The 144,179-nt window shown below is 42.1% G+C and overlaps 2 protein-coding genes across 14 annotated transcripts; one reads left to right on the top strand and one right to left on the bottom strand.

The window, feature by feature from the left end:
* Positions 1-38,439: 38,439 nt before the first annotated feature.
* On the bottom strand, positions 38,440-65,904 carry TMEM144 (transmembrane protein 144). 13 transcript variants are annotated; one of them, XM_043545897.1, is made up of 13 exons: positions 65,584-65,904; positions 64,446-64,596; positions 61,870-62,070; positions 60,148-60,270; positions 58,924-59,023; positions 58,326-58,406; positions 56,513-56,594; positions 55,282-55,358; positions 52,522-52,640; positions 50,759-50,878; positions 48,412-48,509; positions 41,269-41,322; positions 38,440-39,126 (listed from the first exon to the last, which is right to left on the bottom strand). In XM_043545897.1, exons 3-13 carry the CDS (start codon positions 62,006-62,008, stop codon positions 39,043-39,045), a joined length of 1,077 nt encoding a protein of 358 aa, XP_043401832.1. In that variant the 5' UTR covers positions 62,009-62,070; positions 64,446-64,596; positions 65,584-65,904; the 3' UTR covers positions 38,440-39,042. The 13 variants fall into 13 exon arrangements, with proteins under 13 accessions (XP_043401832.1, XP_043401838.1, XP_043401834.1 ...); XM_043545903.1 differs by having other exon boundaries at positions 64,527-64,596; XM_043545899.1 differs by having other exon boundaries at positions 65,361-65,595.
* Positions 65,905-80,126: 14,222 nt separating this feature from the next.
* On the top strand, positions 80,127-102,514 carry GASK1B (golgi associated kinase 1B). The gene is made up of 5 exons (XM_007071278.4): positions 80,127-80,429; positions 81,032-82,310; positions 90,071-90,285; positions 98,264-98,490; positions 100,016-102,514. The coding sequence occupies exons 2-5, from the start codon at positions 81,350-81,352 to the stop codon at positions 100,221-100,223; spliced, it is 1,611 nt and encodes a 536-aa protein (XP_007071340.2). The 5' UTR covers positions 80,127-80,429; positions 81,032-81,349; the 3' UTR covers positions 100,224-102,514.
* The last annotated feature ends 41,665 nt before the right edge of the window (positions 102,515-144,179 follow it).

The following is a 144,179-nucleotide window of genomic DNA, read 5'->3' as shown; positions in this document are numbered from 1 at the left end:
GAACAAAACCAAGACTTGTACAAATAATGCCTTGGGCTTGTTCATATCATAAGTAGTTAGGACCTTGGTTTTGCATATCCTCAAAGATGGCTTGAAAAATTCAATGGAACAGTTTCACAGATTAGAGAGCACTAATTCTTGGCTAATTCAGCCTAATCTCGACACTGAAATAACACACTCCAAAAATGACACAATGTTCCAATGTCCACTGATTTAATTTTAAATGCTTACAATGTATTTCTAGGCAGTGATTTTCAAACCAACAAACAAAATGAGGTATAAATGGAAAAATAGGTCATCTCAGGTTTGCCTTGGTTCCATGCATTTAATTGTAGATGTTGCTTATACTCAAATGCTTGTTTTATCAAAATGAATCCAACAAGCGATTAAAATAATGAACCATTTTGAGTACAATGCATAAAAAGATCTTCAATCTCTGCTGTGCATCACTACTATCCAGTGCCATCCAAGTTCTTCTCACATTGTCCTCTTCTGCTGAGCTTATTGGTCTTTCACAAACATCATTCAGCCAGCCTATTATCTTTCCAGTATTGGCCAGCCATAGTCACCATTTGAATTCATAAGATGCGGATCTGAAACATCGATCCTCCTCCAAAGCCTGAAAGCTAACTCATTTATCCGATGTGTTCCAGGTCAATACTGCAGCTTGATTTGGAGAGGTTCATCTTTACTTCACTTCTCTTCACGCTACAACAATGAAATGATATGGGTTATTTATGGCACAGCTGAACGTCTTGAAACTGTCAATTGTCCCCCCCAAAATTTGTAACAGTTGAAAGCTGAGTAGGCCTGTAAGAGGTTTTGAATGTCAAAGTAAATAAGAGCACTCATCACTAGTAGGTCACATAATAAAGCATCTTTTAAAATTGATATGCTTTTACATATAAAGCCCAAAGTACTACAATCATTGTTCCATTGGCTTTTCCCTTGTATTAATGTTAAGGAGTACAGGATGTCAGCAAGCAGGGATCTTGTTCTTCACTCCATGCTGATTCATGCAAGGTCACTGGTTACAGTTACTGCCATCTGTGATTTGTTCAAGAATGAGACCCCCAACTCTGCATGTATAATTGGGGCCTGGCTGAATGACACTGCAGGCTTACTGTTGGAACAGTTGTCTTTGGTCAGGTTTTGATTCAGCAGGAGGCAAGGGGAGATCAGGAAGGCAGTGTGCCAACAGATTGCAAATATACAAGGTCACCTAGCCCAGGGCTAGATCTGATTGTGTCCACCTTGTTTGGAAGTCCCTGGGCAAGATTGAGCCTATGTCTACATGAGATAGCTTACAGTGGTACCTGTGTAGTGCTGCTAGTACAGATGCTATAAGCTGATGGGCGAGAGCTCTCCCATCAACTTAATTACTCCAGCCCCAGCTAGCGGCAGTAGCTATGTAAATGGGAGAAGCTCTCCCACCCACATTGTGCTGTCCACATGGGTGATTATGTGGCTGTAACTTAAGTCGCTTGGAGAGTGGCTTATTGACACCCAAGGGACATGAGTTCTACCAACTTAAGTTGTAGTGTGTACATAGCTTGAGATAAGTTTACCATTGGTGTACAAATCGTTCCATTGAACTACTAGAGCCCTAGATGGAATCACCCCAAACGCTCCCACTTGATCTCATATGTAATATTGCTCTCCTCTTGAAGGAGTTCAAATTATGATCCAGTGGCCTTCCAGAGTCACAGGCAAATAAATCCTCAGGGGCCCTCCTAAGTTGCGGACATCTCATATTTTGTATTTTTAGACTCTAACCTGCCTGACACAGAGACCATGACAAGCACGCTGTTGGCACTTAATGAATGATAAAAATAATGGAAGTTTTTCTGAAGCTGTTTTCCACTACATTATTTTTTTGAGGTAACAAACTTTTGCAGTTCTGTACAACTAGGCTCATAGTGTAATTATTTTTCAATATTGTATTTAACATGGCAATACAGCAAAACCCTCTGGCAGAGTGCAAAAAATAGTTAAAACATTTAAACACTTCCCACAATCAATCAGTTTTACATTCTGTAAACAAGCGAACTGGAAAGATACTCATGTGATCGATTTTCTGTAAAGGGTGTAAGAGCACAATGAACCCCAAAGGAGTCTTCCGCTGCAGCAAAATTCATGTAGTTACTAAATGACAGATTTCTAAGAAGATGCCATTTATTAATCAATTGTAAGAAATGGACAATCAGGAAATCTGTTTGTTCCTTTAAAGTGCCTATTGTGGAAGAGGTGTAATAACTGCTTTTAAAATAGTAAAAATAAACGATTTTTTCTACAAACTTAATCCCTCGCACTTTTGCTGCATTCTAAATATCAATAAAGTACAGAAAGAAAAAATAATCCATTTTAACAAGTGACTTCATTTCAGCTTTACATACCAACACCGAATGCCAGAAACCAAAACAAAAAGCTAACAAACTAGTAACTTTCCTCTGGAGCAGGGGTGGCCAACCTGAGCCTGAGAAGGAGCCAGAACTTACCAATGTACATTGCCAAAGAGCCCCAGTAATACGTCAGCAGCTCCCCCCATAAGCTCCCCTCCCCACTCCAAGGGCCTCCTGCCCACTGGCAGCCCTGCCAATCAGCACCTCCCGATCAGCTGTTTAGTGTCATGCAGAAGGCTCGGAGTGGGAGGAGCGAGGGCATAACAGGCTCAGGTGAGGGGTAGAGTGGGAGCAAGGCCTGTGGCAGAGTCAGGGGTTGAGCAGTGGGTACCACCTGGCACATTGGAAAGTTGGCACCTTTAGCTCCAGCCCCGGCATCAGTGCCTATACAAGGAGCCACATATTAACTTCTGAAGAGCCACAGGTTGGCCACCCCTGCTCTGGAGTGTTCATATTTCTTAAACCACAAGTCACTGCCAATTAATATTAGGAATCGGAGTCCTTGCTACATGTCATAAATATAAAGGGAAGGGTAATCACCTTTAAAATCCCTCCTGGCCAGAGGAAAAATCCTTTCACCTGTAAAGGGTTAAGAAGCTAAAGGTAACCTCGCTGGCACCTGACCAAAATGACCAATGAGGAGACAAGATACTTTCAAAAGCTGGGAGGAGGAAGAAAAACAAAGGGTCTGTGTCTGTCTGTAGGATGCTTTTGCTGGGGACAGAACAGGAATGGAGTCTTAGAACTTAGTAAGTAATCTAGCTAGGTATGTGTTAGATCATGATTTCTTTAAATGGCTGAGAAAATAGCTGTGCTGAATAGAATGAATATTCCTGTCTGTGTGTCTTTTTTGTAACTTAAGGTTTTGCCTAGAGGGATTCTCTATGTTTTGAATCTAATTACCCTGTAAGGTATTCACCATCCTGATTTTACAGAGGTGATTCTTTTTACTGTTTCTTCTATTAAAATGTTTCTTTTCAAGAACTGAATGTTTTTTTCATTGTTCTAAGATCCAAGGGTTTGGGTCTGTGGTCTCCTATGCAAATTGGTGAGGATTTTTACCAAACCTTCCCCAGGAAGTGGGGTGCAAGGGTTGGGAGGATTTTTTTGGGGAAAAATGTTTCCAAACGACGCTTTCCTAATAAAAATAAACCCAGATAAATGTTTGGTGGTGGCAGTGGAAGTCCAAGGGCAAAGGGTAAAATAGTTTGTACCTTGGGGAAGTTTTAACCTAAGCTGGTAAAAGTAAGCTTAGGAGGTTTTCATGCAGGTCCCCACATCTGTACCCTAGAGTTCAGAGTGGGGAAGGAACCTTGGCACTACACAAAAAGAAAATGCAGAGTTAAGTCTGAAACTCCTTTCTTAGTTAATTCATCAATTTTTCTGTAGATAAGCAGTAGATATTGTGGCACATGTGAGCTAGGTTTTGTATAAGCCTGGCAGGTAAAGGGTAGAACACTCATAGTACTGTGGGAGCCTGCTTCAGTGATTTGCAGGGTGAACAGGGTTTTTTTTTTAAAAAATGAGTCTAGTTACCTAGAAGCCGGAACAATTGAATTGCAACTTAATCCTACAAGGTTTGTCTTGCATTGAAGCCAGTAGAAGAGGAGGGTTGTCAACACCTTGCAGAATTGACACCATAGTATTTAGAGACAAGATCTGGATGAATACTGTTAACAATAACCTCCAAAAGTTTGTGTATCTAAAACTAGTGAATACCATTACATCAAATTCCCACGCACCTAATAGTCACTGTTCAGGAACATTTAGATAGATGCTTAAATCTGAAAATACTTCATTCTGAACCACCAGCAAGAACTGATAATACCACTGATGCTTCATTTTCCATAATCTGAGCACCAACGGGATAAAGAATAATGGCAGACATTAGATTACTTCATATCTGCCATGGGTGTAGTGATGAAGTTCAACAACTGAACTCCTCTTTCCCTGATAAATGATGAGCACTACAGATTTTATAAAAAAATTATTCATCTTCCATAACATGCCTTGTAATGTTTTGTTTGACATGAAGCTGTACAATGATGATGAAGGGTTTATATTGTTACTTTCCAAATGTTTTCTCATCAGACAGGGCTTTGTCTTTCTCCCAGCTTGTTTTAATAGCAGTTAAACTATTATACAGATTAACTGAAATGAAGTACTTTAGATTCAGGAACTAAATTTAATTATTTCATCTTAAATATACCAGAAAATTAGCACTCTAATTTGACAAAGATTGCTTTTCTTAAAGATTAACAATGAAACAAAATTACCTGGGAAGAGAGAGCTGTGCAGAATAACTACTTCATGTGTATTTTCTGGAAAGATAAATTACCTCTGGGATGTTCTGCCTGCTGTGATACAGCACGGCCAGAGGGCAGTAGGAGAGTGTTTTTTTTTTTTGAAGCAAAAAAAGGTATTTTTATTTGCATAACACACTTACAAAACAAAAACAACAGCGTATGCAATGTGTAACACAGCAACCAATCACAATTGTTTACTCATTAGCTTCAGGGGAGGGAAGTGTTCAAGCTTGCCTGGGCCCAGGGCGGGGGGCTTCCTCGACTCTCGTGGTCTTCCACCCTTCCGAGTTACCTGGTGGCCCAGAGCGAGGGGGCTTCATCGACTCTCAAGGTCTGCCACCCCCTTGAGTTATCTGGCGCCACGCCCAGTGTCACCAACAATTCCCTCCTTTGAAAGCACCCAACAAGAGGGGCAGGCTGTGGGGTGGACAATCCGGGGGGGCGGCGGCATGTGCACCCATGTGTGAAAGGACCCCTCTAAGGTGGTGGTGTCCACAGCAGCAATGGCTGGGGCTGGGGTCCCTTACTCTCTCCCCCAATCAAAGGGTCAAACAAAGGGAACCGGACGGGGACACCGAGCAGAAAACCTTGGACAGCACCCACCGCTCCTCAAAAGCATCAAGGGAGTCGGTGGATGCCGCCCAGAGGAGCTCCGCCTGGATACGTGAACGGACCGAGGATCGGAAAACGGCCCCACAGTCACAGGAAACTCCATCGGTCAACCTCCTCTCTCTGGCTTTATAGATGGCCATTTTAGCGAGGGCCAGGAGGAGGTTAACTAGGAGATCCCGCGACTTTGTGAGGCCACGGATGGGGAATGCATAAATAAAAAGGTGAGGGGAAAAATGTAACCAAAAATGTAATAGAAGATTTGTGAGGAGCCGGAACAGGGGCTGCAGCCTGGCGCACTCCAAATATACGTGCTCCAGGGTTTCCCTCACACCGCAAAAGGGACAAGTATCTGGGATGGGGGTGAACCGCGCCAAGTACGTGCCTGTGCCCACAGCTCCGTGAAGGAGCTGCCAACTGATGTCCCCGATGGGCCTCGGAACCAAGGTGGAATATAAGCTGGCCCACCGGGGCTGCTCACCCTCCAAAGGTGGCAGAAGGTCTCGCCACTTTGTGTCGGGGCAGGACACTAGGGTGAGGGCGTGAAGGGTGTGGAGCACGAGCGTGTATAGATGTTTCCTTGGCGCGGTTTGGAAGCATACACAGCTGGCTCACAGTAAAGGGGTGAGGGGGTCGATTGGGTCTACGGGGCAGGGGTCCAATTAAAAGGTCCAGCAGGCCTGGGGTAGAGGGTGGGTGGGGCGTGCCCTCGAGCAGGACCCGGTCGAGGTAAGCTCGAGCAGCGGGCGGCAAAGCAGCCTTCACCTCCTGAAGTACGTGCCGGGGGTATGAGGTCTGGAGAGCCCCATGCGCCGAGCGAGCATCAGGGAATCCAACTAGTCTCCCCGGTCGTAGTCCAGGAGGTCTCCGACTCTCGTGACTTCTGCCAGGATCAAGCTCTGGCACACCGAGCGGGACTCCGCCACCTGCACACGGAGCTGGGGGTTGTGTAGCAGGGGCTCCGCGAGAAGATCTGCCCCCTCGGTGGCCGCCACAGACCTGGTCATTAAAAACAGTTTCCAAGTCTGGAGGAAGTCCTGGTAGAAGACTGGCAGCCCAGAGAGGTCCAGCGGAAGACCTCCTGGACAGAGATAAAAGAGCTGTCGGTCATATCGGAGCCCTCAGATGCGGCGCAGGATGGCATGCGCCAATATGCTCCACGCCGAACTGCCTGCACCATAGAGGAGCCTCTGTACGGCCTGGAGGCGGAAGACACGGACCTGAGTGTGCAGGCACTTCAGGCCTTGTCCTCCTTCCTTCAGGGGTAGATGAAGAACCCCTACAGGGGCCCAGTGTATCCCTGACCAAAAGAACCCCAGAATCGATGTCTGGAGGTTGGTCAGGAAACCTGGGGCTGGGACCAGGGTGTTGAGTAGGTACCAGAGCATGGACAGGACTGGTTGATTAAGCACCAGTGCTCTCCCTCGGAGGGACAGACATCGGAGTAGTCCCGTCCATTTCCGGAGCCGCTCTATCACCCCGCCCTCTAAATTTTCCCAGTTCTCCAGCGGAGAGGGATGCGTGGCAGAAAGGTAAACGCCTAGGAAGAGCAGCGGACCCGCACTCCACTGGATGGTCTGAAGCGCGGGTGGGAGGGAGCTCGCCTGCCGCCAGTCTCCTACCGCCAAGCCAGAGCTCTTGACCCAGTTGATCCGGGCTGAGGAGGCTGCCAAATAGATGGCCTGGCAAGTCTCCATCCGCGCCAAGTCACCCGGGTCCTGGACCACGAGGAGCATGTCATCGACGTACGCTGACAGGACCAGCCACAGCTCCGGCTCCCACAGTACCAACCCTGTCAACCTCCTGCAGAGGAGACAGAGGAAGGGCTCAATTGCCAGAGCATACAGCTGGCCTGAGAGGGGGCACGCCTGCCGTACTCCTCACCCGAAGCTGACCGGTTCAGTCAGGGTCCAGTTGAGCTTAACCAGACACTGCGGAAGCGTACAGCACCCGGAGAAAACCCACAAACTGGGGTCCGAAGCCAAACGCCTGCAGAGTGCTCAGGAGGTACCCGTGGTCCACCCTATCGAACGCCTTCTCCTGATCTAGGGACAAGAGGGCGAACGATAGACCATCTCTACACCTGAGTTCCAAAAGGTCCCGAACCAGAAATAGGTTATCAAAGATACTGCGGTCCGGGATGGTGTAGGTCTGGCCTTGGTGGATCACGTCCACCAGCACAGACCCTAGGCGCAGCGAGATTGCTTTTGCTACGATTTTGTAGTCCGTGCTGAGGAGCGAGACGGGATGCCAATTTCATAAATCATGGAGGTCCCCCTTCTTCGGCAATAAGGCGAGCACAGCTCACCTGCATGAAAGAGGGAGGACCCCGCTCTGCAGAGACTCGGCCCAGACGGTGACTAGGTCTGGGCAGAGGATGTCCCAAAACACACGGTAGAACTCCACGGTCAGCCCGTCCATGCCTGGAGACTTATTAGTGGGCATACGATGGAGGGCTTCCGAGAACTCGGCCAGAGTGAGAGGCAACTGTAGCCGGTCTCAGTCGCTCGCGCTGACCGTAGGGGGCTCCTCCCAGAGCACTCTGCAAGCGCTAGGGTCAGTCGGATCCTGGGAGGAAAGACTTGCGTAGAAGGCTCGGGCCCTCCCGCACATCTCCACCGGTTCCATGAGGGGGCTGCCGTCTTCTGCCAGCAGGCAGGTGATGTGTTTCTTGGCCCCCCTCATTTTCTCCAGGGCATAGAAGAAGCGGGAGCCGCGATCCATCTCCCGAAGGAGGCGGATGCGGGATCGAACAAAGGCGCTCTGGGCTCGATGGTCCTCGAGGGCCCAGAGCTCCTCCCACTTCTCCCGGCACACTCCGCAGAGGAGCGGGTCCTCGGGGCTGGTGGCCAGATGCCTCTCCAGCTCTAAGACCTCCCGTTCCAACTGCTCTATCGCCGCCTTTCTCCGTCGGCTGGTGCCCCGGGTGTAGTCGCGGCAGAAAAGCCGGGCGCGCACCTTCCCCAGGTCCCACCATCGCCGCGCCAAGGGAAAGGCACACCGCTGCCCTCGCCAGGCCAGCCAGAATTCCTGGAAGGACATCACGAAGCCCTCATCCTCCAACAGGCTGTTGTTAAAACGCCAATAGGCCGGCCCCAGCCTCTCCGCACAGAGGGAGGCTGTCACGGTGGCTAGGTGATGGTCAGAAAATGGGGCCAGCTGAATGCTGGAGGAGTGGGCTTGTGAGAGATGGAAGCGTGATAAATAAATGCGGTCCAACCGGGAGTGGCTCGACCGATGGGCCTCCACCCGGACAAAGGTGAACGTGGAAGTATCATCCGGGTGGTGGTCACGCCAGATGTCCACTAGGGAGCGGTGTTCGACTATCTCCCAGAGGGTGTTCGCGGCGGCCGGGCTCTGCTCGGTCCCCGAGTGGTCCCGCTCCTCGAGGGTGGTATTAAAATCCCCTCCCAGGACCAGGCACTCGTGAGAATCTAAGGTGCCGAGGAAGGCGGATGCCAGCTGATAGAATTGCAGCCGCTCCGGGCCCAATGTCGGGGCATAAACGTTAACGAGGTTAACCACGAGCCCCTCCATACGGACCCAGAGATGCAGCAGGCGACCCAGCACGGCCTCGGCAACCCCTAGCACCTTGGGCCGTAAGTCGGGGGGAGAACAGGGTCGCCACTCCAGCCTGTCGAACCATGGCATGGCTAAAGTAGACCCTGTCCCCCCACTCCAGCTGTCTTCGGCGGTCGGATCCATATGGGTCTCCTGCAGGAAAACCACAGAGTACCCTCCCTCCTGAAGGAAGGAGAGCACCTGGGACCTGCGGAGAGCCATCCTACAACCCCGGGTGTTCAACGTTGCGATGGTGAGAGGTGTCATGGGGAGGGCCGGAGGGGATCCCCATTGGCAGGGACGCTTGCATCCCCCAGCGGGCCGCGCAACAGTCCTTGACCCATCCCGTAGGTGAGTAATTGTTCACGGAAGACGCGGAGCTACCAGTAGGCCGCAGCATCCCTCTTCCCCGTCCCTTTACCTTCCCCCATGAGGGCCCTTGTGGCCCGGAAGATTTGAGAAAAGTCCCCCCATCGCTGGAGAGCAAGCTGTACCTTGTTGCGGGAGCCACGGACATCTTCTAAAAACTTCCACAGCGCTCCTCGCAGCTCATGGGGGGGGGGGTGTGTGGTTACGGTTTCCCGATTGTTCCACGGCGGGGCCCTTGGTGCAGCTCCATGGCCTACTAAAATGGGCAAGCAGGGTGCGGACTCCCGACGGGGTGCCTGATGGGCTGGAGCTTCTAGGCCCGCCCCAAACCCTGGGGCAATAGAGGGCGGTGGAGGGAAAATAACAGCCCCTAATGAGTTGGGGTAGGAGAACACAAAGGCCGCTCCCTGGGGGTCATCAGTTGGAAAAGGGAAGGAGACAGCCCCGGAGGCGGCGATAACATTGCAGGACATAAACTGGATGGGGTAAGGGCAGGGGCAGGGGGAGAGGCGAGGTTCTGGGTTTCAGGAGGCAAGCAGCTGGATGGTGGCGCCTCCGGATCAGGCTCGAGGGTTAAGGGGGTGGGGAGGGAGCTCTCAGTGACACCGGGCGCGTGCTCTATGGTGGATTTAGCGGCCACAGCATTAGGAGGTGGATTATCTTCTGTAGGGCCCCTGCCCGGGAAGGAAGTCGATTGCTCTGCACCAACGGAGGGTGCCCCTGGCGACTCGTGTCTCGGCTGCGTGGCGCCGGCTGTCACCTGAGCAGGCTCAGTGGTTGTCAGCGGGGTGCCATCAGCGGCCGGGTCGATGGAGGAGTCCAGGGGCTCCTCAGAGGTGGGAGCAGAAGCAGCAGTTAGGGGGAGGGAGCATGGGGAAAAGAGGGGTGGAGTGAGGTCGCCCAGATCGAGGTTTGCTGGCAAAAGGTCGTCCTCCTCCTGGGCGACTGGGGTCAAATCTAGGGCCTCGATCTCCTCAAACATGGAGGAGAGGACATTTTCTGCCGTCCCAGGGTTCTCCCTGCCAGCACCCGCCACGACGGTTGCCTCGGGGTTCACGGGGGCTTCTGGTAGTGTCAGGACAGAAGAGGCTTCCTTGAGGGTCTCCCCTGGATGGGAGACACTACCCTCCGGTTTTGCCACGTCTTTCCCAGCTGACACCGGTGGATGGGACGTACTCGTGGGCAAAGCGCAAGGCTTGGCATCCATACCCCCCTTCCTGGTGTTCTGGGGGGCCTCCGCTTCGGGTGGATAAGGCGGAGCTCAAGTCTTCCGCTTGCCTCGCTTCCCCTGGACTAGGGCCCAGCCCTCCATGGCATCATCTGGGGGCTGGTTAGCAGGGGTCGTGTCAGCGGGTACAGGTGATGGCTCAGGGACTTGGGGGGGAAACGGTGGGGCAGCATAAGGGAGGGAGGATTCTCCCTCGGGCAGGCTCTCTCCCATGCCTGGTAGTATCTCTGCCACACCCTCCTCCATAGGCCCCGCCAGATTATCAGCAGTGAGGGCGGAGCTCTCCCGCTTGTCTGGGCATTGTAGGGGAGGTGCCCCTTAGGCCTGAGCGGGAGTAGTGGTGGTCTGAAGAGGAGGGGGGGCGGGTTCAGGTACCGGGCAGCCAGGGGCGTCGGCAATGACAGGGCTGATGTCCTGCCGGGTCTCGGGAATCCCAGGTGCCCCTCCTTGCCAGGCTAAGGGGCAGTCCCTCCGGACATGCGGCGACGCCCAGCAGAGGTAGCACCGGGCTTCCCCTGTGGAGAAGTACACCCGGTAATGGGCCCCCTGGTGGGGGACTAGGAAGGACCCCTCGAGCGCCACTCTGTCATGCGCCGCCGACGTCAGTAGAAGCTGCACTTGCCGGTGGAAGGAAAAGATGTGACGGAGGATGGGGTCCTTGCAGCCCAACGAGAGAGGGCTGATAACAGAAACAGGTTTCCCCAGGGTGGAAAGGGCGGGTAACAGGGCAGCACTGGGGAGAAAAGGAGGGACAGAGGTCAGGACCAGGCGGATGCCCAGGTCCTCTAGTGGCTCTAGGGGTACAAACACCCCCCTCCACCGCCAGGCCCCTCTCCACTGCTTCCTGGGCGGCAGCCTCCGATGCTAAGAAGAAGACGACCTTCCTGTACATTTTGGAGGCTGCCACAATGGCCGAGGGCCCCACCACCCTTGCCAGCGCCTGCATGTAGGTCTCCACATGGGGCGAGGCGGGCACCAGGAGGCATCGGACACCATGCTTCCTTGTCATGGTGGGAAAGGGGCCCCGGCCGCTATTGATGGTGGCAGAGGCGGTGGGCGGGAGAGATGATGAGGCGGCAGGCGGGGGGGCTGCCGCCGCCCGGGCATACATCCTGGGGGCTGAGTAAGGGACACCCACAGAGCTGGTGGAGGGGGCAGTGGGGAAGGACGCCATGGTCGGTGGTGGGGCCGCAGCAGTCGGGGTGGTCCCTGCCATGGGGGCCTGGTGGTTTTAGCGGGGCCCTTCCCCTTTTTCTTGCCCTGGCCTTTCCCGCCGACTGGGGGGGCTCCCCTAGAGTCTGGGGAGGCAATGGGCATGGCAGTGGCGGAGGTCACCCCGGTGCCCTCCATTGCCAATGCCCCAGTGGGGCGGTGGCAGGTGGTTAACAGGAGTTGGGGTCAGGTAAAAAGGGACAAGCTGTGGGGTGGACAATTCGGGGGGGGCACATGAACCACCGTACGCTTGTCCAGAGAGTCCTGTTTGGTTGGCTGGTACTTCTGGCCCACACGGTGGAATCAGGGCAAGCAGCTGAGTCCAGAGGCAGATGTTAAACAGCCAGCAAAGACGGTGGAGGGGGGCAGTGGTGAAGATAGTAGTGTAGGGGTTGGGGGGACACAGATGGATCGGGGGGGGACAGGTCCATGCCACACCCCGTGTCCCTATAAACGGAGTCAAGACACAGTCAAGGCCTCCCCCCACACAAGAGCACAGTTTGAAAGTTACTCAGTCTTAAGGCCCCCTCCATGGTAATTTGTAGATTCCTCGGGCGGTGTTCCTCCGGTAGACGGCTTTTTCCTTTTCTTTTCCGGGCTTTCTTTGCAGCTGTAGCATTCCAGGGATGCCAGAACAGATGATAAGAGTCTCTCTCGGCTGGATACAGGTCCACAAACAAACAGCAAGTGGCTGGGTCCGGGGGGGGTCCCTCCACTCCCCCCCTCCGGGGGAGTGGGCCAGCAGCCCCCCCCCCCTCAGGGGGCCTCAGCTCAGCTAGAGCGGCAGCAGCGTCTGAGGGTGGGCGGGGGGGGCGCCGACAGCCAGCTGGCAGCCGACCAGCACCCAAGCAACAGCAGAAAAAAAAAGGAGGGGGGGGAAAAAGGGGGAGAGCGTCTAGCCCAGTCGGGGGGGAAGCTGAAAGCAGGGGCAAAAAGCAAGGAAAGCCCAGGCCAGAGGGCAGCAGGAGAGTGCTAGAAGGGAGCCTTCTTCCCTGTCGAGGGAAGAAAGTTTGATATAAATTAATTAAAGCACCTGAAACCAATTAAAGCACTTGAAGCCAGTCACATGATAAAAACTTCCTGCTTCAATCAGACAAGAGGAGGAGTTGAAGCAGAGTGGATTGGTGTTGGAGCAGAGAGCAGTTTGAAGAAGTACTGAGGTGGGCTAAGAAGACTAAGACTCTAGGTAAAGGGACACCTGGTTTGTGTAGAGGGAGGGCAGGAAGCTCCACAAGCTGAAGGGCAGGAGAGGGAAGTAGCCCAGGGGAAGGAACTGCTAGTTCTAGTGGTTTACCACTATTTCTAGGTCCCCTGGGCTGGGACCCAGTGTAGAGGGTGGGCTTGGGTCCCTCCCTAGTGGGGCAGTTAATACCTCAGTTCAGGGGCAAGAAATGGTGCCCTGAACAACTGCTGCCTCCCCCCTGCCCCAAGAAGAGAACATGTGAGACCCATCATAGTAGTGCTGGCAATTTGCCCCACTGCTTTGGATAAAGTTCTTGAAGAGAACCATATCATACAGAGCAATCAATGAATATTTTGAGAAACCATCTCTCTCTTATAACAACAAAATAAAGTGAGCTGATTTGGTTTCTAATAAGATGATTTATCTCCTGGAAAATTAATTTGTTTTTAATCCTAGCGAAAGGGGATGAATTATTGAAGAAAATCCAAAATTTATATGTGCTGTGGCTCTGTTTGTCCAGCTACAGTTTTTTGCTTTCTTATAACTCAAAAACAGCTTTAATTTTTTTCATGCAGTTAGTATCAATGTGAACTAGAAACCTTTGTATTAAAAAACCCCCACACAATTGAAGAACGATCACCCTACTAAAGCTTTTAAAAATCACTTGCTGCCTGTATGATGCTATTTTCTGTTTCCTTAACTATTTTATTTAGATCCAGATTGTGGGCTGGGCTGCACACTTGTGCAATTGCTAAATGAGGACTAAATAGTCTTCCTGTGTTCTTCCTCAGCCTCCCCAGACCTGGGGGGCCTGAACACGTAGGGTTAGTCAGGTAATGTCGTGGTGGGTCGCGAGAAAGAGGGAAGTGGGCAGAGTCTTGTGCAAGCCAGCTCAGCTCAACTTGTGCAGGTAGGGAGGGCAGTAATTTTGCTACTGGTTTAGCCAACACTATGTTTTATCATAGGGATTGGCTCTGGGTGTGGGTGGATTAGTGAAACTGTGGTTAAAAAAAGTGTGATGACTTTAAAGAGGTAAAGTTTCTAATGATTTTTTTTTAACATTAGTTTAGGAAGTTTAGAGCAGCTTATCTATTTAGTCATGATGGTGCTATTTCTAATTCACTAGCATTTTCTTTTAAAACCCTTCCAGTCATCAAGATAAGTAACATTTTCACTGTACTATCAGAACCTTTATTGTAGCTAATTGGCACGTCATAAGAATTAACTCAAGGAAATAATTAGTTTATAGGACCACACTGGAAATGCTTAATCTCTCTGCAAGGAAAATCTTCCTCAGTTTCCCCTCAGTCCTTACAGGCAATACCCAATGGAGTTCATGGGGCAGGTTCACGGCCTCTAGATTCCCAGAGGAGAAATGTGGTTGTAGTCTGCATTCCGTTCTAGTAAGGCAGCTATATTAGCTAGTACAGGGGACAGGACAATAGCTCCATCACCTCTTTTCTTTCCCTTACCCATGTCTTTTGAGGAGATTAGTACAGCTGTCTGTCCTACTTTAAATCCGTTCTTGTGCTCTCAAAGCAGTCCTTGTGTGCCTTGCTGCCCACTCCCCCTCACCACTTGTGCATCTTTGCAGTATTGGACACAGTAATAATTAGGCCAGATCCAAACAACATGACGCTTTCAAATGGACAGCAGTGTTTTGGAGTAACATAAACAAGTGCTTCCTCCTATCTTAGCAAATTGTTTTCAGTACAGAGGCAAAAATAACAACCACCTATATTTGCAGCAGAAAATGTTCTGAGTGCAGTAGTAGCTTAGATACATTCTGGCAACATAGGGCAGGGGGGAGTTTCCTTTATCTTGAAACCTCTTGTAAGGACAATGTCCTGTATTTAACAAAACAAAATCTAGAAACATGTGGGCAATTAAATTAGTTGAACTTCCTTCCTTACAGGCCAGAATATTTACATATGGGCCACCAAAACAAAGATTTCTCTTGTTAGATACAAAAATGAAGACTGAAGCAGGCTTAAAACACGAGTATATTTAGACTGTGTCACACTCAAACGTATTTAGCTTCATTAGTTTGTGTATGTGAAATCTCCCATTTTACCTTGCTTTGTACATAAACGTCTGAAAAAATAAGGTGCAAAAAACTATTTTTCACTAAAGTAGTATTTAGTACACAAGCAAAATGCAGGATCATGATGCAGTCAACAAATATTTGACAAGATATAAAAGCTATTAGATCCATATCATTAGATTGCCATGTACAATGCTTACCTGAAATAAAGTGTTACTGACAGTTTAGAAGCAATCAACATTTGTAAAACTTTGATCAGTAAAATGGACAAGTTTTTTTTTTTTGGCTTTTTCTGTTTTAGATTGCTGCCTCAATAAAGCTATACTATACATTAATTGAGCATTTTTGCTGTAGCAGGAATAATCTAGCTAATATCTTGCTGCATCATCTTGACATCCACCCACGCAGGGTCAGGGAGAAAGGTGCTTTTGGAGGCAGGCAGCCCTGGCCTCTTTTGCATATCCCAGTGGAATAGGGAAAGAACAATCTCTTTGCTCATCTAAGCACAAGGATTGCAATTGTACTTTGTCCTTTTACAGGCAGTGCAAGAGATCGGCCGTGCAAAAAGGCTCCTTGGACAGCTCTTTCTCCTCCATCCTCAACTCTGCACTCAGAGAAGGCCCAGGTGGAATCTGGATCTGAAAGAACACTCAGGCTAGGATTTTCAAAGGAACCTAAGGGAGGTAGCCCAACTCCTCTGAATTTCAAAGAGGTGATAAGTGCCTAACTCCCTTAGGCTCCTTTGAAAATCTGAGCTTTTAACATCAGTATAAAGAATTATGGTTTATGCAAATGTAAGAGCTATCACTGTTACCACGATCATTTGTCAAATGTAGATAGTGTGCAGTTTCTGTTCCATTCCAACTTGGTTGCAATGATACTCTTTCCAAAAAATAGTTTGAAACAAGAATGATATTGAAATATTGTTGCATGTTTTTACTACTTTGACTGCTGACTGTTTACAAATGATGTGAGCCCCTGCAAGGCACTGCAACATTCACTCTCTGAGGCTATGTCTACACTATGAAATTAGGTCGAATTTATAGAAGTTGGTTTTTTAGAAATCGTTTTTATGTAGTCGATTGTGTGTGTCCCCACACAAAATGCTCTAAGTGCATTAACTCGGCGGAGTGCTTTCACAGTACCGAGGCTAGCGTCGACTTCCAGAGTGTTGCACTGTGGGTAGCTATCCCACAGTTCCCGCAGTCTCTGCTTCCCATTGGAATTCTGGGTTGAGATCCCAATGCCTGATGGGGCAAAAAACATTGTCGTGGGTGGTTCTGGGTACGTGTCATCAGGCCCTCCCTCCCTCTGTGAAAGCAATGGCAGACAATCGTTTTGTGCCTTTTTTCCTGAGTTACCTGTGCAGGCGCCATACCACGGCAAGCATGGAGCCTGCTCAGCTCACTGTCACCGTATGTCTCCTGGGTGCTGGCAGATGCGGTACTGCATTGCTACACAGCAGCAGCAACCCATTGCCTTGTGGCAGCAGATGGTGTAATAGGCCTGAAAACCATCCTCATTGTGTCCAAGGTGCTCCTGGCCGACTCGGTAAGGTCGGTCATGGGCGCAGGGACTAAATTAGGAGTGATTCAACCAAGTCATTCTCTTTAGTCCTGCAGGCAGTCCTATTGTACTATCTTATGGTGAGCAGGCAGGAGATGAGGATGGCTAGAAGTCCTACTGCACCATCTGCTGCCAAAGATGTAAAAGATAGATGGAATGGATCAAAACAAGAAATAGACCAGACTTGTTTTGTATTCATTTGCTCCCCCCTCCCTCCCTCCATGAAATCAACGGCCGACAATCATTTTGGTGAGGTCTGTCAGGGGCGCCTTGAGAACTTTAATGGAGATTCAGTCCTGCCTGAAATACCAGAGGGAGGGATAGCTTAGTGGGTTGAGCATTGGCCTCCTAAACCCAGGGTTTTGAGTTCAGTCCTTGAGGGGGTCATTCTGTGTGACAGTTGTTTTTGTTTCTCCTTCATGTAAAGCCACCCCCTTTGTTGATTTTAATTCCCTGTAAGCCAACCCTGTAAGCCATGTCGTCAATTGCCCCTCCCTCCGTCAGAGCAATGGCAGACAACCATTCCGCGCCTTTTTTCTGTGCAGATGCCCTACCATGGCAAGCATGAAGCCCGCTCAGATCACTTTGGCAATTAAGAGCACATTAAACACCACACGCATTATCCAGCAGTATATGCAGCACCAGAACCTGGCAAAGCGATACCGGGCAAGTAGGTGACGTCAGCACGGTGACAAGAGTGATGAGGATTTGGACACAGACTTCTCTTAAAGCACGGGCCCTGGCAATGTGGGCATCATGGTGCTAATGGGGCAGGTTCATGCAGTACAATGCCGATTCTGGGCCCGGGAAACAAGCACAGAGTGGTGGGACCGCATAGTGTTGCAGGTCTGGGACGATTCCCAGTGGCTGCGAAACTTTCGCATGCATAAGGACACTTTCATGGAACTTTATGACTTGCTTTCCCCTTCCCTGAAGCGCATGAATACCAAGATGAGAGCAGTCCTCACAGTTGAGAAGTGAGTGGCAATAGCCCTGTGGAAGCTTGCAACGCCAGACAGCTACTGGTCAGTCGGGAATCAATTTGGAGTGGGCAAATCTACTGTGGGGGCTGCTGTGATGCAAGTAGCCAGTGCAATCAAAGATCTGCTGATATCAAGGGTAGTGACCCTGGGAAATGTGCAGGTCATAGTGGATGGCTTTGCTGCAATGGGATTCCCTAATTGTGGTGGGGCCATAGACGGAACCCATATCCCTACCTTGGCACCGGAGCACCAAGCCGGCGAGTACATAAACCGCGAGGGGTACTTTTCAATAGTGCTGCAAGCACTGGTGGATCACAAGGGACGTTTCACCAACATCAACGTGGGATGGCCGGGAAAGGTACATGATGATCGCTCGCATCTTCAGGAACTCTGCTCTGTTTCAAAAGCTGCAGGAAGGGACTTTATTCCCAGACCAGAAAATAACCGTTGGGGATGTTGAAATGCCTATAGTTAAACTTGGGGACCCAGCCTACCCCTTAATGCCATGGCTCATGAAGCCATACACAGGCAGCCTGGACAGTAGTCAGGAGCTGTTCAACTACAGGCTGAGCAAGTGCAGAACGGTGGTAGAATGTACATTTGGATGTTTAAAAGCATGTTAGCTCAGTTTACTGACTCAGTTAAACCTCAGCAAAACCAATATTCCCACTGTTATTACTGCTTGCTGTGCGCTCCACAGTATCTGTGAGAGTAAGGGGGAGATGTTTATGGAGGGGTGGGAGGTTGAGTCAAATCGCCTGGCCGCTGGTTACGTGCAGCTGGACACCAGGGCGGTTAGAAGAGCACAGGAGGGCGTGGTGCGCATCAGAGAAGCTTTGAAAACCAGTTTCATGACTGGCCAGGCTATGATGTGAAAGTTCTGTTTGTTTCTCCTTGATGAAACCCCCTGCCCCTTGGTTCACTCTACTTCCCTGTAAGCTCACCACCCTCCCTTCCTCCCCTTGATCACTGCTTGCAGAGGCAATAAAGTCATTGTTGCTTCACATTCATGCATTCTTTATTCATTCATCACACAAATAGGGGGATAACTGCCAAGGTAGCCTGGGAGGGGTGGTGGAGGAGAGAAGCACCAGGAGAGGTGGTGGAGGAGGGAAGGAAAAGGCCACACAGAACTTTAAAAGTTTAAAACTTATTGAATGCCAGCCTTCTGTTGCTTGGGCAATCCTCTGGGGTGGAGTGGCCGAAGGCCCCCCCACCATGTCCTTGGGCGTCTGGGTGAGGAGGCTATGGAACCGGGGGAGGAGGGCGGTTGGTTACACAGGGGCTGTAGCGGCGGTCTGTGCTCCTGCTGCCTTTCCTGCAGCTCAACCATTCGCTGGAGCATATTAGTTTGATCCTCCAGCAGCCTCAGCATTGAATCCTGCCTCCTCTCATCACGCTGCTGCCACCTTTCAGCTTCAACCCTCTCTTCAGCCCGCCACCTCTCCTCCCGGTCATTTTGTGCTTTCCTGGACTCTGACATTGTCTGCCTCCTCGCATTTGTCTGTGCTTTGTCATTGTGGGAGGACGCATGAGCTCAGAGCACATTTCATCACGAGTGCATTTTTTTCGCCTTCTAATCTTCGCTAGCCTCTGGGAAGGAGAAGTTCCTTGATCCTTGAAACACATGCAGCTGGTAGAGGAAAAAAAAAAGAGACAGTGGTATTTAAAAAGACACATTGTTCTATAAAATGGGTACACTCTTTCACAGTAAACCTTGCTGTTAACATTACATACATAGCACGTGTGCTTTCCTTCCAAGGTTGCATTTTGCCTCCCCCCATCACATGGCTAGCCCCTCCCCCCTCCCCGTGGCTAACAGCAGGGAACATTTCTGTTCAGCCACAGGCAAAAAGCCCAGCAGGAACGGGCACCTCTGAATGTCCCCTTAAGAAAAGCACCCTATTTCAACCAGGTGACCATGAATGATATCACTCCTAAGGATAACACAGAGAGATAAAGAACGGATGTTGTTTGAATGCCAGCAAACATACACTGCAATGCTTTGTTCTACAATGATTCCTGAGTATGTGCTACTGGCCTGGAGTGGTAAAGTGTCCTACCATGGTGGACGGAATAAGGCTGCCCTCCCCAGAAACCTTTTGCAAAGGCTTTGGGAGTACATCCAGGAAAGACGCAAATGCCAGGGCAAATTAATCATTAGACATGCTTGCTTTTAAACCATGTATAGTATTTTAAAAGGTACACTCACGAGAGGCCCCTTCTCCGCCTGGCGGGTCCGGGAGGCAGCCTTGGGTGGGTTCGGGGGGTACTGGCTCCAGGTCTAGGGTGAGAAACAGTTCCTGGCTGTCAGGAAAAATGGTTTCTCCGCTTGCTTGCTGTGAGCTATCTACAACCTCCTCCTCATCATCTTCCTCGTCCTCAAAACCTGCTTCTGTGTTGCCTCCATCTCCATTGAAGGAGTCAAACAACACGGCTGGGGTAGTGGTGGCTGAACCCCCTAAAATGGCATGCAGCTCATCATAGAAGCGGCATGTTTTGGGCTCTGACCCAGAGTGGCTGTTTGCCTCTCTGGTTTTCTGGTAGGCTTGCCTCAGCTCCTTAAGTTTCACATGGTACTGCTTTGGGTCCCTGTTATGGCCTCTGTCCTTCATGCCCTGGGAGATTTTGACAAATGTTTTCGCATTTCGAAAACTGGAACGGAACACATGACTTATGAGGAGAGGCTGAGAGAACTGGGATTGTTTAGTCTGCAGAAGAGAAGAATGAGGGGGGATTTGATAGCTACTTTCAACTACCTGAGAGGTGGTTCCAGAGAGGATGGTTCTAGACTATTCTCAGTGGTAGAAGAGGACAGGACAAGGAGTAATGGTCTCAAGTTGCAGTGGGGGAGGTTTAGGTTGGATATTAGGAAAAACTTTTTCACTAGGAGGGTGGTGAAACACTGGAATGCGTTACCTAGGGAGGTGGTAGAATCTCCTTCCTTAGAAGTTTTTAAGGTCAGGCTTGACAAAGCCCTGGCTGGGATGATTTAATTGGGGATTGGTCCTGCTTTGAGCAGGGGGTTGGACTAGATGACCTCCTGAGGTCCCTTCCAACCCTGATATTCTATGATTCTATGATTCTGATAGCACGGATTCGTCTCCCCATACAGCGATCAGATCCCGTACCTCCAGTTCAGTCCATGCTCGAGTTCTTTTGTGATTCTGCGACTCCATCATAGTCACCTCTGCTGATGAGCTCTGCATGGTCACCTCTGCTGATGAGCTCTGCACTCACCTGCAGCTTGCCACGCTGGCCAAACAGGAAATTGAAATTCAAAAGTTCGCGGGCCTTTTCCTGTCTACCTGGCCAGTGCATCTGAGTTGAGAGTGCTATCCAGAGCGGTCACAATGGAGCACTCTGGAATAGCTCCTGGAGGCCAATACCGTCTAATTGCATCAACAGTACCCCAAATTCGACCCAGCAAGGCCAATTTCAGCGCTAATCCCTTTGTCGGGGGTGGAGTAAGAAAATCGATTTTAAGAGCCCTTTAAGTTGAAAAAAAGGGCTTCATCATGTGGACGGGTGCAGGGTTAAATTGATTTAACGCTGCTAAATTCAACCTCAACTCCTTGTGTAGACCAGGGCTGAGCAAAAAGCAAACCTTTAGTGAGGGATTTCTAAAAGCAATACTCATTTCTCTATTAGTTCACTTTTCTCACCCACCTGTCAATCAGAAGATGAGCTTATCCTTTATATTAAGCCTCTTTATTTGTAACTGAATAATTTAAAATATATTCCTTCATGCATTTTGCTTTGGAAAAGCCATTTTAGTTTTTCCTGTTATCAAAATGCTGCATAGTCAGAGATAAGGGGGTTGATTTTCTGCCTTATTAACCATGCCTGAAAATATTTTGTCATTTTGATAATGTAACTGCAAAGGGTGTGAAGACAGCAATGATCATTTGCTATTAGAAACTTTTGCTTCTATTATTAAAATATTGCATCAATAGAAACTATGCTATTGGTAATTGGCAATCCTGAACTTGAATTATATGGTTTTGATACTGTCAGGGTTCCCTCCCTACTCTGAACTCTAGGGTACAGATGTGGGGACCCGCATGAAAGACCCCCTAAGCTTATTTCTACCAGCTTAGGTTAAAAACTTCCCCAAGGCATAAATCTCTATTTGTCCTTGGACTCAGGTATGCTGCCACCACCAAGTGATTTAGACAAAGAATCCGGGAAAGGACTACTTGGAGTCCCTATTCCCACAAAATATCCCCCCTAAGCCTACACCCCCTTTCCTGGGGAGGCTTGAAAAATAAACAAGGTGAGCACAAACCAGACCCTTGGGTTTGTAGGACACTAAAAACCCAATCAGATTCTAAAACAGAACTTTATTATAAAGGGAAAAAAAAGTAAAAGAAGCACCTCTGTAAAATCAGGATGGAAGATAATTTTACAGGACAATCAGATTCAAAACATAGAGGATTTCCCTCTAGGCCAAACTTTAAAGTTACAAAAAGAAAACCAGGAATACACCTTCCTCTCAGCACAGAGAAAATCACAAACCAAAACAAAAATAAGCTAATGCATTCCCTTGCTAGTACTTACTGATTCTAATGGACACCTTGATCGGTGTCCGGCAAGCACTCAGAACAGACAGACGAAAACCTTTCTCCCCCCCACACCACTCCAGATTTGAAAGTATCTTATCCCCTTATTGGTCCTTTTGGTCAGGTGCCAGCCAGGTTACCTGAGCTTCTTAATCGTTTACAGGTAAAAGGATTTTGTGCCTCTGGCCAGCATGGATTTCACAGTACTGTATACAGCTAGGTTGTTACCCTTCCCTTTATTTATGACAGGTACATAATATAAATATTTTTGGGTTGACATTTAATTTAGCAAAATAAACTTGTGCCCTCTGTATATGCATATGTTTAGTTCTATGATCATTAGCCCACAGAACACCTGATTTGACAGCATTGTTGTAAATAAAACTAATAACATTTTAACTTAGCCTTTAGAATAACAATACTTCATTCTTGTACTAAAAAGGAGTACTTGTGGCACCTTAGACTAACAAATTTATCTGAGCATAACCTTTTGTGAGCTACAGCTCACTTCATTGGATGCATGCAGTGGAAAATACAGTGGGGAGATTTTATATACAGAGAGAACATGAAACAATGGGTGTTACCATACACACTGTGACGAGAGTGATCAGGTAAGGTGAGCTATTACCAGCAGGAGAGGAAAAAAAAACTTTTGTAGTGATAATCAAGGTGTGCCATTTCCAGCAGTTGACAAGAATGTGTGAGGAACGGGGGGGAAATAAACATGGGGAAATAGTTTTACTTTGTGTAATGACACATCCACTCCCAGTCTTTATTCAAGCCTAAGTTAATGGTGTCCAGTTTGCAAATTCATTCCAATTCAGCAGTCTCTTGCTGGAATCTGTTTTTGAAGTTTTCCGTTGAAGAATTGCGACTTTTAGATCTGTAATCAAGTGATCAGAGAGATTGAAGTGTTCTCCAACTGGTTTTTGAATGTTATAATTCTTGATGTCTGATTTGTGTCCATTTATTCTTTTATGTAGAGACTGTCCAGTTTGGCCAATGTACATGGCAGAGGGCCATTGCTGGCCCATGATGGCATATATCACATTGGTAGATGTGCAGGTGAAGGAGCCTCTGATAGTGTGGCTGATGTTATTAGGCCCTGTGATGGTGTCCCCTGAATAGATATGTGGGCACAGTTGGCAACGGGCTTTGTTGCAAGGATAGGTTCCTGGGTTAGTGTTTTTGTTGTGTGGTGTGTGGTTGCTGGTGCATATTTGCTTCAGGTTGGGTAGCTGTCTGTAATCAAGGACTGGCCTGTCTCCCAAGATCTGTGAGAGTGATGGGTCGTCCTTCAGGATAGGTTGTAGATCCTTGATGATGCGCTGGAGAGGTTTTAGTTGGGGGCTGAAGGTAACTGCTAGTGGCGCTCTGTTATTTTCTTTGTTGGGCCTGTCCTGTAGTAGGTGACTTGTGGGTACTCTTCTGGCTCTGTCAATCTGTTTTTTCACTTCCGCAAGTGGGTATTGTAGTTGTAAGAATGCTTGATAGAGATCTTGTAGGTGTTTGTCTCTGTCTGAGGGGTTGGAGCAAATGCGGTTGTATCTTAGAGCTTGGCTGTAGACAATGGATCATGTGGTGTGGTCTGGAGAAAGCTGGAGGCATGTAGGTAAGCATAGTGGTCAGTAGGTTTCCGGTATAGGGTGGTGTTTATGTGACCATCGCTTATTAGCACCGTAGTGTCCAGGAAGTGGATCTCTCGTGTGGACTGATCCAGGCTGAGGTTGATGGTGGGATGGATGTGTCATTACAGAAAGTAAAACGATTTCCCCATGTTTATTCCCCCCCCCCCCCACACCACTGTTCCTCGCACGTTCTTGTCAACTGCTGGAAATGGCACACCTTGATTATCACTACAAAAGGTTTTTTTTCTCTCCTGCTGGTAATAGCTCATCTTACCTGATCACTCTTGTTACAGGGTGTATGGTAACACCCATTGTTTCATGTTCTCTGTGTATATAAAATCTCCCCATTGTATTTTCCACTGCATGCATCCGCTGAAGTGAGCTGTAGCTCACAAAAGCTTATGCTCAAATAAATTGGTTAGTCTCTAAGGTGCCACAAGTACTCCTTTTCTTTTTGTGGATACAGACTAACACGGCTGCTATTCTGAAACCTGTCATTCTTATACTGTGATTTTACTTGGTGGATCTCAAAGCACTTTACAAAGGAAGTCAGTGTCATTATCCCTATTTTACAAATGGAGAAGCAGAGGCAAAATGACTTACCCAAGATCACACAGCTGGTGAGTGGCACAAGTAGGAATAGAACCTGACCCATCCAACCATTGCTAAGATACAAAGTGCCCTGTTGCATTAGGCCTATGGTCCACCTCACCCAATAGCCTGCCTCTGACAGTGACCAGCAGCAGGTGCTTCTGAAGAAAGTACAAGAAACCCTGCAATAATAAGCGTTTGTGGGATAATATGGCCCCAGTGAAAGTCTCATTGTGATGGGGTGTTCTCACCCCACACTAGCCTGGAAGCGGTTAATGAGGCTCAGAAGGGGCCAAGTAATCTGATAGGCCAGACTTGAGGGAGAATTAGGCTTAATGAGCAAGCAGTGACTGAGGATGGAGCCCCGCTGAGCAGGAGCAGGCAGGGCTAATATAAAGCCAGGAAGTATGCAGTAGAAAAAGTGAAAGAAGATACTCTGAAAGGATTAGTGAGTGCTTAGGGAAAGTGGGGTAGCATTAAAAAAAAACACATTATTTCACTTCTTTTTAATGATACAGGACTGAGTGAGAGGATATAGGTTTTTTTTCCCCATGTGTGAAAACTGTGGTAGATGGCAGTCATAGCCTCACATGCTGAGGCTGCTGTGTGATAAAATGACAGGAAAAGAAGGGGGGGCGGGGATTGCAGTGAGGGAGCTTGTAGCCCCTCTCTGGGCTTTGAGAGGGAAAGGAAGAAATCCAGGATGAGAGAGCGTGTATGTGTCAGTGAACTGTTGGCCCCCTACTAAAGCTCAGTGGGGTTTTTTTGGTTGGCTAGCTCCCAGTACCCAAAGGGAAGAGTGGATGGGAAATCAGGACCCTGAGACTGACAGTCCCCAGGAACAACGGGAAGAGGCCATTGCTCCAGGTCAGATTGACAGGGTGGGCAGGCTAACGAGGGGGTCAGGGAGGTCCTGTCCTCCGTGTGAGCTGAATTGCCTGTGTCAGACAGAGTGGGGCTGAGCTAAGGAGGGAGCAGGAGCCCAAGTTGAGCTGGGGAGCAAAGCTGTGCTAAGGGAGCAGAGCCACAGCAATAAAAGCCACAGAAGCAGCCCACAAAGCAGGCCTATGCTGGGACCAGAGCCACTGAAGCAGCCCACAGAGCAGACTTGTCCTGGGAGGAGAGCTGCAGCAACCAGAGCCAGAGGGGCCAGAAAAGTAGCCCAGGGAGCTGGAGGCAAAGCAGTAGCAGTGCTGAGGCAGAGTGGAGCTGGGGCTGGAGCAATATCTGGAGCTGGGTGCAGTGAGCAGCTGGGGATAGAGGGGGACCCTGGGAAGCAGGCCCAGTGCAGGAAGATTCCCCCAGCCAAGAAGCCTTGCAGCCCAGACTTGGGGGAGGAAGGGGGATCATAAACCTGAGTGGGGTGCTAGTAAGTGTGCCAGAAATCTTAAGAGGTTATCTGCTTCCTCTAGGTTTCTAGCTGTGAAAAGACTTGGCTTTCTCATAATATTTCAATTCTCTGCTCCTGGCCCAATCCAGATGTTCGGATGGATGAGAAAAAGTAACCATTTCTCCCCCTCCCTGCCCCCCAAACTTGTGAAAAAGGTGTGGGTTGAGGTTTTGGGTTTTTTTTGGATCATCTTATTCTAACTAACCAAGTCAATCCACTCTCATTTGAGATATTGCTGATTTATAGAGAAGCTCAAGTGTGCATGTGTGTATATACACACACATACATCCCCCTCCCCCACACACCAAAAAATAACCCCTGGTAATTCAACTTTTAACTTTCCTCTGGTCTCTAAAGGGAGTGGTGGCTATGAATCTCATGAATACAAGCAAATTTCACTGTTTTCCTTCCTATCATAGAATATCAGGGTTGAAAGAGACCTCAGGAGGTCATCTAGTCCAACCCCCTGCTCAAAACAGGACCAATCCCCAATTTTTGCCCCAGATCCCAAATGGCCCCCTCAAGGATTGAACTCACAACCCTGGGTTTAGCAGGCCAATGCTCAAACCACTGAGCTGTCACCTCAGTTTGTTTTAGTTTTAACTACAGTAAGTAGCATGTTAAAATAAAACACAATATGTTTTAATAACACCTTTGGCCCAGACCATTTCCTGTGAAATTAGTGATCAGCTTCTGTTTAGTGTTAATAATATGCAAGAAATGTCACAGAATGCTATAATTGGTGCTAAAATGATATGATATAAAAATATACAGATCTTCTTTCCCTTCAACATGAGTGGGATTCTTATTTTTTCAAGTACATCTTAATGATGAGCGATCCAGTCTCAATGAGGGTGATATTTACTGTCAGCTTTAAGCTCTTCTGTGGCACTTAATTTTCTCACGTCTGCAAGAAGGTGGTGTGCTATTGCTTCTGCCTACTTATTCTTGTATTCCGCATCTTGTGTTTTCTCTGTAAAACTCTCTTTAGAAGTAATGAAAGATATCTGATAAATTCTGAATCCTGGGTTATTTGTAATTGCCAATAAAATCTTTCAGTTAAAAATGTAGAATAATAACAATGGTAAGAGACATACATTTGCTTTATGTGAGGGGAATGAAAAATGAGATATAAAGGCGAGAGATGGGGTTGTGTGTACACACAAACATAATTGTGTTAATAACATAAGAGGCTTAGCTTTGTGCAGATATTTAAGTCTGGTATAACAAGGATTTACAGCTTGAAAGGAAATGCAAGTATTTAAGTTAGGGTAAAGCTCTTATAGTGAGGCCACTGAGATGATAGAATAATTTGCTAAGGGAGGTAGCTGATGCACTGTGTGGTATGCAGGGATTGCACCTAGCTGCCTGCTTGTAAATTGGACTTCAGTGAGGTTTTGTCTGCTTAAGGGGTATGAGATACCTAGATAAGTGGCTTCTTCTACCCAAACTGATCCTCCGAAAGCTTATGCCTAAATAAATTCGTTAGTCTCTAAGGTGCCACAAGGACTCCTCATTTTTACAGTAGAATAATTATGCTGGAATAACTCCCCTGGACACTCTCTGTTCTGGAATAGAAGTGACTTTATTTAGACAAGCCTTTCATTGTATATTAGAGCTCCATTATTATTAAATGCTCCATATCCGATAATTGTCCTTCAGTCACACGTGATCCCTTTAAATCTGGATGAGTAGGAGAAAAATGGGTAGGAAAATCCTGTAGTTAAAAGGGGCTTGATGAAAGTTTAAGGGTATGGGTAAAATTTAAGGATACACACAATGGATTTGTAAGGGAGTGTTTAAATGCTTGTATTTTTAACTGAAATGTGAAAAAACCCAAAGCATTACTTTCATTAGCTACAAAATACTCTACCTGCTAAGTAATTATTTATTTAAGGGGTCCAAAAGACCAGATTGTTAAAAAGCCTTAGTCATATTCTGTTTGTCTTAATAAAGACCTCTGTCATGATATGAAATCCATTAAGTTTCCATTTGTGATTTGGTGATGGTTGATAGTAATATTGAAGGAAAATTATCATATCACTAGAATAAGGTTGAGGGCGAGAGTAATGTGAAATGTCCACTTCAAGGGAAGGAGGATGAAGTTTTTCTCCACCAAATGGTATTGCGAGAAGAATATTGCTCATGTTTTGTGTGGCTGATGAATAGTAATCACAAAATTCAAAGTACCTTTCCAAATTCTGGAAAAGAGTATAACGCCTGAGTCAAGGGGATGTGGGTGCAGAAAATATGCTCCAGTGTTGGAGAGCTAAGGCAAGGATACTATTGTACCTGATGTATCTCGAGCAGAATGACATCTGTATCCCTGTCTACTCGCATCTCTTTCTTGGTCCTTAGTTGCTAACCAGCTCTACTATCTAATGAAATGTATTTTGCTGCTAAACAGCTCTTGATTAAAATGGAAAAATTGTACTTTAGAGATGGCTCTACATCTGCACTCATCAAACCATATACAAAAGATCAGACATCAGATCCGTCTTATCCTTGCATACTGTGAGACACGGCAGCTTAATGAATAGAGTGGTTTCTAAATGCTTAATAAAACCATATTGGATTAGGTTTGAAATTAGGAGTTACCAAATACTGTGTGTAACCATATGTTTAATGGTAGGGAAATGCAAATTCAATTGCTCAAATATTTGGAATTACAGATTGCATTTACCCTCCAGTGTTCACATTTCAGAGGACTGTTACATTTGTAGAAACAACAGCGAAAGTTGGGGAGGAATCCCATGCTCTGATTCAGCTAGTGGAACCATGGATCTGGAAAAGGGCAGGAAGGGTCAAGGAACGGGGTAACAGCTTTCTCTTTCCATCCCCTCCAAGTGCACAGAAGACCATCTGTGGGGCTCTAACCATTCTGTGCTAGATTCTCTCTAACCCATGAAACAAACAAAGTTACCCTCAGACATGGACAATGTAACTTCTCTGATAAGTGGGTTTTGGAGAAACAGTTGTAGACTTAGGGAGCCCTGAGCAGCATAACTTTTTTTTAGAAATTGTGTGGCTGAGGAACTCCAGGGAGCCCATGAAGCAGAATGGATGCAAGGCCTCAACATGGACATCTTTTGGTGCACTCATAGATTCCCCGAGAAATGCAATTTTAATGGCAGATGAATTACCAGGAAACTGAGTTAGTTGACACTCAATTTCTAGTCCTCTCTGCAGGATTATCCTATGCCTTATAGGGAAGGATGGGCCCCTAGTTCAGGGCAGCAGGGAAGAATAGTGTAAAAAAAAATCCAGTTTAAATAAGCAAGTCCTTTCATATTAATCCATTTGCCTGTCAAGCAACTAAGGTTGTCACCGTGAAGGTGAACACATTTGGAATTAAAGCTAATGTGTCACACTTGGAAAGAAGGTTGTACTTGAGCACATCTTTCTGAAAGCTCAATCAGCAGGAAGCAGCGTGTGTTTTAAACTGTGAATTACTTTATTTTTTTTTAAAGGCTTTTGGATACTGCTACCATCTTGTGGCTCTGTAGGAGCCCAGTGTTGATCACAAATCATTTTATATCCTCCTTCAAAAAGTTCCAGCTGTCAGAATTTATTTTTTTATCATTAGCAGTGTTTATGTGAGTTCATTGTGACCTACCAAGGAAAAATGAAAACTGAGTTACTTAGGTTTTGGTGCTGAAAGTTGGGCAAAACGTTGAAGCTGGTGAGCCTAACAGCTGCCCTTCATTCAGGATAAATGTAAAGAAATAGTTAATCTCCTTTTGAAGTAAGATAGCTGAAACAATAGATGCCACTACCCCAAACCCAGGCCCCATGCAAGGCTGGTCGGAAACTGACCTTGGGGTGAAGGGTTTCACTGGGGGCTGAATGCAAATGCAGAAATCTGGGTATTGTTTTTACTGGGTGTGTGTATTTTACCAAGTTAGCTAAAAGTTACTTTGGTGTTTTCTTCCACAGAGTCTAGCTCATTGGGGCTTTTCATCACAGAAACATGACTGTAATAAAATTAATTTTACTAGGCAGATATCTGGTAAAGATTGTCTCCTGCAGAGATTCCATCTGTGTTGGGCACAGGCCAGCAGCTGGCTTTGAATTGCAGTGTAGACACATCCTCAGCCAAGCAAAGGAAGATGTTTACTGGTGGATTAGAGGTGACCACTATTTGTCTAAAAAGCTCTAGTAATTTTAATCTTTGAAGTGTCCAAGCATCACTAAAAACATGAGCATATGGATCTGAATTGTCTGTCAATTATTTGTATTCTGATCAGGCTTGGCACATTGTGGGTGTAACATCCCATCCTCCCCTGACCCCCACAGAGCCCCTATCCAAAGAGGTTATAATCTGTAGGGGGAAGAGAAGATTTGACTGCTAGGATCCAGAAGCTGGAGGGTTAATCCCCTTCTCTTCTCTCTCCTCCCCCCCACCCCCCACTTCTAAGAGATGCCACTATATCAAACCCTCTGCCAAGATAATGATTACAGTGAAGAGACCTGGAAATTGCTAAAAATATATACAGGGTTAGTTATTAACTTTTCACCATAAAGGATAAAACATGCAGTAACCTGATTAAATGCTGCTGTTGCATTGTGAGTGATAGCCCGCATTTTCTTGTATTTCTCAAATGGATATTCCATTTATGAATATGAATGTACAGTTTTCTTAGTTTTATGTGGCTACTTATAAATTCAAAATGAGTTATTGTCATGCTTTCCACTTGTCTGGTTTGACAGTTTTTAAAAGTTCTCAATGTTTCCTTTAAAAAAAACCTACGCATCCATTCCTGGACAGCAAGTTCCAGAGCATTAAGGAAATCTGTCCTGTTTATTTCCTCTTCATCTGCAGTGAGTACCATATATAGAGCAACTCACTACTATAGCACCAGAATTAGTAGCATGTTTATTGCATGTTCTACCATCCTCATCTGGGCCAATAGTGAGGTTTGAACCCAGAATCTTAATTCTAAAAGCATAAACCTCCATCACTTGTGTTATAGGACTAAATCCCACAGCTGCCAAGCAAGAGCAAATTCATAAGCCTATTATATGGACTAGCCTCCAGCAGGGGTCAAGTATCCTCTCCCCCCACCCCCTGATTACACTAGGAGGCAGGGACTAGGACACGAGGGCACTGGACTAGGGCTCAGGAAATCAGGGTTTTAGTCCTGGCCCTGCTGCTAACCTGCAGCAAGTCACTTCATCTTTGTGTCCCCTCCCTTATGATAGCAAGTAAAATGGGCTGGTCATAAGGGAGGAAGTAAGCTGCACCCTTGAGGGCTTCAGCACGCTATTTCCTACCTGCATCCAAAGAGGTGCCCTGGACTGGCAGAGTTACATGCCACCCCTTACTCAAGGCTGTGGCTAAATTCCACCATCTAGCCTTAAGGAAATAAAAAGTTGGTGTACTGGTTTCTAATTAGGACCCAATCCTGCTCTTACTGACTCAATTGGGGCAGGAGTGGGCCTTAAATTTGAATGAACTCTGATGTGTGAACAATGTTCTATAAAAGTCTTTGTTCTAGAAGCTTGTCACGCTACTTCTCATGGGACCTCCAGGGAATGGACACTCTTTTCTCTGGATCACTTCAAGCTCTCTCTTTGACATATGAAAACTCAAATGACCAAAAAGCCTCCATCAAATTCTACGTCACTAGCTTAAGCAGCTTCAATCACCAGCATAAAACCTGTGCAGTAGACAGGTGTTTATAAGGAGAGGTTATCTTAATGCACACCAAATCAATCCCTATGTAAAACCATCCTCCAAAGCAGAAAAATGTTAAATTTCTACTAAATTCCCAGTCTTACCTAAAAGGCAAGAGAAAGATACTTTTCACACATTTTGTAATGGAACTTCAAAACATGCCTGCTAAATATCTGTGAAAGTGTATGAACAAAGCTTTTCTTCTACACTAATTTTTCTTATGTATAAGGTGAGGCTTAATATAGAGTTGTCAGCTAAATTCACCCCAGCATCCCAACACTTGAGTTAAAATACTGTACAACAAATCCATTGTTTACATGCTCCAATTTTGGAGAGCAACAAAGAAATTATGCTGAATAGGCCAACTGGTATAGAGTTGCCAGCTGCTTGGCAGAACCTATAAATCCTTAAGTAGCTTGAAAAGTATTAGCTTTATTTGAATAAAGATTAAGGCAAAATCATCCCTCCCATGAAGAAAAAATAATTTGTGGGAGGAAAAAATGTGACAAGTTGACAGTGGGTTGTAGTTTCCTAAGCACACCAGGCAGATGGGAAGGGCGTTCCTGACCTGCAGAAGCAGTGGGGGCACAGCCCTCTAGATGCATGAAGTGACATGCCATGGTTTTCAGAATTTCCCTGCAAATCTGAGTTTAGTCCACCATGGGTCCCTCCTATACTGGCAGCACAGCTCACCTAATTTTTTTAAAATGAAATGTTTTCTCTGCAAAACGCATTGTTCTTTTCAAATGTCTCACTTTGGGCTGGGACCCCATGGTGACAGAGTAAGAAAAAGTTTAGCATGACAGTCAGTTAGCACTGCAAGAAGAACTATGAACTAGAGCAATTCTGTAGGCTTGCTAGGCAATGTTGCTATATATTGAAGTGCAGCTGGACACTGACTCCATTCACTCTGACCTTGCAGAATGCCAACCATGCACTATGTCACAGTTCAAGGCTACCTGTGTTTTTGAGCCCTCTTCCACTCTCATTAAATACACCCTCTCAGGAGTCAGGCCTCTTGTCCCCACCTGTCCTGTTTGGAAATATGTAAATCCCCCACTTTCAGACTGTCCTCTACAAACCCTTTATACCAGCTGTGATTGCACAGCAAGGCCAACTGGGTTCCATGACAGCAAGCTTCCCTTTAGAAACTGTGACCAGCAGGTGAATAGTCACTCAAAATAGTCTTTTCAAAACCAAGTGTAGCTTAACCTCAACAGTAGGATCAAAGTGTAGCAAGGGACTATTTTAACATAAGTTTCCACGCATATCTATCTTACCTAAAACTTAGATAGGTCTAGCTTCTTCCAGGCACCCCCACATCTGGGGACTTTGTTTCCTACCTGAAGTACAAGCTCCAGGGTCCCCTGCTAAGCAGTCTATCTCCACGGAGTCAGAGGTAAACTTTAACGTGAGTAATGCCTGCATTGCCCCATTCACCAATACTTAAAGGGACAATCTGAAGCTATTGTCTCCTTTCCTGAAGATGGGTAAGTAACTTCTACTGGAATTAACGCCAGTAGTCATATAGCAAACAAAGGTGTATGTATAATATTCATTTGCAGGTGTTTCCCATGTCCTTCACGCATTGTTCATGCAGGAGCCCATAGGAACTTTATGAGGAAGAAGGGGGACAGTTGCCATATTTTCTCCAATGGTAAAATAGGTTGAAGGAGAAGAAGGAACGCTTTCCATGCTAGACCATGAGGTGGAGGAGCTATGGAAGAGTGTTACTTACCCAAGCCAGGGAAAGGAGTGAGAATTGCATTCATCCCAGTTTCCCTTTACTTTAATCTCTGGTTGTGCCTAATCTTCATCCAGTTTTATGGGGACTGAAGTGGAATTCCTGCTTTTCTTCCCCCCTCTACACACACTGCATAAGGGAAGAGGTTATGTGGCCCCAAATCAGTGCCTATTGTTTCAGTGTTTACTATGTTCAGCTAGATGAAGCAATAGTGAATTCCACAATTGGGTTGAGCTGCAATTAAAGTGGAAGGTGGTATAACTCCTTCCTAAAACAAAAAACCCCTGAGCTTTATCACTTGACAATGATACTATGAAAACAGACCGATGTATAATATCCACATAACACATCAAATGAAAAATCACTTTGCTAGACAACGCTGACCATGTAATGTCTACGGTATCCCTCTCTTTTTACAGGCTACAGTGAATTACAGACACTCATACTGAAGGAGTGCAATTCTGGCCCTCGTGAAATCAATAGGAGTTTTGCCATTAACTTCAGTGGAGCCAAGATTTCATCCAAAGTCCTGGTTAAATATAAGACAAAGTAGTTTGCCATTTTGAAGTCAGAATGTTGTGTGTATATAGCCTTTTTAGAGTTTTTCTGTGTATTTACAGATTACCTATTTAAAATAGAGATCTCATTTGTAAATTAATATGGTACAAAATGTCTGTCAAGCATGGCTTTTGGTAAGATTTTACTCACTTGGAATGGAACTTTAGATACTGAGCTTGATGTTAATTTGAAGATGGACATGAACACTTCATTGCTAGCTGGTTAGATTTTTTTGACAAAGACAATTCAGCCATTCTTGCAATGTGATATTTTAGTTTAGTTAGTGATCCTGTCTGTTAAAATTCTGTTAAAACTGCTTCACTTTTCTCAAATTCAACTTGACTGAAATGTCGTCGTCTCTTCAAAAGCCATGCAGTGATGCGGGTCGATCGCAGAGCTGGGAGCCTGGATGTCTGCACTCTACTCCTCTATACACTTGCGTAGCACTTTACAAACATAATTTAGGTAAAAAGTCTGTAAAATAGAAATGTATTTACTGAGGGGGAGATGGAGGCCCAGCAAGGTTAGAAGGTTATTAATTAAATCACATGTAGCTATACACAATATACGACTGCTTATTTATATGATCAGAGCCTTAGTAATGGACTGGGACCCCATTATGCCTGACACTGTACAAACACAGAACAAAGACGGTATGTGCACTCCAAATAATAATTTTATAAAAGTGGTAGTACACAGTATGCTTTCATTAAATGAACTGTTTTTACACTAACATTTAGTATAAAACAATACACATTTTGTGAAGAGCATGAAAAACAACTTTGCAGTTTAACATAAGTACACTTTTACAATCAACTGCAACATTTTGATCAGCCACCAAGCATTGTATTAATTTTATTTAAAAGAAAGTGGACTCAGTTTGTCACACAGCAATTGCGTAGTGCACCTTCAAACTGAATTGCTTTTGAAAATAATTAAACTTGACATTTGAGTCAATTGATGGTAGTCATAATTTCAGTTGACATTTCATTTTTACATCTGTAAAAAGGCTCAAGTCAGACTCTGAATTTTTAATTCTGGATTAACAAGAAAATTGTGAAGGAGATATTAGAAACAGGATTTAAATATAAATGTCCCTACTGATGCAAAAAAAATTGCCAGTTTTGCTGATTAGATGGCAGCATCTGTATATTGTTAACTTAAGCCTGGTCTACACTGGAGGGCGGGTGAGCTAAGTTGGTGTAAGTTACGCAACTTCAGCTATAAAAATAGCATAGCTGAAGTCAACTTACTTAGAGCTACTTACCTTGGTGTCTTCACTGTGGTAGGTTGACTGCTGATGCTCCCCCCGTCACCTCTCCCTCTGCTTCTTGCTCTGGTGGAGTACTGGAGTCGATGGGAGAGTGCTCGGTGGTCGATTTATCGCATCTTCACTAGACGCGATAAATCGACCCATGCTGGATTGATCACTCCAAAAGTAAATGTAGACATGCCCCGAGTTTACACTTCCTTTTATAACCTACAGAACTGTTCAATTAGTCAAAACACAGAAGGGTCTAGAACCATATCCAGATAATATAGGGAGAAGCAACAGGCAAGCATAAGAAAATCTACATGGTGTTAAGGATAATAGCAAAGATGGTAGTCCCCCACTTACATGGTTAACGCTTTTTGTTTTTTACAAATGTATATATGCCATTAATTTTAAACTTCATGTACTTCTAAGGATTGCCACACCAAGACTAATGTGGACAGAAGCAGAGAAATAAAGTTGAATATAGTCTGCAAGATAGTGATAGGTGAACCCAAATTGATAGACAAAGAAATTTTTGAAAATAGCTGCAGTGATATATTCCCTCCTTTTTCCCCCACCCCACAAAAAACCCCCAGCATTATTTCTTTGTGGTCCTATTCTTTTATATTATAATATCAAGTATACATATAATGTAGGACAGCAAGCAAGTCATTTAAATATATTTAAGGCAAGATCTTCACCTCTTCGGATTGCTCTGAATAATAGAACAAACTGAATCGTAGGGTTGTAGTTTTAAAAAAAAGAAAAAGTAACTTAATCCAATAGCTTCACTCTTTGTGTAAATCATTTGTCAGGGCTGGCATACAGTAATGGGAAATGGGCATGACAAATAGCATAACCACTGGACACCTCCAATTTGCCTTAAATGCACTAATTTGTAAATGTAGCAGACTGACTGGAATTTGAAATAAAGCAGGTAAACACAGGCCAGGTCAGTACAAGGCTCTTCATGTCTTGCCAATCTCTATCAACCATGCCCTACAGGTTTATTAGTTTAGAGATTAGTTTAGTCTCCATTGCCATTCAGACCTTGGGCTCTCTGCTGAGACTCATGATTGACCGCTTACTAGGAATCAGACTGAAAAACCTCCAACTAACTTCACATAGGCTACGGAGGGGCACTTGCATGGTAAAGAGCTGGGGTCACTACTAATCCGTCAGATTAGAACTGTTACCTAGAAGTGGTGGAAATGCGATAAACAGCCTCTCTCTGAACCGTCCAGTCTGAAAATCAAAACTCTGTAATGCGGTTCTCTTCTTTCATTATAATCATTTCAGAAAAATATCACCCAGGTCTTGGGTGTGGTATGGAGGGCAACCCCTACTCTCCAGATACTGGCACTATGGGGTGTGCACAGAGATTTGACTCTGTGCTGCCCCTCCCTCCACAGTTGCTGGCCAAACGTGAGGATTGAAGTGAGCTGCATGCTTAAGGGTTGTACTTACTTTCCTTCCCTATGGAGCAAGAGGGGAGTAGGGGAAAAATTGTGACAGAATCACAATTCATTCCTGGGGCTGCCCAGTCATTCACTGCCTCTTATGCAGGGTCCAGGATGAACCTAAAGGATCAAGAAGGTCTTTATTCTTGCTTGTCTGCCTGGTTCAGAAAGCAAGATACAGCTGGAGATTGTGGTGAGCAGAGGCAACTCAGTGTCAGAGAGCTGAATGTTCTGTAAATTCTATTTTTGGGGAAACATAACTCTACATCAATGGCTTCTAAGATTAATAAGAACAGTATGTCTCTGTCCTGGTTATTAGTTTTTAATATCTATTGTTTCAAACGCCAGCAAGAAATATTGGTCCAGTTCCTCACCTGGCTTAAATCTGTGTACGACGTTGAGATCAATGAAGCTCTGCCGATTTCTACCAGCTGAGGATCTGGCTCATTACTGCTATGAAACAAGCTCTAAATGTAAGAAGTGTTTAGAAATGCTGTGTGTTCCTAGTGATATTACTTGTACATTGTGAGTGAGGCTGGGATTAGTAACTGGGCAAGCATAAGGTTAGAGACTGACAGGGGAAGACTGTGCCAGACATTCAATGATTGTCCCCTCATAATCCATTCGGTACCCACCTCTATATCCACACACACACACACACACACACACACGTACGTGTCAGAGTGTATGTCAATTTATTGGGCTCCTACATTAGGTACCTAGAAGTGGCCACGTTTTTTAGACATGCCGAGCACATATATACAGCTCCCCTTGGTTTTACTGGAAAGTCTCAGCATGTTTGAAAATCTTAGACTATTTATTTAGGTGTGTCTATTTGGATTTTGGTGCCTCACTTCAGGCAAAGTTTTGTGTGTGTGTGAAGCTATATGTAGGTAGCTATATGAACAGACAGCAATGCAGCAATAGTGGAGACCCTGCTCAGCAGGTTCTGCCAACAGTGATGAACAGAAAAGCATGAGGCTTTCATATTGACATGTCCTGCATTTCTGTGCCCTTTGAAAACACACATCATATACTTTAATTTTGTTTAAAATCAGAAGATATGTTCCGTTCATTAAGTAAATTCCGACAGCAGTGTGGCCCAGAAATCTAGGCTTGCACAAATTTCTCACTAGAAAACAAATTCATCCCCAAACAGTTCTTTATTCCTTTTCCATATATATTTTCCACGGGGGAAAATAACCTCCCTATTTTCTGACCAGCAGTAGTCCTATGGGTCTCAGGAAGCTGCCTGAGGTTAGAACAATATAAGTCTACACATCCCTGCCACAGGCCATGGAGAAGATCTCTGCAACATCACTGGTAGGGGGGTGAGAGAATTGTGGGTGCGATGGAGATACAATCATACGCTTCCACACACTTTGTGATGACTTTTAGCCTTAAACCCCACATTTGTACAAGCAACACATGCTGCTCTTCCCTAGGGTCTGGATTAGTTGCTGTAGCCCAGCTACAGAGTAGCCTGGCAGGCTGGGGCTGTGGATTTCATCCCTCTGTCCCTGGAAACTTCTGCATGAAGCAAAGCCCTTTCAGGCAGCATTTGGTCCTTTCAATTGTTTGGTCACTAGGGGGAGTCTCACTCTATTTTGAAATTGTATGTGCAAATCGGATCATGATACATCACATGCAATTTGCCCTTCAGCAAAACCTGTTTGACAACATAGAAATGGCCACGAATTTTTAGTATAACCAATTACAAAATGTTACCGTGACAGCCAGCTTTGATATGGAATGTGCTGCATGAAAAAGTCCGACTATTAAGAAAATGCACAATAATTGGTGCCTGTCAATAAACGTTTAACTGTATATGTAATTTGGCAACAAACTTACATTTCTTACACAGAAGGTATTGCTCCAGTTCCAGAATAATGTTATTTGCATCGTTCCTCACAATTCTACTTCAACTGAGTAGATTTTAGAAAATAATTCAAGAATGATGCCCAAGGTACTAATAGTTGCATAATTTAAATGGAACTGTAAACTACTTCTTTGTCAAACAAAACAAGATGATAATCAATGAACGTTGTTGACTATTTGAACAACAACAAAAGCTTTTACATTCAAAACTGTAAAGTGAATAGCAGATTCAGTTTACCATAAAAAATGTCACTTTAATAGATAACGTCCTAACAATACAAAACAACGCCCCACTCCAACAAACCTTGCTTCAGTGATGCTATGGTTACTTTGTTTACAGGTTGTTTTGCATATCAGCCCTAATACACCAGAACAAACAATATATTAAAACAAGTGTTCTGCCTTGCAAAGAAGTAAAATATTAAGAACCCAGAATTAACATTCCCTTTATCCTCCAACCTGCAAAGGTGAATTAAAACATATCCTGATTCAATGATAACTTATAGACCAATGCACTCTAACACAGAAAATTATAAAAATATTTGAAACCCTTTGAAGGCCAGTTTTTGCTCCTACAATCATCCAGAAAGACAACACTGGCATCTTTCAATATATTAAAAAATATATATTCCACACTATCTTTCACTTGTTTCAGGCCTGAAACAAACTCTGCTGAATTTTCTCAGTTGGCATAAAAAAATCTTGAATGATGAACATTCGCCTGTCTCTTGTTAGCGTTAAGATCTATTAATCAGCTTAGAAAATTTCAGAGATTGTCGTCTTCTTAGAGTGTTTTTATTAAACAGTAGCACCATCTGCTGGTCCAAGCAAACCCTTCAAATTTTAGAAAAAGCTGTGGAGAGTGACCCAGCCAAAATGACGCAAAATGCTATGGAGAGTAACAGGTAGTTTTTCAATCCCTATGTAGTCAAAGAAAGAGAAGAAAAATGTAATATCATCACTTGTATATAAAGCAGTGTTTGTTTGTTTTTAGAAAGGGGGGGGGAGTAAAATGAAGGTGAAATTGCATTGTTCACAGTAGATTGCATGAATAACTGAGTTTTCTGGAATGACATTTATTAGAAAAAAGAAAAGGCGTACTTGTGGCACCTTAGAGACTAACCAGTTTATTTGAGCATGCTCAAATAAACTGGTTAGTCTCTAAGGTGCCACAAGTACTCCTTTTCTTTTTACGAATACAGACTAACACGGCTGTTACTCTGAAACCATTTATTAGAAACAAATTTTAAGTGAATACTCATGGAAAGTGAATCCCAAGTTCAGTGCTTACAACAGAAGAGTTACTCTCTTCCAGTCAGGGAACCGAGCATGATTGATGTGTCTATTCAAACCCAGCCAAACATTGCTTAAATAAGGCCTACGAAGTTAATGGGAGTCTTTCCATTGACTTCAAAGGGAGCTGGCCTCGGTTCATAAAGAATGTTCACAAAGCAGCTCATGGTGAGTAATCTACACAGCCATATATATTTTTATATAGGAATTAGTCACAAAAACTATTCAGCAAATAACTTTGAATGTGTTTGAGAAATTTCATTCTACTCCAGGGCAATTCTCAAACAGCAAAAGAGGCAAAATTAGTTGAATAGATTCTTACAAATTAACTGGGCAACTTGAGTTCTAATCCTGGTTTGGACACTGACTTGCTGTGTGATGTTGGCTCAGGGAGTTGGCTGATCCTCACTTTCCTCATATATGTAGCTCAGACAATGATATTTACCAACTTTACTTAAAGTTAAGCATGTGCTTATGGGTATATACACACAGCAATACGAGGCCTGTGGCATGGTCGTGGCTGGTCCAGGTCAGCTGACTCGGGCTCACAGGGCTCAAAAATTGCAGTGTAGATGTTCGGGCTTGGTCTGGAGCCTGGGCTCTGAAACACTGCAAGGGGGGTGGCTTTCAAAGCCTGGCTGCTCGCACAAGCATGAATGTCTTCACTGCAATTTTTAGCCTCAACACCTGAGCCCTGCGTGCCTGGGTCAACTGATTTTGGGCTGCAGGTTTTTATTTCAGTGTGGATGTACCTATAAGAACATGCTTAAGTATGTGAGTAGTCCCATTGAAGTCCATGACACTTTCATGTACTTGCATGATCTTAAGTGCCAATACCTTTAAGGATCTGGGTCTTAGGCCCTTTCCCAACAAAAGCGCTTAACTCTCATTGATTTTAATGGGAATTAGGTGCATAATCCCTTATATGGGTCTATGTGCCTAATCCACTAGACAATGTGACTCATGGGACAGTGGCACCACCAGCTCTAGAAGTTTGTTCAAATTTCAAAAGGGTGACTTTTAAAGTGAAAATGGCTTTTCAATTTTTTTCCCAAAAATAAGATAAAATAAAAATCAAAGCTCTTCAGTTTTATGTAAATTTCACAAACTACAAGCAAGCAACTGTTCAACTAGGGGGGAAAAAAAGTCTGACAAATATTTCATCCAGCTCTAGTTATAGTGGTAGCATTTAGTAATCTCTCTAAACAGCAGAGACTAATTTTAGCGGTATTCCCATTTTAATCTTTCAAAATGTAGAACCTTTAAAGTATACAATTTTTAAAATTACAGCAAAGTATATTGTCTACTCATGAGACTTCTAAAATCTTCTTTCAGACATCCAAAAATAGTACTCCATTAATCTAAAACATGTTATAGCTACCTTTGTCCTTGTCAATCGAAAACATGTTTAATATCCAAAAAGTCTTTTGGTTATATTCTTAAATAATCCATTTGTTCTTGGGCTCTTGCCTCCTGATCCTGCAAAAAGTCCCTCATGCTTTCTCACTGCTTTTTATACAGATGTGGAATTCAAGTTTTCATTCTTCTAAAGTGAATGAAAGCTCCCCAAAGTCACATCAAACTTTTTCTTAGAAAAAATACTCTGGCATGACAATGGTCAAAGCTCCATCTTGCATCTGCCCACTTATAACAGGTGCAGAAGAAGACTCACGGAGACAGCATTGTACCATGTATCCTCAAGTCTCAGGTTTCACATGCAATTCTTGAAGTCAGCTACAGGTAAAAAGTTAGGACACCATTGGACTTACCTTTATTTCTTTAAATACCAGGACTCCCCACATAGCCGCTACAAAACCAGGGCCCTAAAGAACAAGGTTAGCTTTGTTAATAAATATAGCATTTCTTAAAAATGGGCAATTTCCTCAATGCTTAATTCAGACCTTTCCTTCCTGTGTAATGCAACTGTAAATGCTTATGAACAAAACAGAAATGTTGTAAAGATTTCAAAGGAAGGGTCAGTAAATCCTGCAGGAGGAAGAAAAGGGGGAGAAAATCTGAGGAGAGGGCATGATCTGGACCTAAATTAGATTGCAGAGACAGAATCTTGAACCTGCCACTATATTCATTCTTGATATTCTCCAACTAGTAAGTCTCACATCAGATTTTCATCTGCAGTCCAGGTTGGAGGAGGCTACTCAGGCTTCTGCACATGATCTTAGCAGTTACCATGGTTATTCCTAATACTTATTTCATTATTAAAACTAACTAGTTGAACAAAGTTTGCCTTAAACACTTGTCGTGAAAGTGAAAGACTAAAAATGCACCCTCTTTTATTTAGCAATAATCTGGATAATCCCCACAGAGTCAGGCCAGATGAACAGGTCATAAAACTACCATTGATCAGTGATGTTATACTACAGTTTTCCTAGCTGACAGCAAACTTAGTGATAATGAAGAGCACCTGGAAATACTATTCTTTTCCCAGTGAAAGCTATATTATGACTTCCAATGCCTGAAGGAAAGAATTATTAAATACATACCAGGAAATCGTCATACTATGAACAAAAATATGTCACTTAAAATACAGAGCAACGAATGAGTTCTCATGTTACACTTAATACATGCAAGGTGAATAAAGTGGGGAAGAGTGTCAACAACAGGTGTGTGACAGTGAGCTGGCTGGAAACCCATGATGCCAACCCCTCTAAAATGGAGTAGAGAGGTTGATTCAAACTAAAAAAAGTGCATTTCACCCAAAGCCAAAAGCATGATTGGCACCACAAGACTACAGTTCCCCTATACAAAAAGAAACATACATTAACAGCATAAGCTCACTTGCTACATCATCTCTTACACTGACACAGAGTACCTGGCAAAGTGGCCCTTTATCTAGTGGAAGATAAAACTTATGCAGCTACAAAAGACTAACTGCTCATATGTACTGTATCATATATTTAAATAAAATAGGCAAAATAGGCCAGCTGCTGCTTATCTAAGGCCTGGTCTACACTATGAGTTTAGGTCAAATTTAGCAGTGTTATCTCGATTTAACGCTGCACTCGTCCACACGACGAAGCCCTTTTTTTCCGACTTAAAGGACTCTTAAAATCGATTTCTGTACTCCTCCCCCCCCCCCCCCGACGAGGGGATTAGCACTGAAATTGCCCTTGCTAGGTCGAATTTGGGGTACTGTGGATGCAATTTGACGGTATTGGTCTCCGGGAGCTATCCAAGAGTGCTCAGTTGTGACCGCTCTGGACAGCACTCTCAACTCAGATGCACTGGCCAGGTATACAGGAAAAGGCCCGCAAACTTTTGAATCTCATTTCCTGTTTGGCCAGCGTGGCGAGCTCACCTGCACAGGTTACCATGCAGAGCTCATCATCACAGGAGACCATGCAGTCCCAGAATCGCCGAAGAGCTCCAGCATGGACTGAATGGGAGGTACGGGATCTAATCACTGTATGGGGAGACGAATCCATGCTGGCAGAACTCCGTTTGAACAGAGGAAATGCCAAAATATTTGAAAAATTCTCCCAGGGCATGAAGGACAGAGACCATAACAGGGACCCAAAGCAGTGCCGTGTGAAACTTAAGGAGCTGAGGCAAGCCTACCAGAAAACCAGAGAGGCAAACGGCCGCTCTGGTTCAGAGCCCCAGACATGCCACTTCTATGATGAGCTGCATGCCATTCTAGGGGGTGCAGCCACCACTACCCAAACGCTGTGCTTGACTCCGTCCAAGGAGTGGGAGGCAACACGGAAGCGGGTTCTGGGGGCAAGGAAGATTATGATGATGAGGAGGTTGTAGATAGCTCACAGCAAGGAAGTGGAGAAACCGGTTTCCCCAACAGCCAGGATCTGTTTATCACCCTGGACCTGGACCCAGTACCCGCTGAACCCACCCAAAGTGGGCTCCCGGACCCTGAAGGCGAAGAAGGGACCTCTGGTGAGTGTACCTTTGTAAATATTATACATGGTTTAAAAGCAAGTGTGTTTAATGATTAATTTGCCCTGGCATTCGCGGCCAGTACAGCTACTGGAAAAGTCTGTTAACGTGTCTGGGGATGGAGCGGAAATCCTCCAGGGACATCTCCATAAAGCTCTCCTGGATGTACTCCCAAAGCGTTTGCAAAAGGGTTCTGGGGAGGGCAGCCCTATTCCGTCCTCCATGGTAGGACACTTTACCACACCAGGCCAGTAGCACGTAGTCGGGAATCACTGCAGAACAAAGCATTGCAACGTATGGTCCCGGTGTTTGCTGGCATTCAAACAACATCCGTTCTTTATCTCTCTGTGTTACCCTCAGGAGAATGATATCGTTCATAGTCACCTAGTTGAAATAGGGTGGTTTTAGTAAGTGGACATTCAGAGGTGCCCATTCCTGCTGGGCTGTTTCCCTGTGGCTGAACAGAAATCTTCCCCGCTGTTAGCCATGCGGTGGGGAGACGGGTGAAGCCATCATCCCAGAGAACTGGGTGTGTGTGTGGAGGAGGGGGAGGTTAGTTGGGTTTCTGCTGCACGTGAACCCGGAAACCGCAGCCCCTCCTTTTAAATTGCCAACCCATTTTTAATGGCCAACCCAATGGCTACTTCGTATGGGAAATGAGGGGGCTGCTGTTTGAAACCATTCCCACGTCTCCCCCTTACTCTCACAGATATTGTGGAGCGCACAGCAAGCAGTAATAACAATGGGAATATTGGTTTCACTGAGGTCTAACTGAGTCAGTAAACTGCACCAGCGCACTTTAAAATGCCCAAATGCATATTCTACCACCATTCTGCACTTGCTCAGCCTGTAGTTGAACAGCTCCTGACTACTGTCCAGGGTGCCTGTGTACGGCTTCATGAGCCATGGCATTAAGGGGCAGGCTAGGTCCCCAAGGATAACTATAGGCATTTCAACATCCCCAGTGGTTATTTTCTGGTCTGGAAAGTAAGTCTCTTGCTGCAGCTGTTGAAACAGACCAGAGTTCCTGAAGATGCGAGCGATAATCATGTACCTTTCCCGGCCATCCCACGTTGATGTTGGTGAAATGTCCCTTGTGATCCACCAGTGCTTGCAGCACCATTGAAAAGTACCCCTTTTGGTTTATGTACTCGTTGCCTTGGTGCTCCGGTCCCAAGATAGGGATATGCGTTCCGTCTATGGCCCAACCACAGTTAGGGAATCCCATTGCAGCAAAGCCATCCAGTATGACCTGCATATTTCCCAGAGTCACTACCCTTGATATCAGCAGCTCAGTGATTGCACTGGCTACTTGCATCACAGCAGCTCCCACAGTAGATTTGCCCACTCCAAATTGATTCACGACTGACCGGTAGCTGTCTGGCGTTGCAAGGTTCCACAGGGCTATCGCCACTCGCTTGTGAATTGTGAGGGCTGCTCTCATCTTGGTATTCTTGCACTTCAGGGCAGGGGAAAGCAAGTCACAAAGTTCCATGAAAGTGTCCTTATGCATGCAAAAGTTTCGCAGCCACTGGGAATCGTCCCAGACCTGCAACACTATACGGTCCCACCACTCTGTGCTTGTTTCCCGAGCTCAGAATTGGCGTTCCACGCCATGAACCTGCCCAATTGACACCATGATGTGCACACTGCAGGGGCCCGTACTTTGTGAGAAGTCTATGTCCATGTCCTCATCACTCTCGTCACCGCACTGCAGTCGCCTCCTCCTTGCCTGGTTTTGCTTTTCTTGCAGGTTATGGTTCTGCATATCCTGCTTGATAATGTGCGCGGTGTTTATAGTGCTCGTAATTGCCATGGTGATCTGAGTGGGCTCCATGTTCCCAGAGCTATGGCATCTGTGCTGAAAAAAGGCGCGAAACGATTGTCTGCCGTTGCTCTGACGGAGGGAGGGGCGAGTGACAACATGGCTTACAGGGTTGGCTTACAGGGTTGGCTTACAGGGAATTAAAATCAATAAAGGGGATGGCTTTGCATCAAAGAGAAACAGAATGGCCCCCTCAAGGACAGAACTCAAAACCTTGGGTTTAGCAGGCCGTTGATTTCATGGATGGAGGGAGGGAGGGAGGGAGGAAGGGGGGAGAAAATGAATACAAAACAAATCTGGTCTATTTCTTGTTTTGATCCACTTCATCTATCTTTATACATCTTGCTGGTAGCAGACGGTGTAGTACGACTGCAAGCCATCGTCATCTCCTGGGTGCTTGGCAGAAGACGGTGCAGTATGACTGCTGGCCATCGTCGTCTCCTGGCTGCGCATTAGAAGACGGTGCAGTACGACTGCCGGCAGGACTGAATCGCCATGAGACAAAACTTAGAAGGGAAATGACCTGGCTGAGTCACTCCCATGTTTGCCCAGGAGCCCCTGACCAACCTCACCGAGGTTGGCTAAAAGAGCACCCTGGCGATGATGGCTACCAGTCATACTGCACTGTCTGCTGCCAAAAGGCAATGAGCTGCTGCTGTGTAGCAATGCAGTACCGCGTCTGCCAGCACCCAGAAGACATACGATGACGGTGAGCTGAGCAGGCTCCACGCTTGCCGTGGTATGGCGTTTGCACGGGTAATCCAGGAAAAAAGGCGCGAAATGATTGTCTGCCGTTGCTTTCATGGAGGGAGGGAAGGGGGGGGGGGCCTGAAGATACGTACCCAGAACCACCTGCAACAATGTTTTTGCTCCATCAGGTTACTGGGATTTCTACCCAAAATTCAAATGGGTGGCGGAGACTGCGGGAACTGTGGGATAGCTACCCACAGTGCAATGCTCCGGAAGTCGACGGTTGCCTCGGTACTGTGGACGCACTCCGCCGACTAAATGCACTTAGAGCATTTGTGTGGGGACACACACAATCGACTGTATAAAAACGCTTTCTACAAAACCAACTTCTATAAATTCGACCTAATTTCATAGTGTAGACATAGCCTCAGTCACACAAATAGTACCATTAATCTTTGTAACAAAGAGCATGTTTTAGGTACAGTAACTCCTCACTTAAAGTCGTCCCGGTTAACGTTGTTACGTTGATCAATTAGGGAACATGCTCATTTCAAGTTGCGCAATGCTCCCTTATAACGTCATCGTTTGGCAGCCGCCTGCTTTGTCCACAGCTTGCAGGAAGAGCAGCCCATTGCAGCTAGCTGGTGGTAGCTTGGAACCAGGGTGGATTGGCAGCCCCCCTATCAGCTCCCCGCTCCCCTAAGTTCCCTGTGCAGCAGCCACCCAGCAGGCTATCAATTGCCAGGCAGTTCAGCTGTCCCTCCCCACACTGCCATGTACTGCTCCTTCCCTCTGCCTTGGAGCTGCTCCCAGAGCCTCCTGCTTGCTGGGGGGGAGAAGAGGGGCCTAATGTCAGGGTGTCCCCCTCCCCCTAGCTCCTGCATCCCACTTACCCCATCTCCATAGAGCAGGGGGACACACGACAGGGCTCAGGACGGAAGGAGCTTCCTGGCAGCAGCTGTGGTCTCACCTTGCTGATTAACTTAACAAGGCAGTGTACTTAAGAGTGCGTCAGCATACTTAAAGGGAAAATGCGCATCTCTCTCTCTCTCACACACACACAGTGTGTGTGTCTGTCTGCCATGCTGTCTCTCCTCCCTCCATTCCTGCTGCCTTGAAGAGCGTGAGGCTACATTAACAACGAGTTAACCCCTTGAGGGCTCAGCTGAGTGCTAGTTCATCCTTTAGCAGTAAGGCATTCCCTGGGAAATATCCCACCCTCTGACTTCACCACCTCAACCAAGCTTCACAGTCATCATTGCTGTGTACAGTATTAAATTGTTTACAACTTACACTGTGTATAAGTTTTAAACAATAGTCTTTTGTCTGGCAAAAAAAAAAAAAATTCCCTGGAACCTAACCCCCCCTCTCAGAACCATACAGCTAAGGGTAGCCTAGAATTCCTCCTTATCTGTAAGGGGTTAGGAAGCTCAGATAACCGGGTTAGCACCTGACCAACAGAACCAAAGATACTTACCAATGCTAACTGGATCCTGGAGAGAAAGCAGTTCTTCAATCTCCCTCCCAAGGGGATTCCTTGTGGTTATAAGTTCAGCTCAGAGCAAATACCCAGTCTTATGAGATCCCATTAGGCCTAGTACTTCCAAACCTACCCTAAAGATTGGAACTCTCTGTGGACCAGGAGTCCTGTCCATTTGCTTGATCAGAAAGAAAGCCCTGAGTCTCTTGGGGGAAGGGAGGGGGAAGGGAAAGGGGTTTTTTTTGTGCTCTTTGTTTTGTGTGGAGGTTCTCTCCTGGGACTGAGAGGGGCCAGACAGAAATCCATCTTCTCCAACCCATCCCAATCCAAGTCTCCAATATTGCAACCAGTATAGGTAAGCCAGGCAAGGTGGATTAGTTTATCTTTTGTTTTTCTTGTGACTTTTCCCTGTGCTAAGGGGGAGGTTTATTCCTGTTTTCTGTAACTTTAAGGTTTTGTCCAGAGGATTCTATTTACATTCATTCTTATGGGAAAATTGGATTCACTTAACATCGCTTCGCTTAAAGTCGCATTTTTCAGGAATATAACTACAACATTAAGGGAGGAGTTACTGTATTGAAAACACACAAAAGGATTAATATCTGAATTCATAACTTTATGCAAAATAAATATTAAAGACAGAAAATATCACAAATTGTGAGGAATACAGTGAAAAGTGTAACTGGCTGATCAGTGTCTCTTCCCTCCGCACCTCATCTACAGAGGATGAGGGTCTTTTACAGAGACTGACTCTCTCACTTAAAATCTACTCATTCTTTTAGATGTGGAGGCCATTAATTCAACCCTTGATGCCACCCTAGATGGTTGTTGTCATAATTATACTTTCCTAAAAGCCAAAGGCAATGGGGGAGACACAGAACTAGAACTACAGACTGGCTGTACAGACTGCACACCTCAAAGTTGAAAATTATCCCCCAAAAGGAAAAAGAAAACCCTCATTTTAAATAATAATGACACAATTAACAACTTTTTTAAAAAGGTACTCACAGCAGTGATTATTGGAAAGCTGACCACCGCACTGAGGTAGTGATTAGCTATGAACCAGCAACAATTGGCTATTGCCCAAAGTACACCAGCAACAAACCCTAGAAACAACAAATTCCAATCAGAAAACTATCTACAACAAAATATAGGCCACCTACAGCAGGCAGTGAAAGACATTACAATTTACTACGTGCAAATGTAAACCAGAATCTGAATAGTATGTTGACGATTATTATCTAAATCTAACATTAAGGGTTAAAATCATCCTCTCCAAGAGAAACAGCCATAGAATGGTAACTCCACAGGAAGTATTTCTGGGTGAGCAGTTAGGTGGTGTCAAAATTCAGGAAACTGCATTTGCATTTCCCCTCAGTGGTTCAGCAAGGGCACCCATTGTCAGGCTTCCAGTTTCCCAACCATTGTTCTTGAATGGACCTCTGTGTCACTCTCTCTCTTCTTATTGGGGAATTTCCAGGTGGCACAGTTCCCTGCCTACACTCTATTATTCCCAGCACAGACAGGCTGCTCAAGGACACCTGCTTGCTTTCTCTTCAGAGATGGTTAATAGGTGTAATTGTTACAGTAAGCACTTTCTATGCATGCTTACTTTGTTTTTAAGGTAAAAAGCATTACCGAGAAAACATATTAAAAACAATAAAAACCTACACACGTACTAATAAGCTTACCAATGCTAACTGGATCCTGGAGAGAAAGCAGTTCTTCAATCTCCCTCCCAAGGGGATTCCTTGTGGTTATAAGTTCAGCTCAGAGCAAATACCCAGTCTTATGAGATCCCATTAGGCCTAGTACTTCCAAACCTACCCTAAAGATTGGAACTCTCTGTGGACCAGGAGTCCTGTCCATTTGCTTGACCAGAAAGAAGGCCCTGAGTCAGTTTAAAACCAGGCTATCAATCAAAAACCTTTTTCTTGCCTGTTGGTTCCTTCAAAAGGTTGATAATGGAGAAAGTATATTAGCACTCCCCTCCGTCCTATGAATGAAGGTACATACAATAACAAATACAGAACTGCATTTTTAATATAACGTACCCCAAAGGTATTAAACCTAATTCAGTAAGGTTTAACTTTATTTATTTAAGTTTATCTTAATTCCATAAGGTTTGTTCAGGATATTACATGATATTGTTAGTCTGTCACAGCTAGCCCAGTCCTGGTTGGAGATATGGCTTGATCTCGTTGTGCAGATTTTCTAAGATCCACAGTAGGATTTGACTGAAACAGTAAGGACTGATGTAATTGTATTTAGAATAATGTTTCGTAATACAATGTTTGCATTTAAAATTGATCGTGAAATTTGGTATCTTAAATGTTTCTGTTACTCAACATAAAGACAAAATATGAAGTACAATATGTGCCTTAATGTTCCTAGCAAAAGTAAACATTGATAGGATGGGCTGGAAAGAGAACTTCTGCTGAAATCAAAAGAATCATTCTTTCAAACTTTAGTCTTTGTCCCAGGCAGATTTAAATTATTATACTTTTGTTCTCTTAACACTTACAGCAAAGAACACTTACAGAAAATGGCAATAACATAGTAAAATAATGCATTATTACCAAAGTGAAAGAGCACATACATGGAGTAATTAATTGCTTTACTATTATACTGCTGTATAGGAAATTGTGGTTTTGCATTCATATGTCAGTCTGGAAAATGTTTAGCCTGGCTTTTGTTTGTTGGTTTTGCTTTGTTCAATGGGTATTATTCACAGCATTAAATTAGAAAAAAAATCAGTTAATCACTGATCATTTAATAACAGGACAAGAGTTTGAGGTCAAAGTGTCTTTTGGCTTAAGACTATTTAAACTGTATGGCTGTCACAAAAATTCTGCTTAGATACTGAATTCTGGAAAAATACATGGAAACCAAATGTGCTCACCACTACTGAATTTACAGCTATTTCTGTTGATTCAGTTTCTGTTTATTTTTCTTACATTTGCAGTGACACCGCATCACCATCTGGCCTTTCGCAAAGAGGATATATTTTTTTTCTCCTCACTCCTTCCCCACAGAAGTTCTAAAATTTTCAAAGATCAGTACAATATGTAGGTCTCAGTTATAATTTTCTGGGCAATGTGTTCTCCATTCTGGCAACGTGTCAATTTCAGAACATCTTTAACATGCAACATCACATTTCAAATTGGACCACAATTTTTCATTGTCTCCCAACCTTTTCACATGTGTTCTTTCAAAAGATACCAAAAGTCAAGAGAACGTACTTCCAAAATTAACCATAATCCCAAGAGTATGATTTGGAATCATTATAGTAGTACAGTTGAAATGATTACAGGAAGTAACTTAAATTAATAACTACTTTATTGAATAGTCATACCTGGTATTATGGCTTCAGGGTAAACTTTAGGTTTATTTTTCATGACTGCACAGTAGATCAAAAAATATATGGTACTTGTAAGAAAGATTCCACTAAAGTGTGCAAAGACATAGTCTAAATCTGAAACAGAAATGGCACAGAGGTAAAGATTTAAAATCACAGTTACTGTAAATATTTTTACTAAACTTATTCTATGCTGTTTCATACATAGTGTGCATAAATACAAAAATGCATAAGACACTAATACTAACAACTTGAAGTTTGGTCATTGTCCATCCATTTAAAAAAAAAAAAAAACCACCAAAAATAAGAAAAACAAAGGAAGGGAGCTTGTTGCATTATCCACGTGACCCAAACTTGACTGCAAATATTACTATAGATGAAGTTGTTCAATCATGCAGGTTAAATTATATAAGGGACTTTCACTGGGTTGACTATGCCATAAAATCATATAAACATAGGGCTAGAAGGGACCTCAAGAGTATGGATCACAGTAGAGCCTAAAAGTGGGATTTGGGTGCCTAAACCTCACACTTAAGCACCAATGTTTTTGTCTCAAGAAGAAAAGGAATCCCTTGTTTTTGTCCTAATGCTGCACTCCTAAGCTTGTTATGTGAGTAGACAGACTCTTTCCTTATTTGTGCTATCTCTTAGGTCCTCTGCTCTATGTGAATTTGTCATGTGATGAAGACTGCAGGAGCCAAGAAGCTCATTGTCCACCTGTCTAATTAGAGACTTTGGTTCATTATTACTGCAGCACTGTGAGGAGGACAATTTATGAAGCCTCCACTCCCACAAGAAATTGCGAGAGAATGACCGTGGTACAATACACTTGCATGAATTGTTGGAAGACAAAGGAGACGCAGATAGGGCTGCAAAGTAGGGGGTGGTCAACCCTGGGGAAGGATGGCTTGAAATGCTCCTTCCAGCTCCGTTAGTAGGCACTAAATCAGTTTCTCTGCCCTGCTTGGGCTGGGCTCATGCCCTCAACCTACTCACTTCTGGCGCTATGCTGGCCAGGGCTGGAGGAACATAGAATAGTAAGCCCTGGTGTTCTCTCACATCCACCCCAGGTGTAATTAATGCCACTGGAAGCCTGCAACTGAGAGAGAAAATTGAGCTTGTCTTGTTTGGCTGCAGCTGAATGCATTTCCACTTTTAAAGCAGGTGGTGTCTATATTTTCCCATAATTGATAATTATCCCCATACTTAATGGGGGTAATTCATATAATCATCATATAAATATATTTTCTGCACAGTAAAAGCAGAGCATGAGCTGAAAAATGGATGAAGAAACCAAACATTTATATTAATTAGGCTCCTTACATATTTGGAATATTGCCTACCAATGCAGCAGTGAAAATCTATATGGCCTCTCACAAGAAAAATAAGTAGAAAATGTGACTACATTTCAAAATGCTTCAAAGAAAAAACATTTTGTTGTGAATGAAATTGTGTCTGAACATCAGTGAAGTTTGGCATTCACTGGGCCTGACTGGCCATTGCCTCACATCTTGTGTAGGGATTTACACCTGCGCAAAGTGGGTGAAAACACTACCAGATCAGAATGGGAGTGATTGCACCCAGTTTGCCCAGCTGTAAGTGACTACAAACAGGGCAAGGTAGTGGAGAATCATGTGCACCGACTCCTTTGTCACCACAGAACACCAGGAGGCATGGGAAAAATCACCAAATCAATTTACAAAATCAATAGGACATACAGTAGTTATAAGGTGAAATAAAAATGGCTCAATGGCCTTTACCAAATTGACTTGCTCCTCTGTATAGCGTTTCATTTCTTCTACCATGGTCCTTGATGTAGAGCACGGGCACAAAGCTGGAACCATAGAATATTCCAGCTACTACTGCTAGGGTACAGCCTCTTAAAAAAACAAAAGAGAGAGAGAGAGAAAGAAAGGAATCCATTATTAACCAGTAGATTAGATAATATACTTAAGACATAACAGGTTGAGAATGATACTATGCAAAACACGCTGCACATGCAAATTGCTAGTAATGATATAGAAATTACAGTAGTGCCTAGAGCCCTATCCAGGGCCCCACAGAGCTAGGTGCTGTACAAGCATGGAACAAAGAGCTAATGAGTGTACAATCAAGGTTAATGACAAGACACAACAATGAACTTTACTAAGATGTGCTGGTAGCTGTGAACATTTAGATCCACCACACAGGGTGACCACTAACAGGCATAAAGCAAGCAGGTAAAAGTCTCATAGACTTTAAGGTCAGACGGGACCATCGTCATCATCTAATCTGACCTCCTGCACATTGCAGGCCACAGAACCTCACCTACCCACTCCTGAAATAGATCCCCTACCTTCTGGCTGAGTTATTGAAGTCCTCAAATCATGGTTTAAAGACTTCAAGCTACAGAGAATTCACCATTTACACTAATTCAAACCTGTGAGTGATCCTTGCCCCATGCTACAGAGGAAGGTGAAAAACCCCCAGGGTCCCTGCCAATCTGACCGAGGGGAAAATTCCTTCCCAACCCCAAATGTAGCCATCCGTTAGGCCCTGAGCATGTGGGCAAGACCTACCAGAAAGATACCTGGAAAAGAATTCTCTATGGTAACTCAGAATGCTCCCCATATAGTGTCTTGTCTCCAGCCGTTGGGGATATTTGCTTTTGCCAGTTGCCAATGGGCCACATGCCATCCCTTCCATAAACTTATCAAACTGAGTCTTGAGTGATCAGGAACAGTCAGCATGGATTCACCAAGGGAAGGTCATGCCTGACTAATCTAATCGCCTTTTATGATGAGATTCCTGGTTCTGTGGATGAAGGGAAAGCAGTGGATGTATTGTTTCTTGACTTTAGCAAAGCTTTTGACACGGTCTCCCATAGTATTCTTGTCAGCAAGTTAAGGAAGTATGGGATGGATGAATGCACTATAAGGTGGGTAGAAAGCTGGCTAGATTGTCGGGCTCAGCGGGTAGTGATCAATGGCTCCATGTCTAGTTGGCAGCCGGTGTCAAGTGGAATGCCCCAGGGGTCGGTCCTGGGGCCGGTTTTGTTCAATATCTTCATAAATGATCTGGAGGATGGTGTGGATTGCACTCTCAGCAAATTTGCGGATGATACTAAACTGGGAGGAGTGGTAGATACGCTGGAGGGCAGGGATAGGATACAGAAGGACCTAGACAAATTGGAGGATTGGGCCAAAAGAAATCTGATGAGGTTCAATAAGGATAAGTGCAGGGTCCTGCACTTAGGACGGAAGAATCCAATGCACCGCTACAGACTAGGGACCGAATGGCTAGGCAGCAGTTCTGCGGAAAAGGACCTAGGGGTGACAGTGGACGAGAAGCTGAATATGAGTCAGCAGTGTGCCCTTGTTGCCAAGAAGGCCAATGGCATTTTGGGATGTATAAGTAGGGGCATAGCGAGCAGATCGAGGGACGTGATTGTTCCCCTCTATTCGACACTGGTGAGGCCTCATCTGGAGTACTGTGTCCAGTTTTGGGCCCCACACTACAAGAAGGATGTGGATAAATTGGAGAGAGTCCAGCGAAGGGCAACAAAAATGATTAGGGGTCTAGAGCACATGACTTATGAGGAGAGGCTGAGGGAGCTGGGATTGTTTAGTCTGCAGAAGAGAAGAATGAGGGGGGATTTGAAAGCTGCTTTCAACTACCTGAAAGGGGGTTCCAAAGAGGATGGCTCTAGACTGTTCTCAATGGTAGCAGATGACAGAACGAGGAGTAATGGTCTCAAGTTGCAATGGGGGAGGTTTAGATTGGATATTAGGAAAAACTTTTTCACTAAGAGGGTGGTGAAACACTGGAATGCGTTACCTAGGGAGGTGGTAGAATCTCCTTCCTTAGAGGTTTTTAAGGTCAGGCTTGACAAAGCCCTGGCTGGGATGATTTAACTGGGACTTGGTCCTGCTTTGAGCAGGGGGTTGGACTAGATGACCTTCTGGGGTCCCTTCCAACCCTGATATTCTATGATTCTATGATTCTATGAAGCCAGTTAGGTTTTTTGCCTCCACTGCTTCCCATGGAAGGCTGTTCCAGAATTTCACTCCTCTGATGGTTGGAAACCTTTGCCTAATATCAAGCTTAAACTAAGTCTGTGTCAAGAGAAAATAAACACAGTCTTGCATAAAACTGACCACAGCATCCTGTGTTTCTGTAATCTCTGCATATGATTGCATAAACACATATTGGGACAATTGAAAAGTCACTGAAAATCTATTTTAAGTAATCTCCACAAGACAGTATAGATCATTTGTAATTGTAATTAATATTGTGGCCAGTAAGAGACAGCACATTGAAGAATTAGAAGGACAAACACTTTTATCCAGTTAAAATGTATCTAAGTAGTTTTGCAGTTACACCTCTTCATTATAGTACTAACATTTTTAAAAATTATCAATCATTTGTTACAGTGTGCTTCATACAGTACAGGACACAGAAGTTCCTTTACTATTTTGTAGCAACTTCAAGAAACCCAGGTCAACTAGCAAGAACGAAGAAAAGAAATGGTAACTACTTACATTACTCTTTTTCGCAGTGGAGAAAGACTGTCTACCCATGAAGCATCAGAACAGGTATTTTCAGAATTGTTGACTGACTGTTGACAACAGTTACAATTGTAGTGTCAAATGTTTTGGAAAACATCCAAAAAAAAGTGCATGTTTTAAAATAGACCAGTCACACATCAGGGGAAAAAATCTTCCCAACGAAAGTCAGGAGACATGGGTTTACAGATAGGCCCAAACCAAAAAGATTGGCTCAGGATTTCAAAGGCTTCAGCGTGTCTGACTCTGGGGCTTAACTCAACACACTGTAGAGAGAGAGAATCCAAATGCAAATTTGGATTTCAAAACATGTTTTCCCTTAAATTTGGTGGGTGCTACAATCCAGAGGTTTTGTTTGTTCTCTGTTTCCAGTGTTGTTGTTGACTGTGTGGGTCCTTTGCCATCACTAGTATCGTTTCAGATCCATAACCATTTCTGCTTATTTTCGCCTTCCCATGCACACACTGAATCCTTCTCTATAATACAAGCAGATTCTATGCCACTCTCTGCTTCCTTTGCTCCACCCACAAATCCCCTGCTGAGGATTCCCTTGATATGGAGGAATCCAGTGGGCATAGTTGGCTTCTATGCCTCCCTTCCTGTGGTCCCCAGTTCAGGCAGCATAGTGAAGTGGGGATAGAGATTGACTGAAGCGTGCTGCTGTGCTCCAGTTATCCTTCCCTGGTTCATGCTCCCTAAGGGACAACAGCCATCTGGCACCAGCCTCAGGTCTCTAACCTGTGCCAAGGCCAGGATCAAGAAACAGGGAGTCATAATTACCTGCCTGCTAGCTTCCCCACTCTGCTGTGCAGCAGGGAATCTGGCTGCCAAGACACATTGTTTGCTTCCTTTTATCTAATATTCTACTTTTACAATTCAGTTTTAGCTCCAAAAGCTGTAATTAAAATTATTTCCCCTTTCTGACATGGGGGGATATTCTCAATCATTTATAAAACCTGTGTCATAATAGAAAAGGACTTGTGAACTTATAAAACATGCCAAGCCAGTAACAACCAGACTGTTGCGAAAAGCTGTTTCTGTTGCTATATGCTATCAATCTTACAAGACCCATAAATTGAAGTTCATATAAATGGGCATCTCCATTTGACCATGAATGTTGGCAAATCCGGGTAACATCAAGTAATTGCTTTTCTTTTTATGCTGATGCATATTTTCAGTGAAGTAAAACAACAGTCAGTGTACTTACACTCTCTCTCAGTAATGGGGTGGCTTCTAACGAAGTTGAAGAACTTTGAACTTCACTTTTTACAAAAAGAAATATGATAGTGCTGTGAAGAGAAAAGTACATTAACATGTACCAAACATCATTTCATAAAATTTAATACCCCAGGGCAAAAACAAAGTAGTTGAAGGCATAATCCACATTTTCATTTTGTTCCTTATTTTTCATCCTTGGTTTGACAATGTCACACTTCAGTATATCTTGAAATGAACTCTTAACTAGCTTGATTAATCTTATTAATTAATTTAAACACAAGTAAATAATCTGATCAAATCCACTTTTAAAAACGTAGTACAGTCCTTATAGTTATCTCTTGTCATATTAATAGGATGTAAATGTCACTGTTCTAATATATCACTACATTATTTTTCTAAAGACAGTTGTCATAGCCCAGTACCGCATTTTCAAACTATAGCAGATGTACACTGGGATATCCTAAGGGAAATTCTATATACACCCTCCATGGGGTGGGGGTGGAGGGTAAGGAGAGGAGAAAATGAATGAGACCTTCTTTTCAAAAAGCAAAAGCATACTACATGTACCAGAATTAGTGTTTCTAGATGGTAACTAAACTGTTTATAATAAGGATGTTTTTAACACACCTTTACATTTACAGCTTCTGTGCAGCAGACTCAGCAGCTTACTGCACTTAGTTTGGCCTGGCACATAAACTGAGAATAGAAATTCTAGGTCCATTTCCTCAGGCAGTACTCGGATTTGTTTTTTGTTTTGTTTTTTAATAGTCTTACATGTTTTTCAGTTCAATTCAACTGAAAATGTTAAGCCCCTCCTCAAAAGCCTAGTTCTGTGACTGGTAGGAGTGTGGGACACTGAGGTTTAAATAGGAGTAATTACCAACATATTTAACTTTCAAATTTGATCAGGTGAATCTGTAAATCAGGATTGGCAGGGTTTGGTTTTTAATGCCAAAGAATGGTGCGGGTCCCCATCATGCATGGTTCTTCCCCCTCCTGAGGGGATAGGAAGGAATATTGGGAAGGGGGGATTTCAGCCTCCTCCATGAAGACCAGGCAAACACACATTGTTCCCTCTCCAGGCCTATGAAGCTTAGATGAAATGCTTAAACTGTGAGTTCCATCCTCCCTAAGTGTCTGGAAAGTGTCTTGCATAGAATAGCTGCTCCCATATATAAATAAAGAATTGGAGGCATTGTAGGGGGTCCTGGAGGATGCCATGGTTGGGGAATTCTGGCAGTATGGCTTCAGAGCTTCACTGCTAGGGATTGCAGAGCCTCTGGGGGCAAGAGGTGGCGTGGATGGTCCTGGATTCAGCTGAATCTATGGAGTCTGCCAGCTTTGAGGAAGGGTCTTGTGGCCTAGTCTATGGAAAGGGGCAAAGAAGCAGCAAACTCCACTTCTCTGAAGGACTGATGAGAGACAAATTCCACCAGGAGATCATAGCCTTTTCTAGGGAAGGCTTTGCCCAACAATTTGCAAAGTGAAACATTTGAGGAATTTAACTATGACAATCAATCAGTCTACATCTGGGATGGTATTTAACATGTCCATTGGCATAAAAATGCGCTTCTCCATTTATGAAGACCTATTTTGCCACTGAATTGGAATTAACATTTGTCTAATTCTGAAAATATTTCTCTGTCTCACTGGATAGGACAACTTATTAAGTTTTAAATGAACTGCATTTGCAAAATGTATTCAACTAACACACATCCTCTCCTATTAAATCAACACCTTAGTCGTTAAATCTATGATCTTTTAAATCAAAGAAGTTGTTTATTATTAGGAAGAGTATTTACCTTAACACTGAAAGTCCAGCTCCGATATAATTTAAGATGGGTTTTGATACCTCTTCTGGGTCAATTCCAAACCAGCCGAACCTGGAATATTTAACCACAGCTTTATTTGATTCCATTTACATGTATTAAATTTAAAATTAGATTCCAGTCTTGGAAATCCTTACTAATGCAAGTAGTCCCACTGAAGTCCAGATTATCAGGACTGGGCTCATGCTTAGTGAAGTTTTGCCAAAAGGCATGTAAATGTAAATGTCCAGGCTAAAAGAAATTAATTTAACCATGCACAATTATGATGATAAAGAAAACAAGAAAATAAACAGCATTTTACTTGCACATGAAAACTATGATTTTAATTAATCAGACGAGTGAGCATCTAGGCTCTTTTGCAAAGAAGATCCAGTAAACATTTTCCTCTTATTGAGAATCTCACAAATAAGGGAGCAAAATGGATTACAATTAACCTGTATATTTCATTGGGAGAAAAAAAATCTTTTCTATTTGATACATCTTTTGCATTCATGTTGAATATTTTCATTAGAGTTGTTAGTGAGGAAATGACAGCATTCATGTTGTGCAGTTTAAGTTCAAATGTAGTTACCTTGAGCTTGCCCAGCCAGTTAGCAAATTAAAAGAAGCCCAGATTAAGAGTCCAAGACCTAAACCAATGGTTTTAACAATGGGGACAACTGTAATGTTACCTGCAATATGGAAAAACACAAAGCAAAATTATTCTATTGCCAAAATATTTTGGTTTTAAAATTGAGTGCTCATATTTGTACTTTGAATTTCAATATGGTTTGTAAATTCAGATCTTTTGAACAACATCAGTCAATATGCAGTACATGATGTTGTTGTTAAATATTTAACAAACGCACGCACACACAAACACAATTTCTTCAATTCTTCATCATCCACAATTTTGAAAGCTATTCTTGGTGTGAATTTGGTGCTTACAAAAGGAAGGTGCTGAAGGCATTGTATGTAAGGTCTTTAATGCACCTCAACCCTACAAGAATGCCTGGTATCTGGTCCTAAATTTCTCTCAAGAAGAGAATGCCATTTATGTCTAACTGTGCAATAATCATGTTTTAGGAATAGGAAGAGACCAGTATTCTTGAGTTTTTATATTTTCCCATATACTTACTAAACTGAAAATTTCTGTATTCTGCAAAGAGGTTTTAGAGATATTTCTGTCCCTAAGGAGAAGAATCTGTCTTATTCAGTGATGCTTCCTATTAAAGAGCCCTGCACTGCACTACACCTTAGAGGGTCTAGTCATTTCATGCTTTTTTTTTTTTTTCGTGATGTTTCTTTAAGGTTTAATTTATATCAATCCAATTTGAGGACAAAATTAGGAAATACACAGTGCTTATCACCCACCAGCTCCCACTGGCTTCAGTGGGAGCTGCTGGATGCTCGCACTCTTGAAAATCAGGTCACTTATTTAGAAGCTTAACTTTGGACTTTCAAAAAACTTGGACCAATAGGTTTCTTATAGCCATTTAAAATGTAAGCATTCAGCCTCTGTTGCTATATGGTTAAGGTACCTTTAGCATCTTGTTTCTTCAGCCCTTCTAAAACATGGATATTATTTGGTACCTGTATTACTTTGGGTTTTTAAATAAGGCTGCTGAAGACCACTGTCAATGATAAAACTGTAAAATATCATGTTCACAGTAATACATATAATAATGGCAGAGATTCACAGTGTAGAAATAACAAAGATCCATTTAGTATATCAAATATTTCAATGTTATCTCTGCCTCCTCTGAGGAATTAGCTTTACTGTGTCTCTGAAGAAGTAGGATCTCTTCCTCATTACCTGTAGCCCATACACTTCCCCCAACCATAGCAAGAGGCCAAAACGTAGGGCTATGCTGAATAAGGTTCACCACCAATGATACTATCCATATTGCAGCACAGAGAATCCACTGGAAGAACATTCCTGGGGAGAAAACAGACAAACTAATGAATATGTTACCATCAATGGTTTTTAAAAAAAGATTTCTTTCAAGTATTGTACGTGTGAACCTGTTGTTTCTTGTTCATATAATATGTCTCAGATGAATTATACAGATACAATTGAAACCTGGTCACACATTTTAGAGAACTATACCTTATGTTTATGTAGCCATGTTACAATATTTTTTAAAGGTTATATTTTGAGGCAAGATGTTAGCAGTCAACCAATCATCTTTTTCTGGGTTCTCGCATTCTCCGTATGCTTGGTAACTATACTTGCTTGGACAGAGTTAACAGTGCCCAGATCCTCAGGTGCACATGAGCTCTGCTTGGCTCTTGAAGAGGATGGACTTAAGTTACTTTCCCTCCCAACCATGAACATGTTAGAACAGCCTAGAAATTACTCTAACTCAGTGGCTCTCAAACTTTTTTTACTGGTGACCCCTTTCACATAGCAAGCCTTTGAGTGCGATCCCCCTTATAAATTAAAAACACTTTTTAATATATTTAACACCATTACAAATGCTGGAGGCAAAGCGGGGTTTGAGGTGGAGGCTGACAGCTCGTGACCCTCTGAGGGTCCCGACCCCCAGTTTGAGAACCCCTGCTCTAACTTGCACTGTGTGGGACAGTCCTGGAGCTGTACCAGTAACACAGGATAGCCAGATTGTTGTACACTCTGGCCAAACTTCCTCTCACTCCCAGCAGATCCTGTACTCGGAGCGGCCAGGAGTGGGTGAAGTATTTTCTGGCTTTATGCCCCTCCTTCCCCAGGACTTCCCTTATACAAGGGGAATCCTTTGCTGAATATTTAAGCCCACTTTTTTGTCCCCTTTGCAGTGCTGGATTGGCACAAATAGGGGAGAAAACAGAGGCTAGGATCCACCCTCTAATGCAGACATGGTTACAGAAAAGTAATTTGGGATAAGCCTTTTTTGATCGTGGTACTCTGATAACCAACAAATAATATGTCTTCACATATACCTAGATATAGCATGACCCCGGTATAAAGCAAGTGAAGTGCTGTGGCAAAATCATAAACCATAAGTAAGAAACTAAAGGGGTTGTTTCGTGTTATCAGATTCCCAAGACCAGAAGTACTCAAGTTTCTACTTTTGATTGCTTTTAATGTTATCTACAATAATGTGACTCAAGGGATGGAGATATTTAATAGATCACCAGCTACAAAGGGTAAATACTACACACTGAAGTGTGTATTTGAGAATGTGCAAACTGCGGGGGACTGAAAGGCCCTTCACTTTTTGCTTTTCCATCTTCCAGCATCCTGCAGTATACTCCATCTCTCGTAAGTGGATGGCAAGATATAAGAAGGGCCTCTCAAAGTTTTTCCACTTCCTGGCGTTTTTATTATTGCGTTTACAAAACGAATTGTTGTGAATTAAAAATGCTGTGATTCTTCCACCTCTCTCTGTAGCTTAAGGCTGTGCTGGGGCGAATGTGGACATAGCCAGGAAGTTTCAGTAACCAGCAGATTCCATTTTCTCACTGAAAGTGTGTAAAACTTAAAACACTGTTCTTACAACTGGTAAAACTATTTAAAAAACAAAAACAGATTGTTTACCATCACCAGTATCAAATTTCTTAACAGGTACAAAATTTGTCCCAAATAAAAAGACAGCTATCGCAGAAGACATAAAGCCAATAGTGAGATCTGTTCCATTGCTGTTGACGGAGCTGTTACTTGCTCTCCAGCTGTTCATTTCTGTTCTGAAAATGCTTCTTGTTGTGATGCTGTTTAAATGAAGATCCTTTCAGGCAGCTTCTGAAAACAGAGAAGAGAATTAAATAAATATATGTCATTGGATCATAGCAGTCCTAATGGGGTTTGATTTTTAGTAATTTGGGGGTTTAAAAGGTCCTGCTTTCTACTTCCCAAAAGCTGAAAAAATTTGTAAGGAATAATGTAGCCTATGAGCTACCGCCATAAAATTTTGATTAGGGAGAAAAACGTGAGTAGTTAGAGAACAGACACAGCCATAACACAGAATTATGACTACTCAAATGTATCTGGCTTAAGGGAAGGCCTGTGGTTCTTTATGGACAGGTGCTAATATTGGATGTTGGAATGATCCTAGCTCCAGAATGTTGCTGTGGGAGATGGCCTGGAACCAAGCAGGCTGATGTCTTTTGGGTTTGCATGACAGCAAGTATTAGGCAATTCAGTGCAATCTCTTCCTCTGGTGGAAGAAGTCTTGGCAGTGAGACTCTAGTCACACCACATTGCCTAGAAACCAGAATGGAGGGGAAGGTGGGCAGGGCAGTGGTTCCACAGAGCCAGTATGGAACCCCAGGATTGCTGCAGCTCTTACACTCCATGGAGTTTAAGGGGCCCTAGGTTTTTTTCTGCGGAATGTGTGGGGGGGAAGCCATAAAGTTTCTTCCTTAAACCTCCAAGGAAACTTTTGGGAAGAATGCAGTGAGGGAAAGCTTGCAGAGAGTATTTGCTGTCACAGACACTACTGAAATGCTGTTTCATGCAGGGAGAAGCGTGTAACAAATATTAAATAAATTAGAAACACCACATTTAGAGGACTATGGGTAAAAGCTAATGCTGGGAATTTATCAGGAAATAGCCCCAGGTGGCAATGAAATGTAAAACATTTCATTCACACGAAATCACTGAACTTTGTCCATGACAGCAGAAGTTTAATGTGTAAAGATTCCAAAAACTAAATATAAAGGAGAGTATTTGGTGTGATAGTTATGTGGTACCATTGTATTTGTACCACTCTTTATACTAGACTAAAATAACATCCCAGTGCAGTCTGGCATCTCCACACGCAGATGCACTAAATACTGCTATTGGAAAAGTAGCACATATTTATAAATAACAGTGGCCATAATTTTCCAAACCTGGGTTCCAATATTAGTCATCAAAATAAGTGACCTGAATTTCAGAGGTGCTCAGGTCTGTGAAAATCAGGGCATTTTTATTGAGGGGCTTCATTTTGTGGATGAGATTTTGGCCAATCTTCCAAGTAGTAGCTCCTGGTTCTAGGATCCTGGTAATACTGCAAATGCCCCTTAGTTGGCCTCAGTGGTTAAAGCAGGTTGAAACCAGATGGGGAACTCTTACATGATCAGCCAAAGAAGAGAGGGAGCTCTCCCTCTGCTTTCAGCAAAGAAGGAAGAACTGTGTTCCCCGACATCCATTCCTGCTGGACTGGCCCTATTATCCACTGCGGCAGCAGAGTGACAGGTTTTGCTTGAAACTAGGATCAGCAGGTGAAAAGTTTACTCTCCTCATGGAGCGAAATGAATGTAATTATTTAAATGTTTCCCCCTGGAGGGTGTTGGGGTGTTTTCTCTTTGAGCACCCAAGAAAAAACCAGGAGATTCCTTAGGGTTGGAGTAGAAGGTACCCCGCCATGAGAAGAGCATGGGGCAACTTACTCCACCTGTCTAGGCCTCTGTTTTCCCTCACATCCTTTGTCTGTCTGGTCTATTTAGAACGCAAGCTGTTTCAGAGAGTTTTTACAGTATTTTGCTATATGTTTGTAAAAAAACAAAACAAAAAAAACCCCCAAACAAACAACATAATGGAGTGGCAATTTTGCAACAGAAAAGCTTCAAAAACAGACTCCAAGGAGAAACGGCTGAGCTCTAATTAACATGCAAACTAGATACCATTAACTTGGGTTTGAAGAGAGACTGGGAGTGGCTGGGTCATTACGCAGATTGAATCTGTTTCCCCATGTTAAGTATCCTCCCACCTTCTTGTCAACTATCTGAATGGGCCATCTTGATTATCACTACAAAAGTTTTTTTCTCCTGCTGATAATAGCTCATCTTAATTAATTAGCCTCTTACAGTTGGTATGGCTACTTCCACCTTTTCATGTTCTCTGTATGTGTGTATATATATATATATATATATATATCTTCTTACTATATGTTCCATTCTATGCATCCGATGAAGTGGGCAGTAGCCCACAAAAGCTTATGCTCTAATAAATTTGTTAGTCTCTCAGGTGTCACAAGTCCTCCTTTTCTTTTTGTGGATACACACTAACACGGCTGCTACTCTGAACCTGTCATAGAAAAAATAGTTGTTTGCAGTGTTGTTGTAGCTGCCTTGGTCCCAAGATATTTGAGAGACAAGGTAGGTTGGCCCAGTAAAAGACAATGCCTCACTTACCTTTTTTCTCTCATAGAAAAAATATGCAGTTCAATTCACCAAGGGCCAGATTTTAACTCCCTTACTCATGCTGAGTAGTACCTTATTCCATGATGTCAAGGGAACTAACTCAGAGTAAAGGACTTCCCAGCAAGAATACCGATGGTGGAATCTGGCCAGAAATAAGTAATCACAAATACAGTCACAAATGAAATAACGGCACATGTAATTTATTTTTTCACATACGAATCTGCAAATATTGTGCGACTCTTCAAAAATGTAACTCAAGTGGTAACTGAGAACTCAAACTCTCTGTTATCCTTTTCCCTTTTCAAACAAAAGCAGCATGGATGATAATCCATTTAATAATTACGATTGTAATGGATTTGTTTCCACAGTCAGCGTTCTTGTGTAGAGGGCCTAGGCTGAAATTGTGTCTTGTTGGAAGTGGGCTCAGCTCTAGAGACTTCCGTGTAGCATCGCTCACTTACATCAGCAGATATTTCACCCCTTTCATCTCACTCACTCCAGAAGCATTAATTAGGCAAATTACCACACTGAGAGAAGCATTAACATACCCACAGAAGCATTATAGGCACAGGTTTCAGAGTAGCAGCCGTGTTAGTCTGTATTCGCAAAAGGAAAAGAAGTACTTGTGGCACCTTAGAGACTAACCAATTTATTTGAGCATAAGCTTTCGTGAGCTACAGCTCACTTCCGAAAGCTTATGCTCAAATAACTTTGTTAGTCTATAAGGTGCCACAAGTCCTCCTTTTCATTATAGGCACAGTACATCCTCTCCTTTGGGCTTTCATTCACTTCATTCATTGCCTTTACATGATCATATCATTAAAAAGTACTGAAATTATTTAAAATTGTTTAATTTAAATGGCAGTATCTTACTTTGATTTTAATGAAGTGATAATATGGGCTTACCTATTTACTCTGTCAATCCAACTGCTGGATATAGTTTCATTTCTCTCTGCCCATTTGATTTTTGAAATTCACATCTCCTTTACTTCTGCGCTTTATAAATGTGCCTCCCCTTAATATTCTACTTTTACTAGTGTATCTATGTGACTCTCCTTGCAATCACTTTGCTCACATTACAAAATCCTAGGCACACAAATGTGTTTTCCTTTACAATGACTTTACTTACAATTGTTTCTTTGAAGTTCCGACTTCCTGCACGGACTTGCTCTGCAGAAACTGCCGGTGCCCAGCTCCAGTTCCTGCTTCCCCTCATGTGATCAAGGCTCCCCCCACCCGTCCTTCTCTTTCATTCATTTATTATCTTTTGCGCACATTTAATACTGAAGGGAACTTGTCATACTACATGTGTGTTGAGAGTGGAGGGGAAGGGATAACTCCCAAACTGCCAATGAAGCAGAACAGCCTTCTGATTCTGACCTCGGTTCCCGTCCTCTTCCCTCTTGTGGCTCCGCTGTATCAGCAGCTGCTTCATGTCATGTGCTTGGGTCTGATCACGAGTCCAGGGCGCTGCCAGAAGCAGAAGCAGGAGGAGGAGTAAGGGCTGCAGGCAGTTTCGGTGCAGCGTTTCGGAAGTGCAGGCTTAATTTAACTCTATGTTTTGGGGATTTCTAATGCTTAAAGCCTTCTTTAAAAAAAACACCCCAAAATCCTCAAATGCTTTGAAAAGAAATAGGCACTCACAACACTGATATGTGCCTGCAGCTTTAACTAGATCTTAATTAAGTTTTTTTTTTTGTGGAGATACATATGCACACAAAACTAGTTAAAAGAACATTATTGAGGTGGCAGTCAAGTGCTCAAAATTTTAGAAATGCCAGACTGAAGGTTGCCTGTGCAACCTTTATTCACCCCGCTTGTGCCTGTGCATTACAATACAGCCGTTAATTACATGGTTACATGCTATTTTTTCATGCATCATTCTGTGCACAAGAATGGTGCTCAGTTAATGAGCTGCTATTCACTATTCACAAAAAGAAAAGGAGTACTTGTGGCACCTTAGAGACTAACCAATTTATTTGAGCATAAGCTTTCGTGAGCTACAGCTCACTTCATCGGATGCATACTGTGGAAAGTGTAGAAGATCTTTTTATATACACACAAAGCATGAAAAAATACCTCCTCCCACCCCACTCTCCTGCTGCTAATAGCTTATCTAAAGTGATCACTCTCCTTACAATGTGTATGATAATCAAGTTGGGCCATTTCCAGCACAAATCCAGGTTTTCTCTCCGCCCCCCCCCCCCCACCCCCAAACACAAACCCACTCGTGTGTGTGTGTTGAGAAAACCTGGATTTGTGCTGGAAATGGCCCAACTTGATTTGTGCTGGAAATGGCCCAACTTGATTATCATACACATTGTAAGGAGAGTGATCACTTTAGATAAGCCATTACCAGCAGGAGAGTGGGGTGGGAGAAGGTATTTTTTCATGCTTTGTGTGTACATAAAAAGATCTTCTACACTTTCCACAGTATGCATCCGATGAAGTGAGCTGTAGCTCACGAAAGCTTATGCTCAAATAAATTGGTTAGTCTCTAAGGTGCCACAAGTACTCCTTTTCTTTTTGCAAATACATACTAACACGGCTGTTACTCTGAAACCTATTCACTATTCAGTTTTCTCCTTATTGTTCAATGAGTGGCCCCATGCCTTATTTACTGCACGCTATTCAAACCTTGCTCTGGAAACAGCATTGTTAACTTCCTCACAGGTGTTTCTGTAGCGCTTATCACTACAGTATCTGAATGCTTCACAAACATCAATATTTATTTTCACATCACTCCTGTGAGGTCGGGGGTGATATTATCCCCATTTTACAGATGTGGAACTGAGGCATACAGAGATTAAGATCAAAAGTTTCCGGTACTTTTTGGTGCTCAATTTGAAATGCCTAGGACCTGATTTTTCAGAGGATTTAGCATTTTTATACCACTTCATAAATTCCAAGCACCACTCTAATCTATTTCATATGCAGTAATGAGCGCTCAGCAGTTCTGCAAATCTAGTCCCAGGTAAATCAAGCTTGAGAACCCAAAAATGAGGAACACACAATTAGTGATCACATGTGAAAATTTTGGTTTAAATGGCTTGCCCGGTATCACTCTGTTGTGGAAGCAGCGATATAATCCTGTTCTCCTGAATGGAATTACCTGGCTGGGGTCTTGTGGAAAAAACTAGTGATTGATCATGTAATTAGAGACTGACTGTATCATAATTCACAAGGGGACAGAATTAAGGTTGTGCCTTAATTCTGGCATTTTCAATTTCCCCCTTCTGTTTTCCTCCACTCCCATCCAACCTCCTGCCGCACTTTCCCTCTGCTCCTATGCATTCCTGCCCGCTCATTCCGCTTTGCTGCTTAACCACTTTTGTCTCCTGTCTTCAAGTTTAAAGTATACAGTATCTTCAACTTGTTTGTTTCTTCACTTCTTATTTTTGATATTATTGAACCTTAATTTGAGATTGTCAGGTTCTTTTTCAACTATCTTATATTTTCGAAATAAAACAGCAAAGCTAATGCCTGAAATAATTTCTTAGAAGTGGAGATATTCATGAGCAAAATCTTGCTCGCTTTATTTATTATGGATATTCTATGGATTGTGGGTTGCCTGAGGATGACATGGATATGGTACACACAGCTTGCCATGATGTACAGATGTATCTCTAGACCAGTGTTTCCCAAACTTGGGACGCCGCTTGTTCAGGGAAAGCCCCTGGTGGGCTGGGCCGGTTTGTTTACCTGCCGCGTCTGCAGGTTTGGCCGATTGCGGCTCCCACTGGTAATTTAAATTCACTCACCTTTTGGAAAACTGTGGGGTTGTACCAAGTAGAGAGGAATTTTTATGCAAAAGCAAATAGGAATGGAGGAGAACATTTAGATAGAAACAAAACATGTGGCACTAATAACTGGCTGAATTCCCACTTGTAGTTTTGGGATATGGTATTTACAATGCGTGATATAGCCTTCGATCTAATAGTATTTGCATTGCCAGGCTGGATTCCACAGTGAAGTTATAATCCTGGCCTTGATCCTGCTCTACTGAAATACTTGGAGGGTGCAAAGTTTTCCACAAATCTTTGAAGATGTTTGCATGTGTGTACCTTCCTCTCACCCCCTTGCAAGAAATTAGTTGAGATTCCTCCCCAAGTTACCCATACCCTTAGAATCCTCATGGACAAGAGCCAGCGGTATGGAGATCCGGTGCCTCTACACTGGTGCTGGGACCCCAGCACACTCAACCTGCTCCATGGCAATCCGGCTGAGATAGAGCAGCCGTGCCATCAGGATTCCCTTGATTGTGACTGCCCTTGCTGTTTCCTATCTGGATTGGCTAAATGGAAAGGTAGTTTATCACTGTATCAACTCTTTTGGTTAATCTTTGAGAATACTTGGTGGATGATTGCATTTCCCACCCTCTTCCCCATTGCATACCCAACTCCTAATCCTTGCTCCACACAGACTGACCCTGGGAAAGCCATCTGTGTGATCACATGAAAGGATTGGGGGGATAGAGCAGTGTCGTTGGCTGATTTTATAGACATATGTACACACTTCCTTCATGGGATAGGTGAAATCCACTTGGGAGGGGCCTCCATGCACAGGTCTGGGTGAGGCTATCTGGATCCTTGTTTGTGATATTAGAATGTGATGCACAGGGAATGGCAGAGTTGTGACAAAGGCATCATTATAACATTGCTGCAGATTGAAGCAGAAACAGAGCATGCTGTGAACCAACCTTTTGCCAGATACAAATATCTTTAAAAATTTGTAAAAATAATTAGGGACAGCTATTTTTAAAATATCAAACAAATGTAAAAATAATATGTTGTATCTTTGGGCTGAGTGGTTAGTCCATATCTGAGGCCTAGCCAGGCTATTTCCATTAGAAGGAAAAATTGATAATAAGAGTCAGGTATTTCTTTGATGCAAACTCTGCTCCCTGTCAGGCCCACACTCATGACTGCTTTTCTGGCTTTCTTTTGGCTCTCTTCACCCAGCAACCAATCAATTCCTAAGCTCCTGCATTTGCAATCAGGCCCCAGAAACCCCCCTTGGCCCATATGGCTCAACTTCTAATTGGCCCTGCATGCAGTCTAGTGCCTTAGGCTTCTATTGTCTCCTCCTATTTTACGCCATAAAGGAGATCTATTGCATCTTTCATTTAGCCTGAATGAAGGGCGATTAGCAGGCCCATCAGCTTTTAACAATGCCAAACCAACCTAACTTCCTTCTTTGACAGGGTTACTGGCCTAGTGGCTTGGGGGAAAGCTGTAGATGTGATATATCTTGATTTTTAGTAAGGCTTTTGACCCCGTCCCACATGACATTCTCATCAGCAAACTAGGGAAATGTGGGCTAAATGAAATTACTGTAAGGTGGGTGCACAACTGATTGAAAGACCATACTCAAAGAGTACTTATCAATGGTCTACTGTCATACTGGGGGGATGTATCTGGTGGGAACCTGCATGGGTCTGTCCTGGGTCTAGTATTAGTCAATATTTTCATTAATGACTTGGTTAATGGAGTGGAGAGTATGGAGGGGAGAGTATGCTTATAAAACTTGTGGATGGCACCAAGCTGGGAGGGCTTGCTAGCACTTCTGAGGACAAGATTATAGTTCAAAATGACCATGACAAATTGGAGAACTGGTCTGAAATCAGCAAGATGAAATTCAATAATGACAAGTGCAAAGGAAGGAAAAAACAAATGCACAACTACAAAATGGGGAATAACAGGCTTGGCAGTGGTACTGCACTGAAGGATCTGGGAATTATAGTGGATCACAAATTGAATGAGTCAACAATGTGATGCAGCTGTGAAAAAGGCAAATATTCTGGGGTATATTAACAGGAGTGTTCTGTGTAAGACGTGAGACATAATTGTCCTGCTCTTCTCGGCACTGATGAGGCCTGAGCTGGAGTACTTTATCCTGTTCCGGCAACAGACTTACAGAAAGATTTGGACAAACTGGAGAGAGTCCAGAGCAACAAAAAATGATAAAAAGTTTAGAAAACCTGACTTCTGAGGAAAGGTCAAAAAAACTGGGCATGTTTAGTCATGAGAAAAGAAGATTCCGGGGAACCCGATAAGTCTTCATATATGTTAAAAGCTGTTTATAAAGAGGACAGTGAGCAACTGTACTCCATGTTCTGTGAAGGTAGGATACAAAGTAATGGGCTTAACCTGCAGCAAGGGAGAGTTAAATTAGATATTAAGAAAACCTTCAGAGGGTTTGCTTACAGCGCTGCACTGGGTGCAGCTGACTACTGTAGTGCTTAGTGAAGATGCTACATATGCTGAGGGGAGAGTTTCTCCCATGGGCATAGGTACTCCAACCTAGCTGCCGCCTTCTTGGGGAGATGATGGGAGAAGCCCTCGTGTCAACATCACGCTGTCTACACTGGGGGTTAGGTCGGGATAACTATGTCGCTCAGGGGTGTGGGTTTTCCACATGCCTGAGTGACATACTTATATTGATATAAGTTTGTAGTATAGACCAGGACTAATGCTAAGGATAATTAGGAACTGAAACAGGCTTCCAAAGGAAGTTTTGCAATCCCCATTGTTCGAAGTTTTTAATACCTGTCAGGGATGGTCTAGGCTGATTTGGTTCTGCCTCAGCATGACAGGGAGTTGGGGGAGGACTGGACTAGATGACTTCTCGAGGTCCCTTCCAGTGCTACCTGTCTATGTTTCTGTGAGTACCTATAGATCAAAGACATGCTTGATGGCAGCCATTAACATCTAATAGCATAACAATATAACCCCCCCACCCCCCAAACCTAGAATATTGGTAAATGCAGCCCCTTTCTGAGGCGAAGTGAGACAGTATGTGAAAGCAAACTGTCATAATCAGTAACTGTTATAACATTATAATTTGTTTGCATTATGGTACTGCCTAGAGACCCCAATTAAGTTTGGGGGCCCCCCTCCTGTTAGTAAAACTCAGAGTAAGAAACAGCCATAGTAGTACAAGTATATTCTAAAATGATCATATATTATATTGAATAGTTTTCTAAATACTACTGGCCCCAGTGATGGGGCATACAAAGCCCGCAATGGGGGCAGGAAAGTGTTTAAGGCGCTGCTAGGGGCTCAAGATCCCTGCCCCACCACACCTGCAAGCCATGTCAGGCCTGCAGGAGGGGCCTTAAGAAGGAGAAACCCTGCTTAGTTGGCAGCAGCCTTGGTTTCAGCCTTGTGGAATACAGTGTGGCTGGGAATAGGGACTGTGTGCACAACCATTGCCTGTCTTAGTCCCCGGGGGGAAAGAAGGCCAGACACTGAACTAATATTCTAGAACTCTTACCAGTAACTTGCCGGTGGGTGCTGAAATGTGCTGCGCCCTGCTGAGGGCCCACTGAGGGAAGGGAGTTCCACAAAGGGCTTGCGGTGGTTATTTTTGTTTGATCTTTGATAACCTCAGAAGGGGTAGAGTCCCATGGGGCCCAGCTGGAAGACTGAGTCTCCCACATCTGGAACTGTGCTGTTGGCCATTAGATGCTGAAGAGAGGGTGAGTACAGGGACTTGTTGCACCCCACGGGTAGGGTTGCCAACTCTGACTGAAGCTATTCCGGGAGATTTTCCCCCTCAACGTGATATAATGTCATTTTCTTAAAATATCCTATTAAAATCTCCTGGATTGCTTCCAATAGTCACTGGGAGGTCGATGCCAATTCCGGGAGACTCTAGGCCAATCCTGGAGAGTTGGCAACTCTACCATAGGGGCACTGTGGGAGGCCAAATCCATTACCCTCACCGCCCCTCAAAGTCAATACCAAAATCCGTGGCCACTATAATGTATTAAGGGCCCAACTCTCAGTTACCGTCTCTTATCTGCTTCACATTCCACTTCTGCAGCATTTGAGAACAGATATAACTCTGAGGAAAAACAGTGACCAGTTTCTTCTCTCCTCCACCATTTTCTCTTCTCCCCTCTATCAGGTCAGGTATGCTGAAGTCATTTTACTGTCCCAGCCAGTCAGACATGCCCCTGAGAAACAGCATTGCCTGGAGACGATGCTGTTGTTTAGCAGTGATGTTTAGAAAATATTGCTGGCTGGGATCCCAGCTGAACCTGAGCACCAGAAACAGAGTGCAGATCTGCAAAGAATGAGTACTCCTTTGAAAATCCTCCAGTTTGTTTGAGTGCCAAAATCAGGTACTCTGCAGGGGATTTCAGCACCCTCCAGGAGGCTTTTTACAAATCCCTCTGTAAGGATATTACCCAGACCAATTAAAGCCTAGACTGTTAGTCAGCATTTTTGGTCATGAAACAAACATTTTCCTTTTATCTTTTTAGAATATTGTTTCCAGATGGCAGTTCCAATCAATCTCTTTAGAAATACAGCATAAACCTTCAGAAGCAAAATGTTTCATATTTCAAAGTACAAATCTACATCATCCTTAGTAATGACATACAGCATTTTCAGCTAATAGGTCCCCAGAACCATTTATAACTGTAAGGCATAGATAGGAGGTGGTAAATCAGTCAATTTCACCACAGTGTATGTGTGTGACACTTACGGAGATGAAGTGGATGATGTCTCTATGGAAACAATTTAGCTGCAGTGTATCCAAGAGGAACAAAAGGCCACACTATAATGTTCAAATACTGTGCTGTGTGAAGGAGATGGATCTGTATTTCCAGATGCAGTGTTCCTTTTTCATGATTTTAATAATTATATACTAATGTAAAATGGTAAAAATCTTTAACATTGAACTACTCAGATATAATGCCAATCCTCACATACTGAGAACCCCAATACAAAACCAATATGTTGCACGCTAGCCCACATCCTCTCCAGATGTCCAAGATAAAAGATAGTGTCTTCCCACCTACCGTCACTACTGGAACTCGTCCAAAAATGGGGAATTTTGCAATTGTTGCAAAAAATTTGTCACTAGTTTTTGTCTGAAAAATTCTGACCAGCTCTAATTCCTCTAATTCCTAACACCTCTTCCTTGTTTAGATTGATCCTCAGCCAGCCCCTGCTCCCCGCGCCTCACTCGATTATTTGTTCCCTGCAGCTACCATGACAGAAATGATGAAGTTGTAGAGCTGTGTCATCTGTGTATTGAATACATTACAGCCCATGTCTTCTCTCTAACCCTCCCAATGGCTTTCTATACACATTGAACAGAAGGGGTAACAGAATGGGTCCCTCTGGACCCTTTATTGCTCTGTATAGAAAGGAGTTTGGGGTCCTGTAATAATGTGGGTTAATTAACACACTGCAGACGCTAAGGCAGATTCCCCACAAGCATGTATTATTGGTCACGGTATATCCTAAGGCCTAGCTTACCCTCAAACCAGGGTCCTGGAGGGAGGGAAGGGTTTCCAAAAGATGTAAATGGGAATTAAAAGTTATATCTGAATTTTCTGTCTGTCTCATCCATGTCCAGCAAGCAGCTTAAAATGTGTGGAGGAGGGGAGAGAGGGGAGCCAATAACAACATGACGCCAAATGAACAAAAAGAAAGTTGAAACCTTAGCTCATGTCACTATTTTTTGGGAATAATCAAACTGAATGTTTTGGGCTCCCTCTGCTGGTTCTGCAGCAGCACTTCCCTAAAACAGCATTCCTAGGGATGTGCTGACATCACAGAGGAAGCTGTTCCACAACCTAAAGTGTTAAATATGAAAAGATATTATGTATATCGACCATGTAGTTTAACAAAAACAGCCATGTGTAGTTCAGCTTCTTTGCTTCTCCCAGCATCCCAGGGTTTCTATGTGACGAGAAGGGAATCAATATATGTAGTATTTACTAAAATGGAAAATGACAAAACTGGGAGGGAGTTTCCAAATTTTGAATATTACAAGCAGTTCCATTTATAGAGCACCTTTTATTGCAAAGTGCTTTACAAACTCGTCAGGGATTATTTTATTCACTCTTAGGCAGACAACATTGGCATGCACTGTGCACTTCTGGGATGAAATATGACAGCTGTTAAGCAGGCTGTCATGATAATAGTAACATTATCACTAAGTAATTATAAATGGTTTCCCTTGTGCTGTTCATATGCATTTTGTTTTACAAACAGAGTAAGAAACGTGCTCTGTCCTAAAGAGTTTACATTGTAAAGTGGACTAGACAAACAAAGAGAAGATATAGGAAGGAAAGGGCCACAAGGAGGGATTTAGGTGAGAAGAAAGAGGAAGAAATCCTGAATGTTAAGAGGGACACGGAGTACAGAGTATGGCTTGTCAGTATGTGGAAGGCTGTTCCAACCATAGGCCACATGCACTGGAGGTTTAGCGTGCATTCTTGTGAATTAATTATAACAACTTCCCTGTAAAATAGGTAACTATTTATCATCCCAATTTTAGAGATGTGGAATCTGAGTCAGAGAGATTAAGTAACTTGCCTAAGACAACAAAGCGGGTCTGGGTCAGAGCTTTGGTTTGAATGCAGATATCTTAACATTCAGTCCCATGTCTAATCCACTAGCCTGCTAGAGAAGGCTGCTGCTCATGCTATTTGAACTGCCCACAGTTTGGCCAAAGGTCACATTGACTGCCTAGTAGAAGAGTTGGCGTAGATGCAGGCCTCCAGCTGGTCAGGAGCTTGAAGCAGTCTTAGCACAAGCAATAGCAGCTTGGGTGGCACTGTCTCCTAGAGCCATAAATTGGGCTGGGTTTCTTCCAAATACTGAGGTACAGATGGTGGTGGATTTCACAAGTCAATAAACAAACTGACATTCCTAGCTAGTGAACAGTGACCAGAGGAGCTAGCAAACAGGAGTAGCTAACAGGGGAGTTTTGCGAGGGAGTTCTCCAGGTGGAGGAGGAGCGATTACAATACCCTTGGGGCAAGTTTGTTGTCTGAATTCTTTGAGGGGGTCAACAAGCATGTGGACCAAGGGGATCCAGTGGATATAGTGTACTTAGATTTTCAGAAAGCCTTTGACAGAAATCCTCACCAAAGGCTCTTACGTAAAGTAAGCTACCACTGGATAAGAGGGAAGGTGCTCTCATGGACTGGTAACTGGTTAAAAGATAGGAAACAAAGGGTAGATATAAATGGTCAGTTTTCAGAATGGAGAAAGGTAAATAGTGGTGTCCCCTAGGGGTCTGTTCTGGGACCAGTCCTATTCAACATATTCATAAATGATCTGGAAAAAGGGGTAAACAGTGAGGTGGCAAAATTTGCATATGATACAAAATTACTAAAGATAGTTAAGACCCAGGCAGACTGCGAAGAGCTACAAAAGGATCTCTCAAAACTGGGTGACTGGGCAACAAAATGGCAGATGAAATTTAATGTTGATAAATGCAAAGTAATGCACATTGAAAAGCATAATCCCAACTATACATATAAAATGATGGGGTCTAAATTAGCTGTTACCACTCAAGAAAGAGATCTTGGAGTCATTGTGGATAGTTCTCTCAAAACATCCACTCAATGTGCAGCAGCAGTCAAAAAAGTGAACAGCATGCTGGGAATAATTAAGAAAGGGATAGATAATAGGACAGAAAGTATCATGTTGCCTCTATATAAATCCATGGTACGCCCACATCTTGAATACTGTGTGCAGATGTGGTTGCCCATCTCAAAAAAGATATATTGGAATTGGAAAAGGTTCAGAAAAAGAAATGATTAGGGGTATGGAATGGCTTCCATATGAGGAGTGATTAATAAGACTGGGATTTTTCAGCTTGGAAAAGAGACAGCTAAGGGGAGATATGATTCAGGTTTATAAAATTATTACTGGTGGAGAGAAAGTAGATAAGGAAGTGTTGTTTACTACTTCTCATAACACAAGAACTAGGGGTCACCAAATGAAATTAATAGGCAGCAGGTTTAAAACAAATAAAGGAAGTATTTCTTCACACAACACCCAGTCAAACTGTGGAACTCCTTGCCAGAGGATGTTGTGAAGGCCAAGACCATAACAGGGTTAAAAAAAGAACTAGATAAATTCATGGAGGATAGGCCCATCAATTGCTATTAGCCAGGATGGGCAGGAATGGTGTCCCTAGCCTCTATTTGCCAGAAGCTGGGAATGAGCAACAGGGTATGGATCACTTGATGATTACCGGTTTCAGAGCAGCAGCCGTGTTACTCTGTATTCGCAAAAAGAAAAGGAGTACTTGTGGCACCTCTGAGGAACAGTGGGGGGGTGGGGGGGAGGAAAAAACAAGGGGAAATAGGTTACCTTGCATAATGACTTAGCCACTCCCGGTCTCTATTCAAGCCTAAGTTAATTGTATCCAATTTGCAAATGAATTCCAATTCAGCAGTCTCTCGCTGGAGTCTGGTTTTGAAGTTTTTCTGTTGTAATATCGCAACTTTCATGTCTGTAATCGCGTGATCAGAGAGATTGAAGTGTTCTCCTACTGGTTTATGAATGTTATAATTCTTGACATCTGATTTGTGTCCATTTATTCTTTTACGTAGAGACTGTCCAGTTTGGCCAATGTACATGGCAGAGGGGCATTGCTGGCACCTGATGGCATATATCACATTGGTAGATGTGCAGGTGAACGAGCCTCTGATAGTGTGGCTGATGTTATTAGGCTCTGTGATGGTGTCCCCTGAATAGATATGTGGGCACAGTTGGCAACGGGCTTTGTTGCAAGGATAGGTTCCTGGGTTAGTGGTTCTGCTGTGTGGTATGTAGCTGCTGGTGAGTATTTGCTTCAGGTTGGGGGGCTGTCTGTAGGCAAGGACTGGCCTGTCTCCCAAGATTTGTGAGAGTGATGGGTTGTCCTTCAGGATAGGTTGTAGATCCTTGATAATGCTTTGGAGAGGTTTTAGTTGGGGGCTGAAGGTGATGGCTAGTGGCGTTCTGTTATTTTCTTTGTTAGGCCTGTCCTGTAGTAGGTGACTTCTGGGTACTCTTCTGGCTTTGTCAGTCTGTTTCTTCACTTCAGCAGGTGGGTATTGTAGTTGTAAGAATGCTTGATAGAGATCTTGTAGGTGTTTGTCTCTGTCTGAGGGGTTGGAGCAAATGCGGTTGTATCGTAGAGCTTGGCTGTAGACAATGGACCGTGTGGTGTGGTCTGGGTGAAAGCTGGAGGCATGTAGGTAGGAATAGTGGTCAGTAGGTTTCCGGTATAGGGTGGTGTTTATGTGACCATTGCTTATTAGCACCGTAGTGTCCAGGAAGTGTTCCTCAGACGTTCTTGTTAAACCCTGTGCTGGAAATGGCCCACCTTGATTATCATACGCATTGTAAGGAGAGTGATCACTTTAGATAAGCTATTACCAGCAGGAGAGTGGGGTGGGTGGAGAGAAAACCTTTTGAAGTGATAAACACCCATTTTTTCATGGTCTGTGTGTATAAAACATCCTCACTGCATTTTCCACTTTATGCATCCGATGAAGTGAGCTGTAGCTCACGAAAGCTTATGCTCAAATAAATTGGTTAGTCTCTAAGGTGCCACAAGTACTCCTTTTCTTTTTGATGATTACCTGTTCTGTTCATTCCCTCTGGGGCACCTGGCACTGGCCATGTAGGAAGACAGAATATTGGGCTAGATGGACTTTTGGTCTGACCCAGTAGGGCCGTTCTTATGTTCTAGCCACTGGTTTACATTTTGAAGGCTGTCTGTAATGAAAAGGGCAAGACACTACTTTTTTTTTTAAAAAAAAACCCCTGATATTAGCCTTGATATTTCTGCATCTCTGAAACTGGCAATGGCCATGAGCTTCTCAGCTCCGAAGGCTGCTTGGCATCAGAAGGTACAAGCTGAGAGTGGGGATTCATAAATGGAGAGGATTAAGAGAAGGCAACAAGTGTAATGAATAAGAGGAGAGGAGATCAGGAGTGAGGGCAAAATTATGCAGGGCCATGAAGGTCTGGATAAGTTACTTGAATTTGATGTAGTAAATGAAAGGAAGCCAAGGAAGAGATTTGTGAAGGTGATAACTTAATTAGTGACATGGGAAGAAGATGAATTGGCAGTGGCATACAGCAATTCTACAAAATAGTTTAGGACAGGAAGTGAAGATGAATTCAGAATCTCATTGAAATTGCAGAAGAAATTTAGGGAGGCAAAGTGCAATTAGCCGAGTTGGAATTTGACCAGAACACCAGTGTTAATAACTCTACCCTTTCAAATAACACTCAGGAAATATCTATGATCACCAGTGTTTGGGACCTTGGCTTTTGCATCCCATCTATAAGAAGGCACCTCCAATGGAACAGTTCCTCTTTAGCACTATGCAGGGCCTTTGGTTCAGTATTGATTCGGAGATGAGAGCCATCTCTGGAAACACAAATAACACTTGCTACAGGACCGTCCTTTGTGTTCTTTGATAGATTTCCAAACAAGTCCATATCCAGTTCAATACTGATTAGCATTGGGAGATCTAATAGGATCCCAGCACAAGGCAGAATGGCTGCATGTCATGGGAGTCGAAAAACTACGAACATTTCTTAAGGGCGTCCCTTAAAGGTCAGGCCAAAGTATACATTTTTGGAAAAAGATCTCACCCAGGTTAGAAGACATTAGTCAAGTTCTTGGCATCTTTCCATTCCAAAGAAATTATTGGTGCTGCATTTCAAGAAAGAACAATATTGCTGGAGCACAAGAATAATGGAAGCATTTCTGCTATAATTGTATTAAGGGAGCATCAGAAAAACAACAATCCCAAACTATGTTCTCTGTCGGATCATCACCACTTTAACTACATGGGCTCCTCCTACAAAGCAAAGTGGGAGTGAAACTGTGCTCCAAATCATCAATACTCTTTTTATAAAGAGCTGTAGGATTAGGTTTGTGTGGGTTATAATGTTTAAAGAGGATGAACTAAAGGAAAACATAAGTAACCAAGACTATCCAAGTCTTTAGAGCAGGGTGGAATAGCCAAAAGTACTAACAAGATTAGTGCAAAGTTGTTAATGCACCTCGTTAGCTTGTTTGTATTAATCCTGCTAGTTTGAGAAATGTCAGTTCAAGTTCTCAGTAAAAACCTGAAATAGAACAAGAGAGAGGGAACTATAAGTAGAATGAGGAAACTCTTTTCTTCTGTCTACAGATCACTTGTTCCCTTCCAAGGTACAAAGAGAAATCAGGTTTAGAGGAAACAGTTCACAGGAGCATTGTCCTTACAGAAAATTTATAGGTATAGGGAGTACCTAGCTTGATGCACAACTTAGAAAATATCCACATATAAAGACTACAAAGGCCTAGTTAGTTTAAAATAAAACCACTTCAAATCATACAATATTGTAAGTAATCTTGGAATTTATCTTAAATATATGTTCACATTTGAGTGCTTCTCCCATTATTATTAGTAATGGAAAAGAGATTCTCTCCATTATTATGAGTCATAAGGAAAGTGGAATGAAGAAGTTTTTATTATTTTTACAGATAGCGTTAATTTTATAGGAACCTGTATGGTCTAGTTGGATAGGGCACCAGAGGAGGCATCAGAGGTCCTGGGGTCTATGCTTGGCTCTGCCACTATCTTGTTGTCCGACTTTGGGCAAGTCACTTAACTTCTCTGTGCCACAGGTTTCCCATCTGTAAAATTAGGCCAATGATATGTCCCCTTTTAGAACTACAGATGAATGGCACTATGTAACTGCTATATATTATTATTCTTATATTTTTAAAGCCAGTTACCTTTTTCGATATAAGGATGTATGATTTCTGATATGTTAAAGGATCTAGTTTTCCCTGTTACTGTGGAAGACTGTCATTTCTTAAACACATTTGCATGCAATGCACTAGAGGGCCCTCAGGAGTTAGAAACGGCTGGAATGTACTTTTAGAAGGCATACTGTTCACAGGACTTTTCATTGCAGAATTTAAAATAGAAGGGTTTTTTATAACAAGGTTCATGTAAGTTTGTAGCAGTTCATATGCAAACAGCCTTCCTGTACAGCTAGTCCATTTGTAAAGAGCGTTAAGCCTGCAATCAAATATCTAAAATGTGGAGCACACTTAAATCTGGGATGTGAGTTAGAGTATGTTAAGAAACGCTGCTTTTACTAAATTCTTGGTATTAGCATAAGAGATTTACCACGGCCAAGGATGGGGCAAGCTGAATAGGTAAGACTATTTCTATATCTTTGTAGTTCAATAAACTCTGCATTTATGTTTTTTCTTCCTTAAGAGGAGATGACAGTGCTTTTTATTTTATTTGAAGATTATAGTCAGTCATTTAGGAAATGCTATTTTATAGCTTCACAAGAGTATAGAATTAACAATATTTTATCTTTAATATAGGATTATGAAGCATGTGAACTGTTACTGGGCCAGGGTGTAATCATTGTTTGATAGTGGAAATGTTCATATTTGAATTGGTACAGTTACTGGGCTGGCTAATGCACTATATTTTAAAACTAACATGAGGCAACAAAAGATGTGGTTTTACTTTGAGGACCTGCCTGTCATAAACACAAGGAGAGGAAAGTTTGGCTTTTCCAAGCTTTCCTCCTAGTGCTGGAGTTCAGTTACTCGGGACTGTAAATTGTAACTTGTGTTCCATGATGTTGGGGTTTTATTTATCTTTTCATTTTAATCTGAAATCTCTAATATGGCAAGTCTCTAGATCACTAACTTATTAGATCTACACAGTGAGAAAGAGAGATGCCACATTCTATATCCATGTGGATAATGGAATATTATTTGCAATTTTTTTCCTTTCACAGCTCACAGAGGAAACTCAGACATTTTGGATCGTGATTCCTTTAACTTTGTTTACACAGTTGACTCCATTCATTCTCTGAAACAAGTCACTTCCCCTGAGCTGGCTGATAAGAGTTTAGCAGCTTGCTGAGGTGGAGTGTCAGAGTCATTAGTATTAAACACATTCCTAGCCGCACCACTGGCCCCTGTGCACCGCTCGCACTGGAAGCTATTTGGAAAAGAAGAAATAGAGATCTGTGAAGGGAAATCATGCATCATCCTCCTTGCTGGAAACCACTGAAGACTATAAGCTGCTTTCATCATGTGGATTCACCAGAGAAATGACCTTCTTAGATCAGCCAGGCCAAATCATAAACTGGTTTGTTTGCTTGCTGTGCACCCCACGGGTGCTGAGGCTCTGGAGTGGCAGGCGTCCCAGGACCAGGAGGAATCTGCTGCTGGGCATAGCCTGTGTGATATACCTGGGGTTTCTGGTCAGTCAAGTGGGTCACATTTTACCGCAGCACAGAGGGGGACGCCAGAAGGTCAGTTCCAGGAGTCTTCAAGATGCTGGTCAGACACCTTTTCTGGGGATCCCACTGGATGGCACTTTCTCCCCACCTGATCTCCAAGGGCCCCAGATGGGTGGCAATGGGACCTCAGTGCCACCCAACGTGGTGTACATCACACTGCGGTCCAAGCGCAGTAAACCCACCAACATCCGAGGCAGTGTGAAACCCAAGCTGAGGAAGAAGCATGCATTCCCTTTGCCCTATGGGCAGCGCTTTCCAGTAGGTGTCACTGGGCAGGAGGAGGCCTTGTCCCAGCAGCAGGGGCGGACTAGCTACTCCATGGGACTAATGAAGGAAGCAGTAGTTCCAGAGACACCAAGGCACCAACTGAAGAAGCACTGGGATGGAGAGAGGGAAGCAGTGGGCAGGGGACACCGGAGACATGTTGGGGTTTCAGGAGGTATAAATGTGCAGCCCAAGGCTCGGGAGAGTAATATCAGGATATACAGTGAGAGGTCCCCCTCTTGGCTGAGCAAAGATGATATCCTAAGCATGTGTTTGCTAGCGGATTCCCGGATAGACAGTGTCCAAGAAGCACCCTCTCAGCATGGAGTCCTACTGGTGTTTGAGAGGAATCCCAGTGCCACAGGAGCAGCCTGCAGTCAAGGGTACTGTGGCCTCATCAAGAGACCCCTTGATATGAGTGAGGTGTTTGCCTTCCATTTAGACAGAATCCTGGGGCTGAATAAGACCTTGCCTTCTGTAAGCAGGAAATCGGAGTTCATCCAAGGTAACAAATTCACTTGATTTTTAGTTTCCATCTGGGGGACTCCAGTGTGTAGTATTTGAGCAACAGCAGGCTTTAATTTCAGATAGTCTGAGAACTAACTCTACAGAGCAAAGTTATAAGGAACTTAACCTGGAATATGTGTTTATGTAATTTCAGGGCTCCTCTGCAGTGTAATAGTTCTGTCCTGAAGGATGTAATACACCCAGAGTTTATTAATGCTTCTGGCTGCCTCATAGAATAATAGAGTTATTGAGAGCATACAGACAACTTCCTTTCCATAGAAGACTAATTTGAGTGAGGGGAGAAAAGGGATGATCCTTTTTTTCATATCATTTGTAGTGAATATGAAATTCTATAGACTGATCAAAATGAAACTGAAGAAGGGCACAGTCTGGAAGTCTCTCAGCACAGTGCTCTGTGCTTCAGAGGTTAGTTTTTACTCTTTCACCTCCCCTAGATTTCACTTTCACAAGATATTGCGGAAAACCAGCACTGGAATTCATTTGCCACGAGTAGCAGATAGGGGACACATTTCTGTTAGCCCAAGCACCGATTGTGGGAGGTCTTAGAGCTCCTTCTTGAACTCCTTTGGCAAAATCCCAAAAGCACAAATGCCTCTGGAAATTAAAACCGAAATTGTGCAGTCACTGAAGTCTCAGTGGTTTCTTCTGTTTGACAACTTAAAGCTCATGACACACCTGTGTCTAGCTAAATAAATACACCTGCTATAGATGCTTCATTGTGGTTGTAGTATGTACAATGCAAATTGCTTTTAACAGAATAGCATATTTTTCTTCTCCTAAAATGAAATTAAAATTATATTTAATAGTTTCAGTGTAAGTTGATAAGTCTATCTGAAACATTACTGTCTCATTAAATGTGTCTTCAGCCTAAATGCTATTTTTATATACACACTGATCATAAGCTGAAAGGGCTGTGTTATATTTTACTGAATCATTGCTATTTGTTTTTGCTGTTCATTTCTTAGTACTGAAGAAGATTATTTTATACAAAATATGTTATAAATCAGCCTGTATTTTATCAAAGAAAGGGTAAAGCAAAAATGTCCTTGCAAAAGTTGATGGCAGGAAAAGAACGTACTGATCTGTGATTTATCAACACTGTGTAAACCTTCCCTTTGGCAGCCTTTACGACAATATGAATGAATCTCTAGGAATAACAGTTTGGTGGCTTTTGAATATTATTCATAGCAGCAGAGCATGGAAGATGCATTATGCATACTCTATTTTTAGGAACAGGATTTATTGCTATAGAGCTGTCATAAGGCATTAAGGCAGTTCAGTTTCAGGAATTCTGTATAATATGGCTGCACAGATGACAGACTGTAGCCCCCTTGGAAACTGCTATTAGGTTAAGTGTAGACTGAATTGCTTAATGTCTTCAGCCTGCAACATCTTTTGGATTGGCTGGGAGAGAGATTCTATTTTCTTCAGCCTCCTTTTCCCTGTAATTGGTTATGTTCCTACAGCACGAAAAGTGTTGCTAAGTAATGAGGAGAAAAAAAGTCATTTTTCCTTTTGGGTCTTTTTTCATGTTTTCCAGCTAAAGGGCGAGTTCAGCTTCTGGAACAGCCACAGCACCTTACCTCTCTCCATTTCATTAATCTTGAAACTTGCTGGATTTCAAATGCCTGCCTTGGTTGCCATAGTTACTTGCTTGAGTGTATTTGACTTGGATTGTTAATTAACTACACAAATGTCAGCGGAGAACACCTCATTTGTTGTTCTCTTCTTGTTTAGGAAAGGAATGAAAAATTATTTTAGAAAACAGGATGAACAATTAATGAGCCTGCTCCTGTAGCCTCTACTCATTTCAGTAATCTGTATGTGGGCTGCCTAAATGATTTCAGTGAGACTGCTTGTGTGAGTAATGACTACTCATGAGAAAGAATGCAATGTAGGACTGGACTCCTCAACAAGTTCTAAGCTGACATATCCTTTTAGCTTGCCTCAGTCATGATGTAATCAATGTAACAAGACATGCTTGATGTAGCATTAAAATCTTTTTAAAAATAGGCTCCACAAAACCGCCATTCATTTTGTCAAAAGCATTTTCAAAGAGGTGCTTTGTAAACCCCCAAACAACTTTGGGTTTATTTTTTGTTTCCACAGCTCCTCCCCTGATAGGTGACGGAGAGGCTAGCAAAATACTGTACCAGAGCTCTCTGCTTGCCACTCCCCTAATCAAAAGTGAATCATTTGCCACAGGTTTAAATTATCCTGTGACATTTCTGCCTTGCCAGAATGGAAAGTTGGGTCACAATAACTGTTTCCTCAATATTCTTTGCCAGTGACTTATCAAAAATAACATGGGCATGGAGACTAAAGGTGGACAAAGTCTTCCACAATTTTGATTTGAAAACCAAGCAAAAATAATTCTATGCATATGCAAATATATATACCACTTTTTTCCCAGTGTTCAAGCAGTAGGTGTTAGCTGGAAGAACTCCTTTGGTACTGAGATATAAATGAGCAAAGCAAGGGCTGAAAAGAAGTGGGAAAATGGCATAAATGTGTGGTAAGGGCATTGGAGTAAATAGTGGATGATCCTCGTACATCCAAGCCTTCTGAAGTCCACATCCTAGCCCTGGAAATCTGTGCTTTAAAGGGTCTGGTAATGTCAGCATGGAGGTGTGGAATTAGGGAGTATCTCATTTACAGGGCATGCTTCCATCCAAACCAAATTGATTTGCAAGCAAAATCCTGTATAAGATGTAATGCCTGCCCGTTGCAAGCTCCCACAGGTCGGCCAGGATGGATTTGGATTTCACCAGGAATCCTTGGACTGTACAGCCTGAAGGCTACATTTCTAGTCCCTCTGTGCTTCCTCAAAACACTGTCTCATATACAGGAATGACTTAAGCTTATGCTCAAATAAATTTGTTAGTCTCTAAGGTGCCACAAGTCCTCCTTTTCTTTTTGCGGATACAGACTAACACGGCTGCTACTCTGAAACCTGTCAGGAATGACTTAGACGCTGTAAAACATAACTCAGAGAGTTTTTGGGACACTTCTTCCTCCCACTAATCTTTCAATGGGAAAGACAAAATGTACAAGAGTTTGTCTTTTTAGCAAGGTACCATTAATGATTCCTGCAGAGAGGTAGGAAGGGCCCTGGAGAAGGCTGTATCACTTCCAGTGCATATCCCGGCTACTCAGTAGATCAGTAGCTATTCCACATGCTGCCCTGAGGTTTTCAGGTCATTCCTTGCCCATATCCTGTGCCCCCTTATCTCCAAAACAGGCAGGGATACCTACTAGTGGGGGAGTTGTTTGGTGTCAGGGCACAGTCCATCTTACTCAGCACTTTGGCCAAGCAAAATGGCTGCACAGCATGTCCATAGTGAGTTTCTTCACCTGTTGAGTAGCATTGTTTCTGCTCACTTCATCACAGGTTATGTGCAAATGGATGCTGGGAATTTGGCACAGGTGTGATAGAAAGTTCCATTGATTAGAGTTGTCATGTTTCTTTACTGACCTCTACACAACGAGAAAGATAGCCACAGATTTTCTCTTACACCCAACATACTTAGCATGCTCTTTCCATCACATCAAAAGTTATGAACATTCAGGCACACTCGTTATTAGTTATTAATGTCAGGGCAATAAGAACTCAGTCTTACTTATGCATTTTAAATGATGTCTCTTTTGTGTGCCCTTTATCAGATTGAGTTGTGCTGTGAATTGCTTGCTGTCATATAGCTGGATCTGAGTGAGAGACCAGAGGTCATATTCTCACAACAGTGTGTTACATAAAAATCCAGTACTTATACACCCCTCACAGATTCCTTAAAATCTGCATTCACACACAGAAGATTTTCGTCCCTTCCAAGATTTCTCCGAAGTGTATAATGCTTATAGCTAAGATGTGGAAGAAAGAGGGGAAATACTTTAGTCAACACTTTTGAGATCTGTTTAAGTGGCTTACACCATTTTCTTACTGTTCAGAGGGCTACCTTACATGGAGAAGGCTTTGCCAGGATAGGTCTACTGGTCCCTAGTGGAGACAGAGCTTGTACCAGCAAAAGGAGGTGTGTGTGTGTGTGTGGGTTGCCACTATAGTTAGACCACCTTCCCCAATGATATAAGCTAAACTAGCAAAAGACTCTTTTGCTGATATAAGCCACGTTGAGGTGTATCCCTCTCCCCACCAACTTTCATTCTGTTTTTTTTTAATTAACAAACTTTGGGCATGCCACTTACATCAGTCTGTGCCTCCATTACTACTTCCTTTCCTCCTGTGGGCTTGGGAGGATACCTGTTAATTATATGTATGAGAGAGATTCATATACTACAGTGATGTGGCGCATAGATGTCTCTGGAGAGGATTGCAAGGAGCAGCAGCATCACTGAAAGCAAGAAAGGGGTTCTAATTCACGTCTCTGCAGCAGCATCTCTAGGAAAGGTTGGGAGCAGAGGCCCAGCAGCAGTGGGAGATAATGGGCTTGATCCTGGAGGGTTCTGAGACATCTCAGCTCCTACCATAATCAACTGAATTTGCACTCAACAGCATGTAGGGTCAGGCCTAGAACTATCTTTTGTTGTTATTCAAATTGGGCCAGAGCCTTGCTTGGTGTAAGTTGGCAGGCTTTAATGGGGCTATGCCAATTTATACCATCTGAGGATAAAGCCCCTTATCTGTTTTTACTCACTGCCTTCACATTTTCCCTGCAGCAGCCAGCAATCTGGGTTACTGCTCTCTACTCCAGCTACGAAGACATGCTCCAATAATTCCATTTGTGTTATAAAGTTGAAGTGTTTTGTTTTGGTTCATCTTTGTTTCCTGTGAATCACAAACATTTCCTGTGTTTAACCTTTTTAAAAATCTGAATGGAAATTGGCATGATATTGTCATAACATTAAAATAATAAATAACAGTGAGGTGTTGGTTGTTATGCTGAACCTTTTGGGTGCGCGGGGAGGTGGTTTGCTTTGTTTGGAGAGCATTGATTTATCTGCTTTGGGGAAAACCCATAAATAATTACATGAACTTTGATTATTGATATAAGGAAAAAAAGATCAAATTGAGGTCCCATCAATATATAATATATTTAACTCTGATATAGAGCTTTTTTTCTGGGGGTTTCAAAGTGTTTTACAAAGGAAGGTAAGTGTCACTATCCCTATTGCATATACATTTATTGCAAATAAAGAAAGCATCACTGAGAGGTCATTTAGCTAAGGTCAAGAGGTAAGTCAGTGACAGAGTCAGGAGTGGAACCCAGAATGAGAGAGTTCTGGGAGACTAGATTGCATATGGAAGATTTGGACCAAGCTTTTCAAATGTAAGTTCCTGAAAGTTATGCTCCTAAATCCTTATTTAGGCAACAAAATAAGTGTCCTACTTTTTAAAACTGCTGATCACCCATTGACTTCTGGGGAAAAAGAACAGAAAGAAGCTGAATATGACAGGGGAGGATAGCGTAATTATCAGTGATGGTAGTGAAAGGAAAGAGATGGGAGGGCATAAGAGGAAAGATCTGTTCGAGGTTGGAGATGCCTAGTTTAAGAAAACAGGCGAACAGGAGGACAGTTCCAGAGGTGGCTCGAGCTGTACACTGGATTCATTTGAGCGTCATCACCTTGTGTGTGTAAGTACCAGGATTTGGCGAAGTTAGAAATATATCTGGTCTTTGTGGTACAGCCCATTCTTCTGCTTTCCGAAGCAGATTTCCGAAGCAAGTTGAGCAGGTTTTTATTCAGTCTAGGATGGCTCAAGGTCATTCTGTCCTGGGAGAATTCAGTAGTATGAAAAGTGCACTGACCTTGTTGGCAGATGACCCTTTGCTAATAATGGGCAAACATCAGTTGTCCTTGCTGATATGTTGTCCTTGCTGATTATTTTAGGGCAAGTCAGCATCTTCTGACTTTTACTGACTCAATTGCGGATCTTGGCAGGACTGGATAGACTCATTCTTAAGTAGTTCTATTCTTTGCTCTCAGAGAGATGCTGAGAGTGCTGTTGGACTCATTGTTCTGGGAGTACTCTCATGTGGGGTGCTACAACTCTCTTTTGCCACCTCTCCGGTTCAATATGTACGTGAAGGAAATAGTGAGATGATTTGCTCTGCAATGTAACACATGTCAAGGTGGTAGCAATGTGATCGTTTGGATGTAGCATAAAATTTGACCACTTTGCCTGCACTTTCTTGCTTACTGCTCAGGACTAACATGCAAAAATTTCAAACCTTTGATCATATTCCAGTAACTGTCATCTAATAACTTGCCATATAAATGTTTCCTTCTTTGCATATAAACATGTAAATTCCTGGCCCCCCTCCCTGCCCCACCTCAAAAAAAATTACTCTGCTTTGAAGTGCAACACCGGTATTCAGCCCTGGTTCAGTGACAGGTTTAAGCATCAGGCAGGACATCAGAGTTAGCAACAAGAACTTTTTACCATTGGAAAGAAAATTATCCCATTTTTTCCAATAGGATACACACCACTTACTTATAGCCCTGCTGTTGTATGTTCTGAGATATATGACTCAAATATGGTGACATTATTATATAGCAAATGGCAGTTTGGGGTAATTTTTAGAGGTGTCTAAAATTGGTATGTGGTGTATTGAGGACTGTGTTGGAATTCCAAGCTACCACTTTAAGAGCAGAGATGGGGGTTTCCCAGTCCTACTTGTAGGGTTCGGTGCTCTGTAACAATGCATCCTATCCAGTCAATCTGGAAAGAACCAGCTTAAAAACAAGATCGCGACAATTTTGCCTCACTGGTTTAGGGATGAGCTTGTTGTTTCTCTCTCTTGTGTGTTATCACTCTGAATTCTAAGAATTAAAGTAGTGTTATCTTAAACCTTCCAGCAAAAGTATTTATTTTTTCATCTAGCTTCTCCGTGTGTATGCAGTGAACATAACATGATGATTATAATTTCTCTCTCTCTCTCTCTCTCTGAGCCCTGTACAGATGGATTCATCATATCTAAGGCACCTGGTTTTACATCTGGAGGGATAAGACAAATATTATTTATATACATTTTAAAAACTGACTAAAATATTTCTAAAATGGATTTTCTGTAAAATATATATTGTATATGAAGAATATATGACACTGTGGGGTTGAATAAAGGTCTTATCAGCACTACTTTGGGATGAACTGTATGACTCATTGGCAAGGACATATTGCTCATGAATGATAAAGCCAAAGTCATGCCACATCCTCATATGGTCTATCTATAACCTTTCTATTTACAGCTGTGAAATCTTATATCTGTAGGACTAAAACTCTAAAGATGACAAAATAAATCCACTTTTTGGTTGGACTCCAGGATTTGCCTTATATATTTGCCTTAGAAAGGAAGAAACAGTGGGCTAGATCCTCAGCTGGTGAAAATCAACATTGCTTCATTAATTTACCCCAGCTGTGGATCGGATGTCAAATTTTTAAAACTGATTTAATAGATAGTCTCCAAAGGTAGAGAGACTTTTATGCAGACAGCAAACAGAGAGCAGTTCTTCTCAGACATTGAAGAGAACTATAATGTCTAGGGTTTTTCCTTTTCTGTGGTGGCTGTTTTCAGATGTGGAATATGACCACATAAACCAAAGGATGTGAAATTATTGGGGCTTGGTAGCTTTTTCCTGCCACATCTGAAATGTTTTCTTTAAAAACAAATGCTGTAATTAGTGATGCCAGAGACAATGTCTAAAGAATTATCAAGTTCTTTTAGTTTCCAATATAAGAGAATTATTCATATATGGTAATGATTCTATTTTGCCTCTTCTCAGATGGTCTGCCATGTCCTATTATTCTCTGGGATTCCTCATTGGCTCCGACAAATAATAGGACCCATTCTTCAGTGAGGCTAAATTGGGGGGCCTATCAGCAGCTATTGAAACAGAAGTGCTGGCAGAATGGCAAAGTGCCCAAAGCTGAGTGGGGCTGTACTGAGATCCATCACCATGAGTGGTCCAAGATGGCACTCTTTGATTTTCTTCTGCAGGTAAGGGAGCAATGTAAAATGTTGACTGTACACAAAGAATACCAACCTTTGCAAGATTTATTTGAGCACCAGTCTGGTTAAGGATAAACAATTTCCACAGATATGTCCAATGATAAAATTCACTCTGGGTTGCAATTTCGCAGAAGGGGAGTGTTTAAAAAGGTGGTTTTAGTTTTTGTCTTTAATGAGAAAGGTATGTGCTTGTGTTCCTTTGGTTTGTTTCTGGTACACTGTACAACCCCAAAAGATAAAAGACAATAGTTCAGATTCTGCACTGCCTTGCACTTTGTGTATTCATTTACACTTGTGGAAAGTGAGTGAAAACTGCTGCCATTCTGGTAGCATTTTACACGCACTTTGTACAGGTGTAAATGAATATACAAAGGTGTGAGGCACTGGAGAGTCAGGACCTTTATTATTAAGTCATGGGGACAGATCCTTAGTTGATGTGACTCATTTTCATTCCACTTAATAGAACTTACCTGCTGAGGATCTGGCCCTAAGTTATTTTGCAGTGCCAGTCTCACATGCTCTTGAAAAAGGCAGAGAATCACCTGCAGTGACACCAGTTTCTTCATTTCCCCTTTTCCAGCAAAAGGCTGCTGTTACTCAGCCATAGATGTGAGGATCTCATTGGTCTTATGTCTTCCTGTTAATGTTTTAAAAAGAATAAATGATATTCCTTCTTCAGCCAAGAGGACATCAAGTGATATAACATGAGCCCCCAGTGTGAAGGTGTGACCAAAATGGCTAATGCGATCTTTGGATGTATAAACAGGGGCATATTGAGTAGAGTAAAGATATTTTACCTCTATATTTGGCACTGGTGCAACCACTGCTGGAATACTGTGTCTGTTTCAGGTGTCAACAAGTCAAGAAGGATGTTGAAAACTTGTAGAGCGCTCAGAGAAAAGCAACAAGAATTATTTAAAAAATTGAAAACATACCTTATATTGACAGACTCAAGGAGCTCAATATTTTTAGTTTATCAACAAGAAGGTTGAAAAATTAGGGACGATTTGATCCTGACATATAAATACCTCCTATGCACAAAACTGAAATTTGATAATAGAGGGCTCTTCATTGTAACAAGCAAATATAACAAGATACAATAGCTGGAAGTTGAAGCAAGACAAATTTAGACTAGTAATGAGACACATTTTTAATAGTGAGTGTGAATAACCACTGGAACAATTTACCAAGGATTGCGGTGGATTCTCCATCAATGGAAATTTTTAAACCAAGATCAGATATCGTTTTCTAAAAGAGATGCTCTAGTTCAAGCAGGAATTAATTTAGGGAAGTTCTGTGGCCAGTGTTATACAGGAGGTCAGACTAGAAGATCACAGTCATCCCTTCTGGCTTTATAATCTATGTAGTGTATATGCACTTTTCACACATCCCTAGGAATTCACAATCAAGTGCGCAAATACAAAATGGGAAACCAGCTATGAAGGAGTACTGTAGGAAAGGATCTGGAGGTTATAGTGGATCACAAACTAAATATGAATCAACAATGTAACATTGTTGTAAAAGAGTGAACTTCATTCTTGGATGTATTAGTAGGAGTGTTGTAAGCAAGACAAGACAAATTTTCCACTGTACTCAGGACTGATTAGGCCTCAACTGGAGCCTTACGTCCAGTTGTGGGCCCCACACTTCATGAAAGATGTGGACAAATTGGAGGAAGTCCAAAGGACAGCAACAAAAATGATCAAATGTCTAGAAAACATGACCTAGGAGGAAAGACTGAAAAAAATTGGGTTTGTTTAGTCTGGAGAAGAGAAGACTGGGATGGCAGGGAACATGGTAAGTCTTCAAGTACATCAAAATTTGTTATAAAAAGGAGAATGATAAATTGTTCTCCTTATCCACTGAGGACAGGACAAGAAGTAATGGGCTGATGTTGCAGCGAGGGAGACTTAGGTTAGACATTAGGAAAAACTTCTTAATTGGAAGGGTGGTTAAGGACTGAAACAAATTACTTAGGGAGACTGAGGAATCGTTGTCATTGGAGGTTTTTAAGAACATGTTAGACAAATATCTGTCAGGGCTGGTCTAGATTATACTGAGTCCTGCCTCAGTGTAGGGGACTGGTCTAGATAAATATTGAGGTCCCTTCTAGTACTACATTTCTATGATTCTTTAATTGTCCCCATTATTTTGCTAAGTAAGATATTGCTATGAGCTAGACCCAGTTCTTATTACATGGTAACCTGAAAAGTGAAACTTGAGTAATTTCTACTGGCATCAAAAGTGTTTATTGCTCCTACTCATTTTCCTTGCAGTGAGCTACTTGTGGAGTAAGGGACTTAATCCCATGAGTTAGTTTGATTACCACAAACCCCTTTGAAATCAGTGGAAAGACTCCCATTGACTTAGTGGGCTTTGGATCAAATGTTCAGTCTCAAAGATTTCAAGCCTATTTTAACAAGTGACTGAATAGTTTCATAATCAGAAATACAAGTACTCCCTAGCAGCTCAATCCCTTTCATTAATCATTTGTTTCCTCTCAGAAGTGATTTGAAGTTAAAATAGAAGACTGGGGTAGGTTTCAAACCTAGCACCAAATCCTGCTCTTAGCAAAGAAGGCAGTAGCTAAGAGTAGACATGAACCAAACTTACAAACCTGATTGCCAACTCTTCACACACAGCTCAAAGGTAAACTGGAGATAAGGCACCTGATAACAAAAACGTAAGCATTATGTAAGTCATGGCTTGTCAATGGAGATCAGGCAAATTACATTACATGACCATGGACTGTACAATCATAACCTTAGTCCTTAACACAGACAGGCGCACACACAAAAGGGATAGATGATAGGAACACTTCACAGATCAACTCGTGCCTTTACCTAGTCCATTCACAGCAGTCCGTGACTTGACTTAGTCCATTTACTTCATCTTTGTAGCAGGGCTACTATTTCCTCCCCTTAAGCCTGGTCCCTCTGTCTACAAGATATGTTTTTTTCTGCCGTGTAACTTGATGGATCAAAAGGGGCTGGCAGTTTTTTCCATACTGACTGAAGTCTGGATGATAGTAGATTTTCCCAGTGTGAGAAGTCCACTTAAAACCTTGATTGGTGAATGAAGATTTGGGCTTGTGTGAAAAAACAGGACAGCCACTGGCAGTTATAACAGGGGTAGTCTGAAAAATGAGATTGCCCCACTTAAATTAGGATTTAGGGCAACATCCTAACCCCACAAAAGACTAAACTTCTGATCCATACTAGTACACCAGTGCAAAAGAGTACTAAAGGTATGTGTATCCTTAACCACCACAACCGTTTGGAAAAGATTTTCTTACATATATACTGTAGGGATCAATCCTTGCATTAGACAACCTAATAAGTGTTTTCCATCTCTGGTTTCCACGATTCTTTTTACGCTATGCACAATAGCCTGCTCTCCATAATTCTTCTGTCCTGAGTATGCAACCCATGAAATCCAATGAACAGGTGTATCTAAGGGAATAATTTGGCCAACTATATTTTAAATTCATACTTTGACCAAATATAATCTCATGGACTAGACTATAATTGACCACTGAACAGGTGTGCAAGGAGTGGGAGGGTTCAAGGAGACTTACCCCTGCTTATGTTTCCTCATTTTAGGGTTCAGTCATAATCTTAGCCTTTGCAACCAGTTGAGCACAATGAGAATTAGGGATAGCAGCACTAGACACCTCAAGACTATACTTTCCCACCTCTTCCTCACATTGGCCAACAGAAGTGCTTGGATGTGGAGGGAACTTCATGATACACCCTCTTACAAGGTGGCACATCATTCATTTTCTCCTACATAATATGGAGATGTGGGTACATTGTTTCTCCAGGAGGTCCTGTTAGTATAGTGTATGTCTGCACTTCCCCCACCAGGCACCTGCATCTAGAAGCTACAATAACCCCTGTTTATATGCAGCATTTCCTCTCACATACAATTCAACATTCTAGAAAGTCCATGTTTTTTAAAATGTAGAAATCATTGCATTTGCTTAGACACCGTCTATCTCTGTCCTTCACAAGTTTTTGTTTTTGACGAAGACGAATGGATGTTTCACTTTTTGAGTTATATTTATGCAACACTGCTTGTGGTAATTATAGAATGGGAATTTTCTGCCTAAAATAGGTTGTCATTTGTGTAATGACTCCATCCTCAGTCCTATTACGAGTGAGTAATGCTTGTAATCTGATATAAAGTCATATGTGGATTATATTGATCCTAAACATAGCAATAACCCTATAGGAATAGCACAGTGTGTGTCAGAGCATTTTAAATGGCTTTTGATTTGTTAATCTAAAAGTGCTAATGTGTTCGCATTTAATGGTGTAAAAGATAGAATTTTTCCTGTGCTAATGCACAGAAGTATTGATTAATTTTTAATTTTAGTATCTTCTAGAGTAAAGACTGCAATTTAGCAATGAACATTATGTTATCTCTGCTGTTATCCAGAAATAAATGTTAACTACTAGATGAGATGCAGCAGGCTTGAGCCATTGATGAAATAAAAAGGAAGCAAATCATTTTTACAAGGCAGGCTACAAATCTGGGGTATCCTACACTTCCAAAAAATGCCCTGCCAATTGTCAGAAGTATATGCCAAGCAGCTGAATATGTATTTGAGAGATCTGCTCATTCTGCATGATTCATACTTTCTCAGGATGTACTTGAACATACAACTATCTTTAGAGACATTTCAACAGGAGAGCACGGATACCTGAAAAATCCAGTAAAAAGGGACAGATGAACAAGGGAACCTGAGGTGACATGACCAACATAATGGGTTGTATTCATCACTAGTAAAAGTGATCAATGTTCTAGTAAAAGTGATCAAAGTGATCAACGTCCATTGCATGTAAATGGACCCAGAAGCCTTCAGTTGACTAGTAATTCTCTAACTGCTTTTCAAGTATTGCATTTGCGTATTAATCTCTGAGCTATTCCAGTACTAGTAAGCAGATTGGTTTGCCTGAATAACTTCAAACATGTTGATACTCACTTGTTTTCTACTTGTGCAAGAGATGGTGACTGGCTACCCTTTATCCACTTTGAGGTTTTCCTGATCCTAGCCATTGCCAGCTAGCTTGCCCTTGATCCCTCTAAAGTTTGAAATCTTCTTACTTTGATTATAGAAAAAAGTATCTTAACTAAGAGCCTGATACCTCTTATTCACCTGAATACATCATATAAATTACACAAATAGTCACATGCACTGAAGAGTATGGCATATCTGTGTAAGGACTTCCTGAGTTGAGTCCTAGTAAAGTAACTAGTAGCACAAATGGTACTAAAAATCAAAGGAGTAATTTTCTGTTTGTGGGAAGATTTTGTGTAATACCGTAAGTTTGAGTTTGAACTGAGATGAAAGATGCAGAGAAATTGGAGGGAATCAGAGAACAATGGACAGTAGCTGAAGGGATTAATGAGGAAAGATTGAAATAAGTCAATATGTGTAGCCCAGTTAAATGATGACTGGAGAGGTATGAGGTATGGTAACAGGTTACAAGTAGCTGAAATATGTAAATGTTAAGAAAGCAGGGGTATTGTGCAGGGTGTTCCTGGTAGATATATGAAGGATTGATGGGATGACACTGATCAAAGAGAAAATAGTCTGCATATCAAGAAAAGTGTGCAAGGAGTGCACTCTGCTAGACCATGGAATAGTTTTTTTCAAGTAAAATGTCTACCATGTGAGTCATTTAACACTAGATAAATATATTAGATACACAAAATATAAAAATACATCAGCCACACTCAAATGTTAAAGTTGCAAAGTCAAGCACTCAAAAGTGAGGACATGCCAGATTTAGAGTTGTCTGAATCTTAATTCAGACCCCTTGTGCATATGAATTTTGATACAATCAGTAATTACATAAATACAAAGTAAATGGACACTCTTTAACCTGTACCTCAGTTCCCCCTCTGTAAAATCAGGATAATAATATCACCTCACCTCACTGGCATGTTATGAATATAAATTCATGTTTTGTAAAGCACCATGTCCATGAGGAAATTGATAATTCTGTACTCACAACAGGGTTTGACTAATGTACAGTAAATCAGGCCTATGGCCACAACTCAAACAATGAAGATAAAACGAAATATCGAATAGCTACTCATTTAATTGGTCGCCAACTGTCCTGTGCACTGAATGAGACAGTGGTCTTGTGGAAAAAATAGTATGTAGAAGAAGCCTATATCATAATGCATTCGCGAAACAAGGCTGACTTAAGGCTGCACAGGCAACCTTCATTCTGGCATTTCTTAACTGTTGAGTACTTCACTTTACCTATAACACGCTATATGACACAATCCTCTCCTTAGTGTACTTAAGTCTGTATCAGTTCTGTTATATTCCAGCTCAGAGAATTAAAAAGGATGCTGCTTTCTGAAAAATCTTGGGTTTGATTTCCCCATTGTGTTACTCAGGTTTGACACTGGTGTCACTCCACTGATTATTTTAAGATAGAGTTACACTGGTGCAAGACTGGAATAACAGAGGAGTGAATCAGGACCTATGGGTACAACTTGGAGACTAGGAAATGGGTTTTAATAATAGATGAATTGTGGATGATCAATACTGAGCTCTTCCCTCTCCCCGCCACTGACTTTAATTAAGCTTGCTCTGTATTCATGACGCTGGGGCGCTGTTTAGTAAGGAATGATAGCTTTTTCCAAACTCCGACAAGTCTAAGTAATAGGTGGCCTGGATGCACAACAGGAGTTAGGCATGGTGATGCTGAGCATCACAGTGCATAACTTTGATTTTCTAGATGCCTATATGTGATTCACAAAACCCAAATTTGTTACCTAAGCTCCTACACAATGAATGGGGAGAGATAGGAACTTTTATGTGATTCATAAAAACCATGGCATTAGGTAGGGAGACACCTAAGCTAGCCAATGGGATATGCTGACAAGAGAGGTGTGTGGTAAGCATCCCCTCCCCCATGAGATAGGTGCCTAAGTCCAAGCTGCAGGGAGTCACCTATCGCTGCTAGCATTTCATAGCTGGGGACCCACTGTGGAATTAGGTGCCTATGTCATTTTTGCAAGAAGCCAGCAGGGTGGGGAAAGAAGGCCAACATTCCTTCCCTCATAATGCTTAGCTCAGCGCTTAGGGTACTCATCTGGGATGTGGAAGGCCTCTGATTCAAATCCCCCTTCCCCCCACCTCACAGGTGAGTGCTCTGACCACCGGCTTTGGGATATTCTGATGTGAGGCTCTCTTCGTCTCTTCTGTGATGCTGTCGCATTCTAGATTAAATAATTAAAGAGTCATTTGGGACAGAGAGGGAGAGAAACATCAGTGACTCTAGCTTGGAGGTTAGAGCGCTCACCCGGGAGGTGGGGAATCTAGTCCTCCTGCTCCAATGACTCTTTATTTAGCCACAGTGGAACAGCTTCAACAGAGAGACTTACTGAGCACCTCAGCATAGCCCAGTGATTAGACCACTCACTTAACAGGTAGCAGATCCCTGTTCAAATTCCTTCTCCCCTTCATGTGGCTGGCAGACTCTGATTGGTGGTCTCCCACATCCCAGGTGGGAATCATAACCAGGGCTAAAAGTTATGAGGGAGATCTTGCTTCTCCCTCCTTCCCCCATCTGTATTGTGTGAATTTGCCTAAGTGTGCTCAGTCACCTTCATGTGACTCAGCTGACTGAACATCTGGCTTCTCCAGGTTTGTCAATTGCTCTGGGGCTAAGGTGGCAGACAGGCAACTAGATGCCTAAAAAAAGCAGCAGTGTGCATGCTCAGAGGCAGAAATGTAGGCTTCTGAGGACCTTCTATTGCAAAAGCTTAGGTGCTGAGTTTAGGTGCCTACAAGGTTCAGTGGGCATTTTGGTCACTACAGTGGAACCTAAGACCTAGTTGGGCACCTAGTTCCTTTTCTGCATCCAGGCCAGTATATCTAAGAGTCAAACTTTGCATCCTGTTGCGTTTCACTTTGGTCATCTGTTATATTCATTTCCAGGTCTACAATCGACTGGACAGAAATTGCTGTGGGTTCAAACCTCGCAAGGAGGATTCCTGTGTTCAGAAAGGACTGAAGCAGAAATGTGAAGATCAAGACTCTGTTGACCTGACACACATTATTCAGAGAAGGCATGACCCTAGGCACTTGGTCTTTATAGATAATAAAGGTTTCTTTGACAGAAGCGAAGACAATCTGGATTTCAAAATATTACAAGGAATCAAAGAGTAAGTTTTAGGATATCCCTACAAATTTGCACAGGGTTCAGTAGGCTTTTCCTAGCTCTTCATTTAGGATCAGAGTCTCTCCTCTCTGTCTCCTCAACACACAGCCTGAGTGAAAGGGCTGTGCACTGAGGATGTCCCCAGGGGTTAGGAGGTTGTGAATGGGACGAGGACGCTTTCTTTTCTTTCCCCACTCACAAAGAAGACATTGTTGCAGTAGCCTCAGTGTCTCGTCTATGTCTCCTCCATATGGAAATTTGACTAAACTAAGGTATGGATATAAATACTTTCATGTCCAGGCAGATATTATTATTACTTGGAGCATCACACGTATGCTAGGTGCTTTATAGAACAGATACGGCAAGATCCTTGCCACCAAAGGCATGACTGACAAAAGGGGGTGAAGGAGAAAGGAGGATGGGGGCGTGAGATCAATAAGCCTATCGAGACTAGGAAAATCTGCACCAGTCTAACTTCACTGGTGTCAATACATGGTGGAAACCTCTAATGTAGACACTCTGCAGATGAGTAAGTTATTGCAGTAATCCCCCAACGCAGAAACACCACATGCTGTCAGTTACTGGAATAAACTGCATCAGTGCAAGCCCCATTGATATAGATTGGAGGCATTTACATCTGAAGTTCACACTGCTTTCAAAGAAAACAAAACAAAAAGAGGAAAAAAAAAACATTATAAACAAGGGCCCTAAAATGCCATGATTATTTACTTAGGGCAAGTGTTTATTGTGGTGGAATTATGTTTCTTCTTCACTTTAAAGCAATATAAATAAAAGGTATCTTTGACTGACTTCTGTGGGTATTTCAAAAGAAGTTAATCTTGAAGGGGAATCTGATTGAAAAGCGGATGTACAGTGGCTATTAGCATTTTTGACAATAGTTAATGATTTTTTGCTGAGCTGCTCTTGGGCCAGTTAATATTTCGCAAATATGTCCAGTGTACAGTTATAACTGCTATTGATATATGAAATTTCAAACAATCTAGACATTTTTTTAAAAAGCCTGGGGATTTTAGGATAGTTTTGAATAATGTGGGCCTGATTCATTGGCACATTTGGGTCACTCCTGTGGTTGAAAACTGCCTTAACTGGACATTGGAGGGTCTGAATAGGGGTCTCATTAGATGATGTAGAGTTTCCATAGCAGCTCTTACATCCCCCTTTCCTGGCCGCCAGAATGTGGGGTGTGGCCAGGATATCTCTGTGCCTGATTGATCCCTAGCAGCCCAGGTAGCTCCAGAATCAGGGAGTGCACCCAGCTATAAACACCCCATCCTGAGCTGTTCAGCTGGTCGGCTAGACTGGAGAATCAGTGACACTATCAGTGATTATGACCCCAACTCACCAAAGTGCTGAAGTGTCTAACTTTAAGCATGTCAGTAGAAATAAATGGGACTGTGTACATACAGCTAAGCATGCACTGAAATACCTTGATGAATCCATGGAATTAGTTGTAAATATTGTAGTTCAGAGTGATGCCAAAGCTTATAAACTCCTATACGCTTTTTCAGGTTCCCTGAATCTGCAATTTCAGTGCTGAAAAGCCAGCGCTTGCGAGAGAAGCTTCTTCAGTCTCTGTTCCTTGACAAAGTATATTGGGAGAGCCAAGGAGGTCGCCGAGGAATTGAAAAACTTATTGATGTGGTAGAAAGGCGTGCCAAAATTCTTCTTACCTATATAAATGCACATGGAGCCAAAGTATTACCCATGAATGAATGAAAGTCTTTTTTCCCTAACTCTAAGAGTTACAGTTATATAAGGCAAGAACTCATGGCAAAATTTCTTTTTCTTTTAAAATTCCTTTAATTTCCAAAACATAACAGTAAACTGGTAAGCCTGTTTTTTTTAGACATTTGAAAAAAAATGTTATATAGTATAAAAGTGCCAGTTCTCTAACTTTCTCTAAAATCTTTCTTAAATGCATTTATTGCTGTGTTCTTCTAACAAAGATGTCTAAGCATGTAATAAACAATGCAATAATTTAATACAAATATTGGATTCTCAATCTTCTAAACTTTCTTTTATTCTCTCAGTTAAGGACAGATCTGTCTCCACTGGATTCTTTTACCAGGTATTTCTTAATTAAGAGTGGGATTTTCAAACACACTCAGCCTTGGACAACTGCTCTTCCTGAAGTCAATGGAAGTTTTAGCATTGATTTAAATGGGAGCAGACCTTAAGCCAATGCTAAGCACTTTTGATTGAAAGTCCCAGTCTCAAAGTATAACCACACCTCTAATAGAGAACATTAATTGAGGGAGTTGCAGTCTTTCTTTTTTGTTTCTTTAGAACACACAAACTTCCAGTGTCTCCTATGGCTGGTATTTTTTTTATTGCATATGTGATATTGTGAGATCTAGGGACCAAATTCAGCTCTTTGGCAAGCAGGTATAACTTCCATTGAAGACAATGGAAGTTTGGCCTTGTTGACACTTAAAACAGATCAAAGAAAGAATCTAAGTTTTGCCTGGAAACAAGATTCCCATGACACTTTGCAGTTAAGATAACTTTAAGGAGTGAAATTTTACTAAGCAGTAACCGTTAGCATATTTTGAAATTGCTGCAACAGATATTTTAGTAACATTAAACACAAAAGTGTGGAAGAGGTATAACAAATATCATTACCCCAACAAAGGAAATAAATAATAACTAACCATAAGGAGTTGAGGTAGTTGGAAAGGTACAAGGGAACAGGGAACTTAGAAAATAACCTAAGATAAGAAGAATGTACCAAAAGGAATAAATAAGGGTTGGAATGATAAACAATAGAGTAATAAGGATATAATTACCCTAAGAAATCAAGAGAAAGTAAGACCATCTGGAGATTGAACGCAGGCTGTCAGAGAACTACAGGGAAGGTCTTCTGCAGTAGTTGGTAACTATGTCTTTACTAACTGTTAAATCAGTAAATCCAATCAAAGATGACTTATTGGAGGTTTGTTAATAATTAAACTAATCCAGATTTGAAAGAACCCCTCTCATTAAACATATAGACATATAAACATATAGTCACAGTTAAAATTGTTATCAATTGCTGGGGTAATCAATTAATTAATAATTTATCAATAACCAATTATCAATAGCCTGCTTATGCCAGCACTTGGGAAGGACAAATACTTCCTCCCTAATGATTTCTTTGGACCAAATCTGACTTTTTTTGGTCCCCAGATTGTCCATATTGGTCTGCAGATTGTTTATGTGCCATTTTTTGAGCGTAATAAATATTTTCCATTTAAATTGTTTGGTACTTATGGATCACGTTAGGTTTCTATTCCCTGTTGGACTGACTCTAACTCCAAGAATCAGATTTCCAGTGCAGCTAATGGTGATTATAAATTCAATATTAACTTTGTGTATAGTCTGCTATATTAGAGTACGCATTTTTGTTTCTGCAAATGTTCCTGGCAATAAACTCATTTTCTAGAATTCTGACAGAAAGCAAACACAGAAGGGGAATGAATGTTAAAATTAGAACAGAAAATGTTGTTTCTAGTACTCTCTTAGCTCTAAATGTAGCCTCTGGTGTTCCATTAAGAATGTCTACTGTTCTTCAAGAAGATACTTTGTCATTAGAGATGGGACGAATCATAAAACATCAATGGAGCATATCCTCAACTGGTTTAAATTGTTGTAGCTGTGTTGACTTCAAAAAGCTATGACAATTCACACCAGCTGAAGATCTGTCAGAAGTATTTCTGAATAGAGGGGTATTGGGAAAGTGAGACATTGTCCACCATTCATTTTGAATCAGACTTTTCCTAGGTCTTAATGTGCTTCCAGGGATAAAACATAAATCAGTGTTGAATACCATAACCCTATAGCTGCCTCCTAGTACTCAACAGACATTCAAGAAAGTTTTTTTTCTTTGGAAGTGTATGAAGGTATTGGGGCATGTTACATGTTTCTATACGTACCCATCTCTGACAATGTATGTACAATAGTATTTTTCCATTGTGAGAAATTTAAATACTGTTGTATGGGTTTTTTTCATTAAAAAAAGTTTTAAACGAGTTGAATTCCATCACTTACAGCTGATGCTACTCTCATTTAACACAGTGTAAATCAGAAGTAATGTCAGTGGAGTTCTGCTGGCATGAGAGGAAAATCAGGCCCTCAATTATGCATTAACTTATGGACCAGATGAACCAAAGCCTAGGGAAAGGTAGTGATCAAGGAGGAGAAATAAATGGAATTCAGAGAGGATTTTGATTTTTTTAATGGACTCATAGGTGCTGGAAGAAGGGGCGCTGTGGGTGCTGCTGCAACCAGGGGTGCTGAAAAAATGTGTATAGTGGGGAAGCTGAGAGCCAGTGAACCAGACTGCAAACCCTGTATAGAATGGAAACAATTTCAAGACAAGGGATGCAGCAGCACCCCCAGCACCCCAAATTCCAGTACCTATGGCCACACCACATACAGGGTTTACAGTTTGGTTCAATGGTTCTCAGCACCCCCACTATACAAATTTTCCAGCATCCCTGAATGAACTCATCGTGTTTTTTGCTATTGCTCTCTGTATGGTTCTGTTTCCCTGGATACTATCCCATGCTTGTGTGTGCATGTGTGTGTGTGTGTGTGTGACACATTTTGTATATTTTGCCAAATGCAGTGTCAATACCCTAAGCAGCTTCCACAGGGTGTAAGGTTTCTGTCAGGCTAATGACATTGCCAGTGCTAACTTCTCCAAACTGGGTGAGGGAGGATAGAGAGTGAGTGGAACCATGGCTAGCCACACAGCGGAATAGACATTACTCTTTCCAAGGGTGAACAACAGCACTCTTTGAGATGCAGGGATTCAAATAGTGTGTCTACTTCAGCAACCGTTCTTTCTGGTGTTTGTGTAGGGTGGTGCACCTGCACATTGTTCCCCAACATCACTGTGCCTTAATGTTCCTATATACCGTCCTTCCTTCAGCTTAAGGGCCTCATCTTGTACCCCATATTGAAGTGCATACCCCTCACTCAGACACATGCTCCCATTGACTTTAAGGAGTACTGATATGAGAATGGGACATAAGATCAGGCCTCAAATTATTTCTAATACTGGTGATGATAAATACAAACCCTGGGAAGCAACTGTCATATTTGATATTATTTAGCCTATCATTGTTTAATATGGTGCTAAATACAGTATTGTTAATAATCCAAAGCATAATGATTGATACAGGGCATAAGAATAAGGAATAGCTGAAGTAAGGATAACTTTGAGCTTTTAATTTACAAAAGGTGAAGGATTTCTCAGTAAAGAAAAGAATTCCTTACATTTCAAGTGCACTTATATAACTGCTTATGCAGTGATTTCAGCCAAACAAACATTCTGCATAGTTTATTTGCTGCTAATATGCTCAGACAGAAGAGATCTGCTCTCACCTCAACAGCTCGGATAAAGCTTATAGTTAGATTAATTTACTTCATTTTTAAAACAACAACCTGACAATGAAATGACACTCCTGTCTGAAAATCAGAATAAAATGAATCCATTAAAAATAAGCCTTGCTGTGCCTGTGTTAGGGATCCACAGTCAGGAAAGAAACTGTGGACGCTTGTTTCATTTATTCATTCCTACATCGTCTGTGCAGGCCTTCCTTCCATTTATGGATATATGGGACCAGACACAGCTTCATGTTCCACATTAGTTGGAAGGGTGTAGCCAGTGGCAGGAATCCAAGGTCTGTGGGTGGAGGAAGGCGTTTGTGTCATTCTTGAATCTGTCTGAAAACTAGAACCACATAAAATGGAATTAAAAAAAAAACAAAACTAAGAAGACTATCATAGATTTAATAGTATTGAAAGACAGAGTACAAAACAAGTAGCATGGCCACAGATGCCTTGAATCTCCTTAGCAGTGTGTCAGCATGTTTAATAATCTTGAATCTTTTCAGAAGTACAGAAGATGAGAATTTTTGCTTATCATAGTGGAAGCAATATTCCTCCTTCTTTTTCATATTATCTAAAATACAGGATATTGCTCAAAAACTGTCCATAAACTACATGATTTCAAAACAGTGTGTATATATGCATATATAGAGAGACTAAATTAAGGGACAAATTTCCAGTTGGCCTGTAACTCTGTACCTGTACATTCTGGGAATGCCTCTTTAAATATATGTAAATACCTTAGCTTGTTTCTAAAAAGTAGTCAGCTGTGCACACAAATACTGATTTGTGTGTGCAGTTTGGTGTTTATATGTACAATTGCCTGATTTGTGAGTACAAATGCCAATTTGTGTACCCATGACAAATTGAAAATTTTCCTCTAAAAAGTACAGTATCTCCCTTTGATAATATTTCTGTATAAGAAATCTTCTAGTTTTTAAATGAAGAAAAAATGACAAAATGCTTGTTATCTGAGTGTGAAGTGACAGAAGCTAGGAATGGATGACAGGGGATGGATCACTTGATGATAACCTGTCTGTTCATTCCCTTTGGGGCACCTGGCATTGACCACTGTCGGAAGACAGGATACTGGGTTTGATGGACCTTTGGTCTGACCCAGTATGGCTGTTCTTAGTTAACAGTAGCATATCAGTTCTGAGATGGTTGCCTAGCACTGTAAAACTTTATATTTAGTGTTACATCCAGCACTGAATCTCTTTTCTCTTTGAATATTTTAAAAATGACATTGTGGTGTCTTTTTTTAATTAACACTAAAAAAAATTGTCATAGGCAATGATTCATTTAGGCAATTATTTCTGGAGTGTGTGTGTGTGTCCTTGTGTGTCCTGTTATTTTATAAAGAATAAAATGAGTATGTTCACTGGGATTTTTAGTTGGGATCCCTGTGATTTGCAATAGTACCAAGATCTGAAGTAATTATGACTCTACAGTATAGTATTGATGGGATGGTATTTTTAAAAGAGTTATAGCCTTGAAGATGCTTCTTTCAAGAAACAAACCACATGAGATTATGAAGCTTTTCCTGTGGAAACATTTTCTAGCCATTTACTCATGAAACTTATAATTCTTTCTTACTAAATGGGGTTGACTAGCAATGAAGCCTGTGAGTACCGTGGTGTTACTGTAGCCTAGTCTTACTCAAGCATTTTTGTTTGAATAATTTTTTAAAATTTGAAAAGAAAAACCCACATCCATGTGTGGTGATGTTCTGATGATGGAAAGGGATAATTTGTAGTAGTGAATTTTTAACAGAGTGAACAGGCTTCGGAACAAAGGGCTGAAATCCCTGTTTCATAGCAGCTAAGCAGATAAAGTAGCCCAAGAGTTTTTATTTTTAAAGTCTCTGGAGTGTACATTTCTTCAGAAGCCAAAAATATACTAATAGGCAGCACTATGATCTGTATAGTTTTACAATTCATATTTTTGTATTTGCAGCCCCATGCTCTGGGTGTTCTTAAGGCTCTGACTTCCAGATGCTGGGACTGGATGACAGGGGTGGATCATTAGATAATTGCCCTGTTCGGTTCATTCCCTCTGAAGCATCTGGTATTGGCCACTGTCAGAAGAGAGGATACTGGGCTAGACGGACTGTTGGTCTGGCCCAGTATGGTCATTCTTGTTCTGAAGTTCTTATAATTAATTATAATTTTGCATTTGATTGTCTTAATATTTTTCTATATTTTAGATCAAATTGTCCCCTCACCTATACTTTAAGGAGTATATACTGCTATAAATTGACTGTACTGAATTAATTACATTGTCAATAAGAACAGGATTTTAACTGATTGGGGTTACTTCAGATTTACAGTAGCATACTCAAGAGCAGAGGGCCAGATCGTGACTCTAATTCTGTGCATGGAGGGGAACCTCCACTTCTGATGTCAAATCTTTCATGCAGATGGGTCCAGTCAATTGCCTCCACAGCACCATCCCATCCCTTCCGAGGATACATTGATGGCTTGCTCTGTATGGGAAAGGGAATGGGGACTGGGTTGTGTGTAGGCAGAGATGGGGAACACAAATCATGTCATCTGGCACTGCAGAGATTAGACTGAAAAGGTAATATACCCTGGAACCCCAGGGATTCTTCTATGACCAGGAACCTGCTTTAAAGGACTGGGGCCGGAGAAGTCCTGGCAGCATGACTCCAATGGAGTAGGCAGGGGAGCTGCCTGGGATATGAGCTGGAGCAGAGGACAGGGCTCCAGTAAGGTGACACTCAACTCTGGCTGATACTCTGGGCTCCAGACAGTCTCCTGGGAGCTGCAAGGTTTTTGAGCAGGCTCCAGAGTCAGTTCCACCCCCAAATCTTATTGAAGAATTTGGATGATCCATCTTAGAATTTGGACATTTAAGATCAGTAATTAAAATAAAATACATAATGGCTTGACATCTGCATCTCTTGCCATATGTTATGATACAACTGCAGAGTGAGACAAGTACTCAGTGAGATGAAGGAAGCTGTAATTTTTCAAGATGTGCCAACATTTTCTTTAACTACAGGAATATGAGAAATTATTTCTGTTCTTCCAAAGATGGATAAGATTCAATTTTGTGGAGCAGTTTGGACTCCATGCCCACTTGAAAAAGTCCAGAAGACAAGCTGTTTCCAACTTATCATTTCAGGTTTATAGAGAGCTTCATAACAATTTTGAAAAGTACTTCCTATGAATTCTATTTTTTGGAACAAGATGTGATTGATCATATATTGTACCAATCATATTTTCATTGAAAATCTCAATGAAATTTTGTACAATAAAAATGTAGATATCCTCTTCCTTCCTAATGTATGTGTATAGCATAGATCAACCATGTGGGTGTCTCCCGGGGAATGATTAAAACAGTATCATTAGTCCTCTTAGAGATGTTTCTGTGAAGTTTAGTTCATTCTTCTCTTCCTTGGTGATCGCTGTATGTAATACTAATAGGAATAGACACTTTACATGAACACTATAATTTAATGCACAGAGAATGACTGGTCAGCTGGGAGCAACTTGAACTGAAGATCTTTCAAGCAATAATATCCTGTTCACTGCATCTAATGAACTAAAACTGATCTTGAAATCGGTGAATCTAACTTTCTCTAAAAATTGTTTGTCTCAGATTTCAGGACCTTTTCCTTGTTAGCCCTTTGCACTGTACTTGTCATTTAATTATGTAGGCTTGGCATCCTCTGCTAAGGAATGTTATCTCTGCTTCCTTCCACAAAAACATGAGCCTGGCAGTCCCTGGAGGGCTGCTAAGCAGAATAAGCATGCTTTATCAGGGATATTCTTCAGCTTGTCATGTGAAACACTTCAAGATTTGGATGGAATTTATTAACAAACTGTTACAGAAAATGGTACCAATGTGAGAGGCGGTTTTATGAAGTGTGAGAACTATGCCTGACAGATGGTAAAAGCTCGCGCTCCGATAAGCCTTTTTGGTTTGGGAATTTCAAAAAACAACAGGTCATACTTCTTAATTCTCTACAATACACGCCATATCAGAGGTAAAAATGGACAGCATTTCCTGCCTCCAGTCTCTCCAGAAAAGGAAATGCACACTCCTATCGCTAAAAATGTTAGAGGGCTAAAGAACACTAGCAAGGTAGCTGTAGTGCAACTGTGGTAAACTTAAACACAGGAAACTGCTGATACCCAAACAGCAAGTAATTTTTTATTATAAAAGCATTGTGCTCAGGGAAGATAAAAGAATTAACTATTTGAAACACAACAAGCTCTCGTTCTGAAAATCTTGGGGTCTCTCTGACATCTCCTCATAAATGTCTAGCCATGAGCTCAAGCCCAAAGTGGGTAAAAACAGAGGTCTTAACCTTCCCCCTCAAATCTACCCTCCTACTTCTTTTCTCAGTCTCTGTGGCCAACGCCACCATCCTGCTTGTCACTCAGGACTGTATCCCGGGCATCATCTATAATTCAGATCTTTCTCTAAGTCCCCACCTCCAAGCTCTATCTAAATCTTGCCAATTCTTTCTCAAAATTCTGTCTCTAAGACACAACCTTTCCTATCTATCTACTCAACTAAAACACTCACCCAGGCCCTTATCTTGTGGCACGATTTTCTGCAACATCCTTCTCTCTGGCCTTTACACATAAAGTCTTGCCCTGTTCATATGCATTGAGAATGCTGCTGCAACGATCATTTTCCTAGCCTGTCACTGATCCATGTCATCCCTCTGTTTGCAGCCATCCACTGGCTCTGCCTTGATTGTGTCAAAGGTAAGCTACTTGGTTTACTTTCAAGGCCTTTCATGGCCTACCCCCACCCTATCTATCATCTCTCATTCATCAAGTCCATCAGTCAACCAGCCCACAAATTACCATTAGCTAAATCCTGATTGACCAGTTGTATAGAAAGACCAAGAAGAGACTGGGCAGAGAGACTGAACTACCCTTTCACTCCTAGTGAGTGTTCCATTAAGAGACCTTTCCTGGACCATTGTAAGCTTGCATGTTGTTGCCTGTGCTATGAAAAAAAAACTTCCGTTCCGGAGCTGTCAGTCCAGCAGCTATCAAAGGACTGAATTTGTTATAAAAGGGAGAAAAAGAGAATGTTGAAGATAAGTCTTATTATATGCAAACTTAGAGTTTAAAAAATATAATATGAAATGCTGTATTTCAATAAAATACATTTTTCTCTGACTCTCCCAACCCGCCTTGGCCCTCCACAAAGCAGAGATAAGGGAGACATGGGGGTTTCGGCAGATTCATGGCAGTCGTAGCTGCTGAACAGTCACTCTGCAGTCTGGGCATGATGCTACTTCTCTCCGTTCCTCCTTTGCAGTGATCACTAGCACTAGCCCAGTGCTTGAGTTGTGTGCCGACTCACAGGATTTGGGCCTTACTGCTTAGTGCTTTGGGACACCTGCAGCTGGAAATGGGATGAAAAGCCACCAAAATCTATGCTTCTAGCTGTAATTGGATGCATAAATGGCTATATCAGCATCAACTAAGCTGATAAGGTAATTCATGCGACAGAAGTGTTGATATATTCTGAGTGCTACAAAAGGTCAAAGAACAAAAGAGGTTAAAGCCCCACTAAAATCACAGCCTTCCTCTTCATTTTGCTTTGTGCGCTAGTATGTCTAAACTTGAACTTGAAATGCTAGTTTGCAAGTAGATATAATGCTCAAATACAGCTTTTGTCATCTTGTTAGTGTTTGTGTTCTGAAGCAAGAGATCTGAAAGGCAAAGAACAACAGATTAAAGCTCATGCAGTGTCAACTCCATACTGGGAAACAATTCTTAACTTCCATCATGATGTGAGTGATAATCTGCATGGCCATGGAGAGCTGACACATTTTTTTATGTTACATTGTTGCCTTAGTGCTAAGATTTCTTTGATTTTCTGCTGTCAGCTTTACCACCCATTGGTGATATCCTTCAGCTTTCACAATGGTTGCTTTGCCTAGTAAGAAAATAAAACTTACATCTGTTTCAGTGCTTTTTGGCACCCCACCTTCCACTCATAATTTAGGTCCATATTTTCAGCATAAATGCTCCATGTCTCTGTACTTATAGTCAGGAAAAATAAATCCATTTACTTCCTGTGGATGGGTAAAATTCCGCCAAAGTCTGACTAAAAGAGCCTTGTGTGGTGGAACTAGGATGTGTTGGATTAGGAGGAATAACAGAATCCCACCTTCGACCCTAAAGGCAGGGAGTGGAGAACATATATAGCTTGGTTGTGGCTAGTGGTTAAACCCGGTGGTTGAGTGGATGATGTAAGTCATGATACTGAAAAGTGAAGAATATTATGGCACTAGGGGCTGGCAGGATCCCTTAGCTGTTGCTTTCCAAGCTTTTTAACATGGGATTCCTTCTTGAGGTATGGCATTTTTGCAAAGTATGTGTAATTTTCTTGGGGTTTTAACTGGACTCCATTGAATTACTCTTTCAGCCAGTCAGTTCTTTTAATTAAGTTTCTTGTTTAGGAGTCACCAAAGTGAAATATGCTTTCCATTTTCATATACAGAATTGAATCTGTGATATTCACTCATAAGTATAGTAGATGAAGTCAATGCCATAGTTATATATTTATTTAAGAACAGGATGAGTGGTTACAAAAAAAGAGTCCCTCTGAATAAACTCTGTTAGAATCTGCTGAACTGAAACATCACAGGTTTAAGTATGACACATGCACCCTCACAATGTGATTGCAGCCTGGAAAAGTCCTGGTTACTGGAAGACTTTAATTGGAGTGCATGGGAAAAGAGAAGCTATGCTTTCCCATAAGGCCAGCTCCAGGCTCCTGCTGCCTGCACTCCATCCCTGAAGCGTGGACTTTACTGGCATTGGAACCAGAGTGTGTTTGTCATCGTGTGGCATCACAATTCAGATTTGATCTGCTAAACCTTGGCCCTGATCCTGACCATAAGTGGCAAAATTCCTGTTAACATAAATGGGAGGCTTTCTGTCTCAGTCTAACTCTCTTGATGTTCATCCATCCGTTGTAGGCTTTTGCTGGTTAAAAAAATATGGTTCTGAGCAATGTTCCTGGTTTGAAGACCCATTCCCAGGCTTGGTTTTCTCCATTCTTCTGTTTACACAGAAGTATATCTCTGCTCCATTCAAGCACACTTTCAAGTAATATTTTATTTTGAACTGAAATGAAAAATTTCAAATTTTCCCATGAAAAATGTTAAAATGTCAAAGGAAAATATTCAAAAGAAAATTTTTTTTATTCAGAATTTTTGTGGGGGAAAGCTCTAAGACTAACTCTTTTGTCTGTACATAAAAGCAATGGCTAAAATTCAGTGGGAGTGAGTGTGTCTTTTTCTTAGTTATGCTATTACAGAGAACCACACTTTCAGAGAACAATTAAGATGTCCTTAAAAACAACATCAGTTCCTAATAGTATCTATATTTGGTAGTTTAAGGATTAAGGTAGCGTGTGAAATAATGCAATAGCAAGTTTGGTTTCTTTCAGGGTACAAATCTGTATAACTTTCATGGTTTGCACTGATGGAGTTGACTTTACATCTTTCCACTGGGGAGGGAGCCAAGAATTCCTCCAACCCTACAGAAATAGCAGATCTATGTAGATCTTGTAGGATATGCAAAGGCAAAGGGCTGTCTGCCCAGAGCTTCAATGCCACTGTACTAGTTCCTCACAGCTCCATCCTGTCCCTTGTTCAGGGCTCCTTCACCAGCTGTTGCCCCTCAATCCACCTCAGGAAAAGATGGATTGTGGGGCTCTGTATTGCCAAATTCAATAAGTTACTGCTGAATGGATAAGCATTTTTGCATCTGCTGAACCTGATTTTTGCTGAATTTCTGCCCTAACCAGAAAAAGTCAAATCTTACAAGAGAGTGTGCTCCCACAGACAGATTTCGAAATCAGTTTTGAAGACTCAGGATGTACAAACAAGATTTAGAGAAGCTTCCTACCTTTTAGATGTCGTACTGAACCTCTGGGAGAATAAGTCTCTGAATCAGGAGTGCTGTCTTTTCTGCTCGTTGATATAGTGCCTAAGTGTAATTGACGCTAATAATAGTAATAGTAGTGGAATAAGGACAAGTAAAGAAAAAGTGTGTGTTATGAGATGAGAGAGAATATAGGAGGAATATAAGAAGGAAAGGAGAAATTAGGAAAATCGGAAGAGAAGAATTCAGTCCATAAGCATCTCCAAGCTTGAGCAACCTGTAACATGAAGGTAAGATTAAGATAAATTAAGCATGTTAATAAAGTTACTGTGGTACCTGCTCCTCCCTAAAAGCTGAGAATACATACATTCTCCTCCTCTGGGCAGAGGCAGGGGAGTTCTCTTGGCCCAGGGTGTGGTTTGATTAAAAGACCGTTTGAGTCTTTCACATATTCCTGCCTAAAACTAATGGCTCTGGTTATCATTACCACTAAGGTTTCTTTACATTGCTCTGGCAGAGCAAAGGGGCCTTAAAGTTGGTGTAAATATAAATGGTGTCAATAGAGCATAAATGACCCTGAGGACCGAAAGTCTTCAGGGCACATTTCATGAGCACAATATATTCCATATATGTGCTGAAATAAGCAATGTCTTCTCTGAAGCATAGTTGATAATAGGGAACTGTTAGATCAGATGTGGTGTTATACATCTCTCAGCTAATTCTAAATGCAAAATCCATCCCTGAGAGAGGTCATGTAAACACTGAGGGACTTGGAGAGCATAAACAAATGAGTGGAGTACAGTCATCATCCATATATGTAGTTTTCCATCTGCAGTTGATGTTACATTGGTAATACTCTTTATTTAACAAGTAACCCACGTATTATTCCACAGATGTTACTAATATAATTTAGAATTATTTTTCATTTCATTTAACTGTTTCAAAACACCCTGTGTGGAAGGATGTAACAGAATGGAAATTGCATATACAATCTGCAAGAAGGGACTGCATCACTCTCTCAGAGGTGGTTCGCCTCTCAGTGTAGTGAAAAGCATGTAGTGCTATGAATTTTTGACAGAGGAATACTACCTCTAGTGGGATTTCACAGCTGGCTTGTCACTTTGCTGAAAGGCATATGCCATATGTTACCAACTGCTACAAACCAAAAGACAAGTGCATATGGCTCAGGTATATGGTCACCATTAAAATCTTTATAAATTTACACCTATGTCTGGAAAAAGTGATACGTATCCCAGAGGGAATTTGGATCTGTATGTTTTCCTTCCTGCTCAAACATATGTTGCCTAAACTGTTTGGATGCTCCCATTTCAGGCAAAGGTTATTCCTCATTCAGGGCCTGTTCCAAAGCCCACTGAAGTCAATGGAAAGACTCCAAATGAATTCACTGGGCTTTGGATCAGGCTTCTAATACTGATCACAATTATTTAGTTAATAATTACAGTCAGGTAAAATGATAAAAATGGGACTATAGGAATCTCATTGCAGATAAGTAGCCAGAATAAGGCACATAGGGAGATTTAAAATAATATATGCAGCAAAACAAGCCTAGATATAATAATAGTATATATGAAAGAGAGAACTAGATTTTGAAGAAGGAAGCACAGAGACATTCCCACAGCTGAGCTTCTCATACAATATACCAAAATTTAGCAACTTTTATCAGTTTACTTTTTGTAAACAGAGAGCAGAAATGAGCCCCACATGCTTACTGAAGTAGACAAGGACCATTAGCAGGGCAGTACACCTCTAGTGCTGAATTATGGTTGATAATAAAATATGTCAATTATTTTGGCTTGACACAATGAAAAGCAAATATCCCACAGTGGGGGGAAATGACCACTAACCCTAACTTACTGTTTCCTTGTAAAGTCTCTTTTGGGGACTGTGGTATAGAGTCTACATGTATTGTTTTCCTGGAGACATGGCAGTTTTATATGCAACGTCAAATGACATAAGTTTGAAAAGAACAACAAAGAGAAAGGTCAAGTCATTAATATAAGCATTAAGAACATTACCATTTTAGGTTTGCATTATTTTAACTGCATGACATACTGAAATGAGTGTGTTCAGACTCCCTTTCAGCTCCAATATTGTGACACTTGTTCTGTCACATGGCTGAGAAAAATACACTCCAGCAGCATTGTTTCTATAGCAAGGAGACCTGCTAAAATTTTATTTATAACTTATTATACCAGCTCACGGCACTTAGGATCTTATCCAAAGCCCTTGAAATCAATGGAAAAACTCCCGTTGACTACAACAGGCTTTGGATCAGACTTATAACAAGCTTCAAAGATTTATTGACACCACATTTAAACTAGACAGCTTTAATTTATTTATGGAAGGACTTGCAGTTCATATTTCAAGTGAAGTGGAACACTAATAAATATTCAACAAAGCAAGTTAATCTTCAATCTGACCATTTTTGATAAATAGTGAGCTAAATTCTGGGCTCAGTTACACCTACACAAACTCATTATCTTCAGTGGGTTGGATTGTGTAAGTGAAGGCCTAAATTGGCCCAAAATGTTTAAAAGAGAAACATGTGCAAGACTGGTGGCTCTTGGCAACAAAAAGTTCCCTTTCATCTCCTGCTTTTCTGAAGGTTTTCTTCTCTTGTTATATCTCTTTGGGCACCTGCTTCCCAGAGTGTTTTTTTTAATGAAGCTAAAAGGGTGGAAAAACATCTGTATTAGTAGAAGGTGATGCCCAGGCTTCTGCCCAAAGGTCAGAGCTGTGCACATTTTGTTTGTCTGATAGGTTTGCTAAGTCATACACAAGATCTAGCCTCTTTCCTGGGACAGCTTTCAGAGTAGCAGCCATGTTAGTCTGTATCTGCAAAAAGAAAAGGAGTACTTGTGGCACCTTAGAGACTAACAAAGTTATTTGAGCATAAGCTTTCGTGAGCTACAGCTCACTTCAGCGGATGCATGCAGTGGAAAATACAGTGGGTGTTATACCAATAAAATAAAAACCAGTAGGATCTTATTAAAGGGGAAAAGGCAAAAATACCACATTTATGTGAATACAGAAAGAATCATAGTCAGCAGTTAGTTATAGCTATAACATTCAATTCAATTTCATATTTATTCACACATTCATTCATACACACACACACACACACACACAGGTTCTGCAAGGTTGTTATCATAGGTTTCAGAGTAACAGCCGTGTTAGTCTGTATTCGCAAAAAGAAAAGGAGGACTTGTGGCACCTTAGAGACTAACCAATTTATTTGAGCATGAGCTTTCGTGAGCTACAGCTCACTTCATCGGATGCATACTGTGGAAATCGCAGAAGACATTATATACACAGACACCATGAAACAATACCTCCTCCCACCCCACTCTCCTGCTGGTAATAGCTTATCTAAAGTGATCATCAAGTTGGGCCATTTCCAGCACAAATCCAGGTTTTCTCACCCTCCGCCCTCCCACAAACAAACTCACTCTCTTGCTGGTAATAGCCCATCCAAAGTGACCACTCCCCCTACAATGTGCATGATAATCAAGGTGGGCCATTTCCAGCACAAATCCAGGTTTTCTTACCTCCCCCCCCCCCGCACAAACTCACTCTCCTGCTGGTAATAGCTCATCCAAAGTGACCACTCTCCTTACAACCTGCATGAAAATCAAAGTGGGCCATTTCCGGCACAAATCCAGGTTTTCTCACCCCCCCCACCCCCATACTCACACAAACTCACTCTCCTGCTGGTAATAGCTTATCCAAAGTGACCACTATCCTTACCAGCAGGAGAGTGAGTTTGTGGGGGGGGGGAGTGAGAAAACCTGGATTTGTGCTTGAAATGGCCCACCTTGATTATCATGCACATTGTAGGGGGAGTGGTCACTTCGGATGAGCTATTACCAGCAGGAGAGTGAGTTTGTGTGAGTATGGGGGTGGGGGGGTGAGAAAACCTGGATTTGTGCCGGAAATGGCCCACTTTGATTTTCATGCAGGTTGTAAGGAGAGTGGTCACTTTGGATAGGCTATTACCAGCAGGAGAGTGAGTTTGTGTGAGTATGGGGGTGGGGGGGGGTGAGAAAACCTGGATTTGTGCCGGAAATGGCCCACTTTGATTTTCATGCACATTGTAGGGGGAGTGGTCACTTTGGATGAGCTATTACCAGCAGGAGAGTGAGTTTGTGTGAGTATGGGGGTGGGGGGGTGAGAAACCTGGATTTGTGCCGGAAATGGCCCACCTTGATTGTCATGCACATTGTAGGGGGAGTGGTCACTTCGGATGAGCTATTACCAGCAGGAGAGTGAGTTTGTGTGAGTATGGGGGTGGGGGAGTGAGAAAACCTGGATTTGTGCTGGAAATGGCCCACTTTGATTTTCATGCAGGTTGTAGGGAGAGTGGTCACTTTGGATAGGCTATTACCAGCAGGAGAGTGAGTTTGTGTGTGTGGTTTTTGGAGGGGGGTGAGAGAACCTGGATTTCTGCAGGAAATGGCCCACATTGATTATCATATGCATTGTGAAGACAGTGGTCACTTTGGATGGGCTATTACCAGCAAGAGAGTGAGTTTGTTTGTGGGAGGGCGGAGGGTGAGAAAACCTGGATTTGTGCTGGAAATGGCCCAACTTGATGATCACTTTAGATAAGCTATTACCAGCAGGAGAGTGGGGTGGGAGGAGGTATTGTTTCATGGTGTCTGTGTATATAATGTCTTCTGCGATTTCCACAGTATGCATCCGATGAAGTGAGCTGTAGCTCACGAAAGCTCATGCTCAAATAAATTGGTTAGTCTCTAAGGTGCCACAAGTCCTCCTTTTCTTGTTGTTATCATAGTTACCAGCGTTAGAGTTGCTCATGCCAAGCCACTCGCCAGGTGGCCTGGACCTGAGGATGGAGCAGGGCCTTGTCAGATGCACATCTGATGCTCCTGGAAGTTGGTTTGCAGAATCAGACCCCAAAGTTCTCACTTTCTAGAGTCCATTTTTATAGGAATTTCTTCCTATGTCAGTCTATGGGAATTGCTTTATCATGCTGTCGCTGAATCAATCAGCAGATGGCACATTCCTGACGGCTCCATGCTGCCAGATGTTATCTTACTCTTTGGTTCTCCCATCCTTGAGGCTGTTGGGTGGATTCCAGTCTGCCCACTGGGGGTCCTCTGGTTATTTCCACTTGACGCCTTCTTCAGCTGATGGACACTGGATTCTTAGGCTGGCACCTCCCTGATCATTCATTTATTATCCACACCAAGCATCCATCCACATACATCCTCTATCTCTATTTTAATCACAATTGTTAACAAGGCGAGATAAATACAACAACAGGGCGGGTAGTCTGTGTGTCCTGTTTCTGTTGTTACAGAATATTGCTTTGAATCTCTCTCTGTGTGAGTAGTTGTTGTTACAAAGTATTGCTTTGAGAACAGACTCTGTCTTAGAATGTACTAACACAATTAGCAGCTTGCAAGTTTCACACAGAGAGGGAGAGAAACAGTACCAAAACCCAAGAGACCTCTTAATTAGTAATACCCTGGAATTTAAACTATGGGGAATCAAACTCATTTGTGATTTTAATACAGAACTTCTTTAATATGATCCAACATGGGGAGATTTTATATACACAGAGAGCATGAAACAATGGGTGTTACCATACGCACTGTAACAAGAGTGATCCGGTAAGGTGAGCTATTACCAGCAGGAGAGCAGGGGCGGGGGAAGGGGGAGGCTGCGAGGGAAACCTTTTGTAATGATAATCAAGGTGGGCCATTTCCAGCAGTTGACAAGAATGTGTGAGGAACAGTGTGTGTGGGGGGGAAATAAACATGGGGAAATAGTTTTACTTTGTGTAATGACACATTCACTCCCAGTCTTTATTCAAGCCTGAGTTAATTGTATCCAGTTTGCAAATTAATTCCAATTCAGCAGTCTCTCCTTGGAGTCTGTTTTTGAAGTTTTTTTGTTGAAGAATTTCCACTTTTAGGTCTGTAATCGAGTGACCAGAGAGACTGAAGTGTTCTCCGACTGGTTTTTGAATATTATAATTCTTGACATCTGATTTGTGTCCATTTATTCTTTTACATAGAGACTGTCCGGTTTGGCCAATGTACATAGCAGAGGGGCATTGCTGGCACATGATGGCATACATCACATTGGTAGATGTGCAGGTGAACGAGCCTCTGATAGTGTGGCTGATGTGATTAGGCCCTATGATGGTGTCCCCTGAATAGATATGTGGGCACAGTTGGCAACGGGCTTTGTTGCAAGGATATGTTCCTGGGTTAGTGTTTTTGTTGTGTGGTGTGTGGTTGCTAGTGCGTATTTGCTTCAGGTTGGGGGGCTGTCTGTAAGCAAGGACTGGCCTGTCTCCCAAGATCTGTGAGAGTGATGGGTCGTCCTTCAGGATAGGTTGTAGATCCTTGATGATGTGTTGGAGAGGTTTTAGTTGGGGGCTGAAGGTAACTGCTAGTGGCGCTCTGTTATTTTCTTTGTTGGGCCTGTCCTGTAGTAGGTGACTTCTGGGTACTCTTGTACATTGGCCAAACTGGACAGACTCCAGCGAGAGACTGCTGAATTGGAATTAATTTGCAAACTGGATACAATTAACTTAGGCTTGAATAAAGACTGGGAGTGGATGGGTCATTACACAACATAAAATAATTTCCCCATATTTCTCCCCCCGCCCCTCTAATGTTCCTCAGATGTTCTTGTCAACTGCTGGAAATGGCCCACCTTGATTATCACTACAAAAGGTTTCCCCCTCCCACGGCTCTCCTGCTGGTAATAGCTCAACTTACCTGATCACTCTTGTTACAGTGTGTATGGTAATACCCATTGTTTCATGTTCTCTGTGTATATAAAATCTCCCCACTGTATTTTCCACTACATGCATTCGATGAAGTGAGCTGTAGCTCACGAAAGCTTATGCTCAAATAAATTTGTTAGTCTCTAAGGTGCCACAAGTACTCCTTTTCTTTTTTCCTGGGACAGTTTCTTGAGGTTTTGACACAATCATAAACTGTAAATTTTTATGCAATTTCTCAAGCACCACTGGGGCTTCACAGAATAAAGGAGTATTAATTAAATTAGAGGATCTCGACAAGTTTAGACATGAGACAGGTCTGAAACAAAACCTCCAATCTGATCATTCCAAAATTTTAATGTACCTAGATTTGCATCTGAATTTTGCAGATGGTCCCCATCTTCAAAATTGACCAAACTCATATCACTGATCTGAAACCGCCCCTCCCCAAACGTTGAGGTTCTCAAATTCAGATTTGGATTTGAATCTGGACTTTAACTGGGATCTATATCCAATTATCACATGGTTGTTTCATTAAATTTACTTTTTGCTTTACCTAAGACCTCTCAACCTGCAAAAGCCTAAATGTGAGGCACAGGGTGTGAAAATAATCCCAAACCACAAAAAAAAGTATTTATGGATGGAATTTTAAATGCTGCAGGACTGGGAGAAGGATGAGTCAGTGGATTGTTCCCTGCTCCACTACATGCTTCCAGTGTCACCTTGGACAATTCACATAATCTCTCTGTGCCTCAGTCCATCATTTGTAAAATGGGGTTAATAGCACTTCCCTCCCTCACAAGGGTTGTCATGAGGATAAATACATTAAAAGTCGGGTGGTGCTCAGATACTAGGGCAATGGGGGACATTTCAGTAGCTTTCTGCCTTCAGTCTGCCTGTTTCATGATTCGTTATTCCTGATGTGAATAAGTTTCAGCAAGTGAGGGGACACATTTGTGTGGTTCTTTGATAACTTTGAGACTAAACTGAGTGATATGCTTAGACATGAAAAACATTTGACACATATGCTTTAAAGTTGATTGCTAAAAAGTGCAATCAATTTTGCTCCAGAAGAGGCAGGTAAAATCCAAGTAGTGATAGGCCCCATAGAAAACTGAAGACCGGTATGTAGCTCTCACATTAGCTTAGAGAGGTGTTTTTTAATTTGACCCCTCAGTAATTAGTGTGTGTCCTTTCTTGGCTAATGTTAAATACTTTCAATTGGAGAACAGCAATCAACTACAGTAGTAAATATATATTCACTCTCAACTATTATGCAAATTGGGATGAAATCTAATACTGCCAAACATGAGTGTGACAAAATACTTTGAGGAGTGCATTAATAATCTGGATGATGGGATGGATTGCACCCTCAGCAAGTTCGCGGATGACACTAAGCTGTGGGGAGAGGTAGATATGCTGGAGGGTAGGGTTAGGGTCCAGAGTGACCTAGACAAATTGGAGGATTGGGCCAAAAGAAATCTGATGAGGTTCAACAAGGACAAGTGCATAGTCCTGCAGTTATGATGGAAGAATCCCATGCACCGCTACAGGCTGGGAACCGACTGGCTAAATGGCAGTTCTGCAGAAAAGGACCAGGGGATTACAGTGGATGAGAAGCTGGATATGAGTCAACAGTGTGCTCTTGTTGCCAAGAAGGCTAACCGCATATAGTAGGAGCATTGCCAGCAGATTGAGGGAAGTGATTATTCCCTTCTATTCGGCATTGGTGAGGCCGCATCTGGAGTACTGCATCCAGTCTTGGGCCCCCCACTACAGAAAGGAGGTGGACAAATTGGAGAGAATCCAGCAGAGGGCAACGGAAATTATTAGAGGGCTGCGGCACATGACTTATGAGGAGAGGCTGAGGCAACTGGGCTTATTTAGTCTGCAGAAGAGACGAGTGAGGGGGGATTTAATAGCAGCCTTCAACTACCTGAAGTGGGGTTCCAAAGAGGATGGAGCTCAGCTGTTCTCAGTGGTGGCAGATGACAGAACAAGGAGCAATGGTCTCAAGTTGCAGTGGTGGAGGTCTAGGTTGGATATTAGGAAAAACTATTTCACTAGGAGGGTGGTGAAGCACTGGAATGGGTTACCTAGGGAGGTGGTAGAATCTCCATCCCTAGAGGTATTTAAGGCCCAGCTTGACAAAGCCCTGGCTGGGAGTATTTAGTTGGGGTGGACCTCTGAGGTCTCTTTCAACCCTAATCGTCTATGATTCTAAGATTCTATAAGTGATCAAATTCCTAAAATACATCCAGATCAACCACTAGAAAATACTGGCCAAATTCATCCCTGCAGTATATATATATACTGGTTTTTATACTGTTTTTTGCTCCCACTAAAGTCAAGGAAAATTTTGTCACTGATTTCAATGAAACAAAGATCAGGCCTTAACTGAAATTAAATAATGCATCAGAATTGTTTGATTTCTTAGTAGAAGGGGAATTATTTTGTTAAGGAAAACCTTAGTGCGACCCTTATTCCTAGCAAAAAAGAAGTGTAACTAAGTCATTCTGCTAAACACATCCATTCTACTTCTCTTGTTGATTTCATGGAGTGATGCAGCTTCTGTTTCACAGGAAATTAAAATACTTTTGTGATGCAGTGATCCAAGCCCAGCATCCGCAAAAAGTCTGTCTAAATTGTTCCTCTTGGTAGTTCTACTGACATAACACGGAATACTGTTAGGAAAACCTGTGTATATGTGGGGGACTGTTCTGCAATTTTTGCACACTGAAAACTCCCATAGACCTCCATAGAAATTCTGAATGTGCAATAAATGCAAGATCTAGGGTAAGTAATAGAACAAGTTTACGGTGCACATCTGTGTCGTTTGCCTTCCTAAACAATTTTAAGTCAGTCTTAGTCTTGCATTTTTAGAACTAAATTAAATTAAATCATGCAAAGCTTAGCCGATGAACTTTTCTTTTGGTTTAAAAAAAAAGAAGAAGCAATTTTTATGGAGTGAGACAAAATTACACAGGAATCTCTTACAGAAAAAGAGACTTCTTTGTGCAAACCCAGCTGTTTGGAGCTGTGCCAATGCATGTCCTGTAGGAATGAACCTATTTGTCTAAATAACTGTAAGACTTCATTTTCCATTTCTCAAGCTTGCTTAGGACACAGAGCTCTTGTAACGGTGTATGGTGAGTCAAATCAGCAACTGCAAAATGAATCCAATAAAGAACCTCCTTGCAATCTTTGTTCTTGCTTTATCAGAACTGATCAGCAAAGATTCTATTCAACAAACATTACAGGCTGTCACCCACAATCAACTAAGATTGTGAGATCTTGTAAAAGCAGTGAGAAAACTGTCCATGCGACTGAGCAATTTTGTATAAATACAGGAGACGTATAGTTCTATTATCAGTTATGCTGCATAACAAAAAATATCTTCAATATTAATTAAACAAAAGCATTGTAGAGAAGGATAAGGATGCTCACACTATCTTTATTATCATCATACCACAGAGGGGACATAGTAATAATAATAATGAAGGTCAGGATTTACTAGTTGTACTTTTTATATAGAGGAGGAAGGCCTTATATGCTCTTTGGAGTCCGACAACTAACTAAGGTAAAGCAGAACATCTATATAATACAAACTCCCACTGTTTTTTGTTTTGTTTTTTTTTATGGATCAGCTGTAGCCATTCCATGGTTAATTTTGAAAATAATGTCAGATATAAGCAAATTTCAACCACTCTAAATGATCCAAAAAGACACTAATCCCGCAAATATTTTATATGCTATGTGTCACCATAAGATAGAGTTTTTCTGGGAAGTTTGGGAAAAATCAGAGAGGAAGATAATGCATTTCAAAATTTTCCTCTTTGTTCAGGTTTTTAAAGTATTCCTGCCATGTTAAGCTCATCGGGCACCAAATTCACTGTTTGTTTTGGCTTGCTGAGAAGTGTCTTTTAATTTTAGTTGGGAATACAAGGATATAGAGAGCTGGTTGTATGTATACAGGGCAAAGTTTAAAATATAGATAATATAAATGTGTTCATATAGATAAAATATTTATAATACAGTACCACCCTACTCCTGATTCCAGGTTTTCCTCCAGTCCAGGGGGCTGCTGAGCTGAGCCAATGGGGTTTGTGTGTATTTTAGATGTGTGGGGAGTACAGATGGGGAGATTTGAGACTGGGGTGAATTACTGAAGGACTAAAAGTGAGAATCCTTTGGGGGGAGGGGTGTTTTGGGGAAATAGAACAATGGGATGGGAGCCGGGGGGATTTGGACTGGGGATAGATGTCTGGGGAGTATATGGATATGTACTCCCCCATCTCAGAATGGAGGGATTTGAGGAGATTGCAAGAGGGAGTTCATGGAAAGGGACAATAAACTGGTGAGTCAAGAAGAGAAAGATGAAGGGGGTGCAGGAGGCATGTGAAATGGGGACAAAGATCCAGGTTGGGAGTTGAACTGGATGATAAAGAGCAATGACGGATTTTGTAGAAATGGGGAACTGAATGGATGCCCCAGCTGTTCTGTTCAAGGCTTTTCATTACATAGGGTTTTTTTAAATATGTAGAATTTTTGTCAAAGAGTGGATTTTTTGTTTTTTGGTTTTTTTTTTCGCAGTGGAGAGGCGTTCGCTGGACTTCACTGTAATGCATCAATTCTTTTTTTAGTGGAGATATTTTAGTGTGAGTTTAAAAGTGTCTCTCAGTAGCTAAGTGAGACCTGTGACAGACAGAACGGAGCAAGACATGAACTGGTCTGCTTGCAAAGCTGAAAATTCATATTACATGCTGTCATCAAGGCCGTTTGGAACAGCTAGCATCCCTCCCCTACATTTTTTGCCCACAAAATTCTACAGAAGCTATGTGCAGGCACTGAGATTTCAGAGGAGTTGCACTGTGGTAAAATTGGAGGAATCCAATGATAAACCAACCCCCATCTCCAGAGTTGGTGCTTCATGGAAAGTTGAAAATCATTGTACAAGATATGCAGAAAATTATAAAGCTGTGTTCCCTCCTTCCAGCAAAACACCACTTTTAGTGCTGTAATAACCCATCACACTAAGTACAAGGAAAAATGTGTATATAAATGATCTTATATTATGTAAATCAAATTGTCATTTCACCACCTGTAAATAAAATATATACATACATTCACTTATAGGGCTGGCTGAAAAAAAAATCATTTGCAAAATATTTAGCAAGTTCAAAATTTATTTTTGTTCTTCACTGGTATGAAAAGAAGAACGTCCTCTTTTTTTGAGAGAGAGGGAGAGAGATGCTCTCCCTTGGTATGTGGGGGACCTACATTCAAATCCTTCCTGTGTTTCTTTCTCTCTCAATGATTTTGACCAGAAATTCCACCTTGGACCTGAGAAACCTTCCCAAAGAAAGCTTCACTGACACCAAAACGTTTCTGGGAAACGTTTCAGTTTTGACAAACTGGCATTTTCTGATGAAAAAACATTTTGTCCAAAAATTCCCAACCAGCTCTACTCACTTCTAATAACGTATTATTAAAAAGATTAACAGGGCAGAAAGAAAATGTATCTAGGTTTGTTTTGGCAATTTATGTAATGGTATGTACAATATTTTCAGTAAGTAAGGGACAAGGGTAAAGAGTGGAATCCCCTTAATTCCTAATTGTCTTTAATTTTGGTGATGGTGTTGATGGAAAATATACTTTACCATGATAACCTAAAGGTTCCCAAGTGTTTTCTTTGGGTATTTCTTGTGTGTGTGTGTCTCTCTCTCCCTTTCTCTTTCTCTCCCCTTCTCCCTCCAATAGGGTAGTCATGCTTTCAAAGATCTTTCCACAGAGGTGCTTCTTTGGTGCAGACCTTAGCATATCATCAGGAGGACAGGGTGTACAGGGAGGTGGGGACAGGGTGTACAGGGAGGTGCTGCTGTTGTCTTCCCTCTCAGGTCCCTGGTGCTGGGTAGGGTTTTCAGGCAAGACTAGGGTGATGGGGACACACTGAGTGCTGGTTGGCTGAAGCCTAATGAGAGGGAGTTACTTAGGGTATGATGAGCCAGAGAGAGAGTCTCTGGCTGAGGATCAGGGTTTAGTTTATAGTTCAGGTGGTGAAATGCTTTTGCTTCACTATATAAGCAAGTTATTTTAATGACCATGAATCATCCGTTGGCTTCCCTTAGCAAAATAAACAAACATGTATTATGAATAATGCTAATATCTCTATTATTATGAAAAGTAGCCTGTATCTCAGAACCTGTGTGTAAGATTTTGTCAAGCCAAGCTGTTAAACCAAACCATTTGTTAACTAAAGGGATGGGAGGGTTGTGGGAGTGGGCAAAGCTAGACTTAAGCTTTGAAGGAGTCAGTTTAAACTGCTAAGGCCTAAACTACTGACAGATTTACTTGTAACTTCCAAAAAAGAATTTGGTGATGATAAACGTTATGTGTACATAATAAAAGGGATTTAATCATTAGAATAGCAAACCACAATATCCTTAACAATGAAACTATTTACCAGTTCCTACATAATATAGTAAATTTCAACGGAGCTGACTCTTTCTAGTTTAATATTTTTGTAAGAGAGAATCTATGGGGTGAAATTCAGACTCCACTGAAGTCAAGAGTCGTTTTTCTATAGACCTCAGTGGGGCCAGGATTTCACCCATGTTGAATAATATAGAGGTGTACTTATAATTGTAATACATTCAATAAAAAAGAAAAAATAATTGTTAATTCTATTCAATTATTAGTGCAGTATATTGAAAAAGTGATTAATAAATGGATTCAATATCCTACTGTATTAGCAAGGATTAGACCATCTAGTGGTAAATCTTCACACTGTGTGATAGAATGAACCTGGTGATATTTTTTCCTCTAAGGATAAGTTAGAAATGTTTTTCCAGTGGAAAAGCGAGCTAACCTTTTCGGTAGTATGTAATTTCCTTGGTACAGCCACACAATTCTGTATACTATGAAGAGAGCACAAGTGCCAATTTGCGCTTTTCTTTTAAGTATAACCATACAAATGGAAGAAGTTAAAACAGAAAACGCCCACAAGGGCACACAGAGTCCATTCTGTGATGTATGTGTGCTGTGTATTAAAAGTTGGATGGAATGGAAAAAGAGAAGTTAAGCAATCCACATGGTTAATCGATATTAATTCTTTAGAAAAAGGTCCTATATATTCTTGCAAGAAAATTCGTTTGCTAGAGTACTCACAGATAGAGACGGCTGACGTGGTGCGAACACAATTCATTTTAAAAAACACTGTGTCAATTTTCAGTATTCCCTCTGGATTTACACCAGTGTAACTGAGGACACAATTTGTGTTTTATTAGTCCAAACTATACAAGTGGTTGCTTTCCTGACAAATAAAACATCCGGGATATGCCTGTTAAACTTGATCGCCGGAAGTGCAATTATGTCAAAAACAAACAGTAAAATTTAGATTTGCAGGGTAACATGTCTGATAAATCATCATTAAAATATCATTTCTATAGACCACTGTGGTCCGGGAAGAATTTGGCAATAATACAATTGCAACATTGTTTGAAACTGGGGAGTATTTTTTAAATTAATTTATTCTGACGATGGCTTGATACATCTTACCCTTAATATGTGTGTAGGAGGATTTGAAAATGCAGTCCACATCAGCCATATGGCGCAGTCTTGACTGGAGTCAGACAAGTGATTAAAAAATAGTCTTTGGATATGTTATTCAGAATATATAAGGGCATTCACCAAATCAATTATTGTTGCATTCTTTTGACAGATAATTTACCCAGCTCTATAGCTGGATGAAAAAAGCAAACCAAACCAAACAAAAAAAGCTACAGATGATAAATAATGAATAAAATATAAATTTGACACATATTAATATCTATTTGACACATGTTAATGAGCTAGAACTTGCCTTGACTCTTGAGGAAGGCCATGTGTTTTGGCAAGTAACTACAGTACTATATCTTCTGAGAATAAAAGTAACCTTTACCTAATGATGGTATTGATTTTGGGTTTTCATATGTACTATGCCAAATTCATGGGCCATATCCCCTATATATTTTCATCTTTATTAGTGTAGGTGACAGTGTTAGTATTCAGTATAAGTGTCTAATCCTTTTTTTTTTTTTTAATAACATTAAGCTGTTTGCCTCAATTTCATGGCTGTGAGTTCCCAGGTTAACTATATGCTGTGTAATTGCCAAGTCCCCCCACACTTTAAAATCAAGTTATTCATGTGTTCAAGTTTTTCACTTGCTTAAATATTTTCAGGATCAGGCCCTATAAAGCATTACTTTTAACCATTTTTAATTGTGTTGTCTTTTAACTTAATTTAGCGTTTCCTTATTCTTGTATTATGTGAAAGGGTAAATAGCAACTGACTTTCACGACACCACACGTTATCTCAGATATGCCTCTTCTATAATGTCCCTTTGTCTTCTTCACCCTAAACTAAAGTTCTAATGCCTTCAATTCCTCTTTCTATGTAGTCCATTCTTGTTGCCCTTCCCTGGACTTTTTCTGTTGCTTCTAATTGTTTTGTGGGTGGGATGACCATACCAGCCAGGCTGCCCATATTAGGTGAGGAGAGAGTCTGGGAGCCTTGTGGAGGAGCTGCAGATGGCTGGAAGTGTGCAGCGTTGTGAGCGTATTGTCACAGAGCTCTCCAGTCTATGTGTGGGTATCACACCCTATACCTGTTGTGAACCACTGCTGGGACTACTCATTAAAGAGGATGCAGTTAGAACTGTGTTTCATCAGAAGCTGAGTCTTTTGAGAGGTGAGTACTCTCTTTTCACTTGCTTTTACCCAGAAGAGGAAGATATGGCCCACTGATTTTAATGGAAGTTAAAGGCAGCAGGACATCCCAACATCATGGGGTACAATGCAGGGAGGAGAGGAACCTCCTCAGGGCTTCTCCTCCAGTACAAGTGGTAAGGGAGTAGGTGCGCAAGTATGTGTAGCCTTGTCTCCACCCATCCAATGCACAGGCCACATGGCTGACCTGGCAAAGCGAGGGAAGTATTAATATTGTGCACCAAATAAAGTCTGGCACAGGCTACTTCTCCCTTACAGCAAGCAGGAAACCAGAGACCAAACTGTGAACAGTCTGGCCCTGGGCACAATTCCATGCTACTACTTAACTGGGGATTGTGGTAGCTCCACAATTAAGGCCTTAGGTAGTAATAAAATAAAAGTACTATACAATATAGCAAAAATCAGGAATGTAAAATATAACTGCATAAGACAGCTGTTATTAGGTATGTAACATATCTACATGCATGCAGCTTCAAATTATGGCAGATGAACAGAAACAAAACAATATATCAATCAGTCCTCTACTAACTTGGTTTTTCCTGCATAGTTTTTCTGTCTTTTTATACAGTATGAAACAAACAACAATAATAACCAAGAAAGAAGAGGACAGAAATGTTGATGTCTGGAAGGTACAGCTGGGCTATGGCGGGAGGTATCATTTTGATGCTGCTAATGCTATTTCCCAGCTAAGTTCCCCATACAACTACAGCTGTGAGCAGGTGGCAGTGATCAGCTCTTCTCTGGCTCGGTGTGTGTGTACAGCGTGGGGACTGGCCTCTCATAGGATCTGCTGTGTTTTTTCATGCTCAGATGAAAACCTAGTTTTATGATGGCAGACAAACAAAAAAAGAACTTCACAATAAGACAGTAAAGTGTTTTATTCCAAAGCCGTTGGTGTTTTGGTTTCATTTCATTTACACAATGTACTGTATGACTGAATAAATCTTTAGAAAAGAGGCCAGAGGAGGTAACTTCATTTTTCTCCTGTGTAAGGGGTTGAGGGGAAGGGCGAAGATGTTTTATAGTAACTGGGGCGGGGCGGGGGGAGTACAAGTCTTTTTCTTGTTCCTACCACTTTTTTCCCATGGAGAATTGATTTGATTCTTCTCCAAACATTATTTCCTGTACTTACAGAGATAAAATGTTTGTTCCTTATTTCTAATGCATAGAAACACTGTAATGGCTTGCTCACAAGGATGGAAAATGTAAGGAAATTAAGACTAATTAATTCCTTTCTAATCAGAATTTGTTCGTACTGGAAAGCTACCCTGGTACAATATATATAGCACAGTGGAAAATCCCATTGCACCTAGACAAGTTGGGAAAAAAAAAGCTTTCCTAAAAAGGAACCTAATTTTGAGCAACCTGGGAATAAATTAAATTAAAAAATGGACTATAGAGAAGTTAATTTACTAAAGAGTTTTGGGAGACTAGTTTATACTGTACTCAGCTCACAGGGATTTATTAACATACTGATGGCTCCCTCTCACTGGCACAAATTCACTGTTGGTTAAGCAGGTGCTATATTCCTTTGAAGTCCATGAAGTTATAGCTATCAGCATCAGCAGCATCAGTGATTCTGGCATGTTGAGAGGGGAGTATGCCAATATTAATAATTTAATTGCTATAATTAACTGTATTTATTGTGATTTGATTAAAATGTGGCATCCAAATGACAATTTAAGATGTCTCAGCAGAAAACTTAAAATGTTATCTGGGCAAATTTTGTCAGCATTCACTTTATTCACTACATTCTTGATGCCATAGCTACTGCATGTATAAAAAACAACCCAGGAAATCTAAGATCTTGTCTACATGGGAATGATTTACCAGTTATATCAAGTTTCAGAGTAGCAGCCGTGTTAGTCTGTATTCGCAAAAAGAAAAGGAGTACTTGTGGCACCTTAGAGACTAACAAATTTATTTGAGCATAGGCTTTTGTGAGCTACAGCTCACTTCATCGGATGCATTCAGTTGAAAATACAGTGGGGGGAGATTTATATACACAGAGACCATGAAATAATGGGTGTTACCATACACACTGTAATGAGAGTGGTCAGGTAAGGTGAGCTATTACCAGCATGAGAGCTGGGGGGCAAAAAACCTTTTGTAGTGATAATCAAGGTGGGCCATTTCCAGCAGTTGACACGAATGTCTGAGGAACAGCTGTGGGGGGAAGGGAGGGGGGAGATAAACATGAGGAAATAGTTTTACTTTGTGTAATGACCCATCCACTCCCAGTCTTTATTCAAGACAGTCTCTACGTAAAAGTATAAATGGACACAAATCAGACGTCAAGAATTATAACTTTCAAAAACCAGTCGGAGAACACTTCAATCTCTTTGGTCACTCGATTACAGACCTAAAAGTGGCAATTCTTCAACAAAAAAACTTCAAAAACAGACTCCAATGAGAGACTGCCGAACTGGAATTAATTTGCAAACTGGATACAATTAATTTAGGCTTGAATAAAGACTGGGAGTGGATGGGTCATTACACAAAGTAAAACTATTTCCCCATGTTTATTCCCCCCTCCCCCCCACTGTTCCTCAGATGTTCTTGTCAACTGCTGGAAATGGCCCACCTTGATTATCACTACAAAAGGTTCTCCGCCCCCCCACTCTCCTGCTGGCAATAGCTCACCTTACCTGATCACTCTCGTTACAGTGTGTGTGGTAACACCCATTATTTCATGGTCTCTGTATATATAAATCTCCCCACTGTATTTTCCACTGCATGCATCCGATGAAGTGAGCTGTAGCTCACGAAAGCTTATGCTCAAATAAATTTGTTAGTCTCTAAGGTGCCACAAGTACTTCTTTTTTTTTTTTTTGCAGTTATATCAATACAGTTATACAGGCAAAAACCCTTCCCAAGCGACATAAGCTAAACCAAGAAAAGGTGCTTTTGTACCAGAATTAGAGGGGGTTATGCTGGTATAACTATATTGGTTATACTGAAAAACATAGACAAGACCAGAGATTACTGTTTACTTTTACTGTTCTTCCATTTGTCCAGACATTGTTGACATTAAAAAACAAAGGCAGGGAGAAACACTGACATTAGTTGCAACATGATGAAAAAGCAGCTGCTATTATTTATGTTTGATCTATTAACATGACTTAGAGTTATTGTTTGGGAACCTCTCTATTTAAGTAATGAAAAACTTGGCTTGGGTAGCCAGTTCTCTCCCTGTTTTTAATTAAAAGGAAGGCTGCCAAATCTTACCTAAAAACCTCCATGAAAATAATTTCCAGTACTTTACAGTGTGCTCACTTCAGCCTTGATTATGTTTTGCCACCCTGTTGCTGGGTTGGAGAGCAACGTCAGCTCTAAATGTACCATTCTCCTTTTGCTTCTTTCCTAGCTATTTTCCCACTCTCTGGGTCCACTTTGAGCCAGAAGACACAATAAACAAGAACTCTAATCTACTCCCTCCTCATTTCCTCCTGCCAAGATTCATTTGGAGAGATGATGCCTAACATAAAAATCTTCCTTTCTGTCTCTCATCACCACGCTAGCTGCTGACCTTACTGAACATCCAATTTCACTTGATACTATAATATTAGAGTCACAGTCATGATTCAAGTCAAGCTAGAAAAAGTTACAATTACTATTTGTACAAAATTGATCTTGATGGAGGAGCCGTTGTGCTATGAGCATTGGAACTTTGTTCTTTTTGCATTTTTTTAATAGACTCTAAGCCATGTAACACCAGATACAGCTCCTTTCCCATTTTAATAAGTGTTTATAAATTGTAGGTAAAATGCAGTAACATTCTTAAGATCCTTTTTAATTGATGTAATTGATGTATAGCTTGTCAAATACATGATGTTTAGCTTGCACGAATTTTGCACTCTCATAGATCCTGATGCAAATAAGGAAGATAGCATGTATGAATGCTAATGCCTTTATAGTGCTTTGATATTAAATAATTTCATTGTAATCCTTAATATTGCAGTTTTATTTAACATCATCATTACTGATGTGGATGAGCATAAAAAATAACACTAATTAAACTTTAAAATGACACTCAATTGGGAGGAAACACAAATACCTGTGGGGACAAGGAAGAAATACAAAAGGACCTAGACAGATTAGAAACATGGCTGGGACATAAAAAAATGCTTCAGTGTGGAAAAAGTGCAGACCAATGAATTAAGAAAAAATAATCTGAAACACGTAGGGTCAAATCTTGGCTCCACAAAAGTCAAAGGGAGTGTTGCCATTGACTTCAATGGAGCCAAGATTTCCTCCATTCATTCAACGGGAGGGAAAATATATCAATCAGCAATGCTGAAATAGACCTAACTGTGATGGAGGATGCCACATTACACATACATTTGCAATGTGATCTGGCTGCTGCAACATGCTTTTTCTTGGAGGTAAATATAAATGCTTCGTGTCATGAAAACAGTAGGTAATTGTCTCGCTCTTTATGAATCTGATTCAACTATACCTTGAATATTGCATTGAGTTCTGTTATTTTATTAGCATAAAGATATAGACAAACTACAAAAGGTTTTTCCCCCCCGCTCTCCTGCTGATAATAGCTCACCTTAAGTGACCACTCTCATTACAGTGTGTATGGTAACACCCATTGTTTCATGTTCTCTGTGTATATAAATCTCCCCGCGGTATTTTCCTCTAAATGCATCCGATGAAGTGAGCTGTAGCTCACGGAAGCTTATACTCAAATAAATTTGTTAGTCTCTAAGGTGCCACAAGTCCTCCTTTTCTTTTTACAAACTGAAAAGAATTCAGAGAAGACCAGCCAAACTGATTAATGGGCTGGAGGGATTGGGTTATGAAGATTAAAAGAGCTAAATATTATGTATTACTTGGCTAAGCGATGATTAAGTGTGGGGTTAAGGGAGCTATAACTATCTGCAAACATCTGAAGGGTGTAAACACGAAAGAAGAATACAATATTTCGTATGGAACACGGAGATATAAATAGGAGAAAACTAAGAGAACTAGGATGAAACTAAGAGGGGGGAAATTAAGCTGAATATTGGGATACATTTTCTAACAGTGAAATGTAATAGGCTAGAGCAGTGTTTCCCAAACTTGGGATGCCGCTTGTTCAGGGAAAGCCCCTGACGGGCCAGATTGGTTTGCGTACCTGCCGCGTCTGCAGGTTTGGCCGATCGCAGCTCCCACTGGCTGCGGTTTGCCGCTCCAGGCCAGTGGGGGCTGCGGGAAGCAGCGCGGGCTGAGCGACGTACTGGCTGCCACTTCCTGCAGCCCCCATTGGCCTGGAGCAGCGAACCACGGCCAGTGGGAGCTGCGATCGGCCGAAACTGTGGATGCGGCAGGTAAACAAACCAGCCCGGCCTGCCAGGGGCTTTCCCTGAACAAGTGGCTTCCCAAGTTTGGGAAACACTGGGCTATAGAAAAGTTTCCCAAGGAAAGTGGTAGACCCCAGTACTTCGCACAATAAAACTAGGCTGCACAATACACTAAAACATGAAGGGAACAATCTGTTTTTGGTAGAGAGATGGTGTCATGTTTCCAGGGTTAACTGCACCTCTGCCCCCTTCCTGGTCTCTCTGAGTGCACCCCCTCAGGTGTCAGGCCTTGTGCTTTTACCTATCCTGAAATGGAATTTTGCAATGCTCCGACTCTTAGCCCATGCTCTGGGGGATATTACCCTCTCTATCCACCATTCTTACCTATCAGATCTGGCTGAGTTTGGGCATGTGTAATTCTTCCCTTCAGGAATCTGTGACCAGTGGAATACAGTGACAAAGCAGCTTTCTGAAAACCGAGATGTTGTTTATTTTGGCATAGGAACAAAGCATTTAGAGAAAAATGATTTTACAATGAACTTTCTACATGCATGTCTGTCGTACCTAAAGTCTTGACATCCCCTGATAGTAACGTAGGCAGGCCTAAGTTCTTCAGATGCATCCATTCCGGTTCCTGTGCTTCAGCGTGGTTTTCCTGAACAAATACTGCCCTCTTTTAATCAGAGTTCTTTTGATCTCCTGTATTCGCTGGCCTTTTCCTATCTTGATTAAACCAGTTTTGTAGAAAGAACAGAAGTACTTGTGGCACCTTAGAGACTAACAAATTTATTAGAGCATAAGCTACAGCCCACTTCATCGGAAGCATAGAATGGAACATATAGTAAGAAGATATATATGTATACATACAGAGAAGGTGGAAGTTGCCACACAAACTGTGAGAGGCTAATTAGTGAAGATGAGCTATTATCAGCAGGAGAAAAAAACTTTTGTAGTGATAATCAAGTTGGCCCATTTAGACAGTTGACAAGAAGGTGTGGGGATGCTTGACATGGGGAAATACATTCAATATGTGTAATGACCCAGCCACTCCCAGTCTCTATTCAAACCCAAGTTAACGGTATCTAGTTTGCATATTAACTCAAGCTCAGCAGTTTCTCGTTGGAGTCTGTTTTTGAAGCTTTTCTGTTGCAAAATTGCCACCCTTAAGTCTTTTACTGAGTGGCCAGAGAGGTTGAAATGTTCTCCTACCGGGTTTTGAATGTTATGATTCCTGATGTCAGGTTTGTGTCCATTTATTCTTTTGCGTAGAGACTGTCCGGTTTGGCCAATGTACACGGCAGAGGGGCATTGCCAGAGACAACCTACAGAAACTGATAGTTCTGGCATTATTCCTTAATTCTTAAGTGTTTGCAGAGAGGTGGCTCTTTTGGGCCATTCTTCTCCTTCCCACTCGTTTTTTTCAGACAGATCTTTGTTGAGTTAAACAAATATAGTCATATGGAAAACACACCAATAACAGGGCAGCATACAGTGTTTATACATTATCACAGGGGAGCTCAAACTCCATCACAGATGGGATAAATGATCTATTTAGTATTAGCCACCACTAGCTGCTATCATTCTAGAATAAAGATACAGTGGTTTTAAAACATCAATTTTACCAGTACATTTTCATGTTATAGGATTGCTCCAAGACATACTAACACCAAAAGATAAAACCTGATGATCAGCAAAATGAAGAAACAAATGTTATTCTTGCACATACACCTCACCTACCAACAGGCAGTGACCTATATGTTATTTTTGGTATGCCTTGTTGTTTCCTCAAAGAAAATATGGGTGTGGGGTATAATGGCAGGTGACAAGAACAGTGGGACGGATAGCTGAAGCAATTAGGTGATTAGTGAATATAAATCAGGTTTTAAAAAACAGCAGATCTTTCGGTTTGAACTGTGCAGAGCTGTTTGGAGTGCTTGACTATGTGTTTGCTTTTGATAAAAGTGAAAAGGAGAGAGCTGAACACAGAAATAGTTAAATTAAATTTTAATACAGACCTTTGAAATAAGTGGAAGGTGCTGCCTTCTTTCCAGTGATTGGACAGGCTTGAAATCCCTGCTCAGCCACAAGAAATTGTCAGTTAACTCAGAAACAACAGTGCTATTGTTCACAGAGCTCCCTTATGACAGTGGAAAGGTTTAGATTTTTAAACCTTTCCGAGGCAGAAAATGAGAATCTCACAACATGTCACAGCCCTAAAAAAGATGAATAAAGGATGAGATCTTGGTGATAAATGTAATGGGAATAGTTTGTCACTAACTGGCAGTGGCTGCTACTCCTCCAGAATTTGGTTCACACAGCATTCTGCAAACCTCCCTGTAAATCCAGTCTGACTTGTGTGCAAATCACAAGCCATACATTCATAACGGTTTGCACTTTTGTGAACACAAAATCCTGTTTTAGTGTTTTCACGAGCACAACTTTTGGTTTGTTGCAAGCTAATAAGCTTTGACAACTCCCACTGCTACAGCCTGATGCCATCACTTTCAACAGCTGTGATGTCAAGATGGTAGAAAGCAAAGAAAAAGCCAGTCCTACACATTTTGAAATACTGTAATTAGTAATTGCTTGGGTGGATTCCAGTTCCCATACACATGCAGTCTTCCTCTGACTCAGTCAACCCTTCCACCACCTTTCTCAGCCTAAAACAATAATTTACATGCTCTACCCCCACTTTCTCCTGTCCAGAGATCAAGTGGCCTGGTCAATCTATTTTGAAGAACTTCCAAAACTATCATAACCCCCCTTTATTCATCAGAACAATTGGTTTGTGAATGTAGCAGTGTCACCATAGTTAAAGTTGTAACTAGGTTATCATTATTAGGCTGATTTTTGGCACACCCTCTACATTCCTTTAAACTGATTCTATGTCCTTTGAACTTTGCATGTGTGGTCTATGCTGAAGGGATAATTTTTGGCTTAATCTGAGGTGAATCACAGAACTATTACTGAGTAAACAGTCTTACGGTAATAGATGCATTTCACTTTTTGAAAAGAATTCTAGCACTTATTGATTGTATGTCTCATATAAATGGATTAGCCTAGAAACGTCAAATTTGCTTAACTCAAAAGCCCTTGAAAATGCTCTAGTGCAAAGATTTTTGAGACGTTGAGATACTTATTTTTGAAGTTATTCACCTTGGTAATAGGAATGAATAAATACTCTGACCGCTAGAATTTTATACAGTTGGCATATGTGTATAGATTCTAACATACTTACACACTACATATGGCTTGTGATGTCTTCAATATGCTGATGAGATCCAGTTGTATGTTTCTCTTTTGATACAGGCAGTACAACTGAGTGCCTTTCCCAGAGTCTGGTGGAGACTGGTGCATGAGAAACAGTGAAGTAATTGAGGCTTAACCCAGGAAAAACTGGACAGACACTGGTAGGTTAGGGGAAGCCACTGTGAGCTAGGGCAAAGATTATGTCTACTCCACCAATTGATGGTGTATTTCCACCATGTGTTATGCATGTTCACACCTAGAACTCTGATTAGATGTCCAATTATCACTGGATGATTATCTTCCTGCAGTAAGGGTAAACCCCGCCTGCTGACACAGGTAGTGTCTACACTGAAGAGGTACAGCACTTAGGGTAGGAATACTGTAAATTACCAATGTGGTAGGTCTGCCATAAATCCATTAATTTCAAAGGAATTACTCCAGATTTACACAAACTGTATTGAAGGTAGACTGTCCCATTATCACATTTTGCATTGATGAAATCTGCTGTTGCAGAATGGAGAGCAGTGTGTTAGGGGCTGTGGTGAGAGGAGGATTTTTTATGTTAACAAATATTTTTAGAGCAACCCATTACTCAGAATCTAATATTATTCTTACCATGTGATTCCTATTCTTCTTATACACTTTACCATCACTTAGCTATTTCATCATTATGCTACTGTTGGTTAGTCTCCAAGAACAGTGTGAATACCTTTTGACGGTACTTGGGAGAAATGATTTGGGAACACTAATTTCAGTTTGAGAACAAGTCTGGCTGTTGCTCTTGGGTTTTGGTCTGAGGAAACAAAGCTGGGACCAGCGAGATAAAAATTTATGATGCTTTCAGAAGGAGATTGGATGTCACTCATCACTTACTTTTTCTAGCTAAAATAATAGGAGGCGTATTTGTTTAAAAAGTGCACTGGGTGCAATGTATGAAGTGAGTGATTTATACACAAAACAGACATTAGGTTATACTCTATATCTCTTCACTTCTGGAAGTTACAGAAATAAAAAATATGGGTCACATTTTGCCCTTACACCTGTGTAAACCTCACTGACTGCAATGGGTAGCAATAGATTTGTGTGGGTTTAAGTGAAGGTAGAATTTAGCACAATATTAAAGAGTCTCTCTCTTTCTCTCCCTCTCTCACTGATTATCTAGCAAACAATGATTTGTTATATAGAAGGAAAGTACAGATACTTCACTCATCACACTAGTTAAAGCCAATAGTATTTTTTCTTATTTTCTATATTAACATGTTTCTTTATTTCACTTTGTCACTATCTAGGTGCTAATAGGCAATTTTGGGACCTGATTTTCTACCACCAGCATTTTTTGTAGACATTTTTCCTCTGTAAAAGTAATTTTTGGGGCTAGATTTGAAAAATCATTAAATCAAATTGTAAGCACAAGTGTCAGTGTCAGCCTTAATTAGGGTGAAAATGAAAGTTTTCAAAGCTGTAGCATGTGTTGCACCATCACGTGAAAGTAAAGATCAAAGAAACAACATCTGCCAATCTGCTCTGATCTCCACTCTCTGACTTTCTCATTCCTTTGAGTGTGCCCATCAGATTACTTGTGTTGCTGCTTTTGATTTTTTTGTTTAACATTTGTCTGTACAAATGCTAAATTCTTTGATCTATTTTTATTGAGTCCATGAGAATCTTTAGAATCTCTATCAAGCTTGGTAAATAAAGTGATTTTTTTTCTTCCATGTTTTGTTGCCTCCTTGCTGCTCTCGGCTAAAGGCAGGAGCCCTTAGAATATCACTGAAAAAGAATTCAAATGCTGAACACCATTATTTTAGAAGGCATTGCACAAATGGCTTTGTGTTTAAAAGATATCATCCTGAAATATGGCTCCTCGTTGCAGCTAGTGTTGTGACTTAAGTGCAGTGGAATGTAAAACCAGCCCAGTTTAAATGTTTTTCATTTTTTAGCTCCTGAAAATGGTTTTGAAGGTATTTGAACTGAAAACATATTTCTTAAAAAATTAAATTCTTGAGGCAAAATTCATCTCTGAGGTAGTTCTTGGATTTGATAGTCTGCTCTCCCTGCATATTTGGATTGTGCTTGTTGATTAAATGTGTGGCCTATAAACAGGAAAAGCTGAGGATTCAAAGTCATGATGTACAGGGTGGACCTGAAGATAATTTTGGCCTTCATCTTTCACTTCCTTTTCCAGCTGGATGTAGGGAAAGGAGAATATTGTTTTAAGTGTAGTCTTTTGCTACTTCTTCCTTCCTGAAAGTAAGTTGGTGATTGGACCCTTTCATGGCCTAGCTGGCCAATTTATGAAGAAAGTCTGACTACCTCTGAAGACACTGACTTTGTGAAGGCTCATTGCAAGGTAGGATGAGGCTCCTTGTAGAGGAGTAATATTATTCCCTATAGCCAACTTTCAGAGACATGTAGAGGTAGGCTTGAACTCATGGCATGGGAGAATGAAATTACATGATCTTTTTATGAATCGATTCTACAGACATGGGTCTCCCTGCAGCCTTGTTCCTAGATTGCAAATCACAACAGATGGTTAGTACGACTTAAACCTCCTCAGTTACATTAAAACGTGGTATTCAGCATAACTTTCTCTACTGAATTTTATTGAATCGGACTGTAAAGGATGTGGGAAATATTCTCTTCAATTCTGTGAAAAATTCTGCTGCAGGTGCTACATTTAGTGATGACATGTCCTATAATGGCCGTCTATTCTAATCAGAATGATATTACAATTTAATACTGAGGTTGCTAGATCGTCGTCCTTCGACTTGTAACTTAATTCCCGACAGGACTTGTGTTATTTCCCCACATCAATTCACTTCTAAACCTACCCTGATGGGTGGGAATCTTGAGTACTGTTTCCATGACAGTGCTACCTGTGATCTTTAGCATCATTATGCAATACTAATTCATGTACAAACAAGAACTGAGTTTAAAGAAAAAGCTGTCAAAATTATTAGGACTTAACTGTACAGAGATGACCTGTGTCATCTTCCTTTCCAGTGTCATGGGACGTTGTGTTGTGCTGCAGTAGCTATGGCATGTTTAAAGAAAAAAAGTTTAAAAATATCTACTTATAATTACTATATGAGTATATGCCTCCTGGCAAATACAGGGCTATATGACTGTTTGAAGCTCTGCCACTGTTTGATAAACAATCTGAGTTATTCCCTTGTGACTTATGCTAGCAGACTCTTTAAAATAAACCACCACAAATTATTATTGTATTGTATTCTACTACAAATGAGTATTAATATGGGGCCACAAAGTATGCAACTCTATCAGTAGTTTTGGAGGCTGTTGTAAACCTACTACTACAATGGGGCTGTTACACTTTGGGGTGACCCCCACTGAGGAAATGTACTACACTGAGGAAATTCATGACCAGATGCACAAATTCAGCTTAGGCAGGGTCACGTGGCAAAAAATAGAGTTGTACTTTTGCCATCCTATTTGATCAATTGATTTTTCAGTTAGCCATTAGCTGAGGCACTGTCAGCATGAAACCTGTGACCTAAAATAGACTCTTCAGGACATTTAGGACAAATGCAGGAGAGCTCAATGGTGGAGGTACATGTTTAAAAGGAGCTCATGGGACAGAAATCGAGACAAAATTTACTTGATTATCCAAGAAGATAGCCACTACTTCTCTGGAGGGTCACATAACCCCGTTAACTAAAATATAGCTTCATAGAAGGTAACTGAAGCCTCAGTATGAAGACATTTTTAAAAGGAGCAATAACATTTACAACCTAGAGACTGCAGTTGCTCCTCCAGCTGAAAAAGTGACTCACACTGGAAAATAACACTGTCAGCCTTCTGCTAACAACCGGTATGGTTCTGCTACACAAAGGTGTAGCAAGGGTTCAGGGGCCCAGCTGTGGTTCCCCACTGCACAAGCGGGCCAGGCAGGGGAACATTGCATTGAGTTTACTTGCTATAATGATAAAAAAAAATGGAGATAAAATTATACCGCCCAAAAATCAAAAATGTCAAAGATGTTTTCATTTTGAAGGCTTTGAAAAGGAAAGATTTTTTTTCACTTAGTCAATATTTTTCACCAAAAATTGTCAACAACAATTTTTGATTTAGAATTTTTAAAATTTTCTTACTTTTTCTCCCTTCCCCTTTTTTCCTTTTCCCTTTTCCCTTCTTTCCATTTCACCACTGAAAAGGGAGAAGAAAAAGGGTGGGGGGAGGAAAACCAAAAATGGAAACTGAGAAAATGGCAACAATTTTCATTTTCCTGTTTCACTGAAAAAATAAAAAATATCAGAAGAATAATTGCGACAATTTCCAATTTTGAAAAAAGACAATGTTTCATTGAGAAATATTTTATCTGAAAAACTTTGACCAGTTCTAGTTGAAGATCCTCCTGGGAAGTATTAGGGTCTCAGGACTACAGAGCAACGGAAGAGAATTCCTTTCCACCTCGCTCTGACTGGAGATACAGTATTTGGGTTTTATGTACTGGATGAAAGGACTTGAGCCTGTATGGAAAATATTTCTCCTAGTGTTGATCACACACAGCACCAATTTCCATGTATACATCAAGAGCAAAATTGGAATCTAGAATAATTCTGCACCACATATAGCTATGGGCTATCCCAACAAAAATTAGTAGTTTACCAAAGCCTATATTGTAGCCTTTATGCTACAATATAGAAATGAGAAACTAAGGTCAAAATCTGGAACCTATTTTTGGCTGTTATTTCAGTGCAACTGAAAAAATGCTGTATTTTTTTTCCTGCTGGGTAGACATGACAAACTGTCAAGTTCAAGAAAAATGCCTAAAAAAAAATGTTGAAATTCAGTTCATATCTATATATTGTATGGTAACCTTGTTAGTGTAATATTGGTATGCACAATTCCAGAGGGGTTTACACTTAGAATGTGATATGGAATACAAATATCGTATATGAACTAAGAAGATAACAAGGGTCAATTCTGAAGTTGCTCTGAAATAACTGAGAGGAAAAATGGGCTCTATATTTGAAGTATGCACATGTATCAGTGATTCTACAGTCCTGTGGTAAACTTACAGGCACAGTGGGGCCATTACACCTTTTGAGTGAGGGCATTTACATGCATAATACCATGTATCTTGTACTATCATGGGTATTATAAGGGTTACACAGAAATATAAGCCCACATATAGGAGAGCAGGACTGAACCTTAAAATAAGTGTTAAATAAAGTATATATCTATATAAAGTATTTGGTATATATCATAGAATCATAGAATCATAGAATATCAGGGTTGGAAGGGACCCCAGAAGGTCATCTAGTCCAACCCCCTGCTCGAAGCAGGACCAATTCCCAGTTAAATCATCCCAGCCAGGGCTTTGTCAAGCCTGACCTTAAAAACCTCTAAGGAGGGAGATTCTACCACCTCCCTAGGTAACGCATTCCAGAGTTTCACCACCCTCTTAGTGAAAAAGTTTTTCCTAATATCCAATCTAAACCTCCCCCATTGCAACTTGAGACCATTACTCCTCGTTCTGTCATCTGCTACCATTGAGAACAGTCTAGAGCCATCCTCTTTGGAACCCCCTTTCAGGTAGTTGAAAGCAGCTATCAAATCCCCCCTCATTCTGCTCTTCTGCAGACTAAACAATCCCAGCTCCCTCAGCCTCTCCTCATAAGTCATGTGCTCTAGACCCCTAATCATTTTTGTTGCCCTTCGCTGGACTCTCTCCAATTTATCCACATCCTTCTTGTAGTGTGGGGCCCAAAACTGGACACAGTACTCCAGATGAGGCCTCACCAATGTCGAATAGAGGGGAACGATCACGTCCCTCGATCTGCTCGCTATGCCCCTACTTATACATCCCAAAATGCCATTGGCCTTCTTGGCAACAAGGGCACACTGCTGACTCATATCCAGCTTCTCGTCCACTGTCACCCCTAGGTCCTTTTCTGCAGAACTGCTGCCTAGCCATTCGGTCCCTAGTCTGTAGCGGTGCATTGGATTCTTCCATCCTAAGTGCAGGACCCTGCACTTATCCTTATTGAACCTCATCAGATTTCTTTTGGCCCAATCCTCCAATTTGTCTAGGTCCTTCTGTATCCTATCCCTCCCCTCCAGCGTATCTACCACTCCTCCTAGTTTAGTATCATCCGCAAATTTGCTGAGAGTGCAATCCACACCATCCTCCAGATCATTTATGAAGATACTGAACAAAACCGGCCCCAGGACCGACCCCTGGGGCACTCCACTTGACACCGGCTGCCAACTAGACATGGAGCCATTGATCACTACCCGTTGAGCCCGACAATCTAGCCAGCTTTCTACCCACCTTATAGTGCATTCATCCAGCCCATACTTCCTTAACTTGCTGACAAGAATACTGTGGGAGACCGTGTCAAAAGCTTTGCTAAAGTCAAGAAACAATACATCCACTGCTTTCCCTTCATCCACAGAACCAGTAATCTCATCACAGAAGGCGATTAGATTAGTCAGGCATGACCTTCCCTTGGTGAATCCATGCTGACTGTTCCTGATCACTTTCCTCTCATGTAAGTGCTTCAGGATTGATTCTTTGAGGACCTGCTCCATGATTTTTCCAGGGACTGAGGTGAGGCTGACTGGTCTGTAGTTCCCAGGATCCTCCTTCTTCCCTTTTTTAAAGATTGGCACTACATTAGCCTTTTTCCAGTCATCCGGGACTTCCCCCGTTCGCCACGAGTTTTCAAAGATAATGGCCAAGGGCTCTGCAATCACAGCCGCCAATTCCTTCAGCACTCTCGGATGCAACTCGTCCGGCCCCATGGACTTGTGCACGTCCAGCTTTTCTAAATAGTCCCTAACCACCTCTATCTCCACAGAGGGCTGGCCATCTCTTCCCCATTTTGTGATGCCCAGCGCAGCAGTCTGGGAGCTGACCTTGTTAGTGAAAACAGAGGCAAAAAAAGCATTGAGTACATTAGCTTTTTCCACATCCTCTGTCACTAGGTTGCCTCCCTCATTCAGTAAGGGGCCCACACTTTCCTTGGCTTTCTTCTTGTTGCCAACATACCTGAAGAAACCCTTCTTGTTACTCTTGACATCTCTTGCTAGCTGCAGCTCCAGGTGCGATTTGGCCCTCCTGATATCTTTCCTACATGCCCGAGCAATATTTTTATACTCTTCCCTGGTCATATGTCCAACCTTCCACTTCTTGTAAGCTTCTTTTTTATGTTTAAGATCCGCTAGGATTTCACCATTAAGCCAAGCTGGTCGCCTGCCATATTTACTATTCTTTCGACTCATCGGGATGGTTTGTCCCTGTAACCTCAACAGGGATTCCTTGAAATACAGCCAGCTCTCCTGGACTCCCTTCCCCTTCATGTTAGTCCCCCAGGGGATCCTGGCCATCTGTTCCCTGAGGGAGTCGAAGTCTGCTTTCCTGAAGTCCAGGGTCCGTATCCTGCTGCTTACCTTTCTTCCCTGCGTCAGGATCCTGAACTCAACCAACTCATGGTCACTGCCTCCCAGATTCCCATCCACTTTTGCTTCCCCCACTAATTCTACCCGGTTTGTGAGCAGCAGGTCAAGAAAAGCGCCCCCCCTAGTTCGCTCCCCTAGCACTTGCGCCAGGAAATTGTCCCCTACGCTTTCCAAAAACTTCCTGGATTGTCTATGCACCGCTGTATTGCTCTCCCAGCAGATATCAGGAAAATTAAAGTCACCCATGAGAATCAGGGCATGCGATCTAGTAGCTTCCGTGAGTTGCCGGAAGAAAGCCTCATCCACCTCATCCCCCTGGTCCGGTGGTCTATAGCAGACTCCCACCACTACATCACTCTTGTTGCACACACTTCTAAACTTAATCCAGAGACACTCAGGTTTTTCCACAGTTTCGTACTGGAGCTCTGAGCAGTCATACTGCTCCCTTACATACAGTGCTACTCCCCCACCTTTTCTGCCCTGCCTGTCCTTCCTGAACAGTTTATAACCATCCATGACTGTACTCCAGTCATGTGAGTTATCCCACCAAGTCTCTGTTATTCCAATCACGTCATAGTTCCTTGACATCACCAGGACCTCCAGTTCTCCCTGCTTGTTTCCAAGGCTTTGTGCATTTGTATATAAGCACTTGAGATAACCTGTTGATCGCCCCTCATTCCCAGTATTCCCTCATTCCTACTATATATATATATATATAGCACAGTATTTGAATGTCAACAAATAAATGTTCAGATATATGTTCCTGGATTTATGAGGTTTTTAAAGTTTTGATAATCAAGTTGTCTATAAATCATTTTATTTCTACTTTTGGGGGGGGGGGGGGTCATATTTCCCGAGTGTAGCTCATTCCTTAATAGTACTGAGAATCTCATGA

This window comes from Chelonia mydas, chromosome 4 (assembly GCF_015237465.2).
Source record: "Chelonia mydas isolate rCheMyd1 chromosome 4, rCheMyd1.pri.v2, whole genome shotgun sequence".
NCBI classification, from domain to species: Eukaryota; Metazoa; Chordata; order Testudines; family Cheloniidae; genus Chelonia; species Chelonia mydas.
This window is presented reverse-complemented; position numbering and strand designations above follow the sequence as displayed.

Bases quoted from the DNA above. Each gene is read 5' to 3' on its own strand.
- GASK1B (XM_007071278.4), top strand. From the start codon at position 81,350: ATGACCTTCTTAGATCAGCCAGGCCAAATCATAAACTGGTTTGTTTGC. The intron at 82,311-90,070 runs GTAACAAATTCA...GCCTCTTCTCAG, and splicing joins GAAATCGGAGTTCATCCAAG to ATGGTCTGCCATGTCCTATT. The intron at 90,286-98,263 runs GTAAGGGAGCAA...ATTCATTTCCAG, and splicing joins TCTTTGATTTTCTTCTGCAG to GTCTACAATCGACTGGACAG.
- TMEM144 (XM_043545897.1), bottom strand. From the start codon at position 62,008: ATGAACAGCTGGAGAGCAAGTAACAGCTCCGTCAACAGCAATGGAACA. The intron at 56,595-58,325 runs GTAAATACTCTT...TTCTCTTCACAG, and splicing joins GCTGGACTTTCAGTGTTAAG to CACTATCATATTTCTTTTTG. The intron at 50,879-52,521 runs GTAAAGGCCATT...TTTCTGTTTCAG, and splicing joins CAGAGGAGCAAGTCAATTTG to ATTTAGACTATGTCTTTGCA.